The sequence below is a fragment of the Pelophylax lessonae genome, assembly GCF_965119305.1.
Source record: "Pelophylax lessonae genome assembly, chromosome: 1".
NCBI lineage: Eukaryota > Metazoa > Chordata > Amphibia > Anura > Ranidae > Pelophylax > Pelophylax lessonae.
Window position 1 is genome coordinate 316,567,246 of NC_138768.1, and position 144,179 is coordinate 316,711,424.

The 144,179-nt window shown below is 44.3% G+C and overlaps 3 protein-coding genes across 5 annotated transcripts in view; 1 reads left to right on the top strand and 2 right to left on the bottom strand.

Annotated features, from left to right (window-relative positions):
• Nucleotides 1-28,975: 28,975 nt before the first annotated feature.
• Nucleotides 28,976-48,818, bottom strand: PIP4P1 (phosphatidylinositol-4,5-bisphosphate 4-phosphatase 1). Its single transcript, XM_082264581.1, has 7 exons — nt 48,564-48,818; nt 43,109-43,293; nt 42,876-42,982; nt 38,607-38,712; nt 32,029-32,081; nt 31,848-31,938; nt 28,976-30,615 (listed from the first exon to the last, which is right to left on the bottom strand). The coding sequence occupies exons 1-7, from the start codon at nt 48,718-48,720 to the stop codon at nt 30,472-30,474; spliced, it is 843 nt and encodes a 280-aa protein (XP_082120707.1). The 5' UTR covers nt 48,721-48,818; the 3' UTR covers nt 28,976-30,471.
• Nucleotides 48,819-55,331: 6,513 nt separating this feature from the next.
• Nucleotides 55,332-81,015, top strand: EMC4 (ER membrane protein complex subunit 4). The gene is made up of 6 exons (XM_082264610.1): nt 55,332-55,442; nt 70,175-70,266; nt 75,647-75,758; nt 75,864-76,017; nt 76,571-76,731; nt 80,858-81,015. Exons 2-6 carry the CDS (start codon nt 70,184-70,186, stop codon nt 80,891-80,893), a joined length of 546 nt encoding a protein of 181 aa, XP_082120736.1. The 5' UTR covers nt 55,332-55,442; nt 70,175-70,183; the 3' UTR covers nt 80,894-81,015.
• A 12,678-nt stretch (nt 81,016-93,693) lies between these two features.
• SLC12A6 (solute carrier family 12 member 6) overlaps nt 93,694-144,179 on the bottom strand; it is a 131,337-nt gene continuing 80,851 nt past the window's right edge. For all 3 annotated transcript variants that reach the window (XM_082264507.1, XM_082264506.1, XM_082264508.1), the window contains 14 exons: nt 140,512-140,569; nt 135,188-135,362; nt 131,885-132,003; nt 129,592-129,690; nt 125,001-125,120; nt 124,784-124,888; nt 124,532-124,700; nt 121,822-122,017; nt 121,506-121,675; nt 121,094-121,225; nt 113,578-113,685; nt 106,454-106,638; nt 106,225-106,358; nt 93,694-94,780 (listed from right to left, as the gene is read on the bottom strand). In XM_082264507.1, the coding sequence (XP_082120633.1) occupies nt 94,689-94,780; nt 106,225-106,358; nt 106,454-106,638; nt 113,578-113,685; nt 121,094-121,225; nt 121,506-121,675; nt 121,822-122,017; nt 124,532-124,700; nt 124,784-124,888; nt 125,001-125,120; nt 129,592-129,690; nt 131,885-132,003; nt 135,188-135,362; nt 140,512-140,569 (1,862 nt within the window). In that variant the 3' untranslated portion in view covers nt 93,694-94,688. The remainder of the gene's footprint in view (nt 94,781-106,224; nt 106,359-106,453; nt 106,639-113,577; nt 113,686-121,093; nt 121,226-121,505; nt 121,676-121,821; nt 122,018-124,531; nt 124,701-124,783; nt 124,889-125,000; nt 125,121-129,591; nt 129,691-131,884; nt 132,004-135,187; nt 135,363-140,511; nt 140,570-144,179) is intronic.

Sequence of the window (144,179 nt, forward strand, 5' to 3'; positions counted from 1 at the left end):
ATTAATTTAAGTATTTTTGAGTCACCAATGTGCAACAAGAGTGCAGATCAAGACTTCACTCGGTACTCCTTTAGTCAAAGTTAATCCAATGCTGCAGCTGCCACCCTTGGCTGTACACTGAGAACTGAGTGATCAAAGACAGCTGATCACCCAGGTTTTGGGTTCGTTCTGAGCAGAGAGTGGTGATTGTCAGTCACTGCTCTGTGCTCTGTCCCCCCAGAGCTCACTGGAGTGCTGACTGTAAAGCGGGGTAGGACTGGCTGGCTCAGGCTCTCAGCATCGTGCTAAGAGGCTGATAAGAGCAGAAAATCCCAGGAGCCGTATATCAGAACAAGACCCGCTGTCTGTAGACAAGTGGCAGTCTCAGCCTAGACCCCTGCCAGGCCACGCCCCAACATGTTTCACTCTGGAGCTTATTTATGGGGATGGAGTATCCTGTTGGAGGGGGGGCAGTTTATTTGAATCATCCGCCACCACTAAGTGGGTAATGAAGTGTCAGATGTGTGAGGTAACCTATCAGGCTGGTCATGGAGATTATATCATTAGGAAAGTCTATGGGCAAAGCAACTACAGAAAATCAATTTTCTTCACTGGCCAGCCTCCAGTTTAGTCTAGTCCAGTTTTAGTGTGTGGGTGAAGTAAAGTGCAAAGATATGCGGTGATGTAGCTAAAATATAACATACTTAACCGCCTCCTACCCCCCCCCCCCCCCCATAAAAGACCCAAAAGCTTTACTAATATGCCATTCCCATAAGTGAGCTCCAGTGGGCAGAGTGAAACACATTGGGAGGCGTGGCCTGGCGGGGGTCCAGGCTGAGACTGCCACTTGTCTACACACAGCGGGTCTTGTTCTGTGCAGCTCCCTAGATCTTCTGCTCTTTATCTGTAACTGTTTGGTGCGTGGGCAGGCACCTTCCCAGTCAGCACTCTGAGCATCAAGGCACAGGTCTACACTTCCTAGCAGCCTGAGTGGCTCACATACATACATACCATGGGTTCATGCTGAGAGGCTGAGCCAGCTACCGGTCAGACATCTGGGCGGATCCCGACATTATTGTTGAGATCCTTGCAAAGCCTGAACTAGCTCTTTGACCCCCTGTCTGCTGAATCTGGGTCACAGGAGTGCAGAACTAAGTGCACTCCTGTGACCCACGGGAGAAGATTGCCCAAAAGAGCTTTGAACATACTAATCCTTTAAAAGAAGAATCCAATTTTGATAAAACATAGTTATAATGTATAAAACTGCTACTAGTCATGTTAAAAAAAAAAAAAGCATTCAGCTTTTCTCTTTAGTATACGGCCAGACATATTTTGTAAGCACATAAACATTATTTAGAGTTCCAGTTTTAAAGGCAGCCTAAAGCTGTCATCCCCACCAACACTCTTGGGCCTATGTCATACTGGCAGCAACGCACCAGTAATAAAATTGCCAAGAAAACTAAAAGAACATTACCCTGCTCCCATGACTTCACTTGTTTGCTGATGGATACAGTGAGTTGTCACTCCTTCATTGCTCCCTAGTTCTTTAGCTAGCTTCTCTATTGTTTTGGCCAGAGAGGAAACCACACAACAGAAACAGTGCTCCCTTAAATAGACCCTTTCACAAGATCACTCATTTCAACAAGTCTTATGTGTATTTAACATATTTTAGACATATTTTTCACCTGTAAGAGGCTCGCTTGTTTAGACCTTCAAAAGCCTCTATACAACTGCAGGGAGCTGCCTTCTCAGATGTGATTCCAGAAGCCCAACAGACTCCGAGACACTTTGTAGTATTCTTCTTCTTCAACCCCCCCCCCCCCCAACCCATCCAAGCTTGGTGTTGGCTACATAAGTTAAGTAGGGAGGTGATTGAGATGGGGGGGGAGTTAGGCCAGCACAGACATTAGACACTCAGGAAGTGGAGAGGACTACAATTTGCAAGGAAGGAGGGGGGTGTGCTAGAGAATTTAACTCATGAAGTGGTCATGTTTTCTAGCAGGCACTTTGTAAACCATTAGGAAAAAAACTTTTAAAAGGGAAGCTTGTTGTAAGTAAGCATTACAAATATTTTTTCTCTGTGGTGAACCTATCATTTTTTAAGTCAAAAGTGGTCTATTCAAGCCATCTTGTTGATTGCGAGTTGCTTTAAGAAGAAAAGATAGTTAGTGTGACATGGGTCTAAGGCTTGCTGTTGATCTTGCTTTACAACCTGCAGTGTTTCTTTTCACAATCTTGAGACTGGTATTGTAGTAATAGTAAAGGTATTTTTAAAAACAGGCAACATGCATATTTCTATCCATGCAGGTTTGCTTTAAGTTTGGGCCCAGTTACTTACTTCTGTAGCAGTCTTCAGCTGTTATTTAATGTCACATTGGCCAGAGTTAAACTACATAAAATATTTTTTTGCCCTTCAGTAAGAAAATATGTTTAAAAAAAATAATACATATATATATAAATAATACATGGGTGCATCTCATAAAATTAGAATATCATCAAAAAGTTAATTTATTTCAGTAATTTAATCCAAAAAGTTAAACTCATGTAATTTATATAATGTATAATTTACACACAATTGAATATTATGGTTCACAGCTTATAAAAACCCAAAATTCTGTATCTCAGAAAATTAAAATATTACATAAGACCAATAAAAAAGAAGGATTTTTAATACAGAAATGTTGGCTTACTGAAAAGTATGTCCATGTGCAGTATAGTATGCTCTCAATACTTGGTCCAAGCTCCTTTTGCATTAATTACTGCATCAATGCGGCGTGGCATGGAGGCAATCAACCTGTGGCACTGCTGAGGTGGAAGCCCAGGTTGCTTTGATAGCAGTCTTCAGCTTATCTGCATTCTTTGGTCTGGTGTCTCTCATCTTCCTCTTGACAATACCCCACAGATTCTCTGTGGGGTTTAGGTCAGGCAAGTTTGCTGGCCAATCAAGCACAGTAATACCATGATCATTAAAACAGGTATTGGTTCTTTTGGCAGTGTGGGAAGGTGCCAAGTCCTGCTGGAAAATGAAATTGGCATCTCCATAAAGCTGGTCAGCGGAGGGAAGCATGAAGTGCTCTAGATTTTCCTGGTAGAGGGCTGTGCTGTGTGCTGACTTTGGACTTGATAAAACACAGTGGACGAACACCAGTAGATAACATGGCTCCCCAAATCATCACTGACTGTGGAAACTTCACACTGGACCTCATGCAACTTGGATTCTGTGCCTCTCTACCCTTCCTCCAGACTGGGACCTTGATTTCCAAATGAAATGCAAAATGTTCCACAGTCCATGATGATTTGGGGAGCCATGTCATCTGGTGTTGGTCCACTGTGTTTTATTAAGTACAAATGCAGTGCAGCCCTCTACCGGGAAATTCTAGAACACTTCAGGCTTCCCTCTGCTGACCAGCCTTATGGAGACCTGATTTCATTTTCCAGCAGGACTTGTTACCTGCCAACACTGCCAAAAGTACCAATACCTGGTTTAATGATCATGTTATCACTGCGCTTGATTGGCCAGCAAACTTGCATGACCTAAACCCCATAGAGAATCTGTGGGGTATTGAAAGGAGGAAGATTAGAGACACCAGACCCAAGAATGCAGATGAGCTGAAGGCCGCTATCAAAGCAACCTGGGCTTCCATAGCACCTCAGCAGTGCCACAAGCTGATAGCCTCCATGCCACTCCTCCTTGATGCAGTAATTCATGCAAAAGGAGCCCCGACCAAGTATTGAGTGCATACTATACTGTACATGGACATACTTTTCAGTAAACCAACATTTCTGTTTATTAAATCCTTTTTTTTTTTATTGGTCTTATGTAATATTCACATTTTCTGAGATACTGAATTTTGGGTTTTCACTAGCTGTGAAGCAATAATCATCAAAATTAAAAGGAAAATGCTTGAAGTATATCACTCTGTGTAACGCATCCTATATAAAATGAGTTTCACTTTTTGAATTGAATTACTGAAATAAATTAACTCTTTGATGATATTCAACATTTTTGAGATGCACCTTTATATATATTTTATATACATATTAGAATGGCAATTAAAGTGGGTGAGATATATTAGGCAACAAGTTAGCATGTTGTCCCTGAAGTTGATGTGTTGAAAGCAGAAAAAATGGGCAAGCGTAAGCATTTTAGCAACTTTGCCAAGGGAAAAATTGTAACAGCTAAGCGATTGAGTCAGAGCAACTCCAAAACTGCAGCTCTTATGGGATGTTCTCAGTCTGCAGTGGTCAGGACCTACCAAAAGTGGTCCAAGGAAGGAAAAAATGTGAACCAATGACAGGGTCATGGGCGGCGAAGGGTTATTGATGCATGTGAGGAGCAAAGACTTGCCCGTGTAGTCCAATCCAATAGAAGAGCTACTCGAATTTAGATTTCTGAAAAAAAATAATGTTGGTTCTGATAAGTGTCAGAGCATACAGTGCATCGCAGGTTGTTGTGTATGGGGCTGTGTAGCTGCAGATCAGTCAGGGTACCCATGCTGACCCATGTTCCCAGCAAAAAGCGCCTTCAGTGGGCACGTGAGCATCAGAACTGTACCACATTAGCAAAGGAAGAAGGTGGCCTGGTCTGATGAATTCAAGATTGGTTTGAAGAACACAAGTTTGAGACATTGACTTGGCCTCCACATTCTCCAGATGTCAATCCAATCGAGCATTTGTGATGTGCTGCAAAAACAAGTCTGATGTATGGAGGCCCCCACCTCGCAACTTACAGGACTTAAAGGACATGCTACTGATGGCTTGGTGCCAGCTACCACAGAATACCTTCAGAGGTCTAGTGGAGTCCATACCTCGATAAGTTATGGTGGGTGGTCATGTTATTGCTTGTGTGTGTGTGTGTATGTGTGTATAGATATAGATATATATATATATATATATATATATCTATACACACACACACGGTATAAAAAATGTTTTTAATATTCTCGGAGTAGGACAAAATGTTTGTACATCTTTTACTTTGGAAATAAAGATCCTTTATAAAGAAGAATGCTAGTCTACATGTGTGTTTTGTAGTGTTAATAATTGATAAATGTGAAAAATAAGTACAGTATCTCACAAAAGTGACCCCCCCCCACATTTTTGTAAATATTTTATTATATCTTTTTTCATGTTACAACACTGAAGAAATTACACTTTGCTACAATGTAAAGTAGTGAGTGTACAGCTTGTATAACAGTGTCAATTTGCTGTCCCCTCAAAAAAACTCAACACACAGCCATTAATGTCTCAATCGCTGGCAACAAAAGTGAGCACACTCCTAAGTGAAAATGTCCAAATTGGGCTCAAAGTGTCAATATTTTGTATGGTCACCATTTTCCAGCACTGCCTTAACCCTTTTGGGCATGGAGTTCTCCAAAGCTTCACAGGTTGCCACCAAAGTCCTCTTCCACTCCTCCATGAGGACATCACGGAGCTGGTGGATGTTAGAGACCTTGCACTCCTCCACCTTCTGTTTGAGGATACCCCTCAGATGCTCAATAGGGTTTAGGTCTGGAGACAAGCTTGGCCAGTCCATCACCTTTACCCTCAGCTTCTTTAGCAAATAAGTGGTCATCTTGGAGGTGTGTTTTGGGTCATTATCATGTTGGAATACTGGCCTGCAGCCCAGTCTCTGAAGGGAGGGGATCATGCCCTGCTTCAGTATGTCACAATATGTTGGCATTTAAGGTTCCCTCAATGAACTGTAGCTCCCCAGCGCCAGCAACACTCATGCAGCCACAGACCATGACACTCCCACCACCATGCTTGACTGTAGGCAAGACACACTTGTCTTTGTACTCCTCACTTGGTTGACGCCACACACGCTTGACACCATCTGAACCAAATAAGTTTTCCTCTATCGTCCATTGACAGACGCAGCCCTTATGCTTCTTAGACCATTGGGTTATGCTGCCCCCTACAGGAGTAGTACTAGGCAGGAAAAAACAGTTCACTACGTCTACGGGGGCTGTCCCTATAGGCATAACCCCACACACCCTGCTCCAGCATACCAATTTGTTTCTGCCTAGTGAAGGAGTAGGACCTAGGTTTTCTGCTGGGACTTCGGTCTCAGTTTTCTTATTCTTTTAAGAATATTTTGTTTTTATTTTCTTTACTCACTTCTGCTAGTTAGTGTTCAGGTGGATTCCTTCTGGTGTATTACAAGCAATAGCCGGCTGAGGTTTCGCACTGGATAGTCTAGATCAGGAGTCTTCAAACTATGGCCCTCCAGTTGTTCAGGAACTACAATTCCCATCATGCCTAGTAATGTCAGTGCATGTCAGAGTTTTACAATGCCTCATGGGATGTGTAGTTCTGCAACAGCTGGAGGGCCGTAGTTTGAGGATCCCTGGTCTAGATCCTTAAGGTCTCCCAGCCTGTCCTACGAGCGTGAGCAAGGGTATAGTTCCGCACTAGGCCTTGCCACGACAGAGCCCCGTTTATGGATGGGGACGAGCCTGCAAGTGGATGTCTCGCTGGGACGCGACAACCTGGAACGCCCTGAGTCGCAGCGTACCTCTTGGCTGACAGCACCCCCACTCTGGGTGGGAGGTGGTCTGTCCGGAGCGGAGCCCACCCGGTCCATGGTATGGGGAGTAAATGCAGCCCCCCATATCCCTTAGTGGTCTTGGGAGGGGGGGCGTGGGCCCACTCCTGGGGATGATAGGACCTAGTACTTCCTAAAAGATCCCCCTGGCCTGTCAGGATACCTGGCACTGTGTCCTGCCCCCCTCCCCTGCACTTATTGCGGTTTTCACCTGGGGGGGGCTATTCCTGCGGCGCCTGGCGTCCTTGGGGGTAAAAATGGTACCTGTTCCTGCTGGGTCTTGTAGATCCTCTGTGGCCTCCAATTTGGGGTCCCCTGACCGCATGGCGAGCTGTGGGGGCCGCCATCTTTAATGTGGGCATATGGAGAATTTCTCCCCTTTGACCTGCATGGTGCAGCCATTTTCCCTGTGCTTCCTATCGATTTGCATTGGCAGCCATTTTTGTAGAGCCCTGTGGAGCTACACAGGCATCGTGACCTTATACATTCTACCCAGGCTGATGTCATATCCTGTGACTTTCATTTTCACTTTCCTGCTGTACAGATCGGCTCTGGAGGCTTCTCAGAGAGGTGGTAAAGTACTGGGGTCTCTGTGGGCATATCCCTGCACACTCTGCTATTTGCATATATTTAAGAGGACTCCACAATCCACGGTGATCGGTGGTGGAGACCGCGCTCTTAAAGAGACAGTACACCTGTTTTATTTTGAACTAATTATGGAGTCCCAGGCAGTGGTTTCACCTCAGACCCCCTTAGTGCGACTACCGGACCTTCCAGATCGCAGTCGCTGGCCGCGATTTCAGCAGCACTGCAAAGCCTGACAACCAAGGTTGATTTAGTGATGATAAAGGTTAATAGCCAAAAACGGCCACTGCCTTCACCGTCATCGGTGGGGTCTTCTGATTCAGAGGTTGATATGGTTGCCACGGACGCCCCCTCCTTGAGGGATCGCTGTCCTTGCAATCGGATGGTGAAGAGGACCTGTCCTCTTCAGCTGCAGCGTGGGAACTGATTGTTTCAGTAAGGGGAACTTTAAAAATGCAGATGAGCCCACACCAACAGGGACACGAAAAAACCCAAAAATTGGGCAAGGTTTTCCTTTGTCCTTAGAATTTTCATGATCTTGTTAATGAACAATGGCGGTGCATCCAGCACGTGCTAGCAGTGCCTAAGTGCTTTAAACACCATTATCCCTTTGCAGAGACGGTTTCGAATCAATGGACGGTACCGCCTAAGGTGGATTACCCTGTATCCAAGTTGAACAAAGCTACTATAGTGCCTATGGACAATTCCCCGGTGTTTTCGGCCCCGGTGGACAGGCGGGTGGAATCCCTTTCCCGCCACCTTCATGTGTTGGCGGGTTCAATCCTGAAACAGATTTTTGTATCTGTTCTGGTATCACAGACAGTTACCGAATAGGTAAAGGTTTTTAAGGGGAACTTAGGTGCTGACTTAGTTTCCCCCTGAGTTGATGCAACTTATGGACCAGATGGCCCAGGCCCTGGTGTTCCTGTGTGATGCGTCCTTCGATGTAGCTCCCCTGGTGGCCAGAGTGTTGGCTGTGGGGATTGCCATAAGACGCATGGTTTGGCTAAAGAGCTGGTCGGCTGACCAGGCTTCCAAGAAGGCCTTACTAGATCCCCCTTTCTTGGGAGAGCGATTATTTGGTGACTCGCTGGATGAGTTGATCAAAGGTCTAACTGGTGGGAAGAGTACTCTTCTTCCTCATTCCTCCAAAAATAAGGCTCCCCGTAGTAAACGGGGGCCTTTTTTTCACCGCTCATAGATGTTTTTTTTCATGCCTCAGGGAAGCAAGAAATAGATAAGCCGTTGAGGGCTTCTGGAGGGACTAAAAAGCCATGGTCAGGCAAGACCAGCCAGTCTGGTTCTGTGGACAAGTCCACTTCAGCATGAAGGGGCGCCCTCACCTATTTCTGGGATGGGGGGATGTCGGCCCTTCTTTCAGGAACCCTGGACTTCCTTCATTCAAGACAAATTGGTTCACATACTGATTTGTTCCCGGTATGAGATCGTATTTCGGTCCCAGACGGCGGACAGGTTATTTCAGTCAAATCTTCGCCTGTCTCTGGATCGTTTGAAGGATCTCCGAGACGCAGTGCAAGATCTCCTTGCCCAAGGAGTGATTGTCCTGGTTCCTCCCCAGGAACCCTTTCAAGGTTTTTATTCAAACCTGTTCACAGTGCCCAGAAAAGAGGACAAGGTGCATCCAATCCTGGACCTCAAGGCTCTGAACCACTTTTTGCGAGTGCAGAAGTTTCGAATGGGATCCATTCGGTCGTTGGTAGCGTCTCTAAAACAGGGGGATTTTCTGGCTTCCATCTATATCAAAGATGCGTATCTACACATCCCCATCTACGGGGGACACCAGCGATTTCTCCTCTTTGCAGTGGCAGAAGAGCATTTTCAATTTGTGGAGTTACCTTTTGGTCTCGCCTCCGCTCCCAGAGTCTTTACCAAGGTCATGGCTCCGGTAATGGCTTTGTTGCACCAAAAAGGGATTGCGATCCTGGGATATCTGGATTATCTATTGAGAGCAGACTCTCACTTAGCTTTGTTGGGCGACCTGTCGATTACTGTTCAGACCCTTCAGGAATTCGGTTGGACTATCAATTTAAAAAAATCTGCTCTGACACCTTCAGTGAGGTTGGATTATCTGGGGCTGACTCTAGATTCTGCCTTGGCGAGGGGCTTTCTTCCCCTGGAAAAACTTCAGAAGTTACAGGGGGCGATCCGGTTGCTGTTGGAAACCAGTCTGCCCTGACTTGCATGAGAGCCCTGGGTCTGATGGTATCAACCTTTGAGGTGGTTCCGCTTGCTTAGTCTCACTTGAGACCTCTGCAAAAGGAGATTCTTGCCAAATGGAACAGGGATCCACAGTCTTTAGAGAAAATGATACACTTGAGCCGACTCACGAGGTCTGCTCTATCCTGGTGGATCCATTCGCCAGCATTGTGTCAGGGCAAGTCCTTCCTACCTCTGTTTTGGACGGTGGTCACCACAGACGCCAGCCTGTCAGGCTGGGGTGGAGTGCTGGGGAAGCTCTGTCCCAGGGGACCTGGTCAACAGAGGAGTCTTCCTTACCAATCAATATTCTGGAGCTCAGAGCAATGAAGCTTTGCCTGATCCACTGGACAAATCGGCTACGCGAGTCTCCGGTTCAGAACCAATCGGACAATACCACCGCTGTGGCTTACATCAATCATCAAGGGGGCACCAAGAGTGTCCTTTGTGACCAAGGAGGTGGCTGAGATTCTGGTATGGGCGGAAGACAATGTTCCAGCTCTTTCCGCAGTCCACATTCTGGGTGTGGAGAATTGGCAAGCGGATTACCTGAGTCGTCAGGTGCTGGATCAAGGGGAATGGTCCCTTCATCTGGAGGTGTTTCATCTCCTCTGTGTTCGGTAGACCTGTTTTGCTTCTCGCCTCAACAAAATAGTCTCGAGGTTTGTGGCCAGGTCTCGGGATCCTCTGGCCAACACCACAGACGCCTTGGAGGCTCCTTGGAGCAAGTATCGGCTGATCTATGCCTTCCCGCCGATTAAAACTCTTGCCAAGGCTTCTCCGCAGGGTGGCGGTGGAAGGAATTCCGGTCGTTCTGGTGGCTTCAGACTGGCCTCGTCAGTCTTGGTACGCAGACCTAGTAGATATGGTCGCCAATCTTCCGTGGAGACTTCCTCTAGGGGAGGATCTGCTGTCCCAGGGACTGATCTTCCATCCTGCTTTACAGTCGCTGGCTTTAACGGCATGGCTATTCAAGGGCAGGTGTTGAGAGATGGGGGTCTCTCTGAATCTGTGATTCCTACCCTGTTGAAGGCTAGGAAGGCAACTTCAAGGAAGATTTATCATTGTATGTGGAAATTGTACATTTCATGGTGTGAATCGCTGCAGCTGCTCCCTCGCTTGTTTTCTATAGCTAGGGTTTTGGCCTTTTTACAAAAAGGGGTTGAGCAGCGGTTGTCCTTGGGCACTATCAAGGGCCAAGTGTCGGCCTTGGCTATTTACTTACAATGTCTGTTGGCTGCTAATGCCTTGATCCGCACTTTTATTCAGGGGGTGCGTCATCTGGCTCCCCCGCTGAGATCCCTGTTGTGATCCCCGTTGCCTCCGTGGGATCTCAATCTGGTTTTGCCTGTTCTTCAAAAGCCTCCTTTTGAGAACATTAGGGAAATTTCTCTGCTTTCTTTATCCAAGAAGGTTGCCTTTCTGGTAGCGATTACTTCTGCCCGCAGTGCATCTGAGTTGGCAGCACTGTCCTGTCGTTTGCCTTATTTGGTGGTCCACAGAGATAAAGTGGTACTCCGACCTATTCCGTCTTTTCTCCCTAAGGTGGTATCTGATTTCCATCTAAATGAAGACAGTGCATTGCCTTCACTCTCCTAAGCCTAAGCATCCCAAGGAAATTGCTTTGCACTCTCTGGATGTGGGTCGGGCGATCAGGGTTTACATGACGGTCACTGAGTCTTTTTAGGAAATCAGATTCCCTGTATGTCCTACTGAGGGATCTCATAAAGGTTTGGCTGCATCTGCTTCGACTATATTCAGATGGATAAGGCAGACAAGGTTTTTCAGGCTTATTCATTGAAGGGTCAGGTTCCTACTTTCCCTTTTTGAAGGCGCATTCTACTAGAGTGCTGAGTGCCTCTTGGGCTTTTCGCCATCAGGCCTCAGTAGTGCAAGTTTGTAAGATGGCGACTTGGTCGTCTGTGCACACATTTACAAAATTAGATTTGTTGGCATCTTCGGATACATCCTTTGGCAGCAAGGTTTTGCAGGCTGCTGTTTAAAGAGACTCATTTGTTTCTCTGTAGGGTTTTTTCTTTCATGGGTGAGTTTCTGTTGTTCCTGGTTGAGCTTCTTATCACTGCTTGCAACGAAACTGGTATGCTGAAGCAGGGTGTGTGGGGACATGCCTATAGGGACAGCCTCGTAGGCGTGAACTGTTTTTTTCCTGCCTAGTACTACTCCTGTAGGGGGCAGCATAACCCAATGTTTTAAGAAGCATAAGGGCTGTGTCGGTCAATGGACTTAGGAGAAAAGGATTTTTACAGTAAGTTCTTACAAAAATCCAGTTATCTTGGGCTCATCAGACCAGGTTCCAGTAATCCATGTCCTTAGTCTGCTTGTCTTTAGCAAACTGTTTGCGGCTTTCTTGTGCATCATGTTTAGAAGAGGCTTCCTTCTGTGATGAGAGCCATGCAGACCAATTCGCTGCAGTGTGCGGTGTATGGTCTAAGCACTGGCACCGACAGGCTTACACCCCCTACCCCCACCCCCACCCCTTCAACCTCTGCATCAATGCTGGCAGCACTCATACGTCTATTTCCCAAAGACAACCTCTGGATATGACGCTGAGAACGAGCACGCAACTACTTTGGTCGACCATGGCGAGGCCTGTTCTGAGTGGAACCTGTCCTGTTAAACCGCTGTATGGTCTTGGTCATCATGCTGCAGCTCAGTTTCAGGGTCTTGGCAATCTTCTTATAGCCTAGGTCATCTTTATGTAGAGCAACATTTTTTTTTTTTTTCAGATCCTCAGAGTTCTTTGCCATGAGGTGCCATGTTGAACTTCCAGTGACCAGTATGCGAGAGTGAAAGCGATAACCCGAAATTTAACACACCTGCTCCCTATTCACACCTGGGACCTTGTAACACTAATGAGTCACATGACACCGGGAAGGAAATTGCTAATTGGGCCCAGTTTGGACATTTTCACTTAGGGGTGTACTCATTTTTGTTGCCAGCGGTTTAGACATTAATCGCTGTGTGCTGAGTTATTTAGAGGGGACTTGCACTGTTTTACAAGCTGTACATTCACTACTTTACATTGTAGCAAAGTGTAATTTCTTCAGTGTTGTCACATGAAAAGAAATAATGAAATATTTACAAAAATATGAGGGGTGTACTTACTTTTGAGAGCTACTGTATACAATTACCTGTTCGTAGGCAAAAAGAGAAATGTTGACTTCTGTAAATTCCATATCTTGGTGTAGAGTACAGGACACAAGCAAAGTATTCATAGTACCTGGATTATATGCTTGTACCTTCAGGTGATTGGACATGGGCAAAGCTTTCAAGGACTTGACCTCTGGGTGCCTCCTCTTTAAACCCACCCCACTCCATGAGTCCTTTGTTTTGTAGCAAGCAATTGAAAGTAACCAAGGAATGGAAGGGTGTGTGGCTTGTCCTATACTGTACTCCAAGATATGGAATTTACAGGCAAGTCAAAATATATCCTATTCGTACAGTACATGACACCGGAAAGTATTTATAGACCTTGGGGACATCCCAAAGCAATTAATGAGAAGAGTGGGCAACAACTAGGCAAACAACTGTGCCAACAGGTCCAACAACACGGGTCAAAGAACCAACTTCAGAGCACAGCCACAAGAACCTTGCAGCCAACAGCTGCACCTGCAGAAGATCGCATGTTCACCTGCTGGAACTTTGAAAAGGTATGAACCGAGAACTAGGTGGTGGCCTTACAAAGCTGGGCTACAGAGGCCCAATAGCGGAAAGTTCAGGAAGCTCCCACTGATCTGTTGGAATGGGAGCATAAAAGTGCAGGTGGAGATTTGTCAAGAGTGTAAGCTTTAGTGATCATATTTCTTATTGAGTGATGGTGGACTTGGAAGCAGGGTGTCCCTTTGCAAGATCCTGGGGACTGGACAATTGGGGAATCCTTCTGATCAAAGTTGTTGCTTTGAGGTAGACTCTGATGGACCTGACTATGTCAAGGCAATCAACATAGCTTTTCTTTTGGAGCAGGACATAAGGATGGTCTTGGGCCTAGGACAACCTTGTCATTGTGATGGATGAGGAGTGGCTCCTTTAAAGAGAAAGCTACCAACTCAGAGACATGTCTGACGTGATCACAACCAAAAAGGCCACTTTGCAGGAGAGGTCATCTAAGGTAATATTACTAAAGTGTTTTGAGGAGAAGGGGTTTTGGAATTGTTCACTGTGGAAAAAAATCTTACCCTCCTGTGACCTCTTTGATAAATTGGTCAAGTACCTCCCCAAAAAGATGTCTATTGAACGGGCATACATTTAAGAGGTGCTTTTTTAAGCTGCTTTAGATGACCAGGCTTTAAGCCATTCTGGAAATTTGTTTCATTGCATGTTCTCTAGGGATCAACACAAAAAAAGCAGAGCAGAAGGTTACTGATTCATCACATCATGGTCCTGGAATACAAGAACCTCTAAAACAGACCTAGGCAAGTGGTGGCCCCAGGGCCATATCTGGCCCTCGATGCCTCCATTGTCCGCTTACTCACTGAGGAAGCTGACAAGCTCAGAGAGGCACGCTCACAGGTATCCGTGTGGAGAGCTGCAAGAACCGGAAGGAGGGAGTCTGCGGAGCTAATCTGTTCTGGTAGGAGAGTGTTGCCTAGGACACATCCCAATGCTCTCCTGCCACTCTGCTACCAGGCAAAGCTCTTCTCTTGTGTTAGTGCCTACACACTGCAAACTCCAGGAGTCGAGCATCTGTTTTTCATTCCAGGTCAGGATATGCAGAAATTCCTTTGGTACTGATCTCAGGCTCTCTTCTTCCAGTCGCAATGCTTTTCAGAGGACATTTGACAGGCAGTGAGGAGGTGTTATTTCGCCTCCAACCCTATAATGCAGCACTAAAATCCTGTGCATTGCATGTGGTTGCAGCAGAGCCCTATTGAACTCAATTGTTTGTCAAGCAGTGCTGCTTGTCAATCTCTGCTGCCCAAATAAGAAAGGTTGTGGCCTCTGCATGTAAACAGCCCTGTCTGGCTGTTATTTTTACAGTTCGGATGGGCTGGTAAAGCTGCGGCTCAGCTGCCCATTTTTACCACCTTCTGACTGCCCATCTGAAAGAGACCTATTTCATTAGCAGTTGTACCTATTATTCCTTGGGCCAGATGTTTATTCTATATTTATGTACTTGCTTACCATGTCCAAAATTTATATTGAGCAGAATTAAGTTTGGCCCTCCACAACAGACCCTGTTTTTCATATGGCCCCTTGGGAAAATTAAAGTGATACTAAAGTCTCTTTTTTTTTTGTTTAAAAATAACATGCCTGCTCTGTGCAGTGGTTTTGCACAGAGCAGCCCAGATCCTCCTCTTCTCGGGTCCCTCTTCGGGCCTCCTGTCCCCTCCCTCCTGCCAAGTGCCCCCACAGCAAGCAGCTTGCTATAGGGGCACCCAAGCCAAGCCACAGCTCCATGTGTCCATTCACACACACAGAGCCGCAGCTCTGCCCTGTACCCCCTCTCTCCTTATTGGCTCACTGACTTTGACAGCAGCGGGAGCCAATGGCGCCCACTGCTCTCTCAGCCAATGAGGAAAGAAAGTCCCAGACAGCCAAGTCTCTCATGCAACATCACTGCATCGAGGTTGGCTCAGGTAAGTATTGGGGGGGGCTGCTGCACACATGATTTTTTTATCTTAATGCACAGAATGCATTGATATTAAAGAAAAAAAACGACTGCCTTTAGAACTACTTTAATTGTCCACCCCTGCTCTAGATTGTTCATTGCCTAAGGCTGGCCATACATTATAACATTTTCTTAGTTTTCTTGAAATTGACCTTCAACTATGTAGTACAAAGGCCTACCTAATTGGATACAAGTGAAAGTGTTGTTTAGATTTGACCTCATATTATGTGGTTTGAAGTAAAGCTAACAGAAAATCGTACAAGAAAATTGAACATGTATTGCCAGCCTTAGTCCAGTGTGCTGCAGTTTGACATACTAAAGTTGCAGCAAGAGTTGGTTGCAGGGCTGGGCCCTTCCCAGAATAAAGAGAGCCTTCAGCAGTGTCTCAAAAATTCTAGCTGTAGAATTTACAATGAAGGAACATCTTAAATTGGTACAGTGAGATGTTTAGAACTAAGGCCCCTTTCACACATATAGTCTGTTCAGTTCATCAGTTCAGTCAGGTTTTGTCTTCAGTCAACGTCCGTTTTCATCTCAGTTCATATCTGTTTTTCATCTGTTTTTCATCAGTTATCCGTTTTTCATCCGGTTTTTGTCAGTTGTCATCCATTTTTCGTTAGTTGTTATCCGTTTTTCATCTGTTTTTCGTCAGTTGTTATCTGTTTTTCATCCGATCCGTTTTTTTGACGGATGAAAAATAGGGCATTCATCCATAAAAAAAAAAAACAGACATTGACGGAAGCGGATGTTAACGGATGATCATCCGCTGTCATCAGTTTTTACATAGAGATATATTGATGTCCGTTTTTTCATCCGTCAACGGATGGATGAAAAACGGACCGTATATGTGAAAGGGGCCTAAGACCTGCAGGATTAACTACAGGGAGAGACCGCTCTTTTACTCTGGATTGAGTTCAGCAAAGATTATTTTTTTTTTTTTTTTATAGTGAAAATCTTTTCTGTATTGATCCAGTTATAGATTTCCTATTCTTTTTGTTAAAATCATGTAATAGGTTTTGCAAGTCTCTTTTATACCCGAAGGGGCATGGTGAGATGGAGGAGAATTGAGAACTAGAATACTAAAGCGTTTGTGCAGAGAAGTGTAAGGCTCCTGGCTTCAGGTCTATAAGGACTAGGGGAGAAAAATCTATTGCAGCCCCCTCAAAAACTCTGCTTCTCTATCTCACTCATTCCCTTTTCTGTCTGCCTCATCTAGTGCAGTTAGTTGTCCAAGAATTTGCGACATAGCTGCAGTAAAATTGGATTTTTGTCTTACCGTAAAATCCTTTTCTCTGAAGTTCATTGACAGACGCAGCTCCATATAATTCTTGACCATTGGGTTATGCTGCCCCACACTAGGCAGGAAAAAGCTTTACCACGCCTATGGAGCCGTCCCTGCAGGCATACATTCACACACTCTGCTATAGGCTTCAGCTTCATTGCAAGCAGAGTTTAGAGGAAAAAAACCCAACCCACTCAAGATAGAGAGGCGGGTGCTGCGCCTGTCAATGAACTTCAGAGAAAAGGATTTTTCGGAAAGACAAATATCCAGTTTTCTCTATCGTTCATTGACAGACGCAGCTCCATATAATTCTTGACCATTGGGACGTCCCAAAGCAGTATTTGCATGAGGGGTGGGAAAAACAACGCAGAAAAAGAACATAAATTCCCAACAAGGCTAAAACTTTAGCCAACCAGAGAATATAGAGCTCAACCAGGAACTACAGGAGCTCACCTGGACAAACACCCTCAAAGTCTCTTTCAAATAGCAGCCTGCAAAACCTTGCAGCCAAAAGAAGCATCCAAGGATACCAACACATCCATTTTATAAAATTTTGTGAACGTGCGCGCAGACGACCAAGTTGCCGCCTTGCAAAATTGTATCACTGACGCCTGATGGCGAAAAGCCCAAGAAGCACTCAGCACCCTAGTAGAATGCACCTTCACAGGAAAAGGTGGAACCCGTCCCTTCAGCGAATAAGCCTGATCCACCTAGAAATGGTCACAGCAGACACAGCCAATCCCTTTCTAGGTCCTTCCGTAAGGAGAAAAGGAGAATCTGATTTCCTGAAAGATTCAGTAGCTGCCAGGTAAATCCTAATTACCTGAACCACATCCAAAGAATGCAAAGCAATTTCCTTCGGATGCTTGGGCTTAGGACATAAAGAAGGCAGCATAATGTCTTCATTTAGATGGAAATCAGAAACCACCTTAGGAAGAAACGACTGACTAAGTCAAAGTACCACTTTTTCTCTATGGACCACCAAATAAGGCAAACGGCAGGAAAGCGCCACCAATTCTGATACTCTGCGAGCAGAAGTAAAGGAAGGTTGCCTTTTTGGTAGCTGAGACAAGGTAAGCAGAGGAATTTCCCTAATATTCTCAAAAGGAGGTTTTTGAAGGACAGCCAATACCAAATAAAGAATCCCACGGAGGTACCTGGGATTGCCTCGGAGGGGCCACATGACCAACCCCTTGCATAAATGGGAATCAACGCATGCGAGGCTAATGGACATTGGAAAAACACAACCAAAGCCGACACTAGGCCTTTAACCACTTGCCGACCACTCACGTTGCTGCTACTGCAGCAGAGCAGCTCGGCTGGGTCCAGCGATGTAGACCTACCTCACTGGATTCCTCCCTCCCTCTGCGGTGCACGCGCGCCGCCAGAGACTCGCTCACGCTGTACTCAGACACAGCGGGAGTCAGCCAAGGGAGGAGAGGCGGTGATCACCGCCGCTCTTCCCCGATCGTCGGGGAAAGAGTGAGGAATTCCGCCCGCTTGTGTAAACAAAGCGGGCGGATCTCCTCTGTGACAGGCAGGGACAGATCACAAGATTCAGCATAGCTGAACCTGCGATCTGTGTTACACAATCCCCTCCCCCCACACACACACACACACACACATCAGTAAGCATGAGGCACACATTTAACCCCTTGATCACCAACAGTGTTAACCCCTTCCCTGCCAGTGTCATTATTACAGCAACAGTGCATATTTATATATACAGGTCCTTCTCAAAAAATTAGCATATTGTGATAAAGTTCATTATTTTCTGTAATGTACTGATAAACATTAGACTTTCATATATTTTAGATTCATTACACACAACTGAAGTAGTGCAAGCCTTTTATTGTTTTAATATTGATGATTTTGGCATACAGCTCATGAAAACCCAAATTTCCTATCTCAAAAAATTAGCATATCATAAAAAGGTTCTCTAAACGAGCTATTAACCTAATCATCTGAATCAACTAATTAACTCTAAACACCTGCAAAAGATTCCTGAGGCTTTTAAAAACTCCCAGCCTGATTCATTACTCAAAACCGCAATCATGGGTAAGACTGCCAACCTGACTGCTGTCCAGAAGGCCATCATTGACACCCTCAAGCAAGAGGGTAAGACACAAAGAATTTTCTGAACGAATAGGCTGTTCCCAGAGTGCTGTATCAAGGCACCTCAGTGGGAAGTCTGTGGGAAGGAAAAAGTGTGGCAGAAAACACTGCACAACGAGAAGAGGTGACCGGACCCTGAGGAAGATTGTGGAGAAGGACCGATTCCAGACCTTGGGGGACCTGCGGAAGCAGTGGACTGAGTCTGGAGTAGAAACATCTAGAGCCACCGTGTACAGGCTTGTGCAGGAAATGGGCTACAGGTGCCGCATTCCCCAGGTCAAGCCACTTTTGAACCAGAAACAGCGGCAGAAGTGCCTGACCTGGGCTACAGAGAAGCAGCAAAAAGTACTTTTTTCGGATTAAAGCAAATTTTGCATGTCATTCGGAAATCAAGGTGCCAGAGTCTGGAGGAAGACTGGGGAGAGGGAAATGCCAAAATGCCTGAAGTCCAGTGTCAAGTACCCACAGTCAGTGATGGTCTGGGGTGCCATGTCAGCTGCTGGTGTTGGTCCACTGTGTTTTATCAAGGGCAGAGTCAATGCAGCTAGCTATCAGGAGATTTTGGAGCACTTCATGCTTCCATCTGCTGAAAAGCTTTATGGAGATGAAGATTTCATTTTTCAGCACGACCTGGCACCTGCTCACAGTGCCAAAACCACTGGTAAATGGTTTACTGACCATGATATTACTGTGCTCAATTGGCCTGCCAACTCTCCTGAATAGAGAATCTGTGGGATGTTGTGAAGAGAAAGTTGAGAGATGCAAGACCCAACACTCAGGATGAGCTCAAGGCTGCTATCGAAGCATCCTGGGCCTCCATAACACCTCAGCAGTGCCACAGGCTGATTGCCTCCATGCCACGCCGCATTGAAGCAGTCATTTCTGCAAAAGGATTCCCGACCAAGTATTGAGTGCATAACTGAACATAATTATTTGAAGGTTGACTTTTTTTGTATTAAAAACACTTTTTTTTTTATTGGTCAGATGAAATATGCTATTTTTTTGAGATAGGAATTTAGGTTTTTCATGAGCTGTATGCCAAAATCATCAATATTAAAACAATAAAAGGCTTGCACTACTTCAGTTGTGTGTAATGAATCTAAAATATATGAAAGTCTAATGTTTATCAGTACATTACAGAAAATAATGAACTTTATCACAATATGCTAATTTTTTGAGAAGGACCTGTATATACACTGTAGTAATGTCACTGGTCCCCCCAAAAGTGTCAAAAATGTCAGTCAGGGGTCCGATCTGTTCGCCGCAACATAGCCGTCCCGCAAAAAGAAAAACGCAGATCGCCGCCATTACTAGTAAAAAAAAAAAATGAAAATGACAAATCTTTCCCGTAGTTAGTAAACGCAATAACTTTTGCGCAAACCAAACAAAATACGCTTGTGATTTTTTTTTTTCACCAAAAATATGTAGCAGAAAACAAAATTGGCCTAAAATGTTAAAATATTTTTATTTATACATTTTTTGGGGGGAATGTTATATAATCAGAATGTGAAAAATATTGTTTTGTTTTTTTTCAAAATTGTCGCTCTTTTTTTTCAAAAATACCACCAAAAGAAAGCTCTATTTGTGGGGGGGGAAAAGGACATAAATTTAATTTGGGTACAGCGTCGCACGACTGCGCAATTGTCCGTTAAAGTAACGCAGTGCTGAATCGCAAAAATATAGCTTGGTCAGGAATGGGGTAAAATCTTCCGGTCTTAACCACTTAAGCCCCGGAGGATTTGGCTGCTAAACGACCAGAGGGCATTTTGCGATTCGGCACTGCGTGACTTTAACGGACAATTGCGCGGTCGTGCGACGCTGTACCGAAACGAATTTGGCGTCCTTTTTTTCCCACAAACAGAGCTTTCTTTTGGTGGTATTTGATCACCTGTGCGATTTTTTGATCACGCGCTATAAACAAAAAAAGAGCGTAAATTTTGCAAAAATAGCAATATTTTTCCCTTTTTTTTATATGAAATTCCCCCAAAAAAAAATGTAAAAATCAAAATTTTTTAATATTTTCGGCCAATTTGTTTTATGCTACCTATGTTTGGTAAAAAAAATCGCAAAAAGCGTATTTTGATTGGTTTGCGCAAAAGTTATTGCGTTTACTAACAAAGGGAAAGATTTTTGTCATTTTTGTTGTTTTTTTTTTTAACGCGTAATGGCGGCGATCTGCGATTTTTTTTGCGGTACTGCGACATTGCGGCGGACAGATCGGACCCTTGACTGACATTTTTGACACTTTTGGGGTTACCAGTGACATTTCTACAGTAATCAGTGCTATACATATGCACTGTTACTGTAAAAATGCACTGGTAGTGAAGGGGTTAACTTTATTTGAGAGGGAGGGGCTGTGTGTGTCCCTAGGGGCGTGATTCTAACTGTGATTGGCTGTGGCTTCAACTGTATGCAGAGTGATCAATGGATCTACATAGTAGATCCATGTGATCAGCTCTCATACAGAGAGGAGAATGACAGGCAGCTTGTTTACACAAGCTGCCTGACTATCTCCCTCTCCCCCGCCGATCGCAGAGTGGCCGGCGGCGATCGGGTCCGCCGGTCACACGCGCGGGGGGGTCCGTGACCACGCGGGAGCGGGAGCGCGCCTCCGGCGGCGCGCGCTCGCTCCCTAAACCCTCACAGGCGAGCGACGTAGACCTACGTCACTTTGCCTGTGAGGGGCTGACCGCCGCCGTAGATAGTCGTGCGGCGGTCGGCAAGTGAATTTTTTTGTCAAAGACATGTAGCTAAATACATTTTGGCCTAAATATATGACAAAAATTGAATATATTGGATATTTTTTAACTGTCAAAGTAGAAAATGTAAATTTTTTTGCAAAATTTTCACTCTTTTTTTATTAATATCGCAAAAAATGAAAAGTGCAGAGGTGATCAAATACCACCAAAAGAAAGCTGTTTGTGGGAAAAAAAGGATGTAAATTTTGTTTGGGTACGGCGTTGCATGACCGCGCAATTGTCAGTTAAATTTGCGCAGTGCCAAGTTGAAAAAAGTGGCCTGGACGTTAAGCAGGAAAATCCTCCGGTCCTAAAGTGGTTAATAGTAGCTAAGCCCGACTTCTGTTCAGCACCTCTTTGAAGGAAAGCCAAGATCCTAGGATTCACACCATGAAATGTATAATTTCCACGTACTGATAGATCTCCCTGGAAGTAGACTTCCTGGCCTTCAACAGTGTAGGAATCACTGAATCAGAAATACCCCTTATTCTTCAACAGCCACGCCGTTAAAGCCAGCTACTGTAAAGCAGGATGGAAGATCAGCCCTTGAGACAGCAGATCTTCCCTGAGAGGAAATCTCCAAGGAGCATCAGTGACCAATCTTACTAGATCTGCATACCAAGACCATTGAGGCCAGTCTGGAGCCACCAGAATGACTGGAAACCCCTCCGCCTATATTCTGTGCAGAAGTCTCAGCAGGAGTTGCAGCATTCAAAATGCAATGATCAGCCGATAATGACCCCAAGGAGCAACCAGTGCATCTATTGCATCAGCTAGGGGACCCCGTGACCTGGCTACAAACCTTTGAACCTTGGCCAAAAGGTCAACGTCAGGTGTCCCCCACCGAGCACACAGGAGATGAAACCGCTCCGGGTGTAGAGACCATTCCCCCTGATCCAACACCTGACAGCTCAGGTAGTCCGCCTGCCAGTTTTCCACACCTGGGATGTGTACCGCGGAGAGAGCCAGTACAAAATTCTCTGCCCATGTCAAAATCTCGGCCACCTCCCGGACCGCTAAGATACTCTTGGTGCCCCCTTAATGATTGATGTAAGCCACGGCCGTGGCATTTTCTGGATTGAACCCGGAGCGGACAACCTTGCAGATGATTTGTCCAGTGACAAAGGCAAAGCTTTATTGCACTGAGGTCCAGAACATTGATTGCTAGACTGGACTCTTCCACTGTCCAAGACCCATGGGCACACAGTTTCCCCAACACTGCTCCCCAGCCGCACAGGCTGGCGTCTGTGGTGACCACGGTCCAATACAATGGAAAGAAAAGACTTGCCCTGGCGCAATGCCAACGATCGAAGCCACCATAAAAGAGCAGTCTTTGTGTTGTGACTCAACCGAATCATAGAATCCAGCGACAGTGGATCTTTGTTCCATTTGACCAGAATTTACCTCTGTAATGAACTGGTGTGGAACTAAGCAAATGGGACCACCTCAAAGGTCGACACCATCAGGCCTAGGACTCTCATGCAAGTCCGCAAAGAGCACAGATTGCGGATGGTACCAGTCTTGACGATGGTACCAGGGCTGATTTTGTGAAATTGATGGTCCCGCCGAACTCTTGCAGAGTCCTTACAGTGATTGCCAACAGAGCTGAATGAGAATCTGCTCTTAACAGGAGATCGTCCAGGTACCCTAGGACTGCAATCCCCCTCTGATGTAGAAGTGCCAATATCGGAGCCAACACTTTTGTGAAGACCCTGGGAGCAGAGGCGAGACCAAAGAGTAATGCCACAAATTGAAAGTGCTTCTCTCCCACAGCGAAGCAAAGAAAACGCTGGGGTCCAGCATAGATAGGGATGTGTAGATATGCGTCCTTGATATTGATAGAGACCAACAGGTCTCCCTGATGTAGGGACCACCACCCTACAAATAGACTCCATTCTAAACTTCTGTACCCGCACGAAGCAGTTCATGGGCACAGTGAACAGGTTTGAATAAAACCCCTGAAAACGCTCCCGAGAGGGAACTGGCACAATCACTCCCTGTGACAGCAGATCTTGCACCGCATCTCGTAGGTCCGTTAATCGATCTGGAGATAGGCGGAGGTTGAATGGGAAGAACCTGTCTGACGGTCGGAACCTGAATTCGATCTTGTAACCCAGTTTGTGAACCCATTTGTCCTGAATCAATGAAGTCCATGCTTCCGGAAGGAAGTGAAGACGTCCCCCCACCTCAGAAATGGGTGAGGGTGTCCCTTCTTGCAGACAAGGATTTGTCCACAGATCCAGATTGGCCTGTTCTCGGTTTACCCGACCATGTCTTCTTGGAACCGCCCGAAGAACTGAATGGCTTAGGTCCTCTTGGTGGATTGGGGAAGAAGAGTACTCTTCCCACCCGTAAGGCCTTTGATCAAATCATCCAGGGAGGATCCAAACAACCTTTCCCTCATAAAGGGAAGGTCAGAAATAGCCTTTTTGGAAGCCTGGTCCACAGACCAGCTTTTTAGCCATACCATGCATCTAATAACAACCTCCAACGCAGACACTCTGGCTACCCGTGGAGCCGCATCCAGCAATGCATTATATATATACACACACACACACACACAGAAGGGCTTGGACCATTTGGCTTGTTAGCTCTATCAGGCCCAGTGAGAGCTGCTCTGTTTCCAAGTCACCTTTCAGCAACTTCGCCCATTCCTTTATGGTCTGTGACACCCAATTGATCACAAAGACGGGTTTCAGTATTGTTCCCGCTATCACATGCAAATGGCGGGACAGAGACTAAATCCGTCTATCCACAGGGTCTGTAAATACCGGGGACTCCTCCACCGGAACCACAGTAGACTTGTTTGGTCTGGAAACTGGATGATTCACCTTTGGTGGTACGGTCCATCTAGTGGATACCGCATCCGTAAAGGGGTAGCGCCTTTTAAAGAGCTTAGGCAGCACTAACATTTGTTTGATGCGCCCCCACTGTTCATTGACAATGTTGTCAAAAAGTTCCGGACAGGGAAAAACCTTGCCCGACTTCTGGGATTTGTGGGTGTCAAAAGACACCTGCATCCCATGATGCTGTAGAATCAGCCACCATTTTTAAGGTTTCCCGCACTGACACTAAGTGCCTCCACCAGCGCGCTTTCCTGCATGGCTGCTGAGTATAAATCCTCCTCGCCATCAGAATGCGAAGACGCAGATCCACCAGGATGGCATGCGTCTGCGGCGGCCATATCTACCTCAGAATCTGAGGATACTAGAGAGGCAGGAGAAGGCATAGGGCACTTTCTACTAGTGCCATTTTTTTTTTTTTAAACTAAATCCACTTTTGACACCAGGTTTTCCAAAACGACTGTAAAGGCAGACAGGGGCTATGACCCCGAGGGTCCCGCAAACCGCACTGAGGGGGGTCTGTGGGTGAGATTTGGTCCTGGGACTCCATTTTTATCTAATACAAAGAGACAGTGTCACTTTAAGAAAAAAATTGCAAAAACGCGATCCGCACTGCAGCACCACAAGTCCCAGCCCTAGCACAGCCTGCAGCAGGGTGAATGAGAAATACCTACAGGGACCCCAGTTACTTACCACCAAACAATATGGAGGGATATAGAAACGTTCTGTGCAAAGAAAAGAACAATCTGACACAGGAACAGGAAAGACCTGGGTCATGTACTAGAGTCAACCTAGCTTCTCCCTGCTGTCCAGGGATGGCCGCCACATGCATTCTTATGGGGGACCTACCAAAACATGGCTGCCCATGCATTTCAATGGGAACATTTTTACATTGATGCAGAGCAAAAACGGCGGCCCCCCACGGCACACCCATGCGGTCTCCAGGACCCCCCAGTGGGGTCATTAGATAGTGGCATCAGGGGGTCCCCAGGAGGGGACTCCACCAGGATAAACCCCCCCTGCCGCAGAACCGCCGCAATACATCTGCCCCCCTGAGGTAGGAACCTGCTTGGGGGGTGGAAAGCCTAAGCATGGGCTTAGTATCACCGAGAGGCCAGGGGAACTGAGGGATACCCAAGGTTCCGACTTTCCCAGGGAGGGGCCCGCGTCCACCCCGAGACCGCCAGATAAATGAAGGGACACTTACCATACAAATGGCATCAGGTGGGCACCACTCAGAACAGACTACCTCTCCACCTGGGGTGGGGGTACTGACGGCCAAGGGGGTTCGCAGCGACTCAGGGTGACCCAGGTCGTATGCATCCCGGCAAGGTGTTTCATTCGCAGGCCAGCAGTCATCCATCGGGGCTCTGCCGTGGCAAGGCCTAGTGCTGGACTATAACCTGCGCACGCTTGCTGGCCAGGCTGGGAGACCTTAAGGATCTAGCATATCCAGTCCGAAACCCAGCCAGCTGCTGCTTGTAGTTCTCACAAGAACAAAACTAACTAAAAAGTAAAGCCTTACAAAAAGGTTCCCCAAAAAAAAAAAAAAAAACAGCTAAGACCAAAGTCCCAGCAGGGAACTAGGTCCTACTCCTAAACTAGGCAGAAACAAACTAAAGCCTATAGCACAGTGTGTGGGTGTATGCCTGCAGGGACAGCCCCATAGACATGGTAAAGCTTTTTCCTGCCCAATGTTCTACTCCTGTAGGGGGCAGCATAACCCAATGGTCAAGAATTATATGGAGCTGCGTTTATCAATGAACGATAGAGAAATTATGCTTTTGGCAGGTGGGACAATTGTTATGTGCCTGAGATAGGGCTAGAGTCAGATGCAGAGACCACTGCAACAGCGCAAGGGAAGCATCATGACTCCATGTTGTATGGATTGTTAGCAGTAAATATTCACTTCAGGCTAAGCAATGGCTCCCTTTGGCCTGGTTTCTGCCATAGCTACAGGTGAGGATATCTTATTTCCCTCTAGAATACTCATGAAGTGTGGAATCTAGGGTGTGTTCGGAGCAACCAGGGTATAGACTGCCCAAGACAACATTATAGGCCATGCACACTGCGTGGGGTCCAGATCTCAGGAATTATTGAGGTTGCACTGCTTCTATTTGTGGTATTGGAAACCAGTGGAGGAAACGAATAATCCAAAGCTAAAATAATAAAAAAAAATAGTTCAGCTAAGAGTGATTTTTCTGCAAAAAAAAGTGGGGTAGAGTTATTAGGGAGATGCTCAGGGGACATGCCTTGGAAAGCATAGGCAGTGTCCAATCATCTGAAGCTATGAACCAATAACAAAGGGTTTGTGAGTACTTTGCTTATGTCCTGTACAATTAGGATATTTACTCATTAGACACTTTCTGTAGTTTTATTTTCCAGGCATCTCACCATGTCGGCAAGAATGCTTTCGTTTGACATCGGTAAGCACCAATATATTTTTTATTTTTTTTTTTCCTCACACAAAAATATAAACCTTCTGTTGCACAGTTTGTTACATTGCTTTTTCCTCCGTTTCAAAATGATTCACTGTGCAGTGCTTCTGGCCTTCACACTTAGCTAATTCTCATGGGTGATTTTCCAAAACATGTTGGCAGCAGGAATTTTTCAAACTTGATAGTAATGGCCAGGGTAAAAGTGCAGTACAGTTTGCCTGAGTCTCAAGGAAGCTGATTGGCTGCTACAGCCAACAAGAATTATCCCCCCCCCCCCCCCCCAACACACTTTTGTTCACTCCTAGGAGAGTAACACTATGAGACAACAAGGAGTATTAAGAGGAGGAATAAAAGGAGTCAGTGTTGCCCATAATCTGGTTTCTTTTAAGAACTTTCTGCAAAACTGAGTTTAATTATCTTTTTGGCAAAGTAGTGTTTAAACATACTGCACTATGCTTATGCATGTTCTGTTCGTCTCTTTTCAATTGAAATGATATCCTTATTACACTGCATAGCCACAAAGTATGGAATCTGTTTGCATAATGAACATTTTTTGCCTTGCCATGGACACACTTGTTCAGTTTTTAATTAAATATAATTTATTTTAATGTTTTTATTCATTTTAAATTGGTTTTGCATTTTAGGCATGTACATTACCAATAAAAACTATTTTAAATAAATAAAAGGGTTTGACTGTCTTCTGCTACCAACATTTTCCTTGTCAGCTTCCTACAAGCAACAGTCTGTAATAAAGAAAAATATAAGAATCGGAGCACCTCCTGTAGAAATCTACAAATAAGGCCAAGTTCACACCTGCGCAATACATATTAGTGCATTTTCTTCTAGCAACAATGTAGGGCAGCTGATTCACTTGAATGGGCTGTCCTACACGTGCCAAAGCAGGTCCTGTACCTTTTTGGGAGCAGTTCTTGGTGTGTATTTTTACCGCGTGACAAGACATAAGATTCCTAGCTGCGTTTGAGTTGTCCTTAAGAAATAATGGCAGCACAAATGCAATTCTTTTTTTGTGTGTTCCCAGGACACGAAGGTGTGAATGCTGACTAAGGAAGACTATAAATTAAAGTGAATTTTAACTCACAATCTGCCTGTCAAAGAATCAAATTCCTCCCTTACTTTTGGTTATGTTTTAGGCCCCTTTCACACTTGTGTGACCTAAAAGTGCCACGATTTTGACTGGACTTAAAGCAATGCCTGTGTAATCTTGAGGTCTATGGACCTCAAAACACATCAAAGTCAGACCAAAGTAGTGCAGGGTCTACTTTGAAGTCACACAGATATGAACAGTACTCATTGGAAATCAGAGTACAACTTGTCATGCGACTTTGCAGTCCCAAGTCTCAGGACAAGTCACACAAGTGTGAAAGAGGCCTAAACGGGAGATGGGAGCAAGTACTTTTTTGCAGCAGCCACTTGCTCCCCCTTTTATTCCTCACTTTTTGTGAGGATGACATATGCCTACTATACTCCTACACCCCCTACCTGCAGCCTCCTGGTGCACACATCATACATCCCAGAAGGCTACGGCACCAGTCTCCCCCTTCCTGTGCTCCTCGCATGTGCAATAGGAGGCACTGAATCATCAGGAAGTCACAGTTGCCTTCCAAATCCAACATGGTGTTGCAGGCTCCTAACGATCTGCAATTTTAGGTTGTGAGAAGACCATGATGGAGCCCTTGGCCTGGTACATATGTTTTTTTTTTTTTTTAAAGTCAGCAGCTACAGTACTTGTAGCAGACTTTTACTTGTGTCAAAATGGGTGAAGTTCCTCTTTAAAGTAAGCCTGTTATGACAGGTTCAGGAGGGCAACTACCGCTCTTCTACCCCCTGAAAATGCTGTTACCTGGCAATTATTTTAACCCATTGACTAAAGTATTTTTTGAATCACTGACCCAACCATGTAGATTAGTAAAGTAAGAAGTCCTTATCTGCAAACCCATTACGGATTAGGGATTCAAATTAGTGTAGGAAATATGTAAGAATGACAGCCAGCATTTTCACAGGGAATGGTCAGCAATTGCAACCTTCATGTTTTTTTTTTTTTTTTTTTACAACAAGTTTCCTTTAAAATGTATCTGGACTGAAAAATAAAAAATGTTATATATTGCAGCTTACCAAACCGTAGTGTGGCTGCATTAATTTTCTTTTTTCAGGCTTGCTTCCCTTTTCACCTGGTAATCCAGAGAATAAACACACTCCCTGTCCCTGGGTGGTTAGCATCATTCCTTCACTATATCTAAAAGGAAATAACCATGGTTCTCACCCAGGCTATACTTCAAACATGCCTGCCTTGTTTCATCTTTATTACATTAGCACTGATGGGATTAGTAGACACATGATGGAAATGTTCTTAGCCTAAAAAATAAAAATATTATATATAAAAATGATATCTCAAATACAGTTAACCAATCTTAAAACTAGTAAGCTGCACTATTTTACTTTTTGGGTTTAGTTATCCCTTCAGTACACTTCTTTACTGAATGCATGTTCAGTTTTTTTTTCCAAGATTCTTTGTACTGGATATATTAAGGGGTTTCAAACAAGTACATAGCAATATCAGGAATCCATTTCTGTAAATACAGGATTAAAAATTAAAGTGGCATTTCCTCTTTAATGTTTTGTCCGCAAAGGCCAAGGAACAATGCTTCACAGAGTCAAAAAATAAGAAGGAAAAAAACAATAACATTTATATTTTCAAGTGAAATAAAATTTGCAGGAAGCACAGCAGCAACAAAAAGAGAAAATTACAATTATTTACAACTCAGCTGCACAGATAAAAGAACAGATTGGACCCTGCAGAAGTCACAATGGATTTCATCTTCTTCGTGATTACACTGATGTTACCGCCCACCCCAAAGTCACCATTTCTGCAATCATAAGTATTCCTCCCTATAAAATTAGGATAATGCCCTCCTTACAGAACAATTGAATAAAAACATGAAAAAGAGGCTTCTAAAAGCACCAAAATCTAATGGAGAGTACATGTGGTTCTATGTAGTGTCCTAGAGGTAGCAACATAAAACGTTTAGGTTTTCCAGGATTGGTAATTGAGAAGGCTACAAAACATAAAATTCCAGTGTTCTAAAATATTGGTCTAACACATAACCAATGGACATGACTGAAGTAGTCTGCTTAACACCAATATGAGACTGCAGTGCATTGGCTTTCCATGTGTAACCTACAACTGCAAATTTGTTTTTGGTTTATTTGTACTGGCTGCTGCTTTAAGTCACACAGTCAGGTAAATGAATAAACCGGTAGTGAAAAGGACTGTGGGTAAATGTACTCTGTCTATACCTAACAAAATATGATGCGAAAAGGACTGTTCAATTCATGCAGCTATTTTGTAATAGGCTTTGGAAAGAAAGCAATGTTCTACCTTACGCTTCTAGACCGACTAACAGCAGGTCCTTGTCCTAAATAAAGATATAGTGTTCTGAAGGCCTCTCTGGAAAGGCTGAATGGGAACTATTCTCTTTCCAGGTATTGGAAAACAAAAACCAAAAAATAAAAACCCCACACTCTTTCCAGTAAATAAAAAATGGTTTAAGGTGCAACAAATAGGAGGATATGACACTATGAAAAGAAAACATCCTCCCAAGGCTGGCTCTCCATCCTAGCTTCCACAGACTTATCCTCGTATATGCCATGACTGTTTTGTACAATTACCCCAAATTACTATGACACATTATTTAAAGCCCCCTGCTCCTCCTTCATGTAAACATAATCCTGCATATGCTACAAGGAACACACAGCTTGCAGCTTTGTCAGGAGTTCTTGTTAGTGTCCCTACAATTGATTTTAAAAACAGAATGATTAAAAAGCAATCAACCCCTTTTCAGCTCCAGGATCCTGCAGAGCTTTGCAGCCCCTGGTGGTGAAGAGGTTAACCATGGGCAGCAGTAAACATTAGCAGGTGGATTAAGAATAGTGGAGTTATAATCAGCACTGCTTCATAAGGCAGCATGTATTCATTCCGCTGGTCAATGGCCACTGCAATGACTTCGCCCTGTGCCTTCTAGAGGTTACTTCCATCCTGGCCACCAAGGGAGGAGCTAAGGGAGGCAGGTCTAGACAGGCTCATGAGAAGCTCTGGATGGGGTGACTGACTCGCATGCATGCCCAATAAATGGCACGCCCAATGCATATCAATGCCAGCAGCAGCAACAGTGCCCAAGAGGCATAGATTCCACCATATCTCTGTGCCAACGTCCAAGTGCCCGCCTGCAAGACAAAACACCATAGTGTAAAAATAGGTATCTAGCAGTATATGATAAATGTTGCAGTACTGACTATAGAAGCTACAGTTGAATTCTACGTTTCAGTGTTAAACCATTTACGAAGTGAGTATATGTCTTGCCTACTCACTTCATAGTCATTTATTATATGCAACAGATAGAAGGCTCAAATCACACTTTACACAGGCTTAAGGCACTTCATTTTCAGCCATGTGACTATAATTTTCCAATTACGCTGGACACAACTAAAAATAACTGACACTTATGAAAATATTAACTTTATCCTGGTGTGTTAGCTTTGTTAATTGAATTTAAAGTCTTAAAGTGATTGTAAAGCCGTTTAAAAAAAAAAAAAAAATGTTATACTTACCTGCTCGGTTTAGTGGTTTTGCACTGAGCAGCCTGGATCCTTTTCTTCTCGGGTGCCTCTTCAGGCTCTTCTGGACACTCCCTCCTGTTGAGTGCCCCCACAGCAAGCTGCCTGCTATGGGGACACCTGAACCAGGTCACAGCTGCCCGTGTCCATTCAGACAGAGCAGCAATCCCGGCCCTGCCCCCTCTCTCCTGATTGGCTCCCGCTGCTGTCTCAGCCAATGAGGAAGGGACTCTCAGGCAGCTTAAACACCCCTGCAACATCGCTGGATAAAGACAAACTAAGGGAAGTATTAAGGGGGCTGCTGCACACAGAAGTTTTTTTAACCCTAGTGCACAGAATGCATTAAAGTGGTTGTAAACCCACTTTAAATACTTTTACCTGTAGGTAAGCCTATATTAAAGGCTTACCTATAGGTGCTATAAATATCTCCTCAACATGCACCGTTTAGGAGAGATTTACAGTGCATGCAGCCGATGAAGTCATTGGCGCATTCGCTCTGAAGGAACGGCCACCCTAGTGTTCCTTCAGAGCCCTATGCCATGAACGGGAGTGATGTAATCGCACCTCCGGCCAATAAGATGACCAGAGGATGCGATCCAGGAAGCAGGACAGCCGAACATGTCGGCTGTCCTGTCGGCACTGCGGGGGCTTCATTTTTAGGTAAGTACTTCATAATGAGCTAGTATGCGATGCATACTAGCTCATTATGCCTTTGTCTTTACAGGTTTTCTTTTTTTCCCCCAGAGGGTTTACTTCCTCTTTAAGATTAAAAAAAACCTTCTGCACCTTTACAAACCCTTTAAATTACATTAAGAAAAAGGGGAATGAAGAATTATATTTACCACAAGTCCAGCGGCAGCCAAAGCAAAGACGAATCCCATTAAGAAGCAGCACACACATCTCCTTCTTGGGTACCTCAGTCCAATAGAGGAGCTGAAGACAAAAATAAAGTAAACAGAGGCTTAAGTCTAGTGCCAGCATCCTTTCCTATCCTGAACTAGCTTATCATTCTCTGACACTTACACTTTCCGGCAGTGCGGGCAGCGTGCCAGTGTCCGGTCTGAAAAATCTGTCCACTGAGAAAAGAAGAATGGTTAAAAATAACCCTTTAGAATGACAAAAGCAAGAATTCAAGACAGATGCAAAGTGCACAAGAGAAACATACTACAGCATTGGTAATAGCACACAATAAGCTGCAGATTTACACATGCGATCAGTACTGCACATCAGCGTAACCTAATGTATGCTGGTTTATAATGAATCGTCTTGATTCTAGGTAAACCACAAGCACCTTGTAGGGGAGGCATTAGGAAAGTCATGAATTTGGTCCCAAAGCTGCCTCCTGCTACCGATTTTCAGAGTTGCAGAACCCTGACCTCGAAATGACATTTGACATGGTTATTTTCATAGGTTTTTTTTTTTTTTTTTTTTTTTTGATTACAGCAACTGTATTCCCTGAATACTTAGAAATAATGGGATTTTTGACTTACCGTAAAATATATTTCTCTGATGTTCACTGACCAACACAGCTCCTGATCTTCTTGACCATTGAAGAATACTGCCCTCTACAGATGTAGGACACTAGGAGAAAAATAACTTTACGCCTATGGGCAGTCCCAGGAGGTATACTCCCCTCTCTGCTATAGATACTCAGTTTTGTTAGTGGCAGAAGTAATACAACTCCATAGAGGGGTGGGTACTGTGTCCATCAATGAACATTAGAGAAATGGATTTTACAGTAGGTCAATATCCCATTTTCGCTTTCGTTCATTGACCGACACAGCTCCTGATCTTCTTAACCATTGGGACGTTCCAAAGCAGTGTCAAACATGAGGGGTGGGAACTGCAAGAAAAAATTCCCAAGGCTAATCCGTAGCCAATCAGGTAACCGGAGTACAGCCAAAACAACTGGAGCCCACCTGAAGAACATTACACCTCCAAAGAGAGAAGCCCACTAAAACAGCAGCCTGCAAAACCTTGCGGCCAAAAGGAAGTATCCACAGATGCCAACACATCCCACTTTATAAAATTTTGTGAAAGTGTACACCGGCGACCAAGAAGCCACCTTGCACACCTGCGTTACGGACACCAGATTACGAAAGACCCAGGAAGCACTGAGCATCTGCTTAGAGTGCGTCTTCACAGGGAAAAGAGGAACCTGACCCTTAACGAATAGGCCTTAGTCACTGTCTGATCCATCTAGAAATGGTCGCAGAAGAAGCGGATAGTCCTTTGAGGCCCATCCGTAAGCACAAACTAGTAAAGTCTGACTTCCTAAAAGACTCCTTAGCTGCCAGGTACCACCGAATAGCCCGAATCACATCCAAGAAATGCAACGCAGTTTGTTTAGGATGTTTTGGCCTGGGACACAGGGAAGGCAACACAAGGTCCTCATTCAGATGGAAATCAGAGACCACTTTTGGAAGGGACGACAGACAGGGGCTGTGACGAGACCCTTGCTCGCTCTGTCCGCTCTCCCGACACTCCTCTGTTTCTAGTAAATCAGCTTGCAGATCGCAACGTCTGATGGTTCGGTCAACCAAAGATCCGGGATCCGAACTACAGCTATGTGCCGTCCGGAATCCATTAGAACACACACCAGACAGGCTGTATGCAAGTTCAAACAGGAAGACAATTTATTGGAAGAACACAGCACACTTTTATACAGAATTTGGAACATCCTGCCCCCAACAACCGCCCTCCCATTGGTCAATTGCAAAGTACCTGCAGTTCCCATTCAGGTCCTCTTTTAGCCATGCAAATGAGGAATTGACAATGAGTCAGCAGTGATTGGTCAGATAGCTTGACCAGAAGGGCTGCCATGTGCAAGGAGACAGAAGCCCCAGGGGGCAATCAATGTACACAATAGTCAGACACAGAACAATGGTTCCCTAATGAGCCCTTAATACACATTACTCTGAGTGTCAATACATCCCTTAGCAGACAACAGGTGAGGTCATTAGCACACCTGACAATAGGTGAATGGAAAGCCACCTCAGACCAAAAGCAACATTGTTAGCCAGCCCGTCTCCCCATTGAACTTCCTGGAATGACCATATTAGGAGTTGGACTTCCTGCTCAGAGACCTCATGACAAAGGGAACAATTGACCTTGGTGACAAATATGAAGCAATTCAACCCATCACCCATCTGTCCTTAAATTCCAGTGATGGTGAACACCATCACAGGGGCGCAGAACTACCAAATAAGGGGGAAGGACAAGACAACACCGCCAATTCCAACACCCTGCAGGCAGATGCGATAGCCACCAAAAAAGCTACCTTCTGGGATAGCATAAGCAAGGGGAATCGCCCAAATATTTTCAAAGGGAGGCTTCTGTAGAGCTGAAAGCGCCAAGTTGCGGTCCCCACTACCTCCTTGGGATCTCACCGGTGGAGTCAAAATGTCAAACCCCCTGAATAAAAGTATGCACCAGGGAGTGCGTGGTCAAGGGTAGTTGAAAGAAGATCCAAGGCCCTTAATGGTACTCAAGGCCAATTTCTGCTCAATCCCCCGTTGAAGGAAGGTCAAGACCCGAGCCACTGAAAAAGAGCGAGGATGAACAGCAAGCGACTCGCACCACGAAATGTACGCTTACCACATACGATGGTAGATCTTCCTAGCCTTCAGCAGAGTGGGAATCCCCGACCCAGACAAACCTCTATCCTTCAGCACCCGGCTTTCAAAAGGCAAGCCGTCAAAGCCAGCAACTGTAAAGCAGGATGGAAGATTGGCCCTTGGGACAGCAGATCCTCCACCAGGGCGTCGGTGACCACCTGCATCAGATCGGCGTACCAAGACCGTTAAGGCCAATCCGGGGCCACTAGAATGACCGAAATTCCTTTTGCCTCAATCCAGTGCAAGAGTCTTGGCAGACGCTTGAGAGGAGGGAAAGCATAAATCAGATGATACTGGCCCCAGGGGACCACCAGCACGCCTGTGGCGTCTGCTGGCAGATCCCGTGACCGTGCCACAAACCTGCGCACCTTCCTGTTGAACCGAGACGCCAACAAATCCACCTCGGGGGTGCCCCACCGGAGACACAGCTGATGAAACACCTTCAGGTGAAGGGACCACTCCCCTTGGTCCAATGTCTGCCAGTTTTCCACCCCTGGAATCTGTACGGCGGAGAGGGCCGGAAAAAAAAAAAAAAAAAAAAAATTCTGCCCACTGAAGAATGACGACTACCTCCAGAGCTGCCAATACACTTCTTGTTCCACCCAGGTGATTGACATAAGCCACAGCATTCTTTGATTGGATTCTCACCAGACACCCCTGAAGGCGATCAGTCCAATGATTCAGGCACAGCCTGATCGCTCAGGGTTCCAGGACATTGATCAGGAGTCTGGACTCTTCCAGTGTTCAAACTCCCTGAGCGGAGTGCTGACCCAGGAGATGAGTGCAGCATGCAACTTCTGGAGTTTGTCCAGAGGAAAGCACACTCTGGCTAGACCCAGAGTCAGATCCACATAGCCCAGGTTCATGGAAGGAACCAGAGCAGACTTCTGAAAATTCAGAAGCCAGCCAAACTCCCTCAGAGTCCATATAGTGATGTTCACGTTGTCCATAAGAGAAGACTCTGCTCACAAGAGAAGGTCATCCAGGTAGCCCAGCACTGCGATTCCTCGCTGACGTAACAACGCCAGCACCAGAGCAAACACCTTTGTAAAGACCAGAGGAGCAGAGGCGAGACCAAAGGGTAACGCCATAAACGGATAATACTCCTCCTCTCCCACGGCAAAGCGGAGGAAGCCTTGGTGACAGGCAAAGTGTAAGTAAGCGTCCTCGATGACGATAGGGGCAAGGAAATACCCCTGATGCAAGGATGCCACCACTGTGCGAACAGACTCCATTCGGAACTTCTGTACCTACACAAAGCAGTTCAGCGCCTTGAGATCCAGAATTGGACCCACCTTGCCTTCTTTCTTCGAGACCTTGAAGTAACAGGTCTTGCACCGCCCCGAAGAGGGCTTGCAATCAGTCCAGGGAGAGACGCACAATGGAAGGAAAGAACCTCTCCAGAGGGTAAGAACGAAACTCGATCTTTTACTCGGACCTCATCATTTCGTTGACCCAGTTGTCTTGAACCAAGAAGTTCCACAGGCCTGGAAACCAGCGAAGACATTCCCCCCACCCCAGGCATGGGTGAGGGCGCACCTTCATGCAGAAAGGAGCCTTGTCTGCAGGTCTGGAGAACCCCACTTTGGACTTGGCAGACCAAGTTCGCTTAAATCCCCAGGGAAACGGGAGGGGGAAAAAAAAAAAAAAAAAAAAAAAAAACTTCCTGTGAGCCGACGATAGGCCACGTCTGGGACAAGGTTCCTTACCCTTACTAGCCTGTGGAAGAAAGGTGCTCTTCCCCCCTGGGAGACTCTTAATGAGGTCATCCAGGGTAGCTCCAAACAGGCGATCTCCTTAAAGAGGAAGACCAGTTAAGGCTTTTTTTAGAGGTCTGGTTCGCAGACCAACATTTGAACCACAAAACACGCCTAAGGACCACTGCCAAAACAGACAGACTAGAAATCTGGGGAGCCACATCCAAAGAGGCATCACCAACTGGTCAGCCAGGTCAGCAAAGGCAGGGGGGAGCTGCTCATCCTCCATGTCATGGCATAAAAGCTTAGCCCACTCAGACAGTTTGTGGCACCAGGGCAATGGCGAAGACCGGTCTGAGTGCCGAGCCGGCCACAGTGAACATACTGCGGGCCACAGCCTCCGCCTTTGTCAGCTGGATCCTTAAAAAGCTGGCGATTCTTCTACTGGAATCATAGTTGCCTTATTCAACCTAGAAACAGGGGGATCCACCACCGGTGGAACAGTCCACTTCTTAAGGAGGGACGGGTAACTCACTGCAAAAATCGCTTAGAGCCCACAAAGGGACATTTTGGATGTTCCCACTCTTGTGACAAATCCGTCAAAATAGAAATGAAACCCCTTCGCTGCTCTAGATGGCTTGTGAGTGCCAAAGGGAACCGGTGCCTCCGCCGCAGCTTCAACTGTGTCCTCCATTTTGAAAGTCTCATGCACAGACACAATCAGTGCATCCACCAGCAGCTTTTCGTGCATGGCTACAGGAGTGGAGGAATCCTCAGGGTGAGAGGCCTCAGACCCCTCAGGGGGGGCCCAGTCCGTGGTGGCCAGATCAGATTCAGAATCTGACGAGACAGATGAAGCAGAGGAAGGCGGGGAGGTGCTTTTTACTATGCCGCTGCCCAAAAACCACCTCCACACGGAACACAAAGGACTCCAGGACTGCCATCAGTGCATCAATGGATGGTTGAGACCCAGAGGGCCCTGCAGGCTCTGAGAAGGGGTCAGGTGGGGAAATTATACAGCTTGTTGCCCAGTCCGGCAGTTGAGTGTAGATCTCACAGGGGGAAAAAAAAAAAAATTTGAAAAGAAAAAAATTGTAAGGACCAGAGATCCCAGCAAGGAACTAGGTCCTTACTCCTCCTGACTAGGCAGAAAAACAAATAAAAAAAAACCCCAAGGAGTACCTATAGCAAGGTGGTGGGGGGGGGGGGGGTAATATACCTCCTGAGGCTGCCTATAGGCATAGTCAAGCTTTTTCTGCCTAGAGTCCTACTTCTGTAGGGAGCAGTGTAACCCAATGGTCAAGAAGATCAGAAGCTGTGTGTCTGTCAATACAAAGAGAAAGTCCTGCAGCACAATGTTTTTCTTTTGTTTTGTTTTTTTACACCAGATCAGCTTTTCTCAACCAGGGTTCTATGGGAGATGGGATTCTTCCCAATGATCACAAGTGTCAGAAGTGTCTTCCAAGTGACTCTAACACTTATGTACTGTGAGCTGTAATAAATAATTATTAGCATTAGCAATAATTATTAGCAAACTGGAAAACTATAGAGGGGGGAGGTGAGCTGTCCAACTACATTGCTTAGAAACCACCACACAGATTGAAATGGGGCCTAGTGCCCCATGCACTAGGTCTCTTAGGGGGCAGGGGGGGGGGGGGGGTTTAAATACAAATTTGATTTCTAGTGATAAAAAAAAAAAAAAAAAACAGAAACCTGTCATAGTGATGGGGGCCAGCAGCTTCACCTCACTGCTACCAGGCCCCTATAACTAAAAATGACAGGTTGCCGATGACTGCAGCTAGTCACAGCTATCTGAACAGACAGCGATTACCTACGGTGATCGCTGGATGCACACAGTGGTAGTAGCTGCGGCTGCCGGGGACCTGTGATTATATGTGCATTTATATATTTTTTAGGTTTTTAAAAAAGGGCCTGTAAAGCATTGCATCTGTGATCAGCAAATCATGGGTCCAATCTCAGGCTCCTGCAGACTGTCAGTGTAAGCTGTCTGCTCATACCCCGTACACTGACAGGAAGCATCAATGAACTACCTAGAGCGCTCACTAGCACCCTGGTAGTTCATTGAAAACTACAAGCCGTCAGTCGCAAAGGCGGTTAGTACTTGAAATTCATTGACATCGGTGTGTTGGCAGAGCCCTGCACGGCTGAGGTCTTTTCAAATTGTGGCAGCAGGTGAGAGAAGAAGATCCCTGGCCATGTTGCACATTATTGCTAAAGAAAAACACATCCATTTAATGGTATAACATTACTACTAAATTTTGCATACCAGAAAATTGTTCTTGCAATGTCCACAGATGACTCGTACTCCGACAGGCTGTGGCTCTGGGCTGAGAGGACCAGCATGAACTGGGCCAAGGTTAATGATTCGTTTACTGGTAAAATCAGAAAAACATTATTTAAAATTATGTAACAGTTTATTGCATATACACCGTTGCATGTTTGCTAAATCTATAGCAAAGGAAGATCGTTGCAATTACCAGTGCAATCTAATAATCCTCACTTCAGGAAATGGAACAAACATACTAGAATACCATCACACAGCATCCTATAGGATACAGCATGTACTGCTACTAACAACCAGTGATATATAGCAACCGAAGATTAAAAAAAGAATAATGGAACAACCAGTGGGGTAACAGGTGGGGGACTGTCAGAAGTACAGTTCCCTTAAGTGATTGTAAAAGGCACACTTAAAAAATAAACATGTTATAACTGCCTGCTCTGTGTAATAGTTTTGCACAGAGCAGCTCCAATCCTCTTTTCGGGTCCCCCACCAGCACTCTGCTGCTTGCTAGGAGGGCACTCATGCCTGCTTGCTCCAGAGTCCCGCTGTGTGTGTGTGTGTGTGTGTGTGTGTGTGTGTGTGTGTGTGTGTGTGTGTGTGTGTGTGTGTGTGTGTGTGTGTGTGTGTGTGTGTGTGTGTGTGTGTGTGTACACAATAGGAAAATCGGGTGAGAATTTTCATCCAAAGATCTTTTGTATGATTTTCGTACAGTGTGTACACAACCGGCGACAGCAGATTCCGACTTTTCGTATGAAAATTCTTAAAGGGAAAAACTCCCTAATTTCTCGTATGGGAACCGAACGAACTTCATTTAATGTGTGCCATTTTTGTACAAGAAAAATCAGAAAAGAAAGACTGCGCATGATCAGAAACCAAAAAAAAAGTGCCTTTGTTGTACGAGAATTTTTCATACGAATTTTCGTTCATTGGTTTCAATCTGCTGTGAAACAACGAAGAAAATCGGACGATCGATTCTTACAGTGTGTACCCCATTCAGAGTGCGGCTCTGCCCTGGCCCCTCCTCCCTGGCTGGGGCCAATGGCTCCTGCTGCAGTGTCTCAGCCAACAACGAGATAGAGCTGAGAGATCATTCGCCCTCGTGCACATCGCTGGATGGAGATCTGGCTTAAGTATAAGGGCCCCACAGGTCCCAGAAGACAGCAGGACCATTCAGAAAGCGTAGGTTTCCCTAAGTGAAGATGCCTGCACCGGAGGCCAATTGGAGAATCGGCTTGGGGTGCTGACATGGTGGATCTCTGGACGGGTAGGTGTCCTTATATTGAAAGTCAGCAGTTACAATATGGTTAGCTGCTGACTTAAAGGTTTTAATTTTTTTTGCCCAGATTGGAGCTCTTTTCTAAATATAGAACTGAGTTTTTTTTGCTTTTGGTCGTGCTACAAAACCAGAGCTGTCCTGTGTAATCTGTGGTCTTATTTTATTAGTTAATTCCCAAAAGTGGAATTTTCACTTATATGCTTCCCCCCTTCCCTGGTGCCACATTTGGCACCTTTCACGGGGGAAGAGGGAACGGGGACTTGTTTTTGACAGATACTCATCTCCACTTCCGGGAGACAGCGCCGCGATGCTGTCCCTCGGAAGTGCGGCCTCCTTCCTTCTTCCTCTGCTCCTGGGCCAATTAGAAAGCGCAGCGCACTTCGCGCATGTGCAGTAGGGAACCAGCTGTAAAGCCGAAAGGCTTCACTGCCGGGTTCCCTTACCCTGAATGACGGCGGCAGAAGCACCCGAGAGCTGATACGAAAATCGGCTTTAGGTGCTGACATCGCGTGACCCCCTGGACTAATATTTAAAAGTCAGCAGCTACAGTATTTGTAGCGGCTGAAGTTTTTTTCCTGGAGGTGTGGAACTCCTCCTAAGTGCTGTTATAAGCTCGGGCATGCACTCTCCTATGTAAACTACAGAACACCCCCCCAATGTTATGGAGATGAGAAGGAGAGGGGTTCTTAAGTCCTAACTTCTTGTTCTAGACTGATAATGCGTTTTTTCCACAGATACAGTACAGTGAGGGAGCGGTCTCACCCTAGGATAGGAAGTGTGCTGCTAAAAGACAGAAAACAAAAGAAACCTATAGAAGCCACCACATTTAAAGACTGATAAACTGCAATAGATTAAAATTTTCAAGCTGAACTCCAGAATAAGCAAATGTCTAAAAACAAGAGGCATATGTATTCTTACTGGAATCTTGGTGTTCTTTGTCTTTATCTTCCAGATCTGTGCCGTAATCTTTGCCTCTGTAAAGCAGCTTCCTGTAATACAGACTGGTCACTGCTGCTCTCTATCCTTGGGCAGGGTATCTGGTCTTCTACAGGGCCTTGAAAAAGTATTCATACCCCTTGAAAATTGTCCACATTTTATCATGTTACAACCAAAAATGTATTTTATTGGGATTTTAGGTGATAGACCAACACAAATTGGCACATCATTGTGAAGTAGAAGGAAAATGAGAATGGTTTTCAAATTTTTTTTACAAATAAAATATCTGATAGAGTGGTGTGCATTTGTATTCAGCCCTCTTTACTCCAATACCTCCAACTAAAATCTAGAGGAATCAATTGCCTTCAGAAGTCACCTAATTCGTAAATAAATCACCTGTGTGTGATTTAATCTCAGTATAAATGCAGTTGTTCTATGAAGCCCTCAGAGAATTGTTAGAGAACCTTAGTAAACAAACAGCATCAGGAAGGCCAAGGATAAAGTTGTGGAGAAGTTTAAAGCAGGGTTAGGTTAAAAAAAAAAAAAAAAAATCCCAAGCTTTGAACATCTCAGAGAGCACTGTTCAATGCATCATCCGAAAATGAAAGAGTATGGCCCAACTAGAAACTTACCAAGACATTGCCATCCACCTAAACCGAGAGGCTGGGCAAGGAGAGCATTAATCAGAGAAGCAGCCAAGAGGCCCATGATAACCCTGGAGGAGCTGCAGAGATCCACAGCTCAGGTGGGAGAATCTGCCCACAGGACAACTATTAGTCATGCACTCCACAAATCTGGCCTTTATGGAAGAGTGGCAAAAAGAAAGCCATAAGAAGTCCCATTTGCAGTTTGCAAGAAGTCATATGGGGACCCAGCAAACATGTGGAAGAAGGTGCTCTGGTCAGATGAGACCAAAATTTAACTTTTTGGCCTAAAAGCAAAAGGCTATATGTGTGGTGGAAAACTAACACTGCACATCACCCTGAACACCGACCCCACCGTGAAACATGGTGGTGGCAGCATCATGTTGAGGGGATGTTTTTCTTCAGCAGGGAAGCTGTCCAGACCTAAATCCAATTGAGAATCTGTGACAAGATTTGAAAATTGCTGTTCACCGACACTCTCCATCCAATCTGACAGAGCTTGAGCTGTTTTGCAAAGAAGAATGGGCAAAAATGTCACTCTCTAGATGTGCAAAGCTGGTAGAGACATTCCCAAAAAGACTTGCAGCTGTAATTGCAGCAAAAGGTGGTTCTACAAAGTATTGACTCAGGAGGGCTGAATACAAATGCATGCCTCACTTCACATATTTGTAAAAAAAATTGAAAACCATTTATCATTTTCCTTCTACTTCACAATTATGTGCCACTTTGTGTTGGTCTATCACATAAATTCCCAATAAAATACATTTACGGTTTTGGTTGTAACGTGACAAAATGTGGGTAATTTCAAGGGGTATGATGAATACTTTAAATCTGTAAATGGGCCTGCTGGGTCTCTCTCACAGCTATGCTCTCTGCACATGCAATATACAACACAGTGAGGATGAGATCTCCACTACTCTACAAGGTAATTTCTGGGTTTACAAAGGCAAAATGTTTTTTTTTTAAAAAGGGAGTTTAGCTTTAAATCTTTTTCTATCTAAAAGCATTAAAGTGTGATGCATACTAGCACATTATGATATTACTTTGCAGGAGGAAATGCTTTTTTTTTTTCCTTCTTCTTTCGCTGAAAGTTTACTACCGCTTTAATCCCTATACCACAAACAGAAATGTCCTCATCCCATAACAGGGACAAAGACACCGGTCAGAGCCCAAGGAAGCTCCTTACAAATGATGGCTCATGCTCGCATTAGCTTTTGATTCACTAGGCAGAAGCACCCTGGCAGGTAGATCTAAATAGATTCATACATTAGTTTCACTTACTGACAGAGGAAATGTTATCACCTTAATAGTAGTTAGTCCTACCAAGTGTAGCCAACAGTAAGACATTGTAAATAACATACATTCATTTTCCCTTCCCGTGTGGTTTGTTCTCACCAGTATGGCCTGGGGCAGGCTATCCTCTGGGAGGTGACTTTACAAATTAGCAGGCAGTTGCAGGGACAACGAACATACTTCTTCCCTTGGGGGGCATTCTTTATGGGCTGCAGGAATTAATGAATAACCATTAAGCAGACTTACAGGAATAACTCTTCTCACAAGCTAACGGGTATTTAGTGCAAAATACTAAAAGATATCCTCTGTCCTACAGGACATGCTGCCTTACTTACTGTGGCCTCATTGCAGACTCCACATTTTACTACATGCTGATGCATTTTGCCCTCCACATTGATGAGTGACTGGCACACCCTGCATGTTATCATAGGAGCAGAGCCACTTTCAGGACTTGTCAGTGGTGAATAAGGTGGAGGGTCCTCATTAGGTAACGCATGACCCGCTGGGAACACAGGAAATCCTGAAAAAGGGAGAGAAAAAAAAAAAAAAAAGTTAACACAATCAAAACAAATATTTAGCAAGAAAAACAAATAGTGACAAAATAAACTTTGTTTCACTAGCAATCCAGGTAGTACGAAAAGAGTGATTCAGCCAGTAAAAGTTGACAAGAAGGTTATCTGTGCTGATGAAAGGCTCTCTGCTTTTCACTAAGGCAAGGTGCAAGAACACAGACACACCTAAGAATGGCTACAGAGAGAGGTGGAAAAACAATATAAAAATGCCAGATCTTTGGGGTGCTACAATGCCTACACAATGACCATTTATCTGCTTGACAAGTATCAAACATACACACAAAGTCAGTTAAACTTCTGGGATATTGATCTGGTCAGTTAAGTAGCAGAGGGGGTTGTTAATCAGATCCAGCTGCTTTGGTGTTAAATTAACAACAGGTGCACCAGATGGGCAACAATAAGACAACCTCCAAAAACAGGAATGGTTTTGCAGGTGGAGGCCAGTGACTTTGTTCCTACTCATCTTTTCTGACTGTTTTTAACCTAGTTTTGCATTTGGCTAGGGTCAGCGTCACTACTGGTAGCAGGGGACTATACCTGGGCCTTCTAGTGCAGGGATCCTCAAACTACGGCCCTCCAGCTGTTGCAGAACTACACATCCCATGAGGCATTGTAAAACTGTTGACATGGACAGACATGACTAGGCATTGTAGTTCCTGAACAAATGAAGGGCCATAGTTTGAAGACCCCTGCTATAGAGATTGCACAGGCAGTTCAACTCCTCCAGGATGGCACATCAATACCAGGTTTGCTGTGTCTTCAAGCACAGTCTCAAGAACATGGAGCAGATTCCAGGAAACAGACAGTTACTCTAGGAGAGCTGGACAGGGCCATTGAAGGTCCTTAACCCATCAGCAGGACCGGTATCTGCTCCTTTGTGCCAGTAGGAACAGGATGAGCACTGCCAGAGCCCAACAAAATTACACCAGGGGCTAGCTGGAGGTAAAAAGGTCTCTGACTAAACAATCAGAAACCGACTTCATGAGAGTGGCCTGAGGACCCAACATCCTCTAGTGGGCCCTGTGCTCACTGCCTGGCACTATGGAGCTCATTTGGCATTTGCCATTGAACACCAGAATTAGCAGGTCCACCACTGGAACCCTGTGCTTTTCACAGATGAGAGCAGGTTCACCCTGAGCACATGCGACAGACATGAAAGGGTCTGGAGAAGCCACGGAGAATGTTATGCTGCCTGTAACATCATACAGCATGACCGGTTTGGTGGTGGGTCAGTGATGGTCTGGAAAGGCATATCCATGGAGGGATGCACAGACCTCTACAGGCTTCACAATGGAGACCTGACTGCCATTAGGCATCAGGATTAAATCCTTGGACCCATTGTCAGACCCTACGCTGGTGCAGTGGGTCCTGGGCTCCTCCTGGTGCACGACAATGCCAGGCTTCATGTGGCAAGAGTATGCAGCCAGTTCCTGTAGGATGAAGGAATTGATACCATTGAATGGCCCCCACGCTTGCCTGACCTAAATCCAATAGAATCCCTCTGGGCTATGATGTTTCGGTCCATATGAAGCTGCCAGGTGGCACCTTCGTCTGTTCAGGAGCTCAGTGATGCCCTGGTCCAGGTCTGGGAGGAAATACCCCAGGACACATCCGTTGTCTCATTAGGAGTATGCTCCGACATTGTCAGGCATGCATACAAGCACGTGGGGGCCATACACCTACCGAGTACCGTGTTTTTAAGGAAAATGGATTAGCCTGCTGCATCATTTTTTCACTTTGATTTTCGGGATGTCTTTGAATTCAGCCCTGTGTAGGTTGATCATTTTCATCAAACGATGTGGCATCCTTTCCTTCCCAACACATTACCCAGTCAATATCAGTATAGATATCCAGCATGACATGTTTCCCAATTTAGATCTGATGTGTTTTCAAAGTGTAGTGTTAAAAGGAAAGTTATACAGATTGTGAAGAGAGATATTATGCATGGCCCACATAATGTACTTTGTCTAGCATACAATAAATCCACAGCATTCAACATCACTAACATGGCCATAAAAGTCATAAGACAGACCTGCATTGCGCAATTCTAAACACATATAGCCAATGAGTCATAACCCACATTACCAAAAATATATTAACCTGATGACAGTTTTTCATGAAAACCCATGTTCCCTCGCCAAGACGTGCCAAACGGTACCAGTTTTGCTCCCTTTTGGTGCGTTAAATATACCATTAAAAGAGTTTGGTTATATCTGTTTGACAAGTGCACAAATACCTGCTTGCAAAAGATTTGTAAGCTGATAACTTCCAGTGCTAAATGCCTGTGTACAAGGATGGGTTTTGGTCATGTGGGGTTCATTGTAATTCATCAGAAATGTAGGCAGGGCTGACACCATGTGCTTTGGAATTCAGAGATCAAAACACAATGGGGGAATTTACTAAAACTGGAGCAGCGGGAATCAGCAACAGTTGTGCATGACAACCAATCAGCTATCTAGCTTGTTAAGGTAAAGTGGAACTAAAGGCACAGATACCCACCTTTGTTCCAACAGTCAGATGCCTACAAAGTACCTTACTGGCATCCTGACCCCAACTTCTTCCAGGTGCTATACAAACGTTAGTTAAAGCCGTTCTTCACCCTAGAAAGAGAAAATGAAGTCAGCAGCTACAAATACTGTAGCTGCTGACTTTTAATAGGACACTTACCAGTCCAGTGATCCCACGCAGTCCTCACCTGAGCCTCTTCTTCGGGTCCACGATGCCGGCATGTTTACTTTGGGAAGGCAGCTGTGAATGCCTGCAGCTTCACAGCTGGTGAGCCGCACTGCGTTTTGCGAAAGTTTCGGCAACCTTCTGGTCTGGATTATCTATACAGGTGGCCTCTGTGAGGAGATGCCACACTCTCTCAGTGGGAGATGAGGAGAGACGATAACCAGCATTTCCTTGTTTACATGTGATCAGCTGAGAATGGACACAGCTGATCACATGGGTAAAAAGGGCACGTCATTGGCTCTTTAATGAGATCAGGGTTGCGTCTTGTCCAAGTACAACCCCGCGGGCGTGCAAGCGAGGCGACAATGGGGTGACGTCATCCCAGAACAACGGAACATCCTGCCCACCATTGCTTGTCTATATAGCGGGTGGGAGGTTGTTAAAGTTGAGTTCCACCCTTAATTTAAACTTACCTCCATCTTCTCGCTCCGGGTCACCTGAAAAACAAATGGATAATCACAATTTTTTTTTTTTTTACTTACCTTGTAGAGAAAATATACTTACCTAACTTCCTTCTTCCTCCCCTTGGCGGCCACGGCGATTCGTCACTTCCTGGCTTTTGCAATGATTCCCGGGAGCTGAATGTCATCGCTCCCAGGAATCAATGCGCCTGCACCGGCCCCGACGTCAGTTCCGATGCGCGTGCGTCATTCCCTTCTAAACAGCTTCTGGGCATGCCCAGAAGCTGTGGAGGGATGACGCGCGGGCACCGGAACTGACGGCGGGGCCGGTGCAGGCGCATCGTGGGACCGAAGAGGACGCAGAAGAGGATCGCGCTGGCTTCAAGCTGCCCACACCTGAGATGGCAGCACTGGAGAATACTTTTTCAAGGTAAGTATTTCTTCTAAAAGGTAAGTGCAACCCGGGACAGATCAGAGGCTAGCCATTATGGAATGTACTAGCCCTGACTATCCCGGGGGTATTTTTATTTAAAAAAAGTATCCCCTGGGTGGAACTCCGCTTTAATGTTTTACCCTGCTATACCTGCAAAAGTGGCCAGCCTGGAGCGATCTAACAGGACTTCATTTTCTGATTAAAGATGAACTTTAAAGTGGGGAGTAAACTCCCATGGACGATTTTTACCTATAGGTAAGCCCTATTATATACTGTATATTACTATACTGTAAATATCTCCTAAATGTGCACTGTTTAGGAGATATTTACTTGTGAACCCACCGGTGATGTCACCAGCGCATGTGCTCTGAAGGAACGGCATACCGTACAATTCCTTCAGAGCCCGGTGCGCATGTGACGTACTATTGGTAAAAAAAAAAAAACATTTTTTTACAATTTAAAGAGGAAGTAAACCCTCCTCTGCAAGTTGTACCTATAGGTAAGCCGATGATAAGGCTTACCTATAGGTACTGTAAATATCTCCTAAACATGTACCGTTTAGGAGATATTTACCTTACATGCAGCCAGTGACGTCACTGGCGCATGCGCTCTGAAGTAACGGCCACTCGTGCCGTTCCTTCAGAGCCAAGTGCCGTGAAAGTCGGCTACCGCGTGCATGCGCGGGAGTGACGTCACTGCGGCTCCAGCCAATCAGGTGGCCGGATGCCGCAAAGCAGGAAGAAGAGTGACTGAACATGTCGCCCGTGAGGGAGGCGAGCGAGCTGCACTGCGGGGGCTCGTTCTAAGGTAAGTATTTCATAATGAGCTAGAATGTGATGCATACTAGCTCATTATATTTTTTGTCTTTCAGGTGTTTTTTTTTTTTTAAATCTGAGGTTTCCAACCTCTTTAAGTGATATTTTTATTACTATTGTTAATAATTATTTTAATTTCAAATAAATAAGAGGTTATACTTACCTGCCCTGTGCAGTTATATCTTCTGAAGTCCTCCATCAGTGCTGTCTACTACCCCTTCCTGTGGGTGCCCCCCATTGCAAGCCATGTGCTGAGGGGGCACCTACTCTGCAGCCAGGCTGTGTGTGTACATAGAAACATACAGCGAGGCTCAGCCCCGCTTCCTTCTCACTGAGTCCGACTGACAGGAACAGGAGCCAATGGCTTCCTCTGCTGCCTGCATCCCCTGTGAGACCAGGAAGAGGGAGAAGGGGGGGGGGAGCCAGTCAGTGTTTAGGAGCAGAACAAGTACTGTAATGTGCCCTTTCATGTTTTTAAAAACACTGCGGCCCTCCTTCTGCCCTTCCTTAGGGTACCAGTGAAGCACACTTTACAACCCAGCTATGTGTGGACCTCTGATGCCCAATGATACAACTGAATGAATCCCATGCTGCTCACTGACCATTACATGTACTCATCACATATCAGTCTATAATCAGACCACGCCCCTGGTTTGATAGGAATCCAGACCCCTTCACCTTATCCCTTCTTGCCCCATTAGCCAATCACCTCTGTCACTCACAGGCCCCGCCCATCGCGTGTGGTCTTCAGCTGTTCGACTACTAAATATTGAGTGATGTGGGCGTGGCAGCGAGAGCTCGCCAATAAACAAATGTTTTAGTAGGCGGGGTCTTACCTTGCGGCTTGTTGCTGGGGGTGGATCCAGGACCACCGTACGGAGGAGCAGTGGGGAGAGCACTACCTGGTGAAGTGGCTCCGGGGCCCACTGCCGCCCCCATACCACCTCCATCCCCGAGATCCGAGAGGAGAGGGGAGCGCTCTCCATCCGCCATGTCCCTCGCTCCCACCTATCACCGGCACACTCGACTGCTGCTGCTTCTCCCGTCTGCTGACGCACCTCTCACTGCGGCTGCGCACTACGCTTGCGCAGGAGGTGGATCGGGAGGATTCTAGAGAGCACATGCGCAGTGAAGGGTTTGCGTCTTATCACGTGCTCCTTAATTGCAAACAAAGGTCTCCCGCTCATGTGACAATCACCTGATTTAGTGGGTCAGGTTTTTTTCCCTTTCATGTAGCTTTATTTAGAACACAAACAGGAAACACTAACGTAGTAGCCAGGTGAAGCTGTGTAAACAGACCTGTAATGAGCTAATTCTTTATAAAGAAATAATTCTGCAAGTATAGACAATACCTCAAGATCCTCCCAGATACCAAGTTTCCTTGTAATGACCTGACCTCTTATTCTTATCAGTTTTCCCAGCTTTTGTCTTTCAGCTACAAAATAGCTCTATATAATAGGAGGGTGACAACGGTGTCCCTGAACAGACACTGCATAGTGAGTGAGTGTTGTCACCCTTGGACCGGAAGTGTCACTGGCAGGATAACAAGATAGAAAGAAAGGGGAAAAATACAAATGTAGCCACCACATCTAAAGACTGATAAACTGTTATATATAAAAGAGTTCGTTTACTAACTTTAACTTGCAGGTTTAAAAAAAAAAAAAAAACGGTTTACTATCGCTTTAAGGTAAAAAAAAAAAAAAAAAAGGCACATTACTTGTTCTGCTCTTTTTTTTTATTTATTTATTGTTTTCAAAAAGAGGTAACAAACAAACGCAATCACATACAACTCAAGTTATAAAACAGTAAATCCTCCCCCATTTTTTCCCATTTCCCTCTCCCCCATTTCTCCTCCCGCTTAAAATTTTCTTTTAACCTATTCTCCGTTCCACTTAGTAAATTCCCTTGTTTTCTTAAATTCCTTCCAATCCTCCCATATATCAACCCAATCCCTGGTCTCTTATCCCTCCCATTCTCTTAGATATTCCATTGTTCTTATTTTTTCAACTCTCTTCATCCAATCTCCTAAAGTTGGGCTTCATTTTTCTGCCAATATAATGGGATCAAGCCCTTTGCGGCATTCATCAGATGGGGTATTAATGTTACTTTATACTTGTTCTGCTCCTAAACACTGAAGTTGTATTGTTATCAGTTTTCCCAAGTTTTGTCTATCAACTACATAAGAACTCTATATATTATATTGTCTATCAACTACATAAGAACTCTATATATTATATTGTCTATCAACTACATAAGAACTCTATATATTATATTGTCTATCAACTACATAAGAACCCTATATATTATATTGTCTATCAACTACATAAGAACTCTATATATTATATTGTCTATCAACTACATAAGAACTCTATATATTATATTGTCTATCAACTACATAAGAACTCTATATATTATATTGTCTATCAACTACATAAGAACTCTATATATTATATTGTCTATCAACTACATAAGAACCCTATATATTATATTGTCTATCAACTACATAAGAACCCTATATATTATATTGTCTATCAACTACATAAGAACTCTATATATTATATTGTCTATCAACTTCATAAGAACCCTATATATTATATTGTCTATCAACTTCATAAGAACTCTATATATTATATTGTCTATCAACTACATAAGAACTCTATATATTATATTGTCTATCAACTACATAAGAACTCTATATATTAGAGAGGAGGGTGACAACGGTGTCTCTGAACAGACACTTCATAGTGAGTGTTGTCACCCTAGGACCGGAAGAGTGTCACTGGCAAGATATCAAGGTAGAAACAAAGGGAAAAAAATATGAATGCAGCCACCACAAATAAAGACTGATAAGCTGTTATATATAAAAGAGTTAGTTTACTAACTTTAACTTGCAAGTTTAATAAAAATAAAAAAAAACATGGTTTACTACCGCTTTAAGGTAAAAAAAAAAAAAAAAAGAGGCACATTACTTGTTCTGCTCCTAAACACTGAAGTCTTATGCCTCGTACACACGTGCAGATTGTCGGCCGAAAAGATTTGGCCGACGACCGATCGGCTGATTTTCAGCTTGTTAGTATGATGCTTCCGACAGCCGACAGCGCACTTTCGGCCGAAAAGAATCTGTCGTGCAAGCATTAAAATTTTTGTATGCCGACACCAGAACGGCCAATTGTTCGCCAGTCAATACAGAATTCGGCCGACAGACAGCAGATTTGCAAGACTGGGCATGCTCAGAAAAGAAAAAAGACAAGGAAAGTTAACCATCACATGACATCACTTCTGCAGTCGGCTGTAGTCGGCGGACAAAATTCTTGTGCAGTCTTTTGCACTTTTCAACAGACACGACAGCCCGGGGACAAAAGACGGCCGATCGTTCGGCCGACGATCTGCACGTGTGTACGGGGCATTATTATCAGTTTTCCCAGCTTTTGTCTATCAACTACATAAGAACTCTATATAATAGAGAGGAGGATGACAACGGTGTCCCTGAACAGACACTGTATAATGAGGGTGGTCACCCTAGGACCGGAAGAGTGTCACTAGCAGGATATCAAGGTAGAAACAAAGGGAAAAAATACAAATGCAGCCACCACATAACATGATAAGCTATATAAAAGGGTTAGTTTACTAACTTTAACTTGCAGGTTTAAAAAAAAAAACAAAACACGGTTTACTACCGCTTTAAGGTACAAAAAAAAAAAAAAGGCACATTACTTGTTCTGCTCCTAAACACTGAAGTCTTATTGTTATCAGTTTTCCCAGCATTCGTTTATCAGCTACATAAGAACTGTATATAATAGAAAGGAGGGTGACAACAGTGTCCCTGAACAGACACTGCATAGTGAGTGTTGTCACCCTAGGACTGGAAGAGTGTCACTGACAGACAACAAAGGGTTGTAGTCAATGGAGAACATTCAGAACAAGGTCATGTTACCAGTGGGGTACCTCAGGGATCTGTACTGGGACCAATTTTGTTTAATATCTTCATAAGTGATATTGCAAAAGGCCTCGATGGTAAGGTTTGTCTTTTTGCTGATGACACAAAGATATGTAACAGGGTTGATGTTGCTGGAGGGAAACGCCAAATGGAAAAGGATTTAGGAAAACTAGAAGAATGGTCAGAACTCTGGCAACTGAAATTTAATGTGGATAAGTGCAAGATAATGCACCTGGGGCGTAAAAACCCAAGGGCAGAATATAGAATATTTGACACAGTCCTGACCTCAGTATCTGAGGAAAGGGATTTAGGAGTAATTATTTCAGAAGACTTAAAGGTGGGAAGACAATGTAATAGAGCAGCACGAAATGCCAGCAGAATGCTTGGATGTATAGGGAGAGGTATAAGCAGTAGAAAGAGAGAAGTGCTTATGCCGCTGTACAGAACACTGGTGAGACCTCACTTGGAGTATTGTGCGCAGCATTGGAGGCCATATCTCCAGAAGGATATAGATACTCTAGAGAGAGTTCAGAGAAGAGCTACTAAACTAGTACATGGATTACAGGAAAAAACTTACCAGGAAAGGTTAAAGGACCTTAACATGTATAGCTTGGAAGAAAGAAGAGACAGAGGGGATATGATAGAAACTTTTAAATACATAAAGGGAATCAACTCGGTAAAGGAGGAGAGCATATTTAAAAGAAGAAATACTACCACAAGAGGACACCGTTTTAAACTAGAGGGGCAAAGGTTTAAAAGTAATATGAGGAAGTATTTACTGAGAGAGTAGTGGATGCATGGAATAACCTTCCTGCAGAAGTGGTAGCTGCAAACACAGTGAAGGAGTTTAAGCATGCATGGGATAGGCATAAGGCTATCCTTCATATAAGATAGGGCCAGGGACTATTCATAGGATTCAGATATATTGGGCAGACTAGATGGGCCAAATGGTTCTTATCTGCCGACACATTCTATGTTTCTATGTTTCTATGATAGCAAGGTAGAAACAAAGGGAAAAAAACAAATGCAGCCACCACAAATAAAGACTGATAAACTGTAAAATATAAAAGGGTTAAGCCCCGTACACACGTACCGATCGTCGGCATACAAACGTCGGTGGACGAAGGATCTGCCGATTGTACGCGTGTTAGTATGGTGCCTCCGACAGATGTCTGCGCACAATCCGCGGACAAAAGTCTTTCGTGCAAACATGAAAATATTTGTATGCCGACACCAGAACGGACGATTGTTCGCCTGTCAGTACACAATTCGGCCGACAGACCGCAGATTTGCAAGACTGGGCATGCTCAGAAAATAGAAAACACAGGGAAAGTTAACCATTACATGACATCACTTCTGCAGTCGGCGGACAAAATTCTTGTGCTGTCCTTGTGCTGTCTTTGCACTTTTCAGCAGACACCGACATCCCGGGGAGAAAAGAGGAACATTTGTAAGCCGACCATCGGTACGTGTGTACGGGGCTTTAGTTTACTTTTAATGGCATTTAAAAATTAAACCTAAAAGCAATCATATATTATATTGCAGCTTACCAATTTTAGATGTGAGACATTTTATTTTTAGGCGCTATTTCCTTTATTTTCACCTGGTGATCCTGTCAGTAATTCTGTTATTTTTCAATAGACCAAGCTGGCCTGCAGAAGAAGCAGTTAGAGGGATGAGCAACCCCATTCACCAATGGCAGAGGTGCTTACAACTTTTCTTTATTTATGTAAAACCTTCATCCCAAAATAAAAAAGCTGTTTGCTGTAATGGTTTATAAAGTGTTAGCTGGAGTTCAACTTCAATTTGTTAGTGTATCTAAATCTGCTATACATCTAATACTCCCCTCCCCCAGACTGACAATGCTGTGGTCCAAAAGTGCTTCTTCATCCAGAGTGGGGGTCCTCTAATATAGGATGTGTGTTACTACCCAGATCACTAGGAGAAAACAAAGGGAAAAGGGCCTAAAAGAAAAAAAAAATAATAATGCAGCCACCACATCTAATGATCGATAAGCTGCAATATATTATATTTTTGGTTTGGAGTTTAGAACCACTTTCAATTTGAAGTTAGAATAAAAAAATCCCTACCGCTTTAGTCACATCACAAACCAAAAATGTAACATATTGCAGCTTACCAACCATTCATTCCTGTCTCTCCACTGCCAGCAGTTCCGTGCCTAACTGCTTCTGGCAGAACAGCAGTACAGATGGTCCGACAGGGACACACCCCCTCCTTTCTCCTCCAATGAGGAAAGTTCTTTCATTGATTGCACTGCTTGTAAACATAATCTGTGAATGAAGGAGAGAATCCTGTGACTAATCAAACTCTCCCCCATTTACAGATCCTGCCACAAGCAATATAATAGGAGTGGGTGTGTCCATCTGTACTGCTGTTCTGCAAGAACACCTGAACCTTTCAACCATTGCAGTGCTGGAAGCTTGGAGACAGGAAGAGGACAGGCATCCCTGCACAGAAGATTTGCACAGATGCCTGCACAATATGGCACATACTTCATTACAGTGATGTGACTAAAGCCCCTTTCACACATGCGGACCGTTCAGATCCGCCTGTCAGTTTTTCAGGCAGATCTGAACGGATCCTCCATGCATTCCTATGGGGCAGTGGATGTCAGCGGAGACATGTCCGCTGACATCTGATCATATCCTGTCCGTCAAATCTGGACGGATGGAAACCCTATTTTCCATCCATCTGGAGGATTGGATCGGATGAGGACAGGCGGTCCATTCTCATCTGATTCCCCCATAGAGGAGAGCAGGGATCTGACACCTCTGTCTCCGCACACAGAGCGGAGATGGACCTGTCATCCGCCTGCTTAGCAGGGATTGGCGGATCGATTCCCCGCTGAGCAGAACGGCTCAGTCGACAGAACGGAGCAGTGTGAAAGGGGCCTTAAGCTGTAGGGATCTATTTTTTTAGTTAAACATCAGCTCTAAGGTAATAACTAAAGGCATTTTCTTGTTTGACAGAGTGAAGAAGAATAAGAACCTCTGTCAGGTTTTTTATTGCTGCCTGTGTCCTTGTTAGGGAGATTCAGCCTCTCTATTTGTCTTGTTTACTGTAATCACCAAAAGTGAAAGAAAATCCCACATTTTGGGTTGTCACCTGAACAGGAATAGAAGGGAAATCTTCCAATGGGGACACTACTTCTGATGACAACCAGGGATTCCCTGGAGAAATTTCCTCTCACTTCCTGTTTTGGCTATGGGAAGTGAGGGGAAATCTCCTCAATGGGACAAAGATGACAAAAAATAAATATGCAGAGGGATCTTTTGTGTGCAAATATTGTAGAGAAGTGAACTATCTCTTTAAATGATTTCATTTTCATCCTTGAAGATCAGAACAGTATCTATCTATCTATCTATCTATCTATCTATCTATCTATCTATCTATCTATCTATCTATCTATCTATCTATCTATCTATCTATCTATCTATCCTATGCTATATTTTCTATATATCTATCGATTTAGCCTATCTATCATATCTATTCAATCTGTCTCTCTGTATCTAGAACATGTAGTAACCTAGTAGGTAATGTGATAACAACGTATGATTCACAATCCTGTACCCATCACCACCTGACTCCGGTAAAATGGCTGGTTCAGAGAAGAAAGGAAGTTCCTATTTCCTTCCCCTAGTGGTGAGGAAATTTCTGTGCATTGATTGGAGGGTATGGTCGGTTGTAGTGACGTCAGAAAACAGCGTCCTTCCGGAACAAGGAGCTGTCGGTAACATCTGTAGGAGTCACGGTCGGGGTAAGCCAGGGTATTGATCAGGATATCGATGTATTGTACGTCTGTGTCCGCTCCAATGACCATTCCCCATATCACTACTAACTTTCATGTACACGGGTTTATCTCAGCTATAGGCGGGGGGTTTGAGCTCTAAAATACAGATTTCATCTCCACAATGTTGGTGTTTGGAGTGATCTTCCCATGCTGGATAGGCAGGCCACAGGCGGAGGATGTTCAAACACGGCCATCTACTGAACCAGATTGTCCCCAGGCATGAGAACTGTCAGTGTTCTACCCAGGGGTCTCCTACTCCTGCTTCTCTGTGCCCCCAGGACTGCTGTAGGTGGAATCAAGATAGAGAGTGGGAGACGACTAGGGAGCACTCATCCAATGGAGAGTGGGAGAAGATCAGGGAGCTCTCATTCAATTGAGAGTGGGAGAGGAAGATCAGGCGAGCTCCCATTTATGGGAGAGAGGGAGGAGAAGATCAGGGAGCCCTCATTCAATGGAGAGAGGGAGGAGAAGATCAGGGAGCCCTCATTCAATAGAGAGAGGGAGGAGAAGATCAGGGAGCCCTCATTCAATGGAGAGAGGGAGGAGAAGATCAGGGAGCTCTCATTCAATGGAGAGAGGGAGGAGAAGATCAGGGAGCTCTCATTCAATGGAGAGAGGGAGGAGAAGATCAGGGAGCTCTCATTCAATGGAGAGAGGGAGGAGAAGATCAGGGAGCCCTCATTCAATGGAGAGAGGGAGGAGAAGATCAGGGAGCCCTCATTCAATGGAGAGAGGGAGGAGAAGATCAGGGAGCCCTCATTCAATGGAGAGAGGGAGGAGAAGATCAGGGAGCCCTCATTCAATGGAGAGAGGGAGGAGAAGATCAGGGAGCCCTCATTCAATGGAGAGAGAGAGGAGAAGATCAGGGAGCTCTCATTCAATGGAGAGAGGGAGGAGAAGATCAGGGAGCTCTCATTCAATGGAGAGAGGGAGGAGAAGATCAGGGAGCTCTCATTCAATGGAGAGAGGGAGGAGAAGATCAGGGAGCTCTCATTCAATGGAGAGAGGGAGGAGAAGATCAGGGAGCTCTCATTCAATGGAGAGAGGGAGGAGAAGATCAGGGAGCCCTCATTCAATGGAGAGAGGGAGGAGAAGATCAGGGAGCTCTCATTCAATGGAGAGAGGGAGGAGAAGATCAGGGAGCCCTAATTCAATGGAGAGAGGGAGGAGAAGATCAGGGAGCTCTCATTCAATGGAGAGAGGGAGGAGAAGATCAGGGAGCCCTCATTCAATGGAGAGAGGGAGGAGAAGATCAGGGAGCCCTCATTTAATGGAGAGAGGGAGGAGAAGATCAGGGAGCCCTCATTCAATGAAGAGAGGGAGGAGAAGATCAGGGAGCTCTCATTCAATGGAGAGAGGGAGGAGTAGATCAGGGAGCTCTCATTCAATGGAGAGAGGGAGGAGAAGATCAGGGAGCTCTCATTCAATGGAGAGAGGGAGGAGAAGATCAGGGAGCTCTCATTCAATGGAGATAGGGAGGAGAAGATCAGGGAGCTCTCATTCAATGGAGAGAGGGAGGAGAAGATCAGGGAGCTCTCATTCAATGGAGAGAGGGAGGAGAAGATCAGGGAGCCCTCATTCAATGGAGAGAGGGAGGAGAAGATCAGGGAGCCCTCATTCAATAGAGAGAGGGAGGAGAAGATCAGGGAGCCCTCATTCAATGGAGAGAGGGAGGAGAAGATCAGGGAGCTCTCATTCAATGGAGAGAGGGAGGAGAAGATCAGGGAGCTCTCATTCAATGGAGAGAGGGAGGAGAAGATCAGGGAGCTCTCATTCAATGGAGAGAGGGAGGAGAAGATCAGGGAGCCCTCATTCAATGGAGAGAGGGAGGAGAAGATCAGGGAGCCCTCATTCAATGGAGAGAGGGAGGAGAAGATCAGGGAGCCCTCATTCAATGGAGAGAGGGAGGAGAAGATCAGGGAGCCCTCATTCAATGGAGAGAGGGAGGAGAAGATCAGGGAGCCCTCATTCAATGGAGAGAGAGAGGAGAAGATCAGGGAGCTCTCATTCAATGGAGAGAGGGAGGAGAAGATCAGGGAGCTCTCATTCAATGGAGAGAGGGAGGAGAAGATCAGGGAGCTCTCATTCAATGGAGAGAGGGAGGAGAAGATCAGGGAGCTCTCATTCAATGGAGAGAGGGAGGAGAAGATCAGGGAGCCCTCATTCAATGGAGAGAGGGAGGAGAAGATCAGGGAGCTCTCATTCAATGGAGAGAGGGAGGAGAAGATCAGGGAGCCCTAATTCAATGGAGAGAGGGAGGAGAAGATCAGGGAGCTCTCATTCAATGGAGAGAGGGAGGAGGAGATCAGGGAGCTCTCATTCAATGGAGAGAGGGAGGAGAAGATCAGGGAGCCCTCATTCAATGGAGAGAGGGAGGAGAAGATCAGGGAGCCCTCATTCAATGGAGAGAGGGAGGAGAAGATCAGGGAGCTCTCATTCAATGGAGAGAGGGAGGAGAAGATCAGGGAGCCCTCATTCAATGGAGAGAGGGAGGAGAAGATCAGGGAGCCCTCATTCAATGGAGAGAGGGAGGAGAAGATCAGGGAGCCCTCATTTAATGGAGAGAGGGAGGAGAAGATCAGGGAGCCCTCATTCAATGAAGAGAGGGAGGAGAAGATCAGGGAGCTCTCATTCAATGGAGAGAGGGAGGAGTAGATCAGGGAGCTCTCATTCAATGGAGAGAGGGAGGAGAAGATCAGGGAGCCCTCATTCAATGGAGAGAGGGAGGAGAAGATCAGGGAGCCCTCATTCAATGGAGAGAGGGAGGAGAAGATCAGGGAGCCCTCATTCAATGAAGAGAGGGAGGAGAAGATCAGGGAGCTCTCATTCAATGGAGAGAGGGAGGAGAAGATCAGGGAGCTCTCATTCAATGGAGAGAGGGAGGAGAAGATCAGGGAGCTCTCATTCAATGGAGAGAGGGAGGAGAAGATCAGGGAGCTCTCATTCAATGGAGATAGGGAGGAGAAGATCAGGGAGCTCTCATTCAATGGAGAGAGGGAGGAGAAGATCAGGGAGCTCTCATTCAATGGAGAGAGGGAGGAGAAGATCAGGGAGCCCTCATTCAATGGAGAGAGGGAGGAGAAGATCAGGGAGCTCTCATTCAATGGAGAGAGGGAGGAGAAGATCAGGGAGCTCTCATTCAATGGAGAGAGGGAGGAGAAGATCAGGGAGCTCTCATTCAATGGAGAGAGGGAGGAGAAGATCAGGGAGCTCTCATTCAATGGAGAGAGGGAGGAGAAGATCAGGGCGCCCTCATTCAATGGAGAGAGGGAGGAGAAGATCAGGGAGCTCTCATTCAATGGAGAGAGGGAGGAGAAGATCAGGGTGCTCTCATTCAATGGAGAGAGGGAGGAGAAGATCAGGGAGCTCTCATTCAATGGAGAGAGGGAGGAGAAGATCAGGGAGCTCTCATTCAATGGAGAGAGGGAGGAGAAGATCAGGGAGCTCTCATTCAATGGAGAGAGGGAGGAGAAGATCAGGGAGCTCTCATTCAATGGAGAGAGGGAGGAGAAGATCAGGGAGCTCTCATTCAATGGAGAGAGGGAGGAGAAGATCAGGGAGCTCTCATTCAATGGAGAGAGGGAGGAGAAGATCAGGGAGCCCTCATTCAATGGAGAGAGGGAGGAGAAGATCAGGGAGCCCTCATTCAATGGAGAGAGGGAGGAGAAGATCAGGGAGCTCTCATTCAATGGAGAGGGGGAGGAGAAGATCAGGGTGCTCTCATTCAATGGAGAGGGGGAGGAGAAGATCAGGGAGCTCTCATTCAATGGAGAGAGGGAGGAGAAGATCAGGGAGCTCTCATTCAATGGAGAGAGGGAGGAGAAGATCAGGGAGCCCTCATTCAATGGAGAGAGGGAGGAGAAGATCAGGGAGCCCTCATTCAATGGAGAGAGGGAGGAGAAGATCAGGGAGCCCTCATTCAATGGAGAGAGAGAGGAGAAGATCAGGGAGCTCTCATTCAATGGAGAGAGGGAGGAGAAGATCAGGGAGCTCTCATTCAATGGAGAGAGGGAGGAGAAGATCAGGGAGCTCTCATTCAATGGAGAGAGGGAGGAGAAGATCAGGGAGCTCTCATTCAATGGAGAGAGGGAGGAGAAGATCAGGGAGCTCTCATTCAATGGAGAGAGGGAGGAGAAGATCAGGGAGCTCTCATTCAATGGAGAGAGGGAGGAGAAGATCAGGGAGCCCTCATTCAATGGAGAGAGGGAGGAGAAGATCAGGGAGCTCTCATTCAATGGAGAGAGGGAGGAGAAGATCAGGGAGCCCTAATTCAATGGAGAGAGGGAGGAGAAGATCAGGGAGCTCTCATTCAATGGAGAGAGGGAGGAGGAGATCAGGGAGCTCTCATTCAATGGAGAGAGGGAGGAGAAGATCAGGGAGCCCTCATTCAATGGAGAGAGGGAGGAGAAGATCAGGGAGCCCTCATTCAATGGAGAGAGGGAGGAGAAGATCAGGGAGCTCTCATTCAATGGAGAGAGGGAGGAGAAGATCAGGGAGCCCTCATTCAATGGAGAGAGGGAGGAGAAGATCAGGGAGCCCTCATTCAATGGAGAGAGGGAGGAGAAGATCAGGGAGCCCTCATTCAATGAAGAGAGGGAGGAGAAGATCAGGGAGCTCTCATTCAATGGAGAGAGGGAGGAGAAGATCAGGGAGCTCTCATTCAATGGAGAGAGGGAGGAGAAGATCAGGGAGCTCTCATTCAATGGAGAGAGGGAGGAGAAGATCAGGGAGCTCTCATTCAATGGAGATAGGGAGGAGAAGATCAGGGAGCTCTCATTCAATGGAGAGAGGGAGGAGAAGATCAGGGAGCTCTCATTCAATGGAGAGAGGGAGGAGAAGATCAGGGAGCCCTCATTCAATGGAGAGAGGGAGGAGAAGATCAGGGAGCTCTCATTCAATGGAGAGAGGGAGGAGAAGATCAGGGAGCTCTCATTCAATGGAGAGAGGGAGGAGAAGATCAGGGAGCTCTCATTCAATGGAGAGAGGGAGGAGAAGATCAGGGAGCTCTCATTCAATGGAGAGAGGGAGGAGAAGATCAGGGCGCCCTCATTCAATGGAGAGAGGGAGGAGAAGATCAGGGAGCTCTCATTCAATGGAGAGAGGGAGGAGAAGATCAGGGTGCTCTCATTCAATGGAGAGAGGGAGGAGAAGATCAGGGAGCTCTCATTCAATGGAGAGAGGGAGGAGAAGATCAGGGAGCTCTCATTCAATGGAGAGAGGGAGGAGAAGATCAGGGAGCTCTCATTCAATGGAGAGAGGGAGGAGAAGATCAGGGAGCTCTCATTCAATGGAGAGAGGGAGGAGAAGATCAGGGAGCTCTCATTCAATGGAGAGAGGGAGGAGAAGATCAGGGAGCTCTCATTCAATGGAGAGAGGGAGGAGAAGATCAGGGAGCCCTCATTCAATGGAGAGAGGGAGGAGAAGATCAGGGAGCCCTCATTCAATGGAGAGAGGGAGGAGAAGATCAGGGAGCTCTCATTCAATGGAGAGGGGGAGGAGAAGATCAGGGTGCTCTCATTCAATGGAGAGGGGGAGGAGAAGATCAGGGAGCTCTCATTCAATGGAGAGAGGGAGGAGAAGATCAGGGAGCTCTCATTCAATGGAGAGAGGGAGGAGAAGATCAGGGAGCCCTCATTCAATGGAGAGAGGGAGGAGAAGATCAGGGAGCTCTCATTCAATGGAGATAGGGAGGAGAAGATCAGGGAGCTCTCATTCAATGGAGAGAGGGAGGAGAAGATCAGGGAGCTCTCATTCAATGGAGAGAGGGAGGAGAAGATCAGGGAGCCCTCATTCAATGGAGAGAGGGAGGAGAAGATCAGGGAGCCCTCATTCAATGGAGAGAGGGAGGAGAAGATCAGGGAGCCCTCATTCAATGGAGAGAGGGAGGAGAAGATCAGGGAGCTCTCATTCAATGGAGAGAGGGAGGAGAAGATCAGGGAGCTCTCATTCAATGGAGAGAGGGAGGAGAAGATCAGGGAGCTCTCATTCAATGGAGAGAGGGAGGAGAAGATCAGGGAGCTCTCATTCAATGGAGAGAGGGAGGAGAAGATCAGGGAGCCCTCATTCAATGGAGAGAGGGAGGAGAAGATCAGGGAGCCCTCATTCAATGGAGAGAGGGAGGAGAAGATCAGGGAGCTCTCATTCAATGGAGAGGGGGAGGAGAAGATCAGGGTGCTCTCATTCAATGGAGAGAGGGAGGAGAAGATCAGGGAGCTCTCATTCAATGGAGAGAGGGAGGAGAAGATCAGGGAGCTCTCATTCAATGGAGAGAGGGAGGAGAAGATCAGGGAGCCCTCATTCAATGGAGAGAGGGAGGAGAAGATCAGGGAGCCCTCATTCAATGGAGAGAGGGAGGAGAAGATCAGGGAGCCCTCATTCAATGGAGAGAGGGAGGAGAAGATCAGGGAGCCCTCATTCAATGAAGAGAGGGAGGAGAAGATCAGGGAGCCCTCATTCAATGAAGAGAGGGAGGAGAAGATCAGGGAGCTCTCATTCAATGGAGAGAGGGAGGAGAAGATCAGGGAGCTCTCATTCAATGGAGATAGGGAGGAGAAGATCAGGGAGCTCTCATTCAATGGAGAGAGGGAGGAGAAGATCAGGGAGCTCTCATTCAATGGAGAGAGGGAGGAGAAGATCAGGGAGCCCTCATTCAATGGAGAGAGGGAGGAGAAGATCAGGGAGCCCTCATTCAATGGAGAGAGGGAGGAGAAGATCAGGGAGCCCTCATTCAATGGAGAGAGGGAGGAGAAGATCAGGGAGCTCTCATTCAATGGAGAGAGGGAGGAGAAGATCAGGGAGCTCTCATTCAATGGAGAGAGGGAGGAGAAGATCAGGGCGCCCTCATTCAATGGAGAGAGGGAGGAGAAGATCAGGGAGCTCTCATTCAATGGAGAGAGGGAGGAGAAGATCAGGGTGCTCTCATTCAATGGAGAGAGGGAGGAGAAGATCAGGGAGCTCTCATTCAATGGAGAGAGGGAGGAGAAGATCAGGGTGCTCTCATTCAATGGAGAGAGGGAGGAGAAGATCAGGGAGCTCTCATTCAATGGAGAGAGGGAGGAGAAGATCAGGGAGCTCTCATTCAATGGAGAGAGGGAGGAGAAGATCAGGGAGCTCTCATTCAATGGAGAGAGGGAGGAGAAGATCAGGGAGCTCTCATTCAATGGAGAGAGGGAGGAGAAGATCAGGGAGCTCTCATTCAATGGAGAGAGGGAGGAGAAGATCAGGGAGCTCTCATTCAATGGAGAGAGGGAGGAGAAGATCAGGGAGCCCTCATTCAATGGAGAGAGGGAGGAGAAGATCAGGGAGCCCTCATTCAATGGAGAGAGGGAGGAGAAGATCAGGGAGCTCTCATTCAATGGAGAGGGGGAGGAGAAGATCAGGGTGCTCTCATTCAATGGAGAGGGGGAGGAGAAGATCAGGGAGCTCTCATTCAATGGAGAGAGGGAGGAGAAGATCAGGGAGCTCTCATTCAATGGAGAGAGGGAGGAGAAGATCAGGGAGCCCTCATTCAATGGAGAGAGGGAGGAGAAGATCAGGGAGCTCTCATTCAATGGAGATAGGGAGGAGAAGATCAGGGAGCTCTCATTCAATGGAGAGAGGGAGGAGAAGATCAGGGAGCTCTCATTCAATGGAGAGAGGGAGGAGAAGATCAGGGAGCCCTCATTCAATGGAGAGAGGGAGGAGAAGATCAGGGAGCCCTCATTCAATGGAGAGAGGGAGGAGAAGATCAGGGAGCCCTCATTCAATGGAGAGAGGGAGGAGAAGATCAGGGAGCTCTCATTCAATGGAGAGAGGGAGGAGAAGATCAGGGAGCTCTCATTCAATGGAGAGAGGGAGGAGAAGATCAGGGAGCTCTCATTCAATGGAGAGAGGGAGGAGAAGATCAGGGAGCTCTCATTCAATGGAGAGAGGGAGGAGAAGATCAGGGAGCCCTCATTCAATGGAGAGAGGGAGGAGAAGATCAGGGAGCCCTCATTCAATGGAGAGAGGGAGGAGAAGATCAGGGAGCTCTCATTCAATGGAGAGGGGGAGGAGAAGATCAGGGTGCTCTCATTCAATGGAGAGAGGGAGGAGAAGATCAGGGAGCTCTCATTCAATGGAGAGAGGGAGGAGAAGATCAGGGAGCCCTCATTCAATGGAGAGAGGGAGGAGAAGATCAGGGAGCCCTCATTCAATGGAGAGAGGGAGGAGAAGATCAGGGAGCCCTCATTCAATGAAGAGAGGGAGGAGAAGATCAGGGAGCCCTCATTCAATGAAGAGAGGGAGGAGAAGATCAGGGAGCTCTCATTCAATGGAGAGAGGGAGGAGAAGATCAGGGAGCTCTCATTCAATGGAGATAGGGAGGAGAAGATCAGGGAGCTCTCATTCAATGGAGAGAGGGAGGAGAAGATCAGGGAGCTCTCATTCAATGGAGAGAGGGAGGAGAAGATCAGGGAGCCCTCATTCAATGGAGAGAGGGAGGAGAAGATCAGGGAGCCCTCATTCAATGGAGAGAGGGAGGAGAAGATCAGGGAGCCCTCATTCAATGGAGAGAGGGAGGAGAAGATCAGGGAGCTCTCATTCAATGGAGAGAGGGAGGAGAAGATCAGGGAGCTCTCATTCAATGGAGAGAGGGAGGAGAAGATCAGGGCGCCCTCATTCAATGGAGAGAGGGAGGAGAAGATCAGGGAGCTCTCATTCAATGGAGAGAGGGAGGAGAAGATCAGGGTGCTCTCATTCAATGGAGAGAGGGAGGAGAAGATCAGGGAGCTCTCATTCAATGGAGAGAGGGAGGAGAAGATCAGGGAGCTCTCATTCAATGGAGAGAGGGAGGAGAAGATCAGGGAGCTCTCATTCAATGGAGAGAGGGAGGAGAAGTTCAGGGAGCTCTCATTCAATGGAGAGAGGGAGGAGAAGATCAGGGAACTCTCATTCAATGGAGAGAGGGAGGAGAAGATCAGGGAGCTCTCATTCAATGGAGAGAGGGAGGAGAAGATCAGGGAGCTCTCATTCAATGGAGAGAGGGAGGAGAAGATCAGGGAGCTCTCATTCAATGGAGAGAGGGAGGAGAAGATCAGGGAGCCCTCATTCAATGGAGAGAGGGAGGAGAAGATCAGGGAGCTCTCATTCAATGGAGAGAGGGAGGAGAAGATCAGGGAGCTCTCGTTCAATGGAGGGATTTAGAAGGAGAATATCAGGGAGCTCTCATTGAATGGAAAGTGGGAGAAGATCAGGGAGCCCTCATTCAATAGAGAGTGAGAGAGGATCAGGGAACCTTCATTCAATAGAGAGTGGGAGAAGATCAGGGAGCTCTCATTCAATGGAGAGTGGGAGAAGAAGATCAGGGTGCTGTTATTCAATAGAGAGTGGGAGAAAATCAGGGATCCCTCATTCAATGGAGGGATAGAGAAGGAGAAGATCCTGGATCCCTCATTCAATGGAGAGTGAGATAAGGGTATATTCTATGTTCGAGAAGAAGGATGAAATAGGGCATGATGTCAGCAGTAGATGTAACTTTTCCTTCTTTCAATAGAAGAATCTCTGGGCAGAGCCATTTGTGTACTTCTGTCTGTGAGGCTGCCTACAAACATAAAATAAAGGGTGCAAGCCCTTTTGCTCATTAGGAGCAATCTGCTCCCTATTCTATGCTGTGTCTGTGGCAGTCATAGCACAGAGAGTATTTCAGCTGAAGTTGCAGATTCCTCTGCTTCCCCTCTGCTCTGGGGACAGACTGAATTGCAATCTGCCCAAAGCCTGCTCCAAACAAACACCTAGAAAGGTAAGCAAATCTATTAAAAAATATAATTTTAGGTATCCTGCGTGAACAGGAACAAACAAATAGTGATGTTTTCTCAAATTTAGGGTTGGTTGACACCATGCCCCCACAGGGACGCACTGTGCGTTCCTGTACGATTTACATGCAGTTCTGTGTGGTGCGATTTCAGCCCCATTTATTTTGATTGGGCTGAAATCGCACCACACCAAAATTACTACTCTTAGAAGCTCACTGCACCTGGATCGCATGGTACTTTTGTACCACACGATCCAGTGTGGGCAAACGCACTGCGTTCGGGGTGTCATTAACTTATTATTAACACCCACTGCAGATGGCAAATGGATTGTGTTTTGAGTGTGGTGTCAATTGCACAGGAACGCACAGCAGGCTCCTGTGCAATTCACGTGCAGGCATGGTGTGAACTAGTACAAAAAAAGGGGGGGTTAGTGTTCCGAGATGGGCTTAATTGGGGTCCGCTCAGAGTGATCAAAAAGGACCCATAAGTGGTCAGCAATGGGCCTCTATCTGTGCCTGACCAGGATAGTGACCGTTGGTTATATGGGCATATGAAAAAAAGGAAAAGAAGAGAATTGGGGAGGTATGGGGATACAGACTCACATCTGTCACTCACTACCCCAAAACACCAACTAAGGGCACTCCAGACAGGTTGTAAAAATAATGCAAAATTTATTGGGCACGTATGCCGTGAACGAAAGAGGTGTGAATAAGAACATCAGGGTGGTGGACCCTACAGTTACATGACAACATAAACATTAAAAACCATAAAAAATTGTATACATCCATGCACATTTATAACAATATACCATCTATTGATGTGCAGTGAATCCAACAGATACCAGCATACTTAGTAGGCTGGGTACTCTGTGAGGTTCAGTGCGAGGACCTCTTGAAAGTGTATACACCCCTCCTGGATGGTCAGATGAATGAGCCTGATGGGACTCAAGTTGAATAGGATCCTGGTGGGAATTGATAAATTGCAACTTAAATAAGAAGATCAGCAGGGATCCTAGCTGACCGGCCCGAAGATACCTGTAAAAGAGCTTTTGGCTGGTGTGTGGATATGTCAACAGTAGGCAGTCCAGGGACCATATATGGACCAATTTGTAGAAGCTGAATTTACTGCAACAGTCCCGATGTCGGTTCAATAGTTGGAGGCCAAACTGTTGAGGTAGGGAGGGCACAAATACCACTAGCAGAGTCCAGTAATGTTTGCAGCCAAACTAGTGGGACCATGTAAGGCACACCGTTAGGGAGAAAGGACCGAATATTCAACAGGTTATTTAATTACCTTGTCATGTGCTTTACATCGGTATCGGTGTGCAGGTCATGGGGGAGGGGGAGGTTAGGTAGCGGTGCGTGGCAGCAGTAGTTCCCCGTTGACCGGTCGGTCAGTGTCCACCTCACTCGCTCCCCGGCGTTCTACCCTTCCGTGCGGCTAGGCCAGCAGCTTGGAGCTTTGACTTCCGGGTCGGAGGTATCCTCCCGATCGTCACTTCCGGTTTAGCTGATCAGCCGGGTGCCTTGTGGGGAACAGCCGGGGGGACTGTGGATGGGGATCCCCTGTAGGGAATTCAATTGCCGCTAGTGCATGGAGGCACAATGCTGGATCTGACGCGTTTCACCAACGACGTTGGTTTCCTCAGAGCTGACGCACCGCTACCTAACCTCCCCCTCCCGCATGACCTGCACACCGATACCGATGTAAAGCACATGACAAGGTAATTAAATAACCTGTTGAATATTCGGTCCTTTCTCCCTAACGGTGTGCCTTACATGGTCCCACTAGTTTGGCTGAAAACATTACTGGACTCTGCTAGTGGTATTTGTGCCCTCCCTACCTCAACAGTTTGGCCTCCAACTATTGAACCGACATCGGGACTGTTGCAGTAAATTCAGCTTCTACAAATTGGTCCATATATGGTCCCTGGACTGCCTACCGTTGACATATCCACACACCAGCCAAAAGCTCTTTTACAGGTATCTTCGGGCCGGTCAGCTAGGATCCCTGCTGATCTTCTTATTTAAGTTGCAATTTATCAATTCCCACCAGGATCCTATTCAACTTGAGTCCCATCAGGCTCATTCATCTGACCATCCAGGAGGGGTGTATACACTTTCAAGAGGTCCTCGCACTGAACCTCACAGAGTACCCAGCCTACTAAGTATGCTGGTATCTGTTGGTTTCACTGCACATCAATAGATGGTATATTGTTATAAATGTGCATGGATGTATACAATTTTTTATGGTTTTTAATGTTTATGTTGTCATGTAACTGTAGGGTCCACCACCCTGATGTTCTTATTCACACCTCTTTCGTTCACGGCATACGTGCCCAATAAATTTTGCATTATTTTTACAACCTGTCTGGAGTGCCCTTAGTTGGTGTTTTGGGGTAGTGAGTGACAGACGTGAGTCTGTATCCCCATACCTCCCCAATTCTCTTCTTTTCCTTTTTTTCATATGGTGTGAACTAGCCCTTAACAACAAAAGTGGAAAAACAATGTAATTCCTCATACTAACATTTAGCTATTACTGGCAATCATATGAAAAAGCTAGAGCTGCCCCGGTTTAATACTGCTAATGAAATTGCTAGCAATTTATTCATTAGGCATAGGAAATGAATGATAAATGGAATAAATAGGTCACAATGCAGTCAGCTACACAAGTAACACGCAGTAGCATCTTGTAGAGATGCCCAAATCGGCTGCTGTGGTATGTATTGATTGGACATACAGTGCATCCAGAAAGTATTCACAGCGCTTTAATTTTTCCACATTTTGTTATGTTACAGCCTTGTTCCATAATGGATTAAATTCATTATTTTCCTCAAAATTCTACAAACAATACCCCATAATGACAACATGAAGACGTTTGTTTGAAATCTTTGCAAATTTATTAAAAATAAAAAACGAAAAAAACACATGTACATGTATTCACAGCCTTTACTCAATACTTTGTTGAAGCACATTTGGCACCAATTGCAGCCTCTAGTCTTTTTGAGTATGATGCTACAAGCTTGGCACATCTATTTTTGGGCAGTTTATCCCATTCTTCTTTGCAGGACCTCTAAACCTCCATCAGGTTGGATGGGGGGGGGGGGGTGTCGGTGCACAGCCATTTTCAGATCTCTCCAGAGATGTTCAATCGGGTTCAAGTCTGGTCTCTGGGTGGGCCACTCAAGGACATTCACAGAGTTGTCCTGTAGCCACTCCTATGTTATCTTGGCTGTGTTCTTAAAGACGTTGTCCTGTTGAAAGATGAACCTTCAACCCAGTCTGAGGTCCAGGGAGCTCTGGAGCAGGTTTTAATCAAGGATGTCTCTGCACGTTGCTGCCTTCATCTTTCCCTCGATCCTGATTAGTCTCCCAATTCCTGCCGCTGAAAAACATCCTGCCACCACCATGCTTCACTGTAGGGATGGTATTGGCCAGTTGATGAGTGTTGCCTGGTTTCCTCCAGACATGACACTTGTCATTCAAGTCAAAGAGTTCAATCTTTGTTTCATCAGACCAGAGAATTGTGTTTCTCATGGTCTGAGAGTTCTTCAGGTGCCTTTTGGCAAACTCCAGGTGGGCTGTCATGTGACGTTTACTGAGGAGTGACTTCCATTTGGCCACTCTACCATACAGGCCTGATTGGTAGAGTGCAGCAGAGATAGTTGTTCTTCTGAAAGGTTCTTCTCTCTACAGTGAAAAGCTAGAGCTCTATCAGAGTGACCATCGGGTTCTTGGCCACCTCCCTGATTAAGGCCCTTCTCACCCGATCACTCAGTTTGGCTGGGTGGCCTGTTCTAGGAAGAGACCTGGTGGTTCCAAGCTTCTTCCATTTACAGATGATGGAGGCCACTGTGCTCATTAGGACCTTCAATGCTGCAGAAATTTTTCTGTACCCTTTCCCAGATCTGTGCCTCGGTACAATCCTTTCTTGGAGGTCTACAGACAATTCCTTGGTTCATGGCTTGGTTTGTGCTCTGACATGCACTGTTAACTGTGGGACCTTTATATAGACAGGTGTGTACCTTTCCAAATTATGTTCAGTGAACTGGACTTACCACAGGTGGACTCCAATCAAGTTGTAGAATCATCTTAAGGATGATCAGTGGAAACAGGATGCACCCAAGCTTAATTTTGAGTGTCGTGGCAAAGGCTGTGAATACTTATGTACATGAGATTTTTTTTTTGTGTTTTATTTGTAATAAATTTCAAACTTCTTTTGCATTCCCATTATGGGGTATTTGTAGAATTTTGAGAAAATAATTAATTTAATCCATTTGGGAATAAGGCTGTAACATAACAAAATGTGTAAACAATTAAGTGCTATGAATACTTTCCGGGTGCATTGTAAATCTGTTTATAAGGATACATTTGGTGCTTTTCCACTGCATGGTACTGAAGGGTTCGGCTCGCTTTTGAGCTTTTCCACTGCATGGTACCGAAGGGTTCGGCTCGCTTTTGAGCTTTTCCACTGCATGGTACCCCATGGTACGGTGTTGGAACGGTTCGGTACGGTATGGCGGCGCTTTTCCATTACATGGAACAGAACGGTACGGCTCGCTTAAACAGTACCACCTCGATTGTGGTTCCAAGAGGGCAGTACCGGTATCATATCCCACAATCCTTTGCATGTAGCCTTGAATGTTTGTCACTACTAGCCACTGATTGGTCAGAGAATCGTTGTCATCCCACCCACTTTACTTTAGTGGAAAAGCAAACTGTACAAAACCGTTCCAACACCGTACCATGCAGTGGAAAACCAAACAGAGCCAAGCAGGGCCGAGTGGAGCCGAGCCGGTACTTGCAGTGGAAAAGTGCCAATTATTGTGTAACATTGGTCATATGAAATCTTGCTTGCCAGAGATTGTTTTATGAAATTTTAGGTCCGTTTAATTTTACATTTCATCGTGTTACTATTTTTTGTTTACAGAACACAGAGATGGCATCTGCTCCAAATCTGGTTGCAAACCGCAAATCTGGCCGATTTAAATGGGCCATTGAGTTTGGGAGTGGAGGAAACAGGTAATGTGCCATTCATTGAACTTAGAAAACTGTTGATTGCTCTCCACTTCTTATTTGTTCCTATTCAGTCTGTTAAATATACCTTCAAACATGTTTTGTTATATTCAGGTTTTTTTTTTGTTAGATAATAGGTGCAGGTACTCACCCCTAACCTGAGTAACCTTTGTCCTCTTCCTCTACCTACCTTTAAAGTGGGTGTAAAGGCTGAAGGTTTTTTTTTTTTTTTTTAACCTTTATGCATTTAATAAATAAACAAGGAAAAATTAATTAGCCGTGCTCTCAATGAGTATGTGTTTCCAACAAATTGGACATTGCTGTCCACAGAATTAACCCTTAAAGCGGAGTTCCGGGCACAGAAACCATTTTTCAACAAACATACCCCCGGGACATGTCCACAATGGCTAGCCTCTGATCTGTCCCGGTTCGCACTTACCTTATAGAAGAAATACTCCGTCGCCCCGGAAGTGACGAGCAGGGCCGGGGCCGGCGCCGTCGCATTGATTCCTGGGAGCGATGACATTCAGCTCCCAGGAATCATCGCAAGACAGGAAGTGACGGCGGAGCCGCGGCGCTGAGGGAGGAAGTTCACTGAGGTGAGTATTTTCAATCTACAAATACAAGGTGAGTGAAAAAAAAAATGCCTAACTATCCAATTCCTTTTCAGGTGAAGGAGACCAAGCGGATGGGCACAAAAAAAAAAAAGGTCGTTTTTGTGCCTGGAACTCCGCTTTAAAGTGCCAAGTGAAAAAAGGTGCTTGAAAGTCCTACAAAGCCTATTCAAAACATAGAATACAGTCCCATAAACACTCGGTTACGTCCAAATGCCTCTGTGAACAAATCACCCGTGACCTGGTGTGTCTCTTCTCCACCAACATTCACATGTGCATCCCACTCACCAGAATGTGATGACCTCCATTACAGGTAGTTAAAGGCAGCATGGTTGGACTTTTCCAATTGAAGAGAAGCCGTCCAGGGAAGGCTTTCACTGGCGATATTCTTGTGTATCTAAGTACTCATAGCAACCCATGCAGAGATGAAAGAGAAGCCTCTCAATGTGCAGTATGTACAGATAGTTATTAAAAAACATTTAAAAACACACAATAGGTAAGTAATCCAAAGAATGTCAAACTCAGGTGGCGCTGTAATGTGCTCCACCTGCGTTCCAGGAAAGCAGAAGTGGCGTGTCTCACCTAGTCCCACCCCATGCACTTTGTTCATTCTATGCATGAAGGTAAAAGATCTTCATTGTGCAGCTCCCTCCTTATACTCGTCCGATCCTGATCCAGCAATGTTCACGAGCAGAAGCTCTCCTGGGTCTCTCCCTCCTCATTGGCTCCCACTGCTGTTATTTACAGCCAGTGAGGAGGAAGCTGGAGGGGGGGGTTGGGTGCCTAGTTATGATCTGTGTCTCATAGACACACAGAGGTGGCTCAGGAATGAGCACTCACAAGTGCCCCCAGAACAAACAGCTTGCTGTGGGGGCACTCAGCAGGGGGGAGGGGTCAGGAGCGCCAGCAGGGGACCAGGGGAGAGGCGATTGGGGCTGCTGTGTGCAAAACCATTACACAGAGCAGGTAAGTACGACATGTTTGTCATTAAAAAAAAAAAAAATCTGAACCTTTACAAACACATTAACCTCCTTGGCGGTAATCCCGAGCGTGACTCGGGGTTGATTTTTCATATCAGGAGCGGTAACCCCGAGTCACGCTTGGGGTGGATTGCAGAGAGCGCAGCGGTGTTCTCTTACCTTATCCTGGCGATCCAGCGATGATCTCTCATTGCTGCGACCGCCAGCCGAGAGTCCCACCGCTCCTCCGTCCCTCCGTCGGTCTGATGACTTCCTAGTTCCGTTCCCTGCAGCAGCAATGCTGCATGGGAGCGGAACTAGAGAGGGAAATTCAAAAAAAAAACGTTGCACAAAACACATTTTATATTATATATATATATATATATATGTGTGTGTGTGTGTGTGTGTGTGTGTGTGTGTGTGTGTGTGTGTGTATATATATATATATGCACACACACATATATATAATATATAATGCATGAATTATAATCTAATCAATAATATAATTGTATTATATATATTGTATATTAAATAATAAAATAATATTATTGATTAGATTATAATTCATGCGTTTGTGTTTATCACATCTGGGATGTCTACTAGAGTCTTGTTTTGGTCAGGTTTAAGTCAGTAATTACTAAGAATTGTAGGCCTATAATACAGAACGCCAAATTTCCATGAAAAGAATTGTACCGCTTTTGGTACAGAATTCCTGACAGAATCATACCGCCAGGGAGGTTAAGAGCCGCCTCCTTTTAGAACCAGGTATCATTTTGTGCCAATTTATAGAATGAAATTTGATTTAAAAAATGCAGCAAAAGGAACAAAAAAAATTAAATAATTTAGAGTTTATCACTTTATTTTATTGTTACTGAGCACTGATGCTTCATCTATAGCACTTTTTACTGAGCCATTTCGGTTTAAAGTCATTATCACAGTACTAAACCTATCTCTCTACCCCTCATTTGCTTCTCTCTAACTGTAATGCTTCATATTAACCAGTAGGCAGCATTTCACATTGTAATATACAATAAATCGCTCAACAACCTGAATAGGAGACCCAGCCAACCTCGTAGTCTCTAGTCAGCAAGCCCAAATGTGACAGTCAAGTGATGGATGGTACACTAGTGCCCCCATGACCAGCAGGTGAACAAGGGGATAAAGTATGCTGACCACGTTACTGCAGCAGCTGGGACACAAAGTCATTTTAGGACCCTCTGGGGACATGGAGCATGTTGGGACTCACTGGGGAGGCAGAGCACCAGTACCGCCTTTCTTGCTGGAGTTGCTAAGCGACCAATTGGACACTTAATAGCTCCAAAAAAAAAATCAGACGCGGCCGTATATACAAGACCAGTTCTGAAGGTATATTCAGCTGAAAAACAAAAACTGGGTTATGTCTGTTTGATAAATGCAAAAAAAAAAAAACTGCTCCAGCTAGCTATGTTGACTACTACAGAGAAGAAGGTGTGCTTTAGTCCTACTCCCAATGGGTACAGTACAGTGAGTGAGTGCTGTGACCCCAACACAGAAGTGCTCTGCCAGCGAAAGGGTCAAGGCAGTTACAACAACTTTTTTTTTTCTTCCTTTTGGGATAAAGGTTTTACATCAATAAATAAAAGCTGCCAGTGTTAAATGGTTTGTCTCAACCCTCTAACTGCTATTTTTGTTGTATAACTTGGTCTGTTAAAAAAAGGAAGTTCAAAATAACAGACTTACTGGCTGGATTACCAGGTGAAAAGAGGAAAGCCTAAATAAAGAAAACCTAATGTAGCCATCACTTTGAAGTATATCAAATTTTGTCTTTTGGGTAGAGCTGCACGATGAATCCTTAAAAAATCTTGATTAAGCCTCCCCCCCTTACATCTTAAAGCCCCCCCCCCTTTCATCTTAAAGCGGAGTTCCACCCTGGGAAAGCATTTTTTAATAAAAATACCCCCGGGACAGTCAGGGCTAGTGCATTCCACAATGGCTAGCCTCTGAACTGTCCCAGGTTGCACTTACCTTTTAGAAGAAATACTTACCTTGAAAATGTATTGTCCAGCGCTGCCATCTCAGGTGTGGGCAGCTTGAAGCCAGCGCGATCCTCTTCTGCGTCCTCTTCCGTCTTCTTCGGTCCCACGATGCACTGCACCGGCCCCGCCGTCACTTCCAGTGCCGCAGCGTCATCCCTGCACAGCTTCTGGGCATGCCCAGAAGCTGTTTAGCAAGGTATGACGGTGCCTGCACCGGAACTGACGTCGGGGCCGGTGCAGGCGCATTGATTCCTGGGAGCGATGACGTTCAGCTCCCAGGAATCATTGCATGCCAGGAAGTGACGAATCGCCGTGGCCGCCGAGGGGAGGAAGAGGAAGTAAGGTGAGTATATTTTCTTCTAAACAAGGTATGTAAAAAAAAAAAAAAAAAAAATTGCGATTATCCATTTGCTTTTCAGGTGACCCCGGGCATGAAGAGGGAGGTAAGTTTAATTTTAGGGTGGAACTCTGCTTTAATCCGGCATTTGCACAATTCAGTGCAGAGCCATTCTCTGCTCACAGATTACAGCTGTCAAAGAAAAAGAAAAAACAGTGCAAAGTTTATCACAACATTGCTCAGCGCTGAGAGAGAAACATTGTATCATTTGGTTCTTTTAGATCAAAGGGATGAACTTCCATCTGTAAATGAGGTCAATTTAACCACTCAAAGACTACGCCTTTTTCCGACACTTGTTGCTTACAAGTTAAAATCAGTATTTTTTTGCTAGAAAATTACTTGTAACCCCAAACATTATATATATTTTTTAGCAGAAACCCTAGAATAATGGCAGTCCTTGCAATATTTTCTGTCACAATGTATTCGCTCAGCGGTCGTTTAAACGCAGTTTTTTGGGAAAAAAATACACTTCAATTAATAAAAAAAAAAAAAATAGTAAAGTTAGCCCGTTTTTTTTGTATAATGTGAAAGATGATGTTTTGCCGAGAATCGTGACCTTTATTTGTGATTCTCATTTTACCCAGAATTGTGCAGCTCTACTTTTGGGTTTAGATCCCCTTTTATCCATAGCTACAATTATTAAAAAAGTATACACTGTTTTAACCATTTGCTGCCCACCCACCGTCAAATGACGGCGTAGCGGTGCTGCTCTCGTTCTGGGACAATGTCATATGACAACGCCCCAGAACGGGCACGCAGTGAGGCAATCATGGCTGCATCAGTCACCAGTCAGCCAGTCACGTGTAAATGAGGAAGGGTCGATCAGCGGCTCTTCAAAGGGGAGTCTAGGACAGGTAATCAGGGCACTGATCATCAGTGCCCTGATTACAGTAAAGTAAAAAAACAGTGCCCATCAGTGCCTGTTCATCTATGCTGCCCGTCAGTGCCGCCTCTATCAGTGCCCATCAGTGCGGCATATTAGTACCTCCTCATCAGTGCCACCTCATCAGTACAGCCTATCAGTGCCCATCAGTGCCACCTCATCAGAGAACATCAGTGAAGAAGAAAAATTATTTATTTTCAAAATTTAGTGACAGAAAATAAGAAAAACCTTTTTGTTTTTTTCCAAAATGTTCTGTCTTTTTTTTTTTTTTTTTTTTTTTTTAGTAAGATATAAAAAAAACCAGCAGTGAGATGATTAAATACCACCAAAAGAAAGCTCTATTTGTGTGAAAAAATGATAAAAAGTTTATATGGGTACAGTGTAGCACGACCGCACAATTGTCATTCAAAGTGTGACACCGCTGAAAGCTGAAAATTGGCCTGGGCAGGAAAGGGGTGAAAGTGGCCAGTATTGAAGTGGTTAAGCTGACATGTATACATCTTTGATTCCATTTTCAGAGGTCGGGGTGATAGAAGTACTACACAAGACAGTATGTATCCTGTGGGATATTCTGACAAACAAGTGCCAGACACCAGTGTGCAGGAGTCTGACCACATCCTGGTGGAGAAGGTAAGGTGGCATAGCTGTGTAATAATATATTTTGTTGTGACAGCGGGGTTTAGGGATTAGTAAATGATTTTCTATGAAATGTGGTGATTCTCTTTCTGTTTGCAGCGTTGCTGGGACATCGCTCTAGGACCACTTAAACAAATACCTATGAATTTATTCATTATGTATATGGCTGGTAATACAATCTCCATCTTCCCTATTATGATGGTGTGTATGATGGCATGGAGACCCATACAAGCGCTGCTTGCTACACCTGCAAGTAAGTTCTGCTTTGTTATGCTAACATATTGTAAAGTGCCAGTTACATTACCTGTGTTAGTCAATAGTGAGGAAACGGGCAATATAATGAAATGCTTCTGCACCTGTGCTGGTATTGCGGCATCCACTTTTATTTCTATCTGGATCTCTGCCTAGAAGGATTTTCCTCTTTTGCTGCCCTGGAGACCCCTGGCACTGGGACAGGAATTGAAGGAAATTGCCCAAACCGAAATACAGGTGGCAATAAAAACCTGACATCAACTGTGCAATCCTTCTAATCTAAAATAAAGTGTTAATGTTTCTGTTTGTGTCTCAAGTGGAGAGGGCTCTGGTATCTATAAGTGCTACCACTAAATCCGGAAGTGAGGGAAATACTCCCCAATGGGGGGGTCAAACCAGCAAGAAATACCTTCAATTGGCTCTAACCATTTGTCACTTTATCCATAACTAAAAAAAGATTTGGTTGTAGATTTTCTTATTACCCTAGGACCGGTACCGTATTTGTTTGGTCATATTAAATGTTTAGCATTTTGTTCATTTCTGTTCTTGTTTAGCCTTCAAGCTCCTGGAGAGCTCTGGTCAGCGGTTTCTACAAGGGCTGGTTTACCTGATTGGAAACCTTTTGGGTCTAGCATTGGCTGTTTACAAGTGTCAGTCTATGGGACTCCTGCCTACCCATGCTTCTGACTGGTTGGCCTTCATTGAACCACCAGAGGTTAGTCTACATCTCTGTACAGATTCTAGTATTTCATGCTAAATGTTAGATTGAGTTATATACAGTGGGTAAAGAAAAGAATTACCCCCCTTTTTTTTAAATAATCACATTATATTGCTTTGCAGCCTGAAATGAAGACACACAAATGTTGTTTTATCCATCTGCAACTTATAACATCCAAGTAAAAGATATAACACCAATATGTCAGGAGGAAAAAAAAAAATCAAAAACGGAATCACTGAGTTGGAAAAAGTATCACCCCCTCCCCCCATGTCAATATTTTGTTGAACCCCTTTTGCTTCAGTGGCGGTTCACACTTGTGCGGCTGCGGAGATCGCATGTAATTCGGAGTGCACTGCTCCTTCATTACATGCGATCTCGTGTGCGGTGCGAATTTCAGCCATACACATTGTATGGCTGAATTCGCACTGCATCCGCACCAAAGACGCAAAGGAGGCATTTTTTGAGCCGCGTCAAAATCGGATCGCACAGTGGTTCACGCTTGTGCGATCCAATTCTGTGCGCACTGCAATATGCGATCAAACTGGGGGTGTCGTTAACTTTTAATTGACACCCCCTGCGTATCGCATATGGCAGTGTGAACTGCCAGATGTGCGGATGCGATGCGGGAACACGCTGCATATTCGCAGCGTTGCCGCATCGCACAAGTGTGAACCAAGCCTTAAAGTGATTGTTAAGTCTTATGTTTTTTTTTTTCCTTTATAAATAAAAAACATGCTATACTTCCCTCCTCTGTGCAGTTGGTTTTGCACAGGGCAGCCTGGATCCTCCTCTTCGCTGCTCCTAGCCCCTCCTTCCTGTCGAGTTCCCCCACAGAAAACCGCTTGCTCTGGGGGCACCCGAGCCACAGCTCCATGTGTCCATCACCTCTCTCTCCTGATTGGCTAACTTTGACAGCTGCAGGAGCCAGTGGCGCCACGGCTGTGTCCCAGCCAATCAGGAGGAAGAGTCCCAGGCGGTCGAGGGACTCGTGGATATTGCTGGACAGAGATGGGGCTCAGGAAAGTATTATGGGGTGCTGTGGAGGCTGCTTCACACAGAAGGCTTTTTAGCTTAATGCATAGAATGCAGTAAGAGAAAACCTTCTGACTTTTCAACTCCTTTAATTACAGCCTTTAGTCTGTTTAGGCCAGGGGTCTTCAAACTATGGCCCTCCAGTTGTTCCGGAACTATACAATTCCCATCATGCCTAGTCATGTCTGTGAATGTCAGAGTTTTACAATGCCTCATGGGATGTGTAGTTCCGCAACAGCTGGAGGGCCGTAGTTTGAGGATCCCTGGTTTAGGCTATGCCTCTACTAACTTTGCACATCTTAGACTTAGCAATATTTACCCACGATTCTTTACAGAACTGCTCGAGTTCAGTTAAATTTAATGGTGACCGTTTGTGGACTGCAATCTTTAAAGCGGAAGTAAACCCATCGATTTAAGTGTTTCAAAAAAAAGTTAAATTTCCAGCATGTGCTTAGAATATAACTGTCATATTGGTTGTGCTCTCAACCGACCTGTCAAACCATCCAATGGCTGGTGTCAAAACTGATCACATGTGCAGCATCATAGCTGTTCAAGATTAAACCGAGGCCACAATGGCTGCTTCTTTGGCTGAAAATAATAGGAGGATTTACTTCCACTTTAAGTCATTCCACAGATTTTCAATGGAGTTGAAGTCTGGGCTCTGACTAGGCCATGCAAGGACACAGAGCTGGTGCTACCCCTTGGCGAACTAGGCAGCCGCCTAGGGCGCAGCCATGGCCTGTCACCACCTCATCCCTGGTGGACATCCCCTCTGGAGCCGCCGTCCCTGTGTGGCTGGTCTGCGGGAGTGTGCCAGAGGTCCGGAGGAGGAGAGGGTATGTTTGCTACGGAGGATCGTGCAGGGGCGCCGATTGGGAACTAGAATATACAGTACACTGACAGATCCCCCCCACTCCCCCTCTGGCTCCCCCAGCTGTAGAGCTGTTTAGCAGTTTAGGTATCTAATTAATGTTGAGGAGCTGACCCGCTTCCTTCATTGTCACTAGTCGGGACTTGTGAGGGAGCGTGGCCAGCCAAGGGGTGATCCCGTCTGTCGGTAGGGGGTGGTGCAGCCGGCCCCCGTGATGATTGCGCCGTCTTTCTGGGGCAGAGAGCGACATGGAGGTAAAAAAAAAAAAAAAGTCTCTAAACATGCCTTTTTTTTTTTTTATGCAGCAACTAAACTGTGAGAAATTGGGGTGAAAACTTCTCTACCCAATTTCTCACAGTCAGGGCAGTGCTACATGAGAAGCCAGATACCATCTTGATCTTTGTGAGCTTTTTTACTTCAATCTTTAAATGGGTATAAAAAAGTGCTGTTAGCTGACAAAGATCAAGATAGCATCTGGTTTTTAATGTAGCACTGTCCTGACTTTGAGGAAATGGGCAGAGCAGTTTTCAACACAATTTCTCCCAGTCCTCTGCCCTGCTGTCGTCCAGTCCTCTGCCCTGCTGTCGCCCAGTCCTCTGCCCTGCTGTCGCCCAGTCCTCTGCCCCGCTGTCACCCAGTCCTCTGCCCCGCTGTCACCCAGTCCTGTGCCCCACTGTCACCCAGTCCTATGCCCCGTTGTCACTCAATCCTCTGCTGTCGCCCAGTCCTCTGCTGTCACTCAGTCCTCTGCCATGCTGTTGCCCAGTCTTCTGCTGTCGCCTAGTCCTCTAATTAAGGTAATGCCTTGCCTACAACGGCTTTCTCGACGCACAGAAAAAGTGTCCCTAAAATTTTTTTTTAAATGTTGGCAACTATCTAAGCTTTGTCTGGCAGTTCAATGACGGGGCAACAAACCAGCCAGTGCTAGACTATTTTGCACCCTTTCTATACCTTATAGAGGTATAGAAATTAAATTTTAGAGGTATAGAATTTTTTTTGGGGGGGGGGGTAACTGCTTTTGCCTAGGGTGCAAAATAGTCTAGCACCGGCCCTGCAAGGACATTCACCTTTCTCCTTCATCCACTGTGAAGTAATTTTTGCTGTGTGCTTTGAGTCATTGTCATGTTGAAAGGCAAACCTTCTTCCCATTGACAACTTTCTGGCAGAGGGCAGCAGATTTTCTTCAAGCATTTGACGGTATTTTGCCCCATTCATTTTTCCTTTTTATCCTGACAAGTGCTCCAGTTCCTGCTGCAGAGAAACATCCCCATAACATGATATTACCACCTCATGCTTTACTGTAGAAATTGAGTTATTTAAATGGTGAGTTGTATTGGATTTCTGCCAGACATTTTGTTTGGTGTTTGAGGCCAAATAATTAAATTTTAGTCTCATCTGACCATAACACATTTTTCCATGTGACCTCAGAATCTTCAAGGTGCGTTTTGGCAAAGCTCAGTCGTGACTGCATGTGGCCTTTCTTGAGGAGTGGCCTCCCATACAAGCCACATATGTGGAGAATTTGTGATATTGTCACATGCCCACAATGACCTCTCTTTGTCAAAAATTCCTGCAACTGCTTCAGAGTCTTGGTAGCCTCTCCGACCAGCTTCCTCCTGGCTCTTTCATCCAGTCTGAAGCGACGTCCTGATCCAGGGAGGGTTTGTGTTGTACCAAATACGGTTTACTTCTTAATAATAGACTTCACTGTGCTTCTAGGCATTAATAAAGCCTTTGAAATTTTTTGTATTCATCGCCTGACTTGTGCATGTCCACAACTTTATCCCGGAGATCTTTTGAACGTGCCTTAGTTGATTGCTTCAGTTGCACTACCAGGACTGAAATGCTCCAGGAAAGCTCTTTTCATGCTGAGCTAATCAAAATGACCACAGCTGATCACAGTTGAAAGTCAAATTGCTTTGTGTGCTATTATGCAGGTGATTAGCTACACTTGATTGAGTTTACAAATCATTTTTAGGAGGGGGGTGATCCTTTTTTCAACTAATTTTTTCTGATATGTTGGTGTTATATCTTTCACTTGGATGTTAAAAGTTGGACAGAGTAAATACAGCTTGATAAAACAAAACTGTATTTTCTTTACCCATTGTAGGAGCTGCTATTGCAGTGTGCATGTAAATGGAAAACTTCTAGGGGCTTAGAAAAGTTTATTGATAAAGATTTGAATGTGTTTACTCAGCATATAATGTCTGTCTTTTGCAGAGACTGGAGTACGTTGGCGGAGGCCTCTTATTGTAAAGCTAAAAGATGCACAGAAGCCTTTTATCCTAAAGAAGTTTGTACATTGTGAAAACTGCTAACTACTGTTATGACAGAATATTTGTTTTGTCCCTTAATAAATTATTATTCCTTCGTAAATTGTATGAGCGTGTCTTAATTCCACAATGGATCTAATATAAACACCAGCTTACTTCTGCTTCAGACAATGTAGTTCTACTTGGAGGAAAAGTAGAAGTAGAACAGGTAAAGCAGAACTAAAAGTAGAAGTAGAACAGGTAAAGCAGAACTAAACTCTCTTAATCAGCGCTAATGTTTTTTAATCCTTAGTAAACGGATGAGAAGATATATTATATTTACTTGTTTTAACCTTTTTTTTTTTTTTTTTTTTTTTTTTAAATATCCAATGGCCTCCTGGTTTTTAGCCTAGGCCAAAATGATGTCATACATCTCAGGAGTCTTTATGGACATTTTCTTTTATCTGGAGGAGGGGCTTTCTCAGCTAAGCACACCCTCCTGCCTGCATGCCTGAGCTCAGGGCAGATGCATTTCATTAAGTAAATGCAACATGAATCATCTCCCCTTACTCAGGATGGCCACAGCTAGAAATGATAGGGGGTGTTTTTCAATGTCATTTCTCTACTAAAAATTAAAATCATGGAAACATGGATGGATGGGTGAGTTTGCTGTGAATATTAAAAATGAATTCAATTACGTTTTCAGTTTGTGCTCAGCTACAGTTCCGCTCCCCCCTCCAAAAATGAAAAGTCAGCAGCTACACATGCTGTAGCTGCTGACTTTTAACCACTTAAGCCCGGAGGATTTGTCTGCTCAAAAACCAGGCCCTATTTTGCGTTTGGGTACTGCGCAATCTGCGATTTTTTTTTTTTTTTTTTTGTGGGCCTGCGACATTGTGGTGGACGGATCGGACCCCTGACTGACATTTTTTACACTTTTGGGGGTACCAGTGACATTACTACAGTAATCAGTGCTATAAATATGCACTGTTACTGTAAAAATGACACTGGCAGGAAAGGGGTTAACTTTATAGGTGATCAAGGGGTTAAATGTGTCCCTAGGGGCGTGATTCTAACTGTCAAGGGACGTGGCTTGTTGGATCATAACAGAGACATACGATCCTACATAGCAGAATCACATAGCCTTTGTCATGATCTAAGTAAACACAGCCGTCTGCCTTTCTCCCTCTCCTGAGCGAGATCGTGACTGCCCGGCGGACATTGGAGCCACCGGTCATATGCGCGGGGATGTTAGTGAACGAGCGGGGACGGGAGCGCGCCCCCAACAGGCTCGTGGGCGAGTGACGTACCAGTACGTCACTTTGCCCAGGAGGGGCTGACTGCCGCAGTATATAGTCGTGCAGCGGTCGGCAAGTGGTTAATATTAGGACACTTACCTGTCCTGGAGTCCAGCGATGTCGGCACCGCAGCCGATGTTTCCATCTGCTGTCGGGTGCTCCCGCCACCATTGCCGGTCAGGGAACCCAGCAGTGAAGCCGGGTCCCTACTGCGCATTAGCGAAGCGCGCTGCACATTCGGATTGGCTCGGCGGCAGAGGGTAGGAGGAGGGGTCCTCACTTAGCCACGACGCCGTTCCCAGAAATGGGGAAGGGTACCTGGCAAAAACAGGTACCCGTTCCTCCCTCCCTCCTGAAAGGTGCCAAATGTGGCACCGGAGGGGGGGGGAGGGGAAGCCAATGAGAGGAATTTCCACATTTGGGTGGAACTCTGCTTTAAGATCTATTTTGGATACATAGCAGAACATGTACCAGTATGGGTACTGTACCCTCCTGGATTAACCACTTCAGCTCCGGAAGGTTTTACCCCCTTAATGACCAGGCCATTTTTTGCGATTCGGCACTGCGTTACTTTAACAATTATGCGGTTGTGCAACACTGTACCCAAATACAATTGATGTCCTTTTTTTTTCCCACAAAAAGAGCTTTCTTTTGGTGGTATTTGATCGCCTGTGCCGTTTTTAGATTTTGCGCTATAAAAAAAAAAAAAAAAAAAAAAAAAATCTTTTTTACTTTCTGCTATAAAACATTCCCAATAAAAAAAATTAAAATAATCAACATTTTATTTATCAGTTTAGGCCAATTTGTATTCTGCTACATATTTTTGGTAAACAAAATCCCAAAAATCGTATGTTAATTGGTTTGCGCAAAAGTTATAGCGTTTACAAACTACGGGATAGATTTATGGACTTTTTACTTATTTATTTATGGTTTTTATTAGTAATGGCGGCGATCAGAAATTATTAGCGGAACTTTGACATTGCGGCAGACAGATCGGACCCCTTACTGACATTTTTGACACTTTTTGGGGACCAGTGATAATAATACAGTAATCGGTGCTAAATAATATGCATTGTTACTGTATGAATGACACTGGCAGGGGAAGGGGGTTAATACTGGGGGTGATCAAGGGGTTAAATGTGCTTACTAACTGTGGTGGGGGGGCGGCTATGTGACGGGCACACAAAGATTGGTGTTTCAGCTTAACTGAAACACACGATCTCACTGTGCCTGTCTGACAGAAGAGCCGCTGCTTTGTTTACATGGGCAGGCAGCTCTCCTGTCAGTTTCTCTGAAGATCGCGGGAGGCCGACGGCGATCGAGCCCGCTCCTCCCACGGTCTGGCTACCGCTCTGTCTAATCACAGCAGGAGCGCGGCTCCAGCGGCGCGTGGGTGCCGCTGAGACCACGTGCACATGAATACGTACATGTACATGATTATGCGCAGCCTGTGCCACCCTGCTGCAGTTAATCTGCGTGGGGCGGTCGGCAAGTGGTTAAAAGAAAATCAAAAGCTATATGTTGTCTTTGCGTTTTGATATTGCTTCCTGAATTTCTCCTCAGTTGGGGGACACAGGAAGTCATAAACTTTGGGTTGTACTGTCAACTACAGGAGAATTGGGCACTGACAAACCTAAAACTGTAGGTCTGTCCAGGATAACTGCTCCCACTGCCAGCATGTTTTTTGTGCCCTAGAAGTTAGATGTGTTTTTTTTACAGTTCTTATGTGTTAAGACAAACATAATATTTTGTTAGCATCCTTTTTCTTCATTTTGTTTTTTCTTTTGATCAGGCCATTTTTTGTGATACAGCACTGCAAAACTTTTAACTGACAATTGCGCTATCGTGCAACACTGTACCCAAATAAAATTTTATGTCCCTTTTCCCCACAAAAATAGAGCTTTCTTTTGGTGGTATTTGATCACCTCTGTGGTTTTTATTTTTTGTGCTATAAACAAAAAAATCCCACAATTTTGCAAAGAGAAAAAACAACAATTATTTTTTAAAAAAAAATTGAAAAAAAATCAAATTTCTTCATAAATTTAGGCCAATATGCATTCTGCTACATGTTTTTGGTACAAAAAAAAAAAAAAATCCCAAAAGGCGTATATTGATTGGTTTGTGCAAAAGTTATAGTGTCTACAAACTATAGGACATCGGGTACTGTCCACAGATCGGCTTCCACTGTGTTAAATCAGAGTGGAAGCGAGCCGGCGGCAGCGCACATGCGCACCCCATACCCGGAAGTGTCAGATCACGTATGTATACGTGATCTGGCGCACAGGTGCCACCCTGTAGCAGTAAAACTGCTATAGGGTGGGGCTGAACTGGTTAAAAATAAACTTCCATAACAACTTAAAAAATAATGTTCTTTAGCAAGGAACATACATTCCTTATTAATAATTATGCAATCAAAATGAGTGTGTGCTGTAAATTGTCTCCAGCATTGCTCCTGTTTTTCTTCTTTCTGGAGGCTGCCATTTTACTAAAGTCCAGAGCCCCTGAACAGCAGTAAATCTTGAAGCAGAACTAAACCCATTGATTAAACAGTTTAAAAAAAACAGTTAGCAATCCCAGCATTCTAGGAAAGGAATTGTCACATGTGCTTGTTTCCTCCACCAAACTGTCAAACACTGAAATAGCTAGTGTCCTATCTGATCACATGTGCAGCACCATGGCAGCTGCAGATCAAACAGAAGAAACTTCCTTGGCTGTAAAGGATAGGAGGGTTTAATTCTGCTTCTAGGCTGTAAGCAGAATGGCCTTTACAGATTCAGCACAGAGCCTAAAAATGAAGATCAACTGAGCATGTGCAGAGGAGGGTGAGACAATGTATTACTGGATTGCTAAACAGTATAGCCACTTTAATGTTTTACATAGCTATACCTGCAAAAGGGGCCGACCTAAAGTGATCTAGCAGGACTTAATTTTCTGACTAAAGTTCCACTTTGTTGAGAAAAAAACATTCCCCTCTGGGTGATTTGTGTATATTGCAAGGATTTTAACCACTTCAATACAGGGCACTTTCACCCCCTTCCTGCCCAGGCCAATTTTCCCCTTTCAGCGCTGTTGCATTTTGAATGATAATTGCGCGGCCATGCAACACTGTACCTACACCAAATTTATGTCATTTTCCCCCCACAAATAGAGCTTTCTTTTGGTGGTATTTGATCACCTCTGGGTTTTTCCCTTTTGCTAAACAAAATAAAAAAAGACGGAAAAGTTTGAAAATTGTTTGTTATACAATTTTGTAAATAAGTTTTTTCCTGCACTGATGAGACGGCACTGATGGGGTGGCACTGATAGGCGGCACTGATATTTGGCACTGATAAGTAGCACTGATATGCAGCATTGGTGGGCACTGATAGGTGGCATTGATGGGCACTGATAGGTGGCATTGATGGGCACTGATAGGTGGCACTGATGGGTACTAATGGGCACTGATGGGCGGCACTAATGGGCACTGATAGGTGGCACTGGTGGGCGACACTGATAGATGGCAATGATGGGCAACACTGATGGGGAGGGCAATGGGGGGCTCCCTGAGCCCTGATTGCTATCCCTGGTGGCCATAGTGGGCATCCCTGGGGTCATAGGTGGGCATCCCTGGGGTCATGGGTGAGCATCCCTGGTGGTTCTAGTGGCACCCCCCCCCCGAGGGTCTGCACTGGTAATCAATGATCTGATTACCAGTGCCGACCCCCGCCTGTCAGGGGAGCCGCCGATCGGCGCTCCTTTACTCGTGCCTGTCAGACACAAACTAAGGAAAGCCGATCAACTGCTCTTCCTGTTTACTATGTGATTGGACACGGCTGGTCACATGGTAAAGAGCCTACGCCGAGATCGGAGGTGCAGGGAGTCAGACTGACTCCTCGCATCACCGATCGCCGCTCTGCATATGACGTCCGGTCAGGATAATACAACCACATTCCCGCCGTCATTTGCCTATAGGGCGGGCGGGAAGTGGTTAACAAACTTTGTTGCAGGGAAATAGGTGTTTGTCCATGTTCAGAGTGAATCTGAATGGAAGTGGTTTTCTAATTATCAATCAGCTGCTACATCTGCAAGGCTCTAACGAAAAAAGTGGCAGGGTCTGCATCCCTTTAGGCATGATTTTCTATTAAGGGTATCCAACTAAAAATTACATTTTTGTTGCAGGAGATGCTCAAAATCAAATTTGTATCTAATGCCCCATACACACGTGCAGATTATCTGAAGACTTTTGTCTGCAGACTTACCAAAACCATATAATATGAGGTCAAACCTAAACACTTTCAATTTGTATGCAATCCGGCAGGCCCTTGCACTACATAGAAAAGGTAAGTCTGCAGATAATCTGCACGTGTGTATGGGGCATTAGTGCAGACTTCTAGGAAAATCAGTAAGCTAATTACACAAGCAAGAAATTGCATATCTGTGGGGCTGTACACCAACTATGTACAGAATGCCTCCAGGAAGTCATATTGCATTGTATTTTACAGAAAATGACAGCACTGCAGATTGAAAAGAAAAGGTAATTTTTAATAACAATTAATTACAATACGACTTGTGTCACAATTGTATATGTTTTTTTTTTTTGATAATTTTTTTCCCACGAAAGTGGAGTTACCCTTTAAATCAATACTTCTCTTTTCATTATTGCTGTAGGTTTGTTCCTTCGATTTGCAGTTTTCCTGTGAGTTCATTCTCAGTCTGGCTTTTGAAGTACCATGTCTTGATGCTCCTGGACTGGGAGTAGGGGCTTTCCAGACTCTTCTCTGGTAAAAGTTAGCTGCGGGATGCTTTCCAAGATCAGAACCATTGGCATGGCCTCTGTGCTTGCCCTGCCTGATGACTTTGTGAGTGGGTTGGTTGGGCCAAGGACTGAGGCGACCTCAAATATTTAGGGCCCTGAGCACTTTAAAACCCTGTTCCCACCAGTTTTGCCACAGAAGGAGTTAATGACGTGGGACTGAGAGCTGTTGTCATCCACTGGGTGAAATGTCCTGCGAGCGTGCTTTCCCTCCATACAGTGTTGAGAAAGCATCTGTCTGCTGCTACTCCAGTTCAAGTAAAAAGAGCCTTGTGGAATTTTGATTCATTCCTGCTGCCCACCTACAGTGACTTTGGTCACCTTCGGTCTTCTGACCATCACCTGGTAACAGCTTCTGGGTTTCACAAGTATCTGGGGTTCTGACCTTGCCTCCTTTCCCTCTTCTGCTTCGTTGGGTATGGCTGGGCCCCCTGAATATTTCACCATGGTCATGCAATTTTTATGACACAAGTTACTTGCCAATTCTGACTGCAGAGGCCACAAGCGCGCTCCTGTGCCCACTCCTGCAGATTCTGAATGTGATTTAAATGCAGCCTTAGCACCTTCCAAGCCATTAGCCACAGAGACTGCCAGATTCTGAACTGCTCCATTCCTTGACTGCTGAGCTTGCCCCTGACCAATCTCAATCTATTGCAATTACTCCCAAATGACAGCATACAGTTTGAGCTCTTATTAATGCAGTGCACACCACTCTAAAACTAGAGGCTTGTTGCTTTTACCAGTGCAGTTTCATACTCCTAAGGCTGCAAAGACTCTTCCTTTGCACCCACTTTTCTAACTATTGGAATTATCCCGACAAGCTGTATTGATTAGCTTTGTATATGTGTAGGCAGGATTTTGTGCAGAAGTTACCATTCCCAGTAGTCTCCAATCTCAATTCCAAAGCATTGAGGCCCCATTCACACCTGGGTGCTTTGGAATCTCAGAACGCACTACAATGGCAAAACGCAGGTTCAGGTGCCAATTATTTTCGATCGCATTGCATGAAGCTTGTCGCCCAAAAGAAGCTTTTGCTCCTTTTTGGGCCACAAGCTTCACGTGATGCAATTTGTTTTGCCATTGTAGTGCATTTTGAGATTGTGGGCAGAATCACAGCTTTTCTGTCGCAATCCTAAAATGCCCCAGGTGTGAATGGGGCCTGTATATAGTCAGAAATTCAAGTCTAGAATTTACCAAAATTGTCATCACTGGGGAAGCTTTGTGCCCCCATCCCTTTTTTTTTTTTTTTTTTAAAAGCATTAAAGTTAACGTATCGCGACAATAGTAATGGCATCCTTCATGCATCTTTTCAAGCTGAACTTGAGTCTGCTAATAAACATTAAATATAGAGTATATCACATTTGGATTGGTCTATTGCTTTTTTTTTTTTGCTGCGATTTTGTTTTACTTAATTTCATGAATAGAACTTTGCAGTACATGCTTCACTATAAAGTTTTATTAAAGTGGAACTTTACTCTCTCAATCAATATTTACTATTTTTAATCCTCATACTGCTAGTATTAGTAAATAGACAGGTAAGCATTTATTTACTTGTTTTACATTTTGAGGTTTTTTTTTACATTTCTTTAGTTACTTCCTGGTTTTTGGGTTTAGGCAAATAATGGAATACATCCCAGGAGTCTCCAGGAGGGGAAAAAGGGGTTTTCTCAGCTAAGCACACCCTCCTGTCTGCATGCCTGAGGTAAGAGCAGATGGATTCCAGGAAGTAATTCCCATGTATCAATCTGCCCTTACTCAAGATGGCCACAGCCAGAAATGCTAGGGGGTGTTTTTCTCAGCAAAATAAAGCATGATTGGATGGGGGAGTTTGCAATTTTGGATTAACCGCTTGCAGACCATATAACACAGCATGACCATGCCTATTTTTAGCGGCACTGTTTCCCAAAAAAAATGGATTTTGTCTTAATTTTGGGTATGCCTTGGCAAGAACTTCTTTCTGCAGAGGCCTGGTATGAAACTGAGCAAACGGAACCACCTCGAAGGTGGAGACCACCAAACCCAGCACTTGCATGCAAGTCCTGAGAGATGACCAACGGTTGGACAACAGGAGCCAAATCACATCCTGCAACTTCAGCAGTTTCACCTCTGGCAGAAACACCTGGGCTGCGCCTGAATCCAGATTCAGGCCCAGGAAGTCCAGTTTGGTGGATGGAGTCAGATCTGATTTCTGAAAATTCAGCGTCCAGCCGAACTCCTGCAGAGTTTGCACAGTGATATCCAGATCGACCTCCAGAGCCGACGAAGACTGCTCGCAGAAGAAGGTCATCCAAGTACCCCAGTACCGCAATCCCCTTCTGCCTGAGCAAGGCCAACACTGGGGCCAACATTTTTGTGAACACCCACGGAGCTGAGGCGAGATGAAGAGGTAACGCCACAAATCGATAATGTTCCTCTCCCACGGCAAAGCGAAGGAAAAGCTGATGCCTGACATATTGGGATATGAAGTTAAGCGTCCTTGATATCGATAGAGGCCAGAAAATCCCTTGATGAAGGAATGCCACTACCTTTTGGATGGACTCCATCCAAAATTTCTGAACCCGCACAAACCAGTTTAGAGCATTGAGGTCCAAGATCGGACAGACCTTGCCCTCCTTCCTGGTAACAGTAAACAGATTTGAATAAAAACCCTGAAAACGTGCCGACTCTGGAACCGGTACAATCACTCCCTGTGTTAAAAGATCCTGCACCACCCTGTAAAGACTTTGCAGCCGATCTAGGGACAGGCGCAAGTTGGAAGGGAAGACCTTGCTGGAGGCAAGGAATGAAACTCGATCTTGTAACCGAAAATTTGTGGACCCATTTGTCTTGAATGAGCGAGGTCCACGGGTCCGTAAAGAAGCAAAGTTGTCCCCCCCACCCCAAATACAGGTGAGGGCGCTCCTTCAGGCAGAGGAAGGCTTGTCTGTGGAACTGGCTTTTGACTTACTGACCCAGGGTCTCTTGGAGCCTCCCGCGAAGGTATGGGTGGATCTCGATCCCTTGTCCTGCGAGCCTGCTGGACGAAAGACCCGCTTGTGAGCCGAGAAAAAAGGACCCCATTTATGACGAGGCTCCTTTCTCTTATCAATCTGTGGAAGCAGAGTACTCTTACCTCCCATAAGACCACTCAGAGCACTCAGGGTGCATGGACACAGACCCAGTGGGTTGACTCGCATCCGCAGCGGCCAAATCCACCTCAGACTCTGAGGAGGCAGAGGATACAGGTGTAGGGGGGGGGGCACTTCTTCCCGGGCTGCTTTTGCAGGGCCATAAAAACTTTTGACATAAGTGACTGCAGGACCGCTGTCATGGCTGCCAGGGCAGACTGAGACCCAGAGGGTCCCGCAGCTTCTGAGAGTGGGTCTGGTGGTGATACCTCCTCCAGGGTCTCCATGGTTAATTTGGAGGCCGCCCTTAAGATGCAAGGGAAAAAAAAAAATTTTATACAAAAAAAAAAAAAACCCTTACACCCCTACCGCTTTGGTACTGCAAGACCCAGCGCACCAGAGGCGCTGCTATAGCAGAAGAAGGAGCTGTATACCCGCAGGGACTCACCACCACCTATTCAGAGCTGGATACCGAGAGCAAAGCTGCTTGCCATGCTGCGATCAGAGAGGAAGAGGAAGCGCTGTCACTGCCACTAGAGGCCCATCGCTGTGTGACCACTCCACAGGCTTCAATGGGAAACGCCAAAAACATGGACTACACAACCATGGCCGCCGAGGCTGTATACAGACATCCTCAACAAAATGGCTGCGCAGCATGGCACCCAGGACCCAGACTGGCCCTACAGGTACTTTTAGTCCTCCAGGGAGGGCCCTCACAGCCATTCACCGCAGGAGCATTGAAAATGAACCGCTGCCGGCACGCTCCTGCCTCCCTCCAGCTCATCACCAATGACACCCCATATACCACAACATCCCATACAGAGGGGGGACACTACTCACCACACCTGGGAACCCAGCGGGCACCATTCCTGGCAGTCCACCGCGCCATCTTGAAATGGGGGTGCTGCAGGTCAGAAATACGGTGCAACTCTGGCCATGACTAGGGCTATGCGTCCTCGCGAGGTCTTTCACTCACCGGCCAGCCTCCTTCCAGTGGGGCGAGGTCGCGGCCAACCTAGCGTGGAGCTGATAGTTGAGTCGCGCTCGCTGGCCAGACTGGGAAGACCATAAGGATCTAGAATATCCAGTGTGTTGCCCAGTCCAGCAGTTGATTGTAATAGAAATGGTAATACTCGCGCCAAAAAGTGCAAAATAGTGTCTGTGGGAAGCTGCAATGTAATCAGGTGCACTAAAAATTAGTGATCTAAAATTGTGAAAAGAGAGAACTTACTGCGCTACCCTTTGTTCTAACTAATGAACAGCTCTTAATATGGGTTTTTATCAGCAGTGTGCGATATGGTGAATAAATAAATAAATAGATAGGTGTGGATCACTGCAATATTACCCATACAAGATAAAATGCAATAACAATATCAGAAAGGTGCAAAAAAACATATACATATATGGATTGATTGTATTGAATGGTGACAGTCCATTTAACGTGACTAAAGTGCAAAGTGCTGGATAAAAAGTCTCTTTTGTGCAATTTTCAAATGGTGGTGACTCCTGTGACCCTCTGTATCACCCTCCAGTGCTCGAAGGTAAGGTATCCCACTTACCAGATGTGGTGGATTCTTATGGCGTACGCCAAAAAGAATCTATATGCGCTTGTGTGTTTCTCCTGATTTCAGATAATCCGGTTCTGTGTTTCGCCCATATTCACTCGGGATAAACAAGAAAAAGAAATGCTCCTCATAGTGTAGAAAGGTAACGACCTTTATTTTCACTCGAACACATGTTTTAAAAACACATTCTTCATATAAAAAACATCCAGTAAAAGTCCATAAACACTGTGGTAAAAAACTCCAAAAACACTTGTGCAAATATCGCAAGGAAAAAAAACCGTGAATGGTCACAGCAAAATTAAGGTACCCGTTGGAGGGTCAATGGTAGGTAGATTTACCGCTGCTGAGCTTCCGTAGTGCCTCGCGGCACGATGTAACAGGACGCTGTTAAGGTTCCGCTGTTTGCGCCGTACCCGGAAGTGGTGTAGCGGCGTGCGGTCCAGCGATAGCTCAGAGCGAGGCAGCGTGCGTACCAACTTGACGCGTTTCGTCAGAGATGTGACGTCTTCGGAAGTGGTACGTGCGCTGCGTGTCAACTTGGTTTTATGCGGAAGGATTGGGTTCAGCCCGCCTTTCATCCCGCCTCATTAATTTATGCACACCGGAAGCAATTCATTGTGTCCGTAATCTTATCTCTGTGCACATATTACTCCCATTGTTTATTTTGACTATATGCGAATGACTTTATGCAAATTTCATTTCCCAAAAGATTAGGACATGGACCGGCCGAAAGCCATTAATTTAAATTGAATTAGATTCATCCCAAAGCCATTTTCTTGTCTCTTTCTTAATACTAATGTGCCATAGTGTATATATGAGGATCAATCAATTACTTCCGTATGGAACATAACCAATTGTCATTACATTTCTAGTTATTATATCACTCTTTCCCATCAGTAATAATTTTACATCATTAACATATATACTTGTTAAACATATTATAATACACTAAGAACTTTATATCATTATATAGTACTTAATTTAATCTATAATTGGTTCACTCAAAATGGGTATCAATAACCAGTGAATATTATTAGTGATAAAAATGATTTTAAAATATGTGTCCCTTTACATTATTTACATTAGAACATTAGAACCCCTTGGTATGTTCCAAAGTAGTGAATATTAATAGTGATAAAAATAATTATAAAGTATGTGTGTCCCTTTACATTATTTGCATTAGAACCCCTTAGTATGTTCTCACAGGAACAGAAAATAATAAAAGAAGAAAAATTCCATTTAAAAAGGAAAAAATGGCAGGACCGCAAATCCCAGCAGGGAACCAGGTCCTTACTCCTGACTAAGCAGAAAAAACTGAAATCCTAGAACAGGAAGTGGGAGTATACCCCCTGGGACTGCCCCAGGGGTATACCCAAAATTATTTCCGCCTAGTAGTTCTACTCCTGTAGAGAGCGCAGTATAAGCCCAAGGGTCTAAGAAGATATGGAGCTGTGTCCGTCAGTGAACGAAAGAGTGTCAGTGTCCGAATGTCTGTGGCAATATCGCAGTCCCGCTAGAAGTCACTGATCGCCGCCATTAATAGTAAAAGAAATAAAAAAAATTTCCAGTACGTATCCCATAGTTTGTAGACGCTATAACTTTTGCGCAAACTAATCAATATATCCCTATTGGGCTTTTTTTTTACCAAATAAATGTGTCAGAGTACATATTGGCCTAAATTTATCAAGAAATTCGATTTTTAATCTTTTTTTTATTCGATATGTTTTATAGCTGAAAGAAAAAAAACATTTTTTTTTTTCAAAATTGTCAATCTTTTTTTTCTTATTGTGCAAAAAATAGACACAGTGGTGATCAAATACCACCAAAAGAAAGCTCTATTTGTGGGGGAAAAAAAGAACATACATTTAGTTTGTTTACAGCGTCGCACAACCGCGCAATTGCCAGTTAAAATAATGCCTTATTGCAAAAAATGTCCGTGTCATAAAGAGGGGTAAATCTTCCAGGTGTCAAGTGGTTAATTAAATAATGCCTTTGGTTTGTGGTGCTCAAATTCAGTGTAGTGCTTTAATATGACAAACACCTTTTTATATAAAACATTTTATTGTTTAGAATAACTCACCCCCCAACAAAATAACAAAAATGCTGACACAAACAATGACAACTGTTGTAGATACATTTGTAGTTCTAGGGACTGGGGTGAGAGGGAGAAAGGCTGGTCTATTCACGTGTATCTATGACTCTATAATGGCACCTGCTTCTACTGGTACAATAATGATTCACACTTTTAAAACAACAATTACAGAGATTTAAACACATGGAATGCTGGTCAGAGCAATAAATTAAAACTTGCCGATGCCACTTTCCCATTTAAATAAAAAAAAAAAATACAATACATATAAAGCCACTGAACTATTTCATCTCCGCAAAAAGTGTTTCCTTTTAACTGCCAAGTCCTCTTGATATCAGAGGTAATACTTCCGCTTTTACAGCATCAAAATTAAAAAAGTGACAAATTGTTTTTTTTTTTTTTAAAGAAATGTAACATTTCCACAATACAAGTACGCATGACTTTTGATGCTCAGCTTTGAGAAAAGGTGGTGGGTAGTACGAGTTAGCATGCTCCCAGCCAAGTCAGGAGTTATTAAGGCGTGCTAAAGCAATATACCCTTTAGTAAATGAATCTCTGTGCTCTGGCCAAAGCTTCATGAACACAGACTGCTCCTAATAAGTGGAACAGATACTTTATCCCTTGAAAGAGGGCTGTTTACTGATATTCAACAGGCATTTGATACCTGCTGGTGCATAGAGGTCTCCCTGTTCAGGGCAAGAAAACACTGTTCTGTCCATCCCTTTTGTTACCATAGTGCTCTTGAATCACAAACATGAACATTTCGGCATTATTAATGGTAAAAAGGATTTGACATTTTGTAGGAACATTAGCTTCCCTATTGTTCGCTTAGATTGAATTGGATAAATGGTTGGTGTGTTCTAGTTTCAGTAATGCATTTTCTTTTGGCCTCTTTGAACACATTCTTGGTTTCTTCAACTCTGAGTGAAGCAGAACATAGACGTCAGCTTAAGAGTATATAGTGATGACTTCCGTTCCACCGCCTCTTACTAAAAGTACGCGTTCCAAGCCTTCAGTCAAGACTTCAAGAAACTCCATATCTACAAAGCATATTAAGGACTAAAACAAAAAGTACACCAGAAACACTACATGTCAAAAGTGATCGATGGAAACATTCTTCGTAAAATAAATGCATTAGGTGACAAAGACAGAATACATCTGATTTTATTAGACTACATAGATATACATACTTCATGCAGACACTGAAGACAGAATTACACATTGCTGGTTGATCCCCAATTTTTATTGAAATGAAAAATAATACAAATGCCATAACACATTGCTGGTTGATCCCCAATTTTTATTGAAATGAAAAATAATACAAATGCCAATCTTAAACTAATGGTAGAGGGTCTTCTTGCTTGTTTTCCTAAAAACTAAAATTATTCAGCATTCTGCCACATACTAAACATCATGGGGTCCATTTAATAAAACTAGAGAGTGTAAAATCTGGTGCAGCCCTATATAGAAACCAATCAGCTTCCAGGATTTATTGTAAAAAAAAAAAAAAACTCAAGCCTTCAGAATCACTTTAAGCTTTTTTTAAATAATAAACATGTCATACTTACCTACTCTGTGCAGTTGGTTTTGCACAGAGTACCCCCTATCCTCCTCTTCTTGCGTCCCTCGCCAGCGTTCCTGGCCTCTCCTGCCGAGTGCCCTCATGGCAAGCAGCTTGCTATGGGGGCACTCAAGCCGAGCCGCTGCACTGCGTGTCCATTCAGACACAGAGCCACGGCTCAACCCCGCCCCCTCTCTCTCGCTCTCTTCATTGGCTCACTGACTTTGATTGACAGCAGCGGGCACCAATGGCGTCCGCTGCGGTCTCAGCCCAGGAGGAGAGAGAGTCCCAGACAGCCGAGGTTCTCTTGTGCAACATAGCTGGATCGAGATGAGCCTTAGGTAAGTTTGGAGGGGAGGGGAGGGGTGGGGGCTGCTGCACACAGAATGTTTTTTACCTTCATGCATAGAATGCATGAAGATAAAAAAAAAAAAGGGAATTCTGACTTACCGTAAAAGTCCATTACTCGGAGTTCATTGATGGACACAGCTCTCAAGGATTCTGAACCGATGGGTTATATTGCCCCCTACAGGAGTAGGACACTAGGCAGAAAAAATAACTTGGCTATGCCTATGGGCAGTCCTAGGTGGTATACTCCCTCTCTCTGCTATAGGTCTTCAGTTTTGTAACAAGCAGTGTCAGGAGTAATACAAATCCATATAGGGGTGGGAGTTGTGTCCGTCAACGAACTCAGAGAAATGGATTTTACAGTAAGTCAAAAATTTAATTTTCTCTTTCGTTTATTGACGGACACAGCTCTACAGGATTCTGAATCATTAGGACATCCCCAAGCAGTGCCAAACATGAGGGGTGGTACAAAAAAAAAAAAAAATACCAAGCCTAACACAATAGCCAACCAGGTAAACAGGAGCTCAACAAAAAAATCAACTGGAGCCCACTTGCACAATACACCCCCAAAGAGGGAACAGACCCTGTACATAGCCTGCAAATCTTTGCGGCCAAAGGAAGCATCTGCAGATGCAAGCACATCCACTATATAGAATTTAATGAAAGTGTGCACCGATGACCAAGTGGTTACCTTGCAAACCTGCGCCACTGGCGCCTGATGACGGAAGGCCCAAGAAGCACTAAGCGTCCGAGTTGAGTGCGCTGTCACAAGGAAAGGAGGAAACTGACCCCTGATTGAATAGGTCTGAATTACTGTCTGTCTGATCCATCTGGAAATGGTCACAGAAGAAGCAGACAGCCCTTTTCTTGGCTCATCCGTGATTACAAACAGTGAGTCTGACCTCGGAAAAGAACCACATCCAGGGTATGCAACGTAAATTCCTTAGGAGGCTAGGGCCCTTGGACACAGGGAATGCAACATAATGTCTTTATTCAAATGGAAATAAGAGATGACCTTAGGAAGGAACGATGGACAAGGGTGAAGAACCATCTTATCTTTGTGGACCACCAAGTAAGGGGTACGACAAGATAGCGCCACCAGTTTCAGATACCCTGCAAGCAGAGGTGATAGCCACCAAAAACGCCACCTTCTGGGACAGCGCAAGCAGGGGAATCTCCTGAATATTTTCATAGGGAGGTTTCTGGAGAACTGAAAGCACCAAGTTCAGAGATCAGATCCCACGGCGGTAAGTGAGACCGCACTGGTGGAGTCAGATGTTGGACCCCTTGAACAAAAGGTACGCACCAGAGAGTGTGTGGCCAGGGGTCACTGAAAGAAGACTGACAAGGCCGACACCTGCTATGAGTAAAGCTACGGCCGAAATGCATTAGCATTTTACCATGTTGCACACTGCTGTCATGCTGGAATAAATTGCATTAAAAGGAAGCGTTCGTTTTAATGGCCCTTGATGGTACTCAAGGCCAATTTCTGCTCAACACCCCGATGAAGGAAGGTCAAAATCTGACCCACTGAAAAAGAACAAGGGTGAACAGCAATCGACCCACACCATGAAATGTACGCTTTCCACATACGATGGTAGATCTTCCTAGAGGTATACTTCCTAGCTTTCAGCAGTGCTGGAATCACTGACCTAGGCAAACCTCTATCTTTCAGCACCTGGCTTGCAACAGACAGGCTGTCAAAGCCAGCGACTGTAAACCAAGATGAAGATTGGCCCTTGGAACAAGAGATCCTCCCTGAGAGGCAGTCTCTATGGAACGTCGGCGTCCAGGCGCACCAGGTCAGTGTACCAAGACCAGCGAAGCCAGTCCCGGGCCACTAGAATAACCGGAATCCCCTCGGCCTCGATTCTGCACAAGAGCCTCGGCAGAAGCTTAAGAGGAGAGAAGGCATAGATCAGACGATATTGGACCCACGGCCCCCCGCCAGAGGATTCCGTGACCTTGCCACAATCCTCAGTACCTTTCCATTGAGTCGGGATGCCAACAGATCCACCTCGGAGGTGCCAGACTGGAGACTAGTGATGAGCCGAATACACCCCCTGGTTCGGTTCACACCAGAACACCATGAACAAAGGAAAAGTTTGTTCGAACAAACTAACTCCATCGAAGTCTATGGGACTCAAACGTCAAAAATCAAACTGCCTCATTTTGAGGGCTTAAATGCAAGTTATTGCCCAACTAAAGTGTAAGGGGGTCCGGATACTAACCTGGGGAACATCTAGCAATGCAAAAAACGTTTTTAAAAATGATTGTTTTTAAAGGAGCAGTGATTTACTGATTTTAATGAGGCTTAAAGTGAAACTATAGAAATGAAAAAATTCCTTCAAATATCGTGCCTGGGGGGTCCCCTGAATGTACCTGTAAAGTAGTGCATCTCTACGATTTATTTAGCCTGCTGCAGCAATACTGACATTTCTAAAGGAAAAATGTCATATCAAATATACATACAAATTTCAAAACGCATGTACTTGTCATATAGGTGCAGAAAAGTTGGGCCTTGGAAGGTTAGTATCCGCAGGAACTGAAACTGAAATTGGGCCTTTGGTGTTGGTGGTGCCTGAACACGGTATTCCCTCACAGTTACTCTTACTGGGCACAGGGTACAGGGACAGGGCCTGCTGTTTAAATTACATACGAAATTTAAATTGTATGCACCTGTCATACAAGTGCAGAAACATTGGGCCTTGGGGGTTGGTAGTGACCTAAACCAAAAACATTGTTAAGGAAAAGGATAGGCAGCATACGCAGTCTTCAAGGGATGGCAGACCCCTAGCAAATTCAGTTACATCAGCATAAGGGGCTTGATAGCTGTTGTTGATCAAGGACCGATTCATTTAGATAAAAGTCAGCTGGTCAACAGACTCTTGTCTGTCACAAAACCTCCAGCAGCACTAAACGTCATTTTGGAAAGCACGCTAGAAGCAGGACAGGCTAGAAGCAGGACAAACCTCTATTGCATATTGAGCAAGTTCTGGCCAGTGGTCCATCCTCAAGACCCAATAACCCAGTGGATGCTCAGCTGGAAAGGTTTCCAAGTCTGCTCTTGTGCCTAGATAATCATGTACCATATGACGGAGACGCTGATGATGGTTGTTTAAACCTAACAGCCCTGGGTGCTGCTGAGGACTAAAGAATTGTTTAAAGGAATCGGTCAGGCAGCCGCCTTCTTCACCGATCCTCCTTTGGCTGAACAATGCCTCAGAAAACCTTCCAGAGAATGTTACCCTCCCAGTGTCTGGAAAGGTGGTACACAAATTTTTTTTCAAGGCCTCCTCAAGATGTTTCATACTCTGCTCCCTCTGTGAAGGCAGGATGAGCTCTGCAACTTTACCCTTGTACGTGGATCAAGGAGGGTTGCCAACCAGTAATTAGCACGAATCCTCGGGTCCTTTCGCAGGCTTTGCAGAATCAGGGAGCCCATGCAGCGTAAGTTGGAGGAGGCATGAGCTTCTGAGTCCTCTGGATCACTAAGGATGACATTGTCAGCAGGAGCAACCTCTCCCCAACCACGTACAACTCCTGGGGTTTCTGGGGAATGACAACAATACCTTGAAGACTGCTGTATGCTATCCTCTACATCCATGCTGCTGCAATCCTCCTAGACTAGAGGGATAGTGTAACTGATGCATGCATCGTCCCAGCTCACTGTCCGTGTGGCATCCTCAAATGGTGACAGGACGATGCATGCATCCTTTATCAAAAGCCACTGGCGTGGCGAAAAAAAGGCAAGCTCCCCTGACCCTGTCCTCGTGCCATACTCACACAGGTACTCATTGATGGCCCTCTGCTACGTGTGCAGCCACTGCAGCACTGCCAATGTTGAGTTCCACCTGGTGGGCATGTCACAAATGAGGTAGTTGGTGGGCAGGTTGAATGTCAGATAAGCGAGCACTGGCATTGTATGAATGCCGGAAATGGCCATAGACTTTTCTGGCCTGCCTCAGGAGATCTTGGAAGCCCGGGTATCTGGTCTAGAAATGCTGCACCACCAGATTCAGGACATGTGGCAAGCATGGAACATGTGTCAAGTGTCCCTGATGGAGAGCGGAGAGAAGGTTGGTGCCATTGTCGCATACAGCCAATCCTGGCTCAAGCGGTCGTGGCGTCAACCATCTCTGAGCCCGCACCTGCAGAGCTGGCAGAATCTCTGCCTCGGTGTGACTCCTATCCCCTAGACAGACCAACTGAAGCAGGGCGTGGCATCTTTTAGCCTGACTGCTTGCGTAGGCCCTTGAGGGAGCACTGCTGCTTCAGAGGACAATTGATCAGAAGAGGACATGGAGGATCAGGAGGAGGAGGACATGGTGGAGTAACCAGATGTGGCAGACCAGCTTTTTGGAGGCGTGGTGGCAAAACAAGCTGCAACAGTGAACCCTGTCCTGCATCCTTCATAGGCGTTCATTATCGCATTATTTAATGCTGTAATTTACTGCATTGAGCTGGGTGCCAAGGAGCAGACCGGGATTAGCCAAAAGAAAAAAAAAACAGCCTGGGTCGGTGACCCCCAGGCTGTTTTTTGACAATGTTGGTTGTGAAGCAGTGGGCTGGGAAGCTGGCTACTGCATCCTTTTACAACAGGTGACTCATCAGCTGTCAGTGGCTTCCCCGCAAACAGCGGACTTTAAAAAAAAAAAAGCAAGCCGACAATTAAAAAGTATGAAAAAAAAAAAAAAAAAACAGCGTGCCCCCCCTCTCCTGAACCATACCAGACAACATGCTCTCAAAATGGGGGGGGGGGGGGCGCTTTGGGGCCCCCACCCTAAAGCACCTTGTCCGTATGTTGATGGGGACAAGGCCTCATGCCCACAACCGTGGCCGGTGGTTATGGAGGTCTGCAGACGGGGGGCTTATAGGAATTTATGAGCCCCCTTTCACAAGGGGGCCCCCAGATCTCGCCCCCCCCCCCATGTGAATGAGTATCACCCCTACCTATTCACCAAGAAAAAGTGTCAAAAAGTAAGAAAAAAAGACAGTTTTCGACAAATACTTAAAAAAAATAATAAAAAAAACTGTGTACCCTAAATGCCTACTTCGACGTTCGACAGTTCTTACATAGGCAAGCGCGGCGCCACCTGGCAATGTCATCTGATTGAACTGCCCCCCTCACCAACTGGTGCATACTTGTTCGTTGATGCCACAAGGGGGCAGGGCCACTAGGTGACATCACCAGGTGGCCCTGCCCCTACCTATATAGGAACTGTCAAATGGCGAAAGAGGCATTCTGCAGCCAGCCGTCCTCGGGAGTGGAGCTCTTTTTTTTTTTCTTCCCAGGTTCAGGCGATGTGCGAGCAACGTGATTGACCTATAGAATTGTCTACCTATTTATTTAGAGTTACATCGATTTATATTGTTATCACGGATTTTCACATTTATGTGCACTTTATATATGGATTAATAGTTCATTCTTAATTATTGTTCGTCACATCAGTCATTATTGATTTATATTTATTTTAGATGTCTATGAGTATAAGACCATTGGATTAGTATTTATAGAAAACCTTTGATCCTGCGTTTCGAATCGCATGATGCGATTACCCGGCAGTTTTTTTAAGATTTTTTGCTTTTAACCTTTGGATTGAAGACAGACACATATTTGGTTTTAGGATTTAGATTCGGCTGTTCTTTTAGATTGTCTGGTTTTTAACCCTTTTGATCAAAAGACAGACATATATCTGGTTTTAGGATTCGGATTGCTTGATACAACAGTTTTATATATTCTACTTGTAATTATTTGGGGAATCTTTGGATGTACTAGCCCCAGATCTACTATGGATATTTTATTGTGACTGCTCTTATCCCTTATTTTAGATGTTTTACTGGGGTTTATGATATATGTGCAGCTCATTTAGAGCTCTTTGAGATTTCTCCCACTAGCGCCGACTCATCTTATTTTATCTCTTCATTGGTATTTGGTGAAAATACTAGAGTTGGCTATTGGTGGTGTAGGATTGGATCCTAATCTCATAGTTATAGAAGGATTTTATTATCTGCAATACACCATAGGAATTCCTCTCATTTGGATACTCAAGTGACAGCGCACATATCACCCTTGTTTTTCTGCAAGTGGCCTGGTATGGTTCCGGAGAGCCCTGGCTCCTCCCCCCCTTTCCTGACCTGCCAGACTGCATACCCGGAAAGGGTCTGGTATGGATTTTGGGGGAGGGGGCCCCGTTTTTTTTATTTTGGCATGGGGTTCCCCTTAAAATCCATACCAGACCCACAGGATCCTTGATATGTTTTCTATTGTGAAAAAAATATGGGTTTATGAGATTTTCAAGTAATTGCATTCAATTTGTATGTCGATTTTACCCAGCAACCCAACTTTTTTAGAATTGGGGTTGTATTTCCTATATCCAAGAAATTTACCTTATGGCAAGTACAAAAATCCTATTTTCTTTCTTGTCCATTAAGGGACACAGTAAGTCTTGTACAACTATGGTATGGCCAACAGCGAACACAATGTTAACAGGTCCACAAGATACGCCAGAACTGGGGACTGCCTGTAGATTAAACAGCAGCCTGAAGGACCTTACACCTGAAGCTTGCATCAGAATAAACCTGAACATCCACCTGGCAAAAAAACATATAGAACTTGTAAAACAGAAGACCAGAAGGCAGTCTTGCAAATCTGAGAAAATACAGCCTGATGCCAAAGAGACAGAGCTACCTACAGATCTAGTAGATTGTACCTCTGTAACAAAGGGTGCCATACAATCTTGAACAGCATAAGCTTCAAACATCTGTCTGAACTTCTGAGATATGGTGGAACATTAAGTTGGTTCACACTCATGGGGACCATCAGAATGGCAAAGAGGGACTTGCGGCTAAGTTCACCTTTTGGGAAAACATAATAAATGCACAAATTTTTGCAGGGAAACAAATGTGCATTTATTTTTCCCCTCAAAAGCCTGGAGAGTATTGCACCCGTGATCAGTGAATCAGGGGTGCAATGTCAGGATCCTGCAGACAAGTCCTGCAGCTTTAAGCCCACACCTCCAATATGATCTGACTGTTTACAAGCTGTAGGGCTTGTGAATGAACTATGAGAGCGGTCATCAGCTCCCTTTGCAGTCCTTCAAGCCGTCAGCTGCAATGACTGACTATGCTTGTAGTTCTCTCATTCACAGATCGCTGCGAATGAATGACAAATCTAGAAGGTTAAGCATTACACCTGAATTATGGGTGTAACATGCTCTGAAAAGGTGAACTTATCCTTTAATCTTCCGGAAGGAAGCAGTGATTGAGAGATAAACTCCCAAAGCACAAATTGCATCCAAACAATACAGGGAGATCTGATGGAACTGGCGACGGACAAAAAAATGATATCCTAGTTGAGGCGAAAGGCCAAAACTACTTTAGATAGGAAGTTCTAGGACACAACACCACTTGTCTGTCTGTAAGGCCAGGAAGGGTTTTTTTACAGGATTAAGACCACTAGCTCATCCTGCAGGGGGAATGGCCACAAGAAACAATCTTATGAGCAAGAGTGGAAAGGGGAATATACGCAACAGATTCAAAGGCAATTTCTGACGTGTTGAAAGAACTAATTTCATGGCAGTCATGGGGGAGCAAACGGAGAGCCACATGGGAAGCACCCTGCACAACGGTCTTGATCAAAGAATGAGAAGCCAGCAGCCTCTGAAAGATTCAAAGTGCAGAAACCTGACCTTTAATGGTGCTGAAGGTCAAATACTGGTCAAAACCGATCTTTAAGAATGCAAAGGTTCGATTCATAGATTCTCTCGCTCTCACAAAGCAAAGTATGCCTTCAATGAATGTGGTTAATACACTGCTCAAAAAAATTAAAGAAACACTTTCTTAATCAGAATATATCATCAAGTCAATTAAACTCCTGGGAAATTGATCTGGTCAGTTAAGTAGCAGAGGGGGTTTGGTAATCAGTTTCAGCTGCTTTGGTGTTAATGAAATTACCAACAGGTGCACTAGATGGGCAACAATGAGACAACCTCCAAAACTGTAATGGTTTTACAGGTGGAGGCCACTGATATTTTATTTTCCTATTCATTTATTCTGACTGTCACAAGTTTTGCATTTGCCTAGGGTCAGTGTCACTGCTGGTAGCATGAGGTAATACCTGGACCCTATAGAGGTTGCACAGGCAGTCCAACTCCTCCAGAATGACACATCAATACATGCCATTGCCAGAAGGTTTACTGGGTCTCCCAGCACAGTTTGAGAGCATGGAGGAGATTCCAGGAGACAGTCAGTTACTCTAGGACAGCTGGACAGGGCCGTAGAAGGTCCTTACCCCTCAGTAGGACAGGTATCTGCACCTTTGTGCTCAGAGGAACAGGATGAGCTCTGCCAGAGCCCTACAAAATGACCTCCAGCAGGCCACTGGTGTGAATGTCTCTGACCAAAAAATTAGAAACAGACTTCATGAGGGTGGCCTAAGGGCCCAACGTCCTCTATTGGGCCCTGTGCTCACTGCCTGGCAATGTGGAGATTTTCACAGAAGACTGTAGCTAAAGGTTACAGGCATGAGTTCCAAATGCTCCATGTCCAGAGAATTGACTGCCATAGTGATGAAATCCCTTCTGTCCTGAGTGACAGATTAAGGTCACAGTCAAGACAGGCTAATATGCAGGACCTGCAAAGGAAAACAGAGCTATAGAAAGGGCCTGCAACCACTTGTCGCAGGGTACTTAAAGACAGGTGCGTCCTCCACTGGGATAGTGGATGTCTTGTTAAGCAGGGATAATGTCAAAGAAAGACTATGAACAGCGGGTACAACCCAAAGTTTTGTCAGTCTTAAGAGTCCTAAAGGAAACCACACTGGGAACAACACTGGTAGAGCCTACAGGCTGTTCTTCAAGATTTAGAGTGGTGCATACTGCATCAACAAGGTCCAAAACAGTCTCTTTCAGTTTTAATGACAGAGAACTGGGACTTAGACTGGTTGAATTTCAATCATCTATGGTCATTCTTGCTCGAGAGAAGTCGTTCTAATGATCGGCTTCTCTCGTACGAGAATGTTATAAAATTTTGCTTCCATCAGCGCTTGCAACCAATTGGCTGCAGTGCTGATCAATGTATTCTGACAGTGGAGGAGTCCCCGTTATCAGAATACAATAGCACAGCAAGATGGATTCCTTTACCCACCTTGCTTGTGTGGATGGTGGAATCCATTTATTTGTATCAGTCTGCTGGCTGATGAAAAAAAGGGCCAGCCTTAGAGATAGGCATGTCTTTCAAATACTTAAAAGACTCAGCATCAGAGTCTCTTCAGGAGAGACTAAAGAGAATATGTATGGAAAGGGGAGCACTCTTATGGCCTCTGTGGTCAAAATTAGTAATCACTACTGTTATTTGACTGCAATACAATCTTTTTTGGATAAAGCAGAGGAATGGCTATGACCAACAGACCTAAGAAGACTGCCTATACTCTAGCAGAGGGCAAAATTCAATGCCATCAGTGTCAGGCAGCTCAGGAGAAAAGCAATGGGCACCACCAGAACAGTAAGTGGCGTGTGAGCTGAAGCCACCTGGTTCAGAGCAACTGTTCCCTATAAGTCTAGAATAAGACAGACATGTTGCACCCCAAGTTACGACAATTTAGCTCAAAGTATAAGGCAAAGCCCCAGGTACCCACAAACCCAACTGCTTGGAAGCAGGTAAAGGCTCAGGTGGCTAAAGGTCATTGTAGGCAAGCTGTAAGAGTGGATCAAGGATTAGAATTCCATGCGGCTCTTAAAAACCAAAGCAGCATGGGGAAGGTGCTTTCACAATGTTGAGTGGTCAAGTGCTGAGTCAATACAATGGCTTTAGACCCAAGAAAGCGCTTCAGAAATAACTTATCAGTATGGAAAGGTCTTGAAAGACCCGAAATGCACACCCCAGTGCCCAAAGGCTATATTCCAGGGTAAGAAAAGAAAAAGTTGCGCCTGCTCTACGTTGTCAGGTAATCTACAATGCTGGTGCTTGAAATTGATTCTTGTTCCCCTTCACACTGGAGCCATTTAGTACATTATGTCCTACACACACCGACGAGTTCGATATTTTATTGAATACTAAAAAGCTTGCATCAGAAGCTCTGCACATTCCAGGTTAGCCCACAAACTCCAGTACAGCAGGATCCTCATATGGAACTCTAACGTCAAGCTGAAGAAAGGCTGGTCTAGATAGCTGCATATAGAAAACAGCTCAGAAGCAATGAAGCAGGAATCTTAATTGATGAAAAATCGAGAAAAAAAGCTAGCAAAAAAGCTTAGACTTTTTCTCAGCAGCGCTGAAGAAAGGAAGAATCTTGATGGAAGAAAAAAAAAAAATAGTAACAAAAAATAATTTTAGGCTTTTCCCAGCAGAACTGTGAATATGCTTCGAATAGGAGGAGTGATCTTGGGGCTTGCCTACTGTTTTTCATTTTTTTTGCCAGTGTACAATCCTCTTGTAGGCGGCAGTATAACCCAACAATACAAGACTAGCTCTGTTCCTCGCCAGGCAAGAAAGAATGAGGAACTATAGCACAAATAAACTTTTTCACAAACACTCAAATTATTGTGTTCACTAATTGTCTGGGTAAAAGGATACAGTTTTCATCACCCTGTGGGTTACGTGGAGGTCCAGGCATATTCAAAAGTACCAGTTTAGCATCGTGAGATTTATTGACAATGACCTCATTCAGTTTCACTGCTGTGTGCATACGCCGTACATTAGACTGATCCCTAAGGAATAGAAAAGAGATGAGTAAAGACAGTAATAAGCTACTGTTGATAGCAATAGACAAGTATTTCGTAAACATTAGTATGCAGAGACTCACGGGCGCATGCTGAGCAAATCCTGAAAGCTGGGCATTGCATTGCTTTGGGCTATACGCACGGCTTGATGTTTATCCTTGGTCCATGTCATGTGCACTCTTGATGGAACAGCATCTGTCTCCTCCTCTTCATCAGAGCCAACGCTAGTCAGCCGCAGCATGGAGTTTCTGTCCTTCACTAGCTGAGCCTAAGCAGAAAAAAACAGCAGGGCAAAAATTGGATTTTTGAATTACTGTAAAATACATTTCTCTGATGTTCATTAACAGACACAGCTCCCGATCTTCTTAACCATTGAGTTATACTGCCCCCTACAGGAGTAGGACACTAGGCAGAAAAATAACTCGACTATGCCTATGGGCAGTCTTTGGAGGTATACTCCCCCTCTCTGCTATAGGTACTCAGTTTTGTTACAAGCAGTGTCAGAAGTAATAAAACTCCATAGAGGGGTGGGTGCTGTGTCCATCAATGAACATCAGAGAAATGGTTTATACAGTGAGTCAATAATCCCATCTTCTCTTTTATTCATTGACAGATACAACTTCTGGTCTTCTTAACCATTGGGACGTCCCTAAGCAGTGTCAAACATGAGGGGTTGGAACAGCAAGAAAAAAATTCCCAAGGCTAAATCGTAGCCAACCAGTAACAGGAGCTCAACCAAAACAACTAGAGCCCACCTGAAAAACATTACACCCCCAAAAAAGGAACAAGCCCCCTAAACAGCAGCCTGCAAAACCTTGCAACCAAAAGAGGCATCCACAGATGCCAACACATCCACTTGATAAAAATGTTGTGAAAGTGTGCACTAGGGATCGACCGATATCGGTTTTTCGTTACCGATACGATATTTTGGTCATCGGCCGATATTTTGTACATTTAAAGTTTCAAAAATAGAAACAATTTTTGACACAAATCTGGTACTGAACATGTTAATTTTTGTTTAATGCTTAATGGCTGGCTGGCACCCTGTGGTGAGTGGCTGGCTGGCTGGCACCCTGTGGTGGGTGTCTGGCACCCAGTGGTGGTGGGTGGCTGGCTGGCACCCTGTGGTGGTGGGTGGCTGGCAGGCACCCTGTGGTGGTGGGTGGCTGGCAGGCACCCTGTGGTGGTGGGTGGCTGGCTGGCAGGCACCCTGTGGTGGTGGGTGGCTGGCTGGCAGGCACCCTGTGGTGGTGGGTGGCTGGCTGGCAGGCACCCTGTGGTGGTGGGTGGCTGGCACCCTGTGGTGGGTGGGTGGCTGGCACAGGCGCTGTGGGTGGCTGGCTGGTACAGTGCCTGTAGCTGGCTGGCACCCTGTGGTGGGTGGGTGGCTGGGCTCGCTGGCACCCTGTGGTGGGTGGCTGGCTGGTACAGGGCCTGTGGGTGGCTGGCTGACTGGTACAGGGCCTGTAGGTGGCTGGCTGACTGGTACAGGGCCTGTGGCTGGCTGGTACAGGGCCTGTGGGTGCGGGTGGCTGGCTGGCACCAGGCTGCTGTGGGAGGGAGGGTGGCTGGCTGGCACCAGGCTGCTGTGGGAGGGAGGGTGGCTGGCACCAGGCTGCTGTGGGAGGGTGTATGGCTGTGATACACTCCTGCGAGACTAGTCCTGACTCCAGACGAGGCTGTCCAAGGCAAGGGAGGCGGCCTAAGGAGGCAGAATGACATCACGAAAATATCGGCAATATTGGCCAGTGCCGGGGCCGATACCGATATATCGGGGTAAGTGCATATTGGCCCTCGATATATCGGCCCGGCTGATAATCGGTCGATCCCTAGTGTGCACCAACGACCAAGTAGCTGCCTTGCACACCTGTGTTACTGACGCCTGATGACGGAAGGCCCAAGAAGCACTGAGCGCCTGCGTATAGTGCGCCTTCACAGGGAAAGGAGGAACCTGACCCTTAATCTAATAGGCCTGAATCACCGTCTGTCTGATCCATCTAGAAATGGTTGCAGAAGAAGCGGATAGTCCTTTTTGAGGCCCATCCGTAAGCAAAAATAGTGAGTCTGACTTCCCAAAAGACTCCGTAGCTGCCAGGTACACCCAAATAGCCTGAATCATATCCAAGGAATGCCCACCCAGGACACCTCCCCACCCAGACAGACTGGCATCCATAGTGACCACTGTCCAATACAGGGGGAGAAAATATTTACCCTGGCGAAGAGCTGGAGAGCGAAGCCACCAGATCAGAGATCCTTTTGTTTTTCGGCTCAGCTGGATTTGATTGTCCAGAGACTTCGGACACTTGTATATTTGGCCAAGATCTCCCTTTGCAGGGACCTCATATAGAACTGTGCAAATGGGACCGCCTTGAAGGTAGAAAGCATCAGGCCCAGCACCCTCATGCAAGTCCGGAGGGACGACCACCTGCTGTACAGCAAGAGATGAGTGCAGCATGCAACTTCTGGAGTTTGTCCAGAGGAAGGAACACTGGCTAGAGCAGAGTCCAGAGTCAGACCCAGATAGTCCAGTTTTGTGGAAGGAACCATAGCAGACTTCGAATAATTCAGAAGCCAGCCGAACTCCCTCAGAGTCCGTATAGTGATGTCCACATCATCCATCACAGCAGTAGGAGACTGGTCGCAAGAGAAGGTCGTCCAGGTAGCCCAGCACTGCGATCTTTCACTGACGTAACAACGCCAGCACCAGAGTCAACACCTTTGTGAAGACCTGAGGAGCAGAGGCGAGACCAAAGGGTAACGCCACAAACTGATAATGCTCCTCTCCCATGGCAAAGCGGAAGAAGCGTTGGTGACAAATATTGGAATGTGTAAGTAAGCGCCCTTGATGTCGATAGAGGCAAGGAAATCCCCCTGATGCAAGGATGCCACCACTGTGCGAATAGACTCCATTCGGAACTTCTGTACCCGCACAAAGCAGTTCAGAGCCTTGAGATCCAGAATTGAGTAGAACCGTGAACAGGTTTGACTAAAACCCCTGTAAATGTTCTGGAGTTTGAACTGGAACAATTACCCCTTGAAGAAACAGGTCTTGCACCGCCCCGAAGAGGGCTTGCAAGTGGTCCTGGGACAGGTGCACATTGGAAGGAAAGAACCTCTCCAGAGGGTAAGAACGAAACTCAATCTTGTAGCCGGACTATCACTTCATGCACCCACTTGTCTTGCACCAAGGAGGTCCACGGGTCTGGAACCCAACGAAGACACCCCTCCACCCCAGGCATGGGTGAGGTTGCACCTTCATGCAGAAGGAGCTGTCTGTGGGTCTGGAGAAACCCACTTTGGACTTGCCAGAACAGGTCACTTGGATCCTCCCGAAGAGGTCTTGAAAGGCTTTGAACTCATCAGCCTATCCTGAGGAACGAAAAAACTTCCTGTGAGCCAAGAAGGACGGGCCATGTCTGCAACGAGGTTCCTTACCCTTGCTAGCCTGCGAAAGAAAGGTGCTCTTCCCCCATTAGACTCTTAATGATGTCATCTAGGGTAGCTCTAAACAGGCGATCTCCTTGAAAAGGAAGATCAGTTAAGGCTTTTTTAGAGGTCTGGTCCGCAGACCAACATTTGAGCCATAAAACGCTTAAGGACCACTGCCGAAACAGAGAGTCTAGAAATCAGGGGAGCCACATCCAAAGAGGCATCACAGATAAAACTGCAGCCCCTGCACCAACTGGTCCGCCAGCTCCGCAAAGGCAGGGGGGAGCTGCTTACCCTCCAGTTCACTGCGTAAAAGCTTAGCCCACTCAGTCAGTTTGTGACACCAAGGAAATGGTGAAGTGCTGAGCCAGCCACAGTGAACATTCTGCAGGCCACAGCCTCCGCCTTGCTGTCAGCCGGATCCTTAAAAACCAGCAATTCTTCCACCGGAATTATGGTTGCCTTATTCAACCTGGAAACAGGGGGATCCACCACTATTGGAACAGTCCACTTCTTAAGGAGGGACTCTTCAGTACCTCACTGCAAATCGCTTAGGGACCACAAAAGGGACAGCTTAAAAGTTCCCACTCTTTTGCGACAAATCTGTCAAAATAGGAAGGAAACGGAAACATCTTTGCCGCTCTAGATGGCTTGTGAATTCCAAAGGGAACTAGTGCCTCCACACAGCTTCATCCACCATTGCCTTTTCCTTTGCTGCTACAGGAGTGGAGGAATCATCCTCACTATGTGAGAACTCAGGGCGCGTGGACGCAGACCCCCTCAAGGCGGGTCCCATTCGCAGCAGCCAGGTCAGATTCAAAATCTGAGGAGACAGATGAAGCAGGGGAAGGCGGGGGGGGGGGAGGTCACTTTTTACTACCACGCCGCCCAAAAGCCACCTCCACACGGGACACAAAGGACTCCAGGACCGCTGTCAGTGCGTCAATGGATGGTTGGGACCCGCAGGCTCTGAGAGGGGGCCAGGTGGGGAAATATGCTTCAAAGACTCCATGAGGAATATGGGTACCCCACAAAATTGCAAACAGACACTGCCGAGGGACACCCCCACCGCACTGGTAACACCACTTGATCACCAGCCACAGAGCACCCCCCAATCTTGCACCAGGTAGTCACCGACAGCACCGGGATTTTAAGCACTCCATGTGCGGTGTCCAGGAAGGAAAGAGGCCCAGGAGTCAGCACCAGGGGATAAGGAGGGGCTCCCACAGCTAAAATGGCTGCCCAAATGGCTCCACAGTAATGGTTGCTACTCATTTCAATACTGGACCAAGGCAAAATGCCCGCAAAGGCTACACAAACATGGCCACAAGAAAATAGTGCTACATCAAAATGGCGGCTCCACGAGGCTCCCAGGGACCCAGGAGGGATCCCTGAGCCCAGGCAGGACACAGAGCAAGAAGGGGGGGCCATGGCAGGAGCCCACAACCAGGTACAGCCCCCCCTTTTGTCTAACGCCCAGTCGCTGGCAGTGCACCCCCTCCCCCCCATCACCAGTACAACACCCTGCCCCAGGAGGTAGCCAGACTACCATACATCCTAGTATAGGTGATGGGGGGGCAGAGAGTGGGATAGCTACTCACCATACTAGGAACCAGACGTGCACCGCTCCAGACAGAACCTCCTCGCCATCGAAATGGGGGGCTGTCGGCCAGGAGGAACGCTGCAACGCAGGCCGAGACCTGGTCGTATGTGACCTCGCGAGGCGTTTAACTCTCAGGCCAGCCCTTGTCCGGTGGGGCTATGTCGCGGCCGACCTAGCACGGAGCTGAAGTCTGTGGGCTGGCTTGCCAGACTAGGGTGACCACTGGATCTAGATTATCCAGCCCCTCGCCCAGTTTAGCAGTTGATTGTAGATCTGGCAGGAAAACACCAGGAGAAAAAAAAAAAAAAATGCCAGGACCAGAGATCCCTGCAAGGAACTAGGTCCTTACTCCTGACTAGGCAGAAATAAACCTATAGCAGAGAGGGGGGGGGGGGGGGGAGTATACCTCCTGGGACTGCCCATAAGCATGGTCAAGTTATTTTTATGCCTAATGTCCTACTCCTGTAGGGGGCATTATAACCCAATGGTTAAGAAGATCAGGAGCTGTGTCCGTCAATGAACGAAAGAGAAAGGTAGATTTACCAAACTTCTTTCCAGCACACAAATGCCTTCCGCTTTGCCATTCTCCGTAAATCATAATGGCAGCATACATTGTAAGAAATCCTTTCACTGTTCCATTTATATACTAAAAAGTCCAAAAAACACCTGTTTTTTTTTATCACAGTATTATATAGTATAAAAAGTGGGGGGGATTTCCCCAGCAAGAACCATGCCCCGCTCAAACCCCAAACAGCCTTCAAGCATTCCAGGTGCAAGGCCAACTATGGCACTATATGCAACATTGAAAACCTGATGGTGGTCCACACCTTTCCTTACTGAATTAAATGTTTGGCTGGAGCTACAATTTAAGCTAGCCTTTAACAGGGTCAGGCCAGTGGGCATGTTATGCCTAATCATTATTTATTTTTTACATGGTGCATGCATGTACACAAATACACTAAGTGTATTTGTTCGGAAAGTGTGCATACATGACCACAAGTTGACAGTTTTATGTTGGGGGAAAAAGTTAAATGAAAAAACACTAAAAGTGATTTTTAATATAATTCAAATTAATAAGGGCTAACTGTAGGGAATCCCTCCCTCCCTGGTTTTATTTTCAATTCATGTACCCTCCTGGAACCTTATCACATATGCTTTGCTCATTGCATGAGTGTACATGCTTGTGCTATTTCAGTTATTAAGGAATGAATACACATGTACAGAAAAGCAACCTGTAAACATGACCATGGTGTTATTAGCAACTGTAGTGAATAGAAAATGTAGATGGGGCTGGGAGCTGAACAGAATAACTGTTGATTTTTCTTTTTACTAAAAATTATCTCCTCTGTACCTTACTGCCAAGAGGCAGAAAGAGGGGGCCTATACTGTGTTTGAACACTTTGTTGACAACCTGGAGTTAAAAGGTACAAATATGAATAGTTTGAGCATCATTTTAGAAAAATTAACAAGATTTCCCACCATTGAGTGTTATTAGTGTACCTAAAGAAGGCTTCCGGAAAAAAAAAAGAAAAACATTTTGGCTTATTACTCACTGCAATGTAATTTATCCTAATGTTATCTTATGTTTATTGTGCAATGAGGGATAAAAGCAGAATGGAACCCTAAGGCCGGCCATACACTGTTCGAATCTCAGCCAGTTCAGCAGGAACTGCCCGAGATGCGAACAGTCAATGGGCAAGCTGAATGTACCAAGCTAATCAATCAACAACTTGGTTACAACCCACCTGCCAGATACGCTTGAGATTATCGCAAGCAGCTATTATAGCCACTAGCGATAATCACTGTCTTCTCCCGGTGGGGAAGGCTTGCCTGTCTGTGTTGACGGGAATTGTGCAAATTTGCACCATGTATGGCCAGCCTAAGCAAGGTAACAGTTTTGCCCTCCCATCCCTTCGATTGACATTATTAAGGATTTAAATAGGCACAGAGAAAGTTTGCATTGCCTGCTCAGGCTATTAGAAAATAACAGCCTACAAGTACATCCTACCTTGTGAAGTGACAGGGAGGTACACCACTGTGACCAACTGCACCATCCCCTTTGGTTTACTGCAGGAGCATGAAAGTTGGAAATCAAACCCTTGGACATGCACCTGGCCCAATGCTCCTGCTTAGGATGACTTGTGAATGATCTAGCCCCCTGGAAAAAACACTTACCTCCCTTTCCCTGTCTGTCTTTGAAAGGCGCATTTGCCTCAACATCTGTGATCTTTGCTCCATCATAAGTGTTCGCTCATAGGTATAGGCAGAAATATCACTGTCATGCTGTAAGAGACAAATGAATAGCTCAGATTCATTGATTTAGGTCCTCTATACTATGCTACCTCAGCATTAGGTCAGTAAAGCAAGAGAAAGGTCCACAAAAACAAAACACTGACTTAAAACTTAAAATTATGTGATAGGCCACTACTTTTATTACATACATATATATATATATATATATATATATATATATATATATACACATACATACATTTATACATATACATACACAGTATCTCACAAAAGTGAGTACACCCCTCACATTTTTGTAAATATTTTATTATATATTTTCATGTGACAACACTGAAGAAATGACACTTTGCTACAATGTAAAGTAGTGAGTGTACAGCTTGTATAACAGTGTAAATTTGCCGTCCCCTCAAAATAACTCAACACAAAGCCATTAATGTCTAAACCGCTGGCAACAAAAGTGAGTACACCCCTAAATAAAAATTGCCAAATTAGCCATTTTCCCTCCCTGGTGTCATGTGACTCGTTACTGTTACAAGGTCTCAGATGTGAATGGGGAGCAGGTGTGGTTCACTCTCTCATACTGGTCACTGGATGTTCAACTTGGCACCTCATGGCAAAGAAATTTCTGAGGATCTGAAAAAAAGAATTGTTGCTCTATATAAAGATGGCCTAGGCTATAAGAAGATTTCCTGAAACTGGGTTGCAGCACAGTGGCAAAAACCATACAGCGGTTTAAAAGGACAGGTTCCACTCAGAACAGGCCTCGCCATGGTTGACCAAAGAAGTTGAGTGCACATGCTCAGTGACAAATCCAGAAGTTTTCTTTGGGAAATCGACATATGAGTGCTGCCAGCATTGCTGCAGAGGTTGAAGGGGTGGGGGGTCAGCCTGTCAGTGCTCAGACCATACGCCGCACACTGCATCAAATTGGTCTGCCTGGCTGTCGTCTCAGAAGCTTCTTCTAAAGATGATGCACAAGAAAGCCTGCAAACAGTTTGTTGAAGACAAGCAGACTAAGGGCATAGATTACTGGAACCATGTCCTGTGGTCTGATGAGACCAAGATAAACATATTTGGTTCATATGGTGTCAAGCGTGTGTTGTGGTGGCAACCAGTTGAGGATTGCAAAGACAAGTGTGTTCTGCCTACAGTCAAGCATGGAGGTGGGAGTGTCATGGTCTGGGGCTGCATGAGTGGTGCGGGCACCGGGGAGCTACAGTTCATTGAGGGAACCATGAATGCCAACATGTACTGTGACATTCTGAAGCAGAGCATGATCCCCTCCCTTCAGAGACTGGGCTGCAGGGCAGTATTCCAACATGATAATGACCCAAAACACATCTCCAAGACGACCACTGCCTTGCTAAAGAAGCTGAGGGTAAAGGTGATGGACTGGCCAAGCATGTCTCCAGACCTAAACCCTATTGAGATTCTGTGGGGCATCCTCAAATGGAAGGTGGAGGAGCGCAAGGTCTCCAACATCCACCAGCTCCATGATGTCATCATGGAGGGGTGGAAGAGGACTCCAGTGGCAACCTGTGAAGTTCTGGTGAACTCCATGCCCAAGAGGGTTAAGGCAGTGCTGGAAAATAATGGTGGCCACACAAAATGTTAACACTTTGGGCCCAATTTGGACATTTTAACTTAGGGGTGTACTCACTTTTGTTGCCAGCAGTTTAGACATTAATGGCTGTGTGTTGAGTTATTTTGAGGGGACAGAAAATTTACACTGTTATACAATCTGTACACTCACTACTTTACATTGTAGCAAAGTGTCATTTCTTCACTGTTGTCACATGAAAAGATAGAATAAAATATTTACAAAAATGTGAGGGGTGTACTCACTTTTGTGAGATACTGTATATATACACACTCGCCGGCCACTTTATTATTAGGTACACCTGCTCAATTGCTTGGTAACACAAATTGCTAATTAGCCAATCACATGGCAGCAACTCAATGCATTTAGGCATCTAGATGTGGTGAAGACGACTTGCTGAGTTCAAACCGAGCATCAGAATGGGAAAGAAAGAGGATTTAAGGGACATTGGCATGGTTGTTGGTGCCAGACGGGCTAGTCTAAGTATTTCAAAAACTGCTGATCTACTGCAATTTGCCACACAACCATCTCTAGGGTTTACAGAGAATTGTCAGAAAAAGAGAAAAATATTCAGTAAGCGGCAGTTGTGTGGAGGAAAATGCCTCGTTGATGTTAGAAGGTCAGAGGAGACTGGGCAGGGTTTGCGATGATGAAAATTGGCAAAACATTGTCTGGTTTGATGAGTCCTGATTTCAGCTGTGACATTCAGATGGTAGGGTAAGAATTTGGTGTAAACATTATTAAAGCATGGATCCACCCTGTCTTGTATCAACAGTTCAGGCTGGTGGTGGTGGTGTAATGGTGTGGGGAATATTTTCTTGGCTCACTTTGGGTCCCTTAGTACTAATTGAGCATCAGATAAACACCACGGCCTACCTGAGTATTGTTGCTGACCATGTCCATCTCGTTTTACTACAATGTACCCATCTTCTGATTGCTCCTTCCAGCAGAATAATGCAGGAACGGGAGATTCGCATCATGGATGTGCAGCTGACAAATCTGCAGCAACTGCGTGATGCTATCATATCAGTATGGATCAAAATCAGAGAAATGGTTCCAACACCTTGTTTAATCTATGCCATGAAGAATTAAGGCTGTTCTGAAGGCAAAAGAGGGTCCAACCAGGAATGAACAAGGTGTACATAATGGTAAGAGGTACATAAGTGTGTGCATATATATATATATAAATTTATACACACATACACACACACTTAACAAAAAATTATAAAAACGCAACACTTGTTTTTTCCCCCATTTTTCATGAGCAGGACAGACTTTTTCTATGTAAACAAAAGGCCTATTTCTCTCAAATATTGTTCACAAATCTCTCTAAATCTGTGTTAGTGAGCACTTCTCCTTTGTTCGAGATAATCCATCCACCTCACAGGTGTGGCATATCAAGATGCTGATTAGACAGCATGATTATTGCTGAGGTGTGCCTTAGGCTGGCCACAATAAAAGCCACTCTAAAATGTGCAGTTTTACTGTATCGGGGGGTCTGAAAACCAGTCAGTATCTGGTGTGACCACCATTTGCCTCACGCAGTGCCGCACATCTCCTACGCATAGAGTTGATCAGATTGTTGATTGTGGCCTATGGAATGTTGGTCCACTCCTCTTCAATGGCTGTGCGAAGTTGCTGGTTATTGGCAGGACCTGGAACAGGCTGTCCTATACGCCAATCCAGAGCATCCTAAACATGCTCAATGGGTGACATGTCCAGTGAATATGCTGACCATGCAAGAACTGGGATGTTTCAGCTTCCAGGAATTGTGTACAGATCCTTGCAACATGGGGCCGTGCATTATCATGCTGCAACATGAGGTGATGGTCGTGGATGAAAGGCACAACATTGGGCCTCAGGATCTTGTCATGGTATCTCTGTGCATTTAGAATGCCATCAATAAAATGCCCCCGTGTTCGTTGTCCATAATATACGCCTGCCCATACCATAACCCCACCGCCACCATGGGCCACTCGATCCACAACATTGATATCAGCGAACAGCTAACCCATACAACGCCATACACGCGGTCTGCCATCTGCCCTGTACAGTGAAAAACCAGGATTCATCCGTGAAGAAAACACCTCTGAAAAGTGCAAGACGCCATTGAATGTAAGGAATTGCCCACTCAAGGGCGACGAGCATGCAGACGAGCTTCCCTGAAATGGTTTCTGACAGTTTGTGCAGAAATACTTTGGTTATGCAAACTGATTGTTGCAGCAGCTGTCCGGGTGGCTGGTCTCAGACGATCTTGGAGGTGAAGATGCTGGATGTGGAGGTCCTGGGCTGGTGTGGTTACACGTGGTCTGCGGTTGTGAGGCCCTTTTGGATGTACTGCCAAATTATCTGAAACCCCTTTGGAGACGGCTTACGGTAGAGAAATGAACATTCAATTCACGGGCAACACCTCTGGTGGACATTCCTGCAGTCAGCATGCCAATTGCATGTTCCCTCAAAACTTGGGACACCTGTGGCATTGTGCTGTGTGATAAAACTGCACATTTTAGAGTGGCTTTTATTGTGGCCACCCTAAGGCACACCTGTGCAATAATCATGCTGTCTAATCAGCATCTGGATATGCCACACCTGTGAGGTGGATGGATTATCTCGGCAAAGGAGAAGTGCTCACTAACACAGATTTAGACAGATTTGTGAATAATATTTGAGAGAAATAGGCCTTTTATGTACATACAAAAAGTCTTAGATCTTTGAGTTCAGCTCATGAAAAATGTGGGAAAAACAAAGCGTTGCATATATATATATATATATATATATATATATATATATATATATATATATATATATATATAAAAAATAAAAAACAGAGTGTCTTTTTTTTTTTTTTACTTTTTGGTTTATTAACCACTTTAATACAGGGCACTTCCCTCCCTTCCTGCCCAGGCCAATTTTCCCCTTTTAGCGCTGTTGCAATTTGAATGACAATTGCGCGGTCATGCAACACTGTACCTACACCAAATTTATGTCATTTTCCCCCCACAAATAGAGCTTTCTTTTGGTGGTATTTGATCACCTGTGCGATTTTTACTTTTTGCTAAACAAATAAAAAAAGACCGAAAAGTTTGAAAAAAAAAAAGTTTTTTTGTTTATGTTATAAAATTTTGTAAATAAATAAGTTTTTTCCTGCACTGATGAGCACTGATGAGACTGCACTGACAGGCACTGATGGGGTGGCACTGATGGGGTGGCACTGATAGGCGGCACTGATAGGTAGCACCGATATGCAGCATTGGTGGGCACTGATAGGCGGTACTGCTGGGCACTGATAGGCGGCATTGATGGACACTGATAGGTGGCACTGATGGGCACTGATAGGTGGCACTGACGGGCACTAATGGGCACTGATAGGCGGCACTGGTGGGCACTGATGGGTGGCACTGACGGACAGCACTGATGGGCACTAATGGGCGGCACTGGTGGGCAATAATGGGCACTGGTGGGCGACACTAAAGGATAGCAATGATGGGCACTTGTGGGCAGCACTGATAGGGAGGACACTGGTGGGCATCACTGATGGGGAGGGCAATGGGGGGGCTCCCTGAGCCCTGATTGCCATCCCTGGTGGCCATTGTGGGCATCCCTGGGGTCATAGTGGGCATCCCTGGTGGATCTAGTGGCACCCCCCCCCCCCCCCGAGGGTCTGCACTGGTAATCAATGATCTGATTACCAGTGCCGACCCCCCCCCTGTCAGGGGAGCCGCCGATCGGCGCTCCTTTGCTCGTGCCTGTCAGGCACGAACTAAGGAAAGCCGATCAACGGCTGTTCCTATTTACTATGTGACCAGCCGTGATTGGACACGGCTGATCACATGGTAAAGAGCCTCCGTCAGAGGCTCTTTACCGAGATCGGAGATGCAGGGTGTCAGACTGACACCTCGCATCACCGATCGCCGCTCTGCGCGCCCCCGAGGGGCGCCCAGAGCTGTGTTATCCTGCCGCCGTCATATGACGTCCGGTCAGGATAACACAACCACATTCCCGCCGTCAATTTGTAATAGGGCGGGCGGGAAGTGGTTAATGTGAACAGAAGGATGAACACCTTAAACCTAAATACCTTTTTGAATGGTATATGTCAGTAACCACTTCTGGACTGCCCACCGTGTATTTACGTCACTACCTTGACGTTAAATACCGGCTGCCATAACCCTGGTATTTTTTTTTTTTTACACGGCGGGCAGTCTGCTTTTCCATAAAAGTGGTCCCAGCAGCAGATCCGCCACAGGATCACTTTTATGGGCCACGGGAGAGGTGTTCACCCCCCTCCCGCCGCGTCCCGGTCATTTTCCCTGCTTACCGGAGCAGTCGGTAGTGGGAAAAACGATATAATCCCCCGTGCAGATGGGCAGGACATCGAATGAGGGCAAGATAGCCCCCCACTTGAATCTATACCCTTGGAGGACCAGAGCAACGTCAAACATCATGGCCTTAAAGGGCCATTTTTTTTAAAATTGCTTTTAAGTGTAATTGTGAGATCTGAGGTCTTTTTTGACCACAGATCGCACATTAAAAATGATCTGTCCTGTTCTATTATGTTTACATTCCTTTTAATAGGAATAAAAGTGATCAAAAAAACATTTTTTTAAGAGGACAGTGTATAAAAATAAATAAGGAAAAAATAAAAAAATTTAAAGTGCCCCGTCCCTCAGAGCTCACGCGCAGAAGCGAACACATTCGCAAATGGCGCTCACATATGTAAACAGTGTTCAAACCACACATGAGGTATCGCCACAATCGTTAGAGCGAAAGCAATAATTCTAGTACTGGACCTTCTCTGTAACTCTAAACTGGTAACCTGTAGAAATTACGGAGTACCAAAGTTTGTAACCATTCCACGAGCCTGCGCAATTTTAAAGCATGACACGTTAGGTATCAATTTACTAAGCGTAACGTTATCCTTCACATTATAGAAAGAAATTGAAGTTTAGTTTGCTACTACTAGTAAACTTACTACTAGTTTAAGTTTACTAATTTATTTTTTTTTAGTAAAAAAGCGTATTTTTTTCCCAAAAAATAGCGTATGCAAGACCGCTTGGGGGTTCTAAGTAAATTTCCTGCAAAAATACGGATTTTAACTTAGGCCTAGTCCTTAAGTGGTTGGTAAACTAAAAAATGTTTCATCTGTTTAATAAACATGTAATGGATCCAAAAATGCTTTTACCAGTTCACCAGGATAAAGGGTAACTAACATACTAGTTCTTACTAGGACATTAATAAAAATGTATGTAAAGCCAATCACTAAAATCTCATTTAAACTTTACCATGTTAATGTAATTTCAATAGTAATTTTAAATTTAAAAAATCTGCAGCTTTTATTTAAACAAATTCTAGTGCTGCAGGTGGTCAGCAGTACAAGATGCAACAATGGGTTAAACATATTAAAAATAAGTATTTGGTAAAAAAAAAAAAAAAAAAATTAAATACTTTATGACACATTGTGCGTTAAACAAAATGCCATGGTTGTGGTTTACACCCACTTTACCAAGTCTAACTTGCCGCAACAGTTCTTGAGGTACCAGAAGTACAGAAAAGTCTTATGCTTTTCAGCAGTAAGCTGGTGATTTGACTGATACCAGATCATGAGCTTATCAGCATATAAATGATGTTTTAAGATTAAGATTGGATTAAGATTAGACCCAAAAAGAAAGCATAGCTCTTAAAACTCCACGATGTAGTATTAGAATAACAGGGACTGCATTTTAACCAGCTCTCTTGTTATAGGTATAAAACCATAAGTGTTGAATTTGCCAAACTTTATTTTTCACTTTTTTAAAATTTTTACAAAAAATGTTTTTTTCCCCCTAATTTATATATACTCACCATTTCTACCACCTCCACATCAGCTTGGATACGTAAATGGTATAGGAATGTGGCCAAATCTTTCTTCATCTGAATGCTGTTGTCTTCCATTTGAGCCACTGTGAAAATACGCATCTTGCACTTCCGCCATACCTAAGTAGATATAAGTACACACAAGAAAAATAAATCATAGGATAAAAATATATTGCTATTAGAAGATGCTTCTAATATTTAGCTATAATTCTACAGCGTATTCCTCCATACACAGAATCAAAAAGTAAAAATAGTAAAAACAAAAGGATAAGTTATGCAAAGTTAAAAAAAATTGTGAGAAATGAGAAGTAATGATTACAAAAAAAAAAATCAGAGGAAACTGTAGGGACAGGATATTGATGCAAATGTACAGGAGACGGTGATGCAATATTTCTTTCACCTTGTGCTGCTTCAGGAGGAACGGCAACAGCATTAGCATTCCACCATCATGTACAATCCACCACACATCTATGTTTCCCTCTGCTAGAATATCCCGAGATCCAGGAAACAGAGACACATTCTTAGCCACAAGTAAGGCCAGGCGGGCAGCAGTGGTGACACGAACAGTAGCTGTAGGAGAAGGGTACAAGATTAAAAAGAGAAAAAATGAGTTTCCATTCATTATTCAAAAAAAGCAAAACATTTTAAAGGAGCGGCAACCAATTACACATTTGCATTTTCAACAGAAACCGACTGGAGTAGAAAGTAGTGCTTACCGATGAATGTCTTCCATGCCCGAGAGTCATCACTCTGTCTCCAGCCACTAGGCCAACCCATGATCACAGTGTTGTGTCTCATTCCTCCAAGGCCACAGGACTGGATAAGGTGAGACAAACCCTCTCTTTTCTTCTGGGCTACAACCACCTGACAGAAGCCTTTCACTCGCTCTTGTTCCATCAGCTGCTTCAGTGCCTGCAGTAGATGAGAAAGTAGCTGAAGAGCCTTGTCATCTGGGCAGTGTTTTATCCACTACTTATGCTTCAGAATATATTTAGAGGGTAAAACTTATTTGGGTAAACACTGAGTTTTGATCCTGCTACTCACTACCAACTGACGATTTAAAGGGTAACTCCAGACAACAGGCTAGTTATATAAATTGTGCAAAAGCATTTGAAATGCTGCATATTACACTGCAGCTGGATCCCTGTGAGCACCCTGTGTGTGTGGTGGGTACTCCTGCATCCCAAAGCCTGTGCTGTGTAACTACCTCTTTACTTGATGTATCACCAATCAGATACAAAACAAGGCAGGGAAACAAGGGCTGATGGCTGTAAGGAACATCTTACTTCTGACTCAGCAAGGCAATTATAGTAAGTAAAAGGTTAGATCGCCCCATCAAAAACTTCAAGGGGAAATATAGATCTGATAAGATAAGGAATAAAAAGGGCCTAAAGCGCTACCAATGAAGTATTTTAAGAAGATCCAAAAAATAAATTGTATAAAAATGGGGGGGGTGAACCACGATCACATGGTGATGGTAAAGAATAAAGGATATAATAAGAAGGGGCCTCATGGTGTAGTAGTTTAAAACATTTATTGAAGAATTTTACATAACTTGCATATAAAACAGGGTAGCTGCTCACCGCAATCGCGGTACAGGTAAAATGTAAACTTCCGGCCACTGCCGTAGACCGGAAGTGACGTCACCCGGCTCCTCCCTCTGACGTCACTTCCCGTCTATGGCCGTGGCCAGAAGTTTACATTTTACCTGTATCGCGATTGTGGCAAACACCTACCCTGTTTTATATGCAAGTTATCTAAGATTCTTCAAAAAATATTTTAAAATACTACACCATGAGGCCACTTCTTATTATATCCTTATGAGGGAGAGAGACAAGCGGACCCCCTGATAAATAGAAACCATCATCCATCTGCTTTCCTGCTACCCTGGTTGGAGCCATATAGGAGACAGTGTCTCTACACCACACTTATTACAACTATTGTGGAGGTGAGCAGCCATTGCACTCAGTGTCGCATTCCCTGCAAGAATTGAGTGCACATCACGTTATTCAGATCACTGCTATTTGCACCTTTTTGCACATGAACTTTATCATAACATTTTTTACATAATGTTTTTTTTTTTTAATTGATTAATTTACGAATATTCACGCCAGCACTTTATGACTAACATTTTGTTTGGGTCATCAATTTGATGTATTATTTATTTAGTTATATCATTATTTCACATATATTTTCACACCAGCACTTTATGGTTATGGTTTATTATGTGATATATTAATTTATAAAATCATGTCATCTCTGCACACTAGCACTTTATATGGACCATTGTGTATTATTTTAATTATGTTTGATCCTTCTGTTTAATACCTTTGTTTGTATTGATTTATTTGCACAACCTATCATATTAATGTGTTATATATGTTTTACGATTTTGTTATTGAGGTCATTTTGAATTTAGTGGCAATTTTATTTTATTATTTGGCTATAGATCTGATAAGGCTGAGGACCAAGTTCACCTATATCTGTAAGAAGAAACAAGTGTCCCTGGAGCAAGCCCTAGGAGAAACCTTTCTCAAAATAACATGTCTATCTTGAAACCTCAGAGTTACGAGACTAGAGAAGCTCTACACTGCTTCTAATGCTTCATTAGGAGTCTTTTCAGAATGGCAAAAAAATATTTGCCTGGGTAATAGCAAAACAAGGAAGATTGACAGCAGGTCCTTCCTCTCAAGCTTGCAAATCCACCAAGGAAGAAAGTCCAAGATCTTGGTGAAGAGATCCCCTGTAATCATGAAAGGATTTCCTGCAAACATAAGAGGATCCTGCATCATGAAACTAGACTAAGCCAAAGGTTTATGTGGCCCTCTCCCAATGGCCTCCACCTACCAGTGCAGGATATGGAACGCACCATAGAGCTTAGATTGTTCACCTTTGTCCTGAAGTAAGCAGTTATGAAAAACTGGCCTCCCAAAAATTGCATTTCAATGGCACAGAGAAAGCAGCGAGAGAATACAACAATTCATCCAAGTCAGAATCCAAACTGTCTCTGATAAAGGTATAACAATACTACCTAGTCAGTACCAGAACTAGAAAGCTGATTAATCAGGCTGGAAATCAACCTGATGCTCAAAGACTAACAATATGGTCTGCTCAAAAAATTGATCCACAGCAGAAGAGGGAAAGGCTGAGGTAGTTTCGGAAAAACTGGAGAAAAAGGGGGTGCCTCAGAGATTGTGACTTTTGAACATGTCTCTCCTGTCACAGTAGAGAGGCGGGTAACTCCCTGACCAATGGAAAGGGACATAAGGGCAAATGTGATGTAAACCTTTTACACTGAAGAACCATACTAATTATAACTGTCTGAAGTTCTGCTAGATAGATGAACTGCTATACTGCTTATTTACTAAATCACTTGACTGATTTGCAAAGACATGCATTGCAAAATAAGTAATACTGTATCCATACCTGCTCCGCTGCAAGAGCTTCTGCATAATTCTCCAGGTAATCCCCAATCAAAACAGACCCAACAAGAGTCAGACCTTTCCCAGCTTTCAACTGAGATGCAAAGGAAAGGAGATGTGGCTGTGATACATGAAGATCGGAATCCAGTTTCACCAAAACAAGAAGCTGTGGCCTAGGTAGTAGAAAAACAGACTTGATTGATATGAGAAATCATACATACACATTATTAACACAAAAATGGTTGGCCAGCGTTACCTCCAGTTTTTAGTGTGTGGAGGTCCCTCTTCCAGTCTAAGTAAAGCAAAGCGTGCAGCACTCAGAGAAAGACCTCTGATCCCATCTCCCCATTCTTTTTCCGCTCTGTACACATTAAGTAAGAGACAAACATAAGCTAAAAGTAAAGGCTGTATGGTGGAAATGTATTACAGGCAAACATATCAGTCTGAAGAGAATGCATATCAAATTTTCTCACCCATGATATTCTATGTACTTGTAGATCATTCCAGCAATCACCATGGAAATGAGAGCATAATACCAAGATGATATGAACATTAAGGCTAAGCAAAGAGCCATTCCCAAGAATGACAATGTCCTGTAATACAAACAAGCACAGAAGGCATCAATTAACAAAAAATGGTATACATTGAAATTAAAGTGGGAGTAAACTCCCATGTATGATTTTTACCTATAGGTAGGCCTAAAATAAGGCTCACCTATAAGTACAGTAAATATCACCTAAACCGTTTAGGAGATATTTATTTAGATGCAGCTGGAGACGCGAGTGAAGTCATCTCTGGCTTGGCCATTTATATCATTGAAGCCCGCAAACACGGAAAGAAGACCAGGTGAAGATGGAAGCGCCTTCAGCGTGACAGCACATCAATGGAGGGCTTCGTTTTCAGGCAAGTCTGTCATAATAGGCTAATATGCAATGCAAACTGTCTGGGGCAAATTTTTTTTTTTTAGGAAGTTTACTTCTTCTTTAAAATGTACATGTTAAGTTAAACAAATTGAATTATGCATACAAATAACTTGAACAAATACACTCTTACTGTGAAACATATACATTTTTTTTAACTGCAAGTAAATAAACAAGAGATATGAATCAGTTACTCTATCAACAATATGATGCGGTTTGTTTCTAGTGCAGAGTCCAGGTGGTTTTGGCATCAATCCCAGCACATGCTAGTCTGATTTTTTTTTTTTTTTGGCAAGGAGAACTAGTATGGACTAGGAGGGGTCAGCAGCATTCCCGGGGGGCTTTGCAAGCTGACAGGTGTGAGAGTGGCCTGCTGTTATTCCACAGCTGTGGTGACTGATCCTTATACTGGCATTTTAGGAGCATCCACAGTGCGATCGATCTTCCTGCTCATAGCCGTGGCTACACAGGCCTTACACTGGACATACAGTATTACTGGACTCTGAAGCTGAGATACCTTACATGTGCGCCCTCTGTAAACACACTTGTGAGTACAATATTTACTGTCTGTTTATATATGTACTATTTTGATAAAATATATCACTGCACTAAGTAGGTCTTTGCGCCTTTGTTTACCCTCGCTCTGTTACAGAATATCCATTGGATTCCCAAGTCCAGCTTCAAGTGGCAGCAAAGGCACATAACAAGTGACGGCTTTCTTATGTTTAGCACACAGTTATACCTCTGGGATGACTAATTTATATGCTATGACTTAAATTCACATAATATGCTGTCATATGCAACTACTTTGTTAGATTTGCAGTTTTTTTCTTTCCAATAGTTTTTTTTGTTTTTGAAACAGCTTTACAACATACAAAAACCATGTCATATATGCTTTTTCCCAGTACATTTTTAAACAGACAAAATAAAAAAATTGCAGTTTTTTAAATAGATTTTTCACACACTGAAGTTTTTATAGCTGGGGGAAGTAGTTTATAATTATGTCACCAAGTGCCTTGGGTTTAAGTTTTTTTTTTTCCATTCTTAGGCCTCATGCACACTGGACGTTATAAAGACGCCAGTAGCAGTAGCTGTAGAATGCAGTGTTAAAAACGTGGGTTTAACAGTATTTTTACATTAGCATTTTGCTGCTTTCGTGTTTTTTTTTAGCATTTTTTAGCAAAACTATACTCCCACAAAACCTTGAAGCTGAAAAAAGGCTGATAAAACGCCATATAGCCACGTTTTACCAGCGTAAAAATTGATTTTTTACTTACCGTAAAATCCATTTCTCTGAGTCCACTGACAGACGTAGCTGCTGCTTTAAATCATAGACGGATGGGTAATGAGCCCCTCCCACTAGGAGTGACCAGGTAGTGCCAAAGGCTTTGATATACCCAGGGGGGTGGGGTCCCTGGGTTATTACCCCTGGCCTCACCGTTGCATCTTCAGTTTAGTTCAAACAGTGAATAATAATAACCAAAACCCAACTCTTCAGAGAAAAGAGGGGTGGGAGCTACATCCGTCGGTGGACTCAGAGAAATGGATTTTATGGTAAGTAAAAAATCCCATTTTCTCTTTTGTCCACCGACAGACGTAGCTGCTTCTTTAAATCATAGACGGATGGGACGTCCAAAAGCAGTAACCAGGGGTAGGGAAAGGACAAACTTAAAAGAATGCAATTCCCACGGCTAACATAGCCAACTATATAACATGGAGCCCAACTAGCAACAACTGGGGCTCAATTGTAGCAAAACCATAAAGGAGAAGGAAAAGTAGACTATCCCTTAAATGGCGGCCTGAAAACCTTGCGGCCAAAGGACGCATCCGAGGTTGCTAACACATCCACTCTGTAAAACTTGGTGAACGTATGTTCAGAGGACCAAGTGGCCGCCTTGCAAACCTGCATCACTGATGCCTGATGGCGGAAAGCCCAAGATGCACTCAATGCCCGCGTAGAGTGAGCCGTGACAGGGAAAGGAGGAACCTTGCCCTTAAGAGAATACGCCTTCACCACCGTCTGTCTGATCCATCGAGAGATGGTCGCCGTAGATGCAGCATGACCCCTACGGGGTCCATCCGTATTCACAAACAGAGAGTCTGACTTACAAAAGGACTCAGTAGTCTTCAGATACACCTGTATCGCCCGAACCACATCTGAGCAATGCAAGGCAATTTCCTTAGGATGTGAAGGTTTTGGACAGAGTGACGGAAGCACTATGTCTTCGTTCAGATGGAAGTCTGAAACCACCTTAGGAAGAAACAACGGATTAGGCCGAAACACTACCTTATCCCTGTGTATTACCAGATAAGGAGAGCGGCAAGATAGCGCCGCTAGTTCAGAAACCCTGCATGCAGAGGTGATAGCACACCAAAAAGGCAACTTTCTGCGACAAGGCGAGCAAGGAAATGTGTCTTATGTTCTCGAAGGGGGTTTCTGAGGAACCGATAGAACCAAATTAAGGTCCCAAGGAGGTAACGGAGACCTCCTGGGGGGAGCCAAATGGCGAACCCCCTGAAGAAACATACGAATCAAAGAGTGCGTAGCCAAAGGGCATTGGAAGTACACAGCCAAGGCCGAGATCTGACACTTAAGAATGCCCAACGCCAAACGTTGGTCAACCCCTTTCTGTAGAAAGGTCAGGATCCTGCTGATAGCAAAGGATCTAGGATGCAGCTTCAGCGATTCGCACCAAGCAATGTACACTTTCCACGTACGATGATAAATCTTCCGAGAAGTGGACTTCCTAGCCTTGAGTAAGGTAAGGATCACAGAATTGGACAGACGCCTGTCCTTTAACACCTTGCTCTCAACAGCCAAGCCTTTAAAGCCAGCGACTGTAAAGCAGGAGGAAAGATCGGACCCTGAGATAGAAGATCTTCCCACAGAGGAAGTGTCCACGGACCTGCGACCCTCAGCCGAATCACGTCGGCGTACCAGGATCTCCGGGGCCAATCTGGAGCCACCAGAATTACCGGAATCCCCTCCAACTCGACCCTGCATAGCAGGCGAGATAAAAGTTTCAGCAGAGGAAACACATAATTTAGCCCGTACTGGCTCCAGGGAGCCATCAGGGCATCTACAGCATCGGCCAGAGGATCTTTGAAACTTTGAAATTTTCCTGTTTTGACTGGAGACGAACAGGTCCACATCCGGGGTCCCCCACCGGAGACACTGCTGGTGGAACACTTGTGGATGCAGGGACCACTCTCCCTGATCCAGGCTTTGACTAATCAGGTAGTCCGCCTGCCAATTGTTTATGCCGGGAATGTACACAGCGGTCCCTTTAAGACGTTTAAAACAGAGCTAGGACAAAAAGGTCCCAGCAGGGAGCTGTTTGGCCACTCTAAGCTAAAACTGAAGATGCAACGGTGAGGCCAGGGGTAATACCCAGGGACCCCGCCCACCTGGTCGTGTCAAAGCCTTTGGCTCTACCTGGTCACTCTTAGTGGGAGGGGCTTATTACCCATCCGTCTATGATTTAAAGCAGCAGCTACGTCCGTCGGTGGACGAAAGAGAAACTCCTCTTCAAACGCAGTAGTTCTGGGGATTTTTTTTCCAGCCTGAACACGCCCCTGTCAAAAGTAGCTGATAAAAGCCTATATGTGCATTAACACATAGGATAACATGCTGGGGAGTTTACTGGCTGTATTAGTATTGTATGTGAATTTTTTATTGCTGTATTTGCTCCTGGTGAGGAGAGTTACCTTTCTATTTGTACTTGTAACCATTGTCAAAATTTTAGATTTGTCACCAGGACAAGGGGTGAATGGAAGTCTTCCATTTACTTTAATTCCACTTTAAGCATTAGTTTAGAGATTCTCTCAATTCACATGAAGGAATAATTAGATGTGAGAAATGGTTTAAGGTTTTATTTTTTTTGGGTTATTCTATTATTACACCTATTTTTGCAGCCAAATGACCTGTACTCAGAACTACCTGACACTGATTTCTCAGCATTAAATATGAACTATGCATGATAATGTAAATTCCTATGAAGTTTTGCAATGTAAACTTTAATGAGTAAAAACCGAGTAAAAGTAAGATCAATATTTAAAAAAAAAAAAAAAATTGACAACTTAAAATAAAAAAAAAAAAAATTAAAATCAAACAAACGCTGAAAGATATAATGGTGGAACTTACCAGTGGTAATACTGGAAACGAGGCCTCCAGTTGGGAGACCGGAGAAGAGTCTGCAACCCACAAGCCAAGTTCACAAAAAGGTAGCACATCAGGAAAAACCTATAATGAAGTAACATGAGACTAAGGCATGGATAGGGTCTAGACAAAAACAGGCTTTAGCATCTGTAAACATTACTGTATTTTTTAACACATTAGGCTTAATTCAAAAAAGCTTTAACATAAGTATAAAGACTCTTTATTTCAGCCATGTGACTGATATTTTCAAATCTCATTAGACCCAGCTCAAAAGAATTGTCACCTTTTTGAAAAGAAGTATACATATCCTGGGGTGATAGCTTATAAGAATTGAGCCTAGTGTATGCAATATGTTAAAGATGGATAAAGATGCATCAAAATGAAAGGTTCTGTACTGTAAAATATGATCAGCTGTGACTAAGATATATAGTGTATGTGCAAACGCTAAAAATGTACTTCCCCTAATTTCTCCATTTTGGCCTGTTCAATATACAACTGAAAGTGCTTTGTTATATCTGTTCAATACCCGCTGATCCTGACATTTGTGTTTGTACATCCTTTACACTCACTGCACTAAAATATCAGGCAATATTATCAGCCCTGCCCAGCTCTCCTCTGTGAACTGCAGTACACCTCCCTCTATGTTCATGATATGAGTAAATGGGCAGGGCCATCTTACCGAAAGGGCATGCTGGGCAGTTGCCTAGGGGCCCCACTTGCCCGGGGGACCCCACCTGCCCTGCCCCAGCCAAGCATTAGTCCCAATTCCCGTGTGCATCCTGCCACTGAACTTAGCAGGTGGCAAGCGCCTGTCGGCCCTGCGCTGCTGTCAGGCTGCTGTCGAGTCTGAATTACGTCCATGTGTGTGTTCATCGGACCCAGCCGCCAAACTTGGAAGCTGTCATTAGCCTGGCACTGCTGTACCAATAAATATAGACTTATCGATAATTTGCATTTTTATTCTCTTGGGTGATTGTGTAGGCAGGGCCCCAGTGCACTGCATTGCCCGGGGCCCTCTAATGCTCATAAGATGGCACTGGAGAGGGGAAGGCATTCTGAAGTCCTAACACACTAAAGTGACAATGCTACTTCTTCATATATACAGTAAGGTAAGCGTTATTACCCCAGAACAGGAAGCATGCTACTAGTACGATCATCAGGTTAAAATAAAGGAAAAAAAGCCCACATTTTACTTTCAGCTCTTGCTTTCATTTGGTGTATTCATTTCTTGACACTGACAATAGTAAGCTGTCACTCAAGCAGGAGTGAAGGGGAATTTTGTAGAACAGTAATCTTAAGTCTAATGCAGACAAATGACTAATACATCTTATGTGAAGAGCTAAATAATTATTAGCAGTCTAATAATACACTATTTTTAGTTATATTGTGTCATATATCTTGTTATCTGTTAGAACAGAACTAAATATACAAGTAATTTAAAAAAAGCATTTAGATCAGAGCTATATTTAATTAAAATGTAGAGTAACATCTTGCCATTCTTTTCAGTGATAGACGATGAGTGGTGAACAAAGATGAGAACAAATGTGGCAAAGACTTCTCTTGAGACCCATGAAAAGGTCAGTGTAACATGACTGGACAGTGAAGTCACATCTGTGAACCTAGACTACGTCACCTAGCAGATGTGAAGTCATACAGATAGAATGGATGTCAGAATGAACTATAGTGACTGCACAACAGAACACAGGCACTAATAAAAAGAATGGCATACCCCAATCCAACAGATAGATATACTAGGAAGAATAAATGAGGAACTGTATGTAAATTACACATACTATGGTGCATGTCCACAATAAAAACAATTTTTAAAGTTTAGAATAACTTTTTCAAATAATCTTAAAAGAAAAAAACTTATGTTAATGATTTAGGAAGCCAATGCATGCATAAGTGAACAAGAAAACTATTAACACACAACATGGAGTACCTCAATAAACACTATCAGCTTATGGCATATCTCTAATATTTCATACGCTTTATAATAACACTTGTATAGTGAATTCTATTGTCAATAATACCTTTTATCATACTTTTATTTTGGTTATTCATTAATATATCTTTCACCAAGTAAATTATTTGTAAAAATAAAAAAGGTAATGAGCAGATCAATCTGCAGGTGGACTATTGTACGGTGCTGAAAAAAACTCCCTGGAAAATGACTTTGAAATGCTAATGGTAACCCCTTTAAATTGTGCAGCTGTTTTTTGTTTGTACTTAATATCATATATAAATCGCTTGATTTGCAAGTAATTAAATGACATACATGGACAGGATCGGTGCTACCAAATCCAAAGAAGCAATGAGAATCCCCAACTCCGCAATTACAGCTGTAAGCAACAATGCCCAAGTAGGTTCACCATTACTCTTTCCGTGACCAAATACCTGTTTTTGTAAAAGAAAAAAAAAAGAATAAAAAGGATTAGTTTTTTTTTAATCTTTTACATACAAATCTATTTTACCTGAATTACCTACAGTCAGGTCCACAAATATTGGGACATCGACACAATACTAATCTTTTTGGCTCTATACACCACCACAATGTATTTCAATGAAACAAACAAGATGTGCTTTAACTGCAGACTTTCAGCTTTAATTTGATGGTATTTACATTCAAATCAGGTAAAGGGTGTAGGAATTACAACAGTTTGTATATGTGCCTCCCACTTTTTAAGGGACCAAAAGTAATAGGACAATTGGCTTCTCAGCTGTTCCATGGCCAGGTGTGTGTTATTCCCTCATTAGGAAACCAAAATGAAACAAATCACCGCTCTGAAAACATTCAGCTGAGCCAGATAGATCCCGAGCAGCTGTGGCAGTCCTGTAGGAATGGGTGCTCACCAAGGTCCGTGACCTAAGAAATCCATGTAAATGAAGAAGAAAGTGGCACTTCCAGACCCAGGAACTAGGAAACTTGAGTTTATTTCTTCAAATCATAGGTACAACATCAGACAAGACTGCAAGACAGACTGGACAGCAGACGCGTTTCACACCTTGTGCTTATTCATTGCTGATTGCACACAGACAAATGCCTCCTCTTTATGAGCCAGGTCGTATCACCTTCACCAATCAAAAATGTAATTGCCGGGACACAAACACCTGGCTCTAACAAAGTGAGACTCAATCATCTGAGTGCTAGCAACACCCACACACATGCAATTTGTATTCTCAATCTTTGTTACGATATACAAAATTACAAATTCTTCCTACAATCTGCATGTGTGTGTACAAATCCACAATGTTCAATATGTATGAACAGACAAACATACAAAAAAGGTTTGTAAAATCATTAATAGAAAAAGGAAAAAATAAAGAATTCTTCCATAAATCACACAATGCTTAGCTGACGAATGAATGCATATATGTGGATGCAATTTGAAAAGATAAAGAGGCGCTCTAAACATAAAAAACTGTAAAAATAGGAAAATGACAATGTCACTCCCTAAAGCATGAATGTCACAATAGAGCGCATCCTTTGTGTTGAAAGACTAGCTGAGCACTGAAAAGACTCACCCCCCCCCCCCTCCTTTTTTTTCTCCTTTTTTTTTTTTTTTTCTTCCTCTTTTATGCTAGACACCCGTATCACTGAAAGCCAACATTCATCTGGGAAAAAAAAAAAAAAAAATTCGAAAAAAATCGTTTTCTTCTCTTCATGTGTATAAAAAAAGAAGAGACAAACTTCAACCAATCACATGTGAGAGCTTGCCATATTCTCATCTCGGACATGCAAATATTTTTGGAAATAGATACAATCAAAAATATATATACTTGTAAACAGTGAAAGGAACTTCACAAAATGTTACGATTAAAAGGTGTATCTACGCAGCTCCAATAAATATTGGTCCACAGTTATTAATCCTATCGGGAAGATAATAGTATATGTATAAAGAATTATTATTATTAGACCCTGGTATAGGATAAACATATAGTCTGTACGTATATTTTATGCAGACATACTATTTATATATGTGTAAGAGCTGGCCCCTGTTTGGTGACTGGTGTAAAATAAACAGATTGTCCGTGCGTATATTTTTTGTGTTAATAGACAATCATATTATTTATATGAAAATAAAGGTACCTAAATTAGTAGGTTAATCCCCTATGGTTTGGAGAAAAATATAGGGGATTAGGGGAATAAATATTCCCTCATTATCCCATTTACAAGGAGCAGATACAAGGTCCAGAGTTCATTTCAAGTGTGCTATTTGCATTTGGAATCTGTTGCTGTCAACTCTCAATAGGAGATCCAAAGAGCTGTCACTTTCAGTGAAGCAAGCCATCAATAGGCTGAAAAAACAAAACAAACCCATCAGAGAGATAGCAAAAACATTAGGTGTGGCCAAATCAACTGTTTGGAACATTCTTAAAAAGAAAGAACACAACAGTGAGCTGGCAACACCGAAAGACCCGGAAGACCACGGAAAACAACTGTGGTGGATGACCGAAGAATTCTTTCCCTGGTGAAGAAAACACCCTTCACAACAGTTGGCCAGATTAAGAACACTCTCCAGGAGGAAGGTGTATGTGTGTAAAAGTCAACAATCAAGAGAAGACTTCACCAGAGTGAATACAGAGGGTTCACCACAAGACGTAAACCATTGGTGAGCCTCAAAAACAGGAAGGCCAGATTAGAGTTTGCCAAACAACATCTAAAAGAGCCTTTACAGTTCTGGAACAACATCCTATGGACAGATGAGACCAAGATCAACTTGTACCAGAGTGATGGGAAGAGAAGAGTATGGAGAAGGAAAGGAACTGCTCATGATCCTAAGTATACCACCTCATCAGTGAAGCATGGTGGTGGTAGTGTCATGGCGTGGGCATGTATGGCTGCCAATAGAACTGGTTCTCTTGTATTTATTGATGATGTGACTGCTGACAAAAGCAGCAGGATGAATTCTGAAGTGTTTCGGACAATATTATCTGCTCATATTCAGCCAAATGCTTCAGAACTCATTGGACGGCGCTTCACAGTGCAGATGGACAATGACCCGAAGCATACTGCGAAAGCAACCAAAGCGTTTTTTAAGGGAAAGAAGTGGAATGTTATGCAATGGCCAAGTCAATCACCTGACTGAGCATGCATTTCAATTGCTGAAGACAAAACTGAAGGGAAAATGCCCCAAGAACAAGCAGGAACTGAAGACAGTTGCAGTAGAGGCCTGGCAGAGCATCACCAGGGATGAAACCCAGCGTCTGGTGATGTCTTTGCGTTCCAGACTTCAGGCTGTAATTGACTGCAAAGGATTTGCAACCAAGTATTAAAAAGTGAAAGTTTGATTTATGATTGTTAATCTGTCCCATTACTTTTGGTCCCTTAAAAAGTGGGAGGCACATATACAAACTGTTGTAATTCCTACACCATTCACCTGATTTGGATGTAAATACCCTCAAATTAAAGTTGAAAGTCTGCAGTTATAGCACATCTTGTTTGTTTCATTTCAAATCCATTGTGGTGGTGTATAGAGCCAAAAAGATTAGAATTGTGTCAATGTCCCAATATTTATGGACCGGACTGTAGATACAGTATCAAAAAATATCAACATTTTTCATGTCATTCAGTTGTTACCCTCAGGAAAGGGATGATTCCATCCTTGGCAATGGCCTGAAGTAGGCGTGGGGCACCGGTCAGGCTCTGTAGTCCAGCTCCACAGGTAGAAAAAAAAGATCCAATCACTATGACCCAAGGGGAAGGCCAAGAGAGGGCACCTACTACAAGAGTTCCCTTTACTGCATCTCCAAACCTGCAAGAAACAAGTTCTAGATGTCATACTGAACACATCTGCACAAGCCACCAATCAGTTCTTCTGCTTCCACAGCAAAAGACCATTAAAGTTTCAGTTCATGTCTTCATAATTTTTGCTTAGACCACTGCAACATCATCCAGTCCTCTAAAAACATGGTTCATTTCTACAATGTATCATGCTCAATGCTGCTGAAAGGTTTTCTGTATCTCCAATTAACCTAAGAATAAAAGTTACCATGCTTTGTTAAAAAAGAAAATTCACAATTTTTAACCAAACTAGATTTCTAACCTAATACATAAATATTCTTTTTACTGCTTTTCCTATCCTACCACTAAACATTTAATATACTTTCCACTTGTAACCTCATACTATGCATTGCTATCAGATTCTTTCAAAATCCTATTAGTTTTTCCCTCTACATCATGGTAAATGACCTAGCCATCGTTCATCCTACCCTAATCATTCAAAATACTTCCCATCATATTCTCCAACTCGTGCCTGGCAGGAGCCAGATTTACCTTGTGCACATTTTTTTTTTTTGCATAAGTTTTGTTTTTAAGAACAACCTTACCTTTGAAAAAAGGTTCACCACCCCCCCCCCCCCCACATCCTAAAAATGACTTATAAACTCAATCAGGTGTAGCTAATCACCTTCTAAATGGCACACAAAGCCATATGACTTTGAACTGTGATCAGCTGTGGAGCATGTCAGTCCTTGGTAATGCAACTGAATCAAACATGTGCAAACTATGCTCTCTTTAGGAAAGACAGGGTAAAAATGGAGGCGTGGTGGTGTCTGTCTCTATGTGAGAAGTGATCTCAAAGTGAGTGTGAAAAAAGACCTAGTTGATGGAGAGTGTGAGGAGTCTGAAGCAGCATGGGTGGAAATGTACATGGGTGTGCGTAATACAAAAATCATCATTGGAGTTTGGTATAGACCTCCCAGTATTAATGAGGAGGTGGAGACTCAGTCCTTGCACAGATAGAAAGGGCGGCAAGGGCTTGGACAGTGATAATAATGGGGGATTTTAACTACCTAGACATAGGCTGGAATAATGGCACTGCTGGAACACTTAAAGGGCAAAAATGTATAAACCTATTACAAAACAATTTTATGGTACACTTTATTGAGGCCTCGAGTAGAAATGATGTTCTGTTGGACCTGGTAATCTCAAACCATGCAGAGCTTATTAATAATGTTCATAAAAAGGAACATCTGGGTAGCAGTGACTATAATATCATTTCATTTAATGCTAGCTGTAAGAAACAAACGCAGACAGGAAATAAAAAAACACTTAACTTTAAGAGCAAATTTTCCAAGGATTAGGGCTGCTCTCCAAAACTTAGACTGGGAGGGAATATTGGCATCGTTGAACACAGAACAGAAATGGGAATTCTTCAAAAAAACTGTATGCAAACTCACTGCAAAGTATACTCCCATGGGCAATACGTTTAAAAGGCTAAAAATAAAACCTATGTGGCTCACAGCCAAAGTTAAAAAAGCTATAAATAAAAAGAAAAGAGCTTTAAAAAAATATAAAAATGAAGGAACACTATCGTTGTTTAATTGTTATAAAGAATATAACAGAATATGTAAAAAGGAAATCAAGGACGCAAAAATTCAAAATGAACGACAGATTGCAAAAGATAATAGGACAAACCCCAAAAAATGATTCAAATATATTAATAGTAAAGGTCAGGTCTGAGCATGTAGGCCCTTTACAAAATAGTCTTGAGTGGGTGACTGGGGACAAAGAGAAGGCAAATTTATTAAATACTTTCTTCAGCTCTGTGTATACAAAGGAGCATGGGGGAGCTCATGACCAGAATGAGGATGGTATTGACACAGCCCGACATGATCCACAATGGCTCAAAAGTGATATGGTCCAGAAATATTTAGACAGAGTAAAGGTAGATAAAGCACATGGGCCAGATGGCATCAACCCAAGCATCCTAAAATAATTGAGCTCTGTAATTTCAAAGCCTTTGTTTCTAATTTTTAGGGACTCGTTAAGGACTGGAATAGTACCACAGGATTGGTGTAGGGCCAAAGTGGTGCCTATATTTAAAAAGTGATTTAAGTCTTTGCCAGGTAACTATAGACCTGTTAGTTTAACTTCTATAGATGGTAAGATACTGGAGAGTTTAATAAAAGACCACAGAGATGAGTTCTTGCTGGAAAAAAATATTTTAAGCAACAGACAGCATGCATTCATGAAAGACAGAAGTTGTCAAACAAACCTGATTTCTTTATAAGAGGAGGTACGTAAAACCTTGGACAGAGGGGTGGGTGTGGATGTAGTATACTGTATTTGGATTTTGCAAAAGCGTTTGACACAGTTCCCCACACACGGCTAATGTGTAAGGTAAAGTCTACAGGCTTGGAAAGATCAGTTTGTAAATGGATAGAAAATTGTCTAAAAGATAGAATTCAGAGAGTAGTGGTTAATGATTCTTACTTTGAATGGGCTAAGGTTATCAGTGGTGTACCCCCAAGGTTCAGTATTAGGACCCTTACTTTTTAATATCTTTATAAATTATATAGGGTCTGGGATTAAAAGTACCATTTCAGTCTTTTCAGATGACACCAAGCTTTGCAGTGGAATAACTTCCTTACAGGATGTCTCCAACTTACAAGCTGACCTCAATGCACGGTTTCATTGGGCAACTATGTGGCAAATGAGGTTTAATGTTGATAAATGTAAAGTTATGCACTTGGGGGCTAAGAATATGCATGCATCATACATACTGGGTGGAGTAGAACTGGGGGAATCCATAGCAGAGAAGGATCTGGGTGTCCTGGTAGATCATAAGCTTAATACAGTAATAGCATGCAATGCCAAGCTGTGGTTTCCAAAGCAAGCAAATTCCTTTCTTGTATTAACAGAGGCATGGACTCCAGAGAGAGAGATATAATTTTGCCCCTGTACAAATCATTAGTAAGACCTCATCTGGAATATGCAGTTCAGTTTTGGGCACCAGTTCTCAAAAAGGATATCGGGGAATTGGAGAAAGTGCAGAGAAGGGCAATTAAACTGATAAGAGGCATGGAGGAAAGGAAGATATCAGGAAGGATCAGAGAACCTGAATTTATTCTCTCTTATTATCTCTTTGAAGAGATATGATCAACATGTGTAAATACACAGGGGGTCCATATAGTGAACTTGGTGTTTGAGTTATTCACTTTAAAGGTCAACACAGAGGAAAAAGGGGAATTTTTCCATCTAGAGGAAAAGAGATTTAGTCTCCAAATACGGAAAGATTTCTTCACTGTAAGAGCTGTGAAAATGTGGAAAAGATTCCCTCCAGAGGTGATTTTGGTCAGCTCACTAGATTGCTTTAAAAAGGCCTGGATTATTTCCTAGGTGTACTAATATTTATAAGTAAAGTTGGTCGAGGGAAATACCCGTTTGCCTCTCGGAGGATCAGTAAGGAATTTTTTCCCCTGCTGTAGCAAATTGGATCATGCTGGATGAAATGCAGGTATAGGATTGTGTATATAGGATTGTATGGTTGGATTTCTTTACAGTTTTTTATTGGTTGAGCCAGATGGACCCGTGTCTTTTTTCTAACTGACAAACTATGTAAACAATAAACTATGGGTGGCAAGGCACTGTCAGAAGATAAAGTTGTGGACAGTCACAAGCTAGTGGATGGATACAAAAAAATGTCAAATGCTTTATCAATGCCTAGAAGCACAGTGAAGTCCAGTATTAGGAAGCGGAAGGTATTCGGTACAACACAGACCCTCCCTGGATGAGAATGTCGTTTCAAACTGGACGTAAGAGCCAGGAGTAAAATGGTTAGAGAGGCTACCAAGAGGCCTACAGCAACTCAGAAGCAGTTGCAGGAATTTATGACAAAGAGTGGCCATTGTGTGCATGTGACAACAATATCACACATTATCCATATATGTGGCTTGTATAGACAGGTTGTAAGAAAAAAGCCACTCCTCAAGAAATGCCACATGCAGTCATGACTGAGCTTTGGCAAAATGCACCTTGAAGAATCTGAGGCCACATGGAAAAAGGTGTTATGCTCCGATGAGACTAAAATTTAATTATTTGGCCTCAACACCAAATGATATGTCTGGCGGAAATCCAACACAACTCACTATCCAAAGGAAAAATGAATCTCGCAAAATACTATCAAATTCTTGAGAAAAATCTGCCATAAGGTGGTCAATGGGAAGAAGGTTTACCTTCCAACATGACAATGACCCAAAGCACACAGCAAAAATGAGCACACAGTGGTTGAAGGAGAAAAAGGTGAATGTCCTTGCATGGCATAGTCATAGCCCAGACCTAAATTAAAGCATAAGGTGGTTCAACAAAATACTGACACAAGGAGGGTGATCCTTTTTCCAAATCAGCGTTTCTGCTTTTGATTTTTTTCCGACATAAACATAAACTGTATCTGTCTTCATTTCAGTCTGCGAATCAACAACATTTTTTTTTTTTTTTTTTAAAGAGGGGGTTCTTTACTATACCCTTTGTACATGTAAAGAGTTATGCAATTTGTTGGTGCTATATATATATATATAATCAATATATAAAAATTTACTATATTACTATATTGCAGCTTACCAATCTTTAAATGTGGTGACTACATTTGTTTTCTTTTTTTTAGGCTTTTATCCCTCTGTTTTCACCTGGTGATCTGCCCAATAACATACCTCATGTATTAAAGTGCCCCCACTCTGGATAAGGGAGCACAAGGGGCACCTTTGGACAGGAACATTGGCAATCTGGGGGTGAGGGGAGTGTTAGATGTACTAGCAGATACACTAACAAATTAAAGCCAAACTCCAGCTAACACCTATTAAGCAGTTACAGCAAAAAGTCTTTTTACATTTGGCCTAAAGGTTTTACATTAATAAATAAATTCTAATCACTGGAGGCACCCCTCTGTCAGTGGTAAATTGTTTGTCTCATTCCTGTAACTGCTACATATGCAGGTGAGCTTGTTCTTTTGAAAATAACTGACTTACTGGCTGGATTACCAGGTGAAAAAAAGAAAAGAAAAGAAAGCATAAAAAAATTAATCTAATGCAACTACCACATCTCAGAATTGGTAAGCTGAAATACAATAAATGTTTACTTTTGGATTTAATACGACTTTAAAGAATACACTTCACAATACTTACTTATCTCTGAGCACCACTCCATCAATGCAGGCTCCAAACAAGATAACATTACTGAGATCTAAAATCCACAGAATCAAGGAAATTAACTAAAATCAAAACTGTTTATATACAACATAAGGTTTTAGGCTAGGTTCCCACTGATGCGGTTCAGGAACCACAGTGATTCCTGTGCGGTTTCCGCACCGCATCAGAATCGCAGGCAGTTCACACTGTGCTCCATGAACCGCTGCGGGCGTCAATATAAAGTTGATGACATCCCCAAATTGGTTTGCAGAACACAGTGCGAACTGTGGAATGGGATGTAATTGGATCACATGAATTTGAACACCCATGTGATCCGATTCCAGTGCAGACAAAAAAAAAATCATCCTGCATGTTTTTGGTGTGGATCCACATATTTAAAAAAAACATTTTTAATTTATTTTTCCCAAATATATTGGAAATACGTTTGAAATGCTACAATTTTGGCCATATTCAATATATTTCTAAAATTTTTTCCCGAAATATATTGGAAATATATTTTTCTTCCATATGGGTTAAAGAGGTTGTAAACCCTAGAAAGTTTTTTTTTTGAAACCTGAAAGAGAAATCGCATACTAGCTCATTATGAAATACTTACCTAAGAACGAGCCCCCGCTGTGCCGCCCGCTTAGCTGGATGACGGGCGACATGTCTAGTCGCCCGTCTTCCGGGATTGCGGCATCCGGCCATCTGATTGGCCGGAGCCGCGGTGACGTCACACGCGCGCGGGAGCCGACGGTCACGGCACGGGGCTCTGAAGAAACGGCACCAGCGGCCGTTCCTTCAGAGCACATGCGCCAGTGACGTCACTGGCTGCATGTAAGGTAAATATCTCCTAAACGGTACATGTTTAGGAGATATTTACAGTACCTATAGGTAAGCTTTAATATAGGCTTACCTATAGGTAAAAGTGTCAGAGGAGGGTTTACTTCCTCTTTAAAATAAGGGGTACTCCTGGCAAACAGCTAAATGCACAGTTAAAAACTGTGTATGCAATATACATACAGTATCTCACAAGAGTAAACCCCTCACATTTTTGTAAATATTTTATTATATCTTTCCATGTGACAACACTGAAGAAATGACACTTTGCTACAATGTAAAGTAGTGAGTGTACAGCTTGTATAACAGTGTACATTTGCTGTCTTTAGAAAAAAATGAAGGTGCGCAAACTGGTGAGTGTCCTATCAGTAGCAACTGAAACTCCAACCTGAGTGGAGTAAGTGTATGGAAAAAGGTGTATGAGTGCGCTTGATAGAATATATAATCAAAATCATCAAAAATGTGATCGAAATTGAAAAGTGATGCTCAGAAAGCCATCAAAGGTTATAAATTATATAAAAATAAAAGAATAAAATATAAAGATAAATACATAAAATTCATACAAAAATGGTTTTGGAGGGCCCTCCAATCCCAGTGGACGCCTTCTTAGGGGAAACGTGTCGGATGGAAAAGCTGCGCTGTCACTTCTCGAGGTCCGCGCTGCAGAGCGGCCGCGATCATCTGTAACCATTTACTCGCCCATCTTATCATCTGTTCATGTAAGTGTTCTACCTTTTTTGCATTAAACTTATCATTGAGATAATGCACTATTGCCTGCTCCTTACTTTCTTATGTGGGGACTATCACTGTGAATGAGAAACACCGGGAGTGACCCATAGAGGAAGTTTTTATCCATACTGATACGGAGCCGCAGTAGGACTGTTCAGAGGGAGACAACTTGGATATCAGAGATACCGGTGGTTGCTGGCAATATTTCCCATACCTGACCTGTAATAATTTACATCTGGTAAGAGTTTCATCCTCACTATCTTACGAGGTGAAAGATTCGGTTGTGGGAAGACGTCTTGCTGCACTACACCAGCCCTTGCAAGTTATAAAGTGTATGCTACCTTGTTAGCTGGTAGGGTACCATCACCATTCCCACTTTTCAAGTGGTGATGTGGAGGACACAAGTCTGTGAACCATTATTGCACTTTCTCATTTGCACTTTATCATCAAGAAGTTTCATGTACACATGTTTATGGACTTTTGGGACTTGAATATTATATGCGTGTTTTTACACACACAGTGCACTTTTCTTGTGAATTTTATGTATTTATCTTTTTATTTTATTCTTTTATTTTATTTTTAAATAATTTATAACCTTTGATGGTTTTTTGAGCATCACTTTTCAATTTCGATCACATTTTTGATGATTTTGATTATATATACTATCAAGCGCACTCATACACCTTTTTCCATAAATTTGCTGTCCCCTCAAAATAGCTCAACACACAGCCCTTAATGTTTAAAACGCTGGCAACAAAAGTGAAAATGTCCAAATTGGGCCCAATTAGCCATCTTACCTCCCCGGTGTCATGCGACTCGTTAATGGTACAAGGTCTCAGATGTGAATAGGGAGCAGGTGTGTTAAATTTGGTGTTCGTGCTCTCACTATCTCATACTGGTCACTGGAAGTTCAACATGGCACCTCATGTCAAAGAACTCTCTGAGAAGCTGAAAAAAATAATTTTTGCTATACATAAAGATGACCTAGGCTATAAGAAGATTGCCAAGACCCTTAAACTGAGCTGCAGCACGGTGGCCAAGACCATAAAGTCGTTAAACAAGGACAGGTTCCACTCAGAACAGGCCTTGAAAAGTAGTTGAGTGCACGTACTCCGCGTCATATCCAGAGGTTGTCTTTGGGAAATAGATGTATGAGTGCTGCCAGAATTGCTGCAGAGGTTGAAGGGGTGGGGGGTCAGCCTGCCAGTGCTCAGACCATATGCCACACACTGCATCAAATTGGTCTGCATGGCTGTCGTCCCAGAAGGAAGCCTCTTCTAAAGATGATGCACAAGAAAGCCCACAGTCTGCTGAAGATAAGCAGACTAAGGATATGGATTACTGGAACCATGTCCTGTGGTCTGATGAGACCAAGATACCAAGATAAACGTATTTGGTTCAGATGGTGTCAAGTGTGTGTGGCAGCAACCAGGTGAGGAGTACAAAGACAAGTGCGTCTTGCCTACAGTTCATTGAGGGAACCATGAATGCCAACATGTACTGTGACATACTGAAGCAGAGCATGATCTCTTCCCCTTCGGAGATAGGGCAGTATTCCAACATGATAACGACCCCAAACACACCTCGCTAAAGAAGCGGAGGGTACAGGTGATGGACTGGCCAAGCATGTCTCCAGACCTAAACCCTATTGAGCATCTGTGGGGCATCCTCAAATGGAAGGTGGAGGAGCACAAGGTCTCCAAAATCCACCAGCTCCGTGATGTCACCATGGAGGAGTGGAAGAGGACTCCAGTGGCAACCTGTGAAGCTCTGGTGAACTCCATGCCCAAGAGGGTTAAGAATAATGTTGGCCACACAAAATATTGACACTTTGGGTCCAATTTGGACATTTTCGCTTAGAGGTGTACTCACTTTTGTTGCCAGCGGTTTAGACATTAATGGCTGTGTGTTGAGTTATTTTGAGGGGAAAAAAAATTACACTGTTATACAAGCTGTACACTCACTACTTTACATTGTAGCAAAGTGTCATTTCTTCAGTGTTGTCACAGGAAAAGATAAATAAAATATTTACAAAACAAAAGTGTGAGTGGTGTACTCACTTTTGTGAGATACTGTATAAATATTTTCTGCATTTC

Coding starts and splice junctions, on each gene's coding strand:
- PIP4P1 (XM_082264581.1), bottom strand. CDS start 48,720: ATGGCGGATGGAGAGCGCTCCCCTCTCCTCTCGGATCTCGGGGATGGA. Junction 42,983..43,108: donor GAGTCTGCAATGAGGCCACA/GTAAGTAAGGCA, acceptor TAATTCCTGCAG/CCCATAAAGAATGCCCCCCA. Junction 38,713..42,875: donor GCCTGCCCCAGGCCATACTG/GTGAGAACAAAC, acceptor TGATTTTACCAG/TAAACGAATCATTAACCTTG.
- EMC4 (XM_082264610.1), top strand. CDS start 70,184: ATGGCATCTGCTCCAAATCTGGTTGCAAACCGCAAATCTGGCCGATTT. Junction 75,759..75,863: donor ACCACATCCTGGTGGAGAAG/GTAAGGTGGCAT, acceptor TTCTGTTTGCAG/CGTTGCTGGGACATCGCTCT. Junction 76,732..80,857: donor CCTTCATTGAACCACCAGAG/GTTAGTCTACAT, acceptor TGTCTTTTGCAG/AGACTGGAGTACGTTGGCGG.